Source organism: Accipiter gentilis, chromosome 32 (genome assembly GCF_929443795.1).
Source record: "Accipiter gentilis chromosome 32, bAccGen1.1, whole genome shotgun sequence".
NCBI classification, from domain to species: domain Eukaryota; kingdom Metazoa; phylum Chordata; class Aves; order Accipitriformes; family Accipitridae; genus Astur; species Astur gentilis.
Window position 1 is genome coordinate 15,509,752 of NC_064911.1, and position 142,216 is coordinate 15,651,967.

The following is a 142,216-nucleotide window of genomic DNA, read 5'->3' on the forward strand; positions in this document are numbered from 1 at the left end:
AAATCCGAACCCTGGTCCTGCAGGTAACGGGGGGGCATTTTGACCATTTTGGCTGCCCGCATGGGTGCAGTCGGGCTGAAACCCAATAAATCTTCCCCTTCTTGACTCGGGCTCCACTCAAAGATTTCACTAGGAATTTGTTTCAGCTCAGAGCAAGCGTATCAACTCGTTAGAAAGTGCCATAAATCTGCACAAGAAAAATGGGGCTGCTGAGACCAACCAAGATGTAACGCTTCCATACGTGAATCCCCGTAAGCTGATAATGCCGCTTACCAGCTAGGGAAGAGGATTACGGCACATACTCAGTAGCTCTTGGTGCCGAAAACCGGGTTAAAAAGCACTTGTGGTTAAGGGAGGGGTGAGAGCTAAGGAAGTCTTGTAGCTACAGAAGTGAACCGTGGGGCTTCACAAATACGGAGGGCTGCTGTTTCAGCCTAGTGCCTAAATCCTTACTGCTTGCCAACCCAAGGCTCATATTAGTCAGCTTGGCAATTGTTTCCCAGGTGTGAAGACTTATTTCATTATTACTATCTGAGCATTACAATGGATGCACCATTTATTTAATAGCTGGCACATGCTTTTTTACTAGCTGTGTCCAAGCAAGTTCTCCCTATCTGCTGACATAAGCAACCCACTGCTTTTGTAAGATTTTCCCTCTCGCTCGCTCACACACACACCTATGCACACAAGCACACACACAGGGGAAGGAAAAATCCAGAAAACCAGCGACAATCTTTTATTGGCTTTCTTGCTGAATGGAAGAGGTGGGGTTTTTTTTCTCTGCATGAGCATCTCCAGCAATAACAGCATCCTCACCCCAACCTATCAGTATGTCGAAAATTGCAATGAGTATTAAAAAAAATTATATTCCTGTACTTCTATAATAGGAAATCAGAAAATGATGTTGGCTCACTCAGCATCCCTATCTTTGTTTCCTTCACACGTGCTCTACTTGAATCTGAAGATGATCCAACCCAGCAACACAAAGTGCAGTTTTGCAGGTGCGGTAGTTTTCAAACCACTAACAACTATATTAAATGGGGGTCTTCAGGAACATACGATTTTATTAAGGCAAGGACGAGCTAAAGTAAATCAGTCAGCCCTCTGTGAAGCTGTAGAACGATGGCTTGGTCCTACAAAGATGGTTTGGTCACTGCAGCTCCCTGCTCACCACTCTGCCTTGTGAGGGTCGGGACCACAGCAGGTCCGGGGAGACGCGCGGTGAAACCCCAAAGCGTTTTATGGGAACAGAAGTCAAGTGCCGTGTATATAAGGAGATTTATCGGGTGTGTATCTTTATACGCTGGCAGCGGTACGACATAACACGAGGTTAAAGCGATTGCAGAACGGGTAGTATGTCCCGAAAGAAGATTAAAACTGTTCAATATCTAAAGGCCTGCTGTTAAGTTTGCGCTACTTAAAGATGCCCTTATTGATGATCTATGGCAGGGCTAGTACGTAATCAAAAAATACCATCGTGAGCGGATTTTTACTTCTGCAGCAGGGTAATTTTAAGTTGTGCCTCATTCACCAGACAAATGGTTTTATTCTACCGCTGATGTAGGAAATAGATACTTCTTTTGCACAGAAGATTAATGGCAGTTGCGAGTATAATTCCCCACCGCATCCCGCAGCAAATGTTTAGATAAAGGCTGCAACCAGCTGCAGGTGATAAGACGTGAAACTACTGGGGTTTTTCCTACCAACCACAAATACGAGCGCAGAAATTCATGGGCCTGGGAAAGTGTTAGGTACGTAGAATAAATGCTAGATACATGAATATACACAAATATGCACACAGCACAGAGATGGAGGCATAAAATACCCTGGTCTTCCTCGTTTTGTGTGTGTCTACATCCAAGCATGCACATGCTCACACACGTGCACAAGCCCATTGCTGTGCTAAGCCTGTTAACCATTCAGTTTAAAAAAAAAAAAAACGGAATAAAAGTTGTGTAAAACTAGATAAAGCTCGACAACGTGCATTAATTCAGCTTTAGTCTAGACTGTAACAGCCCGTGTTTTGCAGCACCAGAGCGGTATTTTATTCAGCAGGTGTTGAAGTTTCTTCATGAATTTTGATTTCTGAGGAAAGTGGCCGTAAGCACATTGGCTCCATGTAACGTCTGCTTTTGTTGTTCCTCTGAAACACCTGGCAGAGCTGGCATGGCCTTCCAGCCTTGGCAGAAGGTAATAAAGGCATCAAGACTATAACTTAGCTTCTTTCATCCTCCCCCCTCCTCCCTCTTTTATTTTTAACCTCACTGGCAAGCTCAAAGCCTTCCTTCAGCAAGATCTTGCAGGCAGACAAATGCTGCTAAGCCTTTCAATGACTTAGTGTGTGTATATTTTATTCTACCTGGGTTTTGCCGCCTTCCTCTTCTACATTAAGCAAACTTATAAGACAAACCAATACATGAAGGGGAAAGACCACTGGCATCTTTCAGTCTTAGAGTTGCAGGTACCCACATCGAGCCCAGGAGATCCCTATTTTCCTGCTGCAAAGCCGCAATACTGTTAACGCCCGCATAGTTTTATCGATCGGATGCCGTGAGCACTGTACGTAGGGGTCCCTACCCTCCCCCTTTTTCAGGATAGAAGGTTTCCTTAAAAGTTCCCTAAGACTTAGGATGCTCTTCACCGTTCGGCGCTTCCCTCTCCCACCCCATCCCGTCCCCGTCCCCATCCCACACTGGTCCCAAGCTTCAGACGTGAGTGCGGCGGCGAAGGCCGGTGCCCCAGCCCTCCCCTCAGCCCCCACCACCATCTCCCACCACCTTCCACCCCTCGGCGGCAAGGGCAGCCCCTTCCCACCCTGCTCCTCCGTAGGCTCCTGCCAAAATCCCCCACGCCTGAACCCCGCCTCGTCGCACGGCTGACACCGTCTTTCCTTCAGTCTGATGAGTTGTTGGGGTTTTTTTTTTCCCCCCTCCACTAATTTCCCTACCGAGCCTGATTTTTTCCATGCTTCATTAATGGTTTCCTTTGTGCCACTTCTAATACATCGCTTTACTTACAGAGCAGGCTCTCCCCTTCCATCTCCCCCTCTTCCATTCCCGATACTCTTAGGAAGGTGGCCGCCTAAGTGCCGGTTATGACCCATATATGTTCCTCTTCACTCCTTGGACTGGAGTTTCTGACTTTTCTTACTCTCCTGACATCACTAACCCTGAGTGAATCAAAGTTTTCCCTTTTGTGAATGAGACCTTCAGCGAGAGACTCCTTTCTTTTAATGCACTGACGCAGAAGATGATTAAAATCCTTGTAGGCAGGTATGCTGGTTCTCCTGTCTTTGTTTAGGTTTTTTTTCCTTGTTTTGTTTCTTTGGAGTGGTTTTTTTTAAGAACAGGAGTCGCCAGCTTGCTTGTTGCTGGAATTTGTGTTGAGGATGGAGGTTGGCCCATACCACCAATAAGGCTGCAAAACCCCCATGGACCGTGGCCGTCAACGGCAGCCCAACGGACTCTGCTTTCGAAGGCGGCTTCAAACTGCGTGGCTCTTGTCCTGTGAATGCAATTCACTAAAGAAGTGGCCTATTTTTTTATTATTTTTTTTTAAGAGATAAATACTCCAAGTCATGATCTACTGTGCTTGTGGACAGAATAAGACCACCACCACATAAATGGCATACTATGGATAGAACCGCCAAACTTCAAGGATGTTACTTAGGAAATTAGGCATTAAACGTCCCTCATTTTTGCCGCTTACTTACACCCAGCCCTCAGCATTTTGGGGGGGGGAGGGGGGAAGCGGGGTCGGCAGCAGCTGTTGCTATGGGCACCTGAGCAGCAAACGATAATAATATCAAGGCAGGCTAAAGGGAAGAGGGAGAAATAGGGTATCTCCATTTCACTTCTAATGCCGCTTCAAATTAACTGCGGTGAGTAATTGCCTGTGAAAAAGTGATAGTGATGATTCTGTGGTTTAGAAGGAAACCCCTTTAACGGCAGGCTGCAAAAGATACCTTTGATTTTGCTTGTTGTAAAAGGGCTTTTTTTTTTTTTTCTTTTGTACGAGAAAAGAAATCACAGCCGTGAAGGAACTCGCGTCAGTTATTGCTAAGGCAGCTGTTTCATTATGGCATGCACTACTTGGTGGGCTTTTTTTCCAGGCTGTGGGCTGTTGCGCTCGGCTGACCTTCCCACCCGTTCCCCCCAACCCCAACGGAAGGTTTCCATTTCCATGGATAAGGGGGAATTTGCTCAGCTCTCCTACCCAGAGTTTTTCTCCAGCTAGGCTCTGCAGAAGATCCCAGCATTTTGATCCTTGCCTAGCATCCGCAGGATAACTTCCCTGACTTCCATCTGATTTATACAAATCCTTTGACCTTTTTTCCTTTTGCTTTCAGCCACGAAGCCCTCAACTGCCACAAAGCACCCACGGACCGTGGCACAGCCTGCCAGCAGCCCACCCAAGGCAAACAGCATTACGTTGCCTGTTGAGGCAGGAGTTACATTAACAAAAAGATACTCGTTGCCCTACCGCTTCCCGGCTGCAGATGCCTGACGGTAGCGTTGCTGGTTGGGATCTTGCTTTTTTTTCGTTCACTTTCCTACAGCTTTGTTTCTGCCAGGGAGTTACCGCCGTGACCTGGCTGCAGGTGCCACTCACAAAGCCAGGGCCACGCACGGGCTTTACCCCTCGGGAACCTATAGACCGGAATAACCTTCTCCTTTGAGTTATCTGAAGAAGGAACAGCTCAGAAGTGAATCATCCCAAAAAGCCCCGTGGAGCCGGGGAAGGCTTGGTGGAAAGCCCCTCGCTTCCCGTGTTGTGCCCGGGGCCGTGTCCCAGAGCCAAGGCTTCGCGCCTGCCCTCTCCGGTAACACTTTAAAAAAAAGGCTGCGTGATACAGAGGATGACGTTGGGACCTTCAGCCTCGGCATAGTGTGAGGTTTCTGGCGTTAAGAAACCTTACCCCTTCTTTCTGGGGAATGACTTCTAACCTAGGGTAATGATGCTACCGAAATTCGGCATTTCCGAAGTCTGGGCATCTAACTGTCTCATTTACAAAAGGAAGGTCGTTGAAATTAGGGCTCCTGGTCTTACTCCTTTCTCTTTTTCCTTCCCTCCTCCCGTAAACCCCTTCGCTTCCCACTGGAGCCGTGAGAACAGTGGTCCTGAGCTGGCAGGAGCGTCGGCATCACCCGCGCCCCCTGACCGCTACACGCGGCTGTGTTGGTACCGCCAAAACAAGTGTGCGATGCCAAATCAGCTCAGCTTCGTGAAATTTGTTGTATCGGCACAAAGTGCCGCCGCGAGCAAGGCGTGCCTCCCCCAGGTGACAAACCGATGGCCCCAGAGCACGCAGCCGGCCGCGCTCCCGAGTCCAGGGCAGAGGAGCAGCGTCCTGATTTTCTGCAGCTCCCATTTCTGATTCAGCACGGCTCTGCCGAGCACTGTCATGGACCGTCTGGATATTGCGAACACTTAGGGAATTGCTGGGTGCCCTGAACTAGATGGTCATTTAAAAAGCCCTAAGATCTGAGAGACGGAGCGTTGCATGTATTTTTTTGTGTCGTTACCGCATAAGAAACTGAGAAATCCTGTGGGTGGAATTCGTTATGTGCAGCACGTTATCCTGTGACACGGCGAAGAGACACAGGATCATTCCCAAAATATCCTTCCCCACTGATAAATTGCAGCGAGCAGGTTTGAAGCTACGCAGCGTGAAGGATAACCTACTTAGGATGAACACGTGCACGATGCTATCAGCAATATTGATACGGTTACCAGACCTCACGACGGGTTGGAGGAAAGGGTTCTATCAAATCCCAATTTGCCGAAGCCCAAGGGAGCCGGTAGCCTCAAAGCAAAGCCACCTCACGTTTCCCCCAGGCTGGGCTTTTCCCTCAGCCCCAGGATATTTGCTTCACCGCAGCCTTCCTCCTCCCACGTAGAGCGAAAATAAAAATAGGAAACAGAAAATAGGGAAATACTTTGCGTTCGGATGGGTGCTGGGGGAGACTCGGTGGGCACACGTGCCCGTGCACGCTTCACTTTGGGCAGCCCCCGCCCGGCCATCCCGCTGGGAGATGCTTCCCAGGGGACGAGACTTTGAGCATCTCTGGAGCCAGGCTGGGGACGGGACCCCAGCCAGGTCAGGGATTTGGGCAGGGGGACTCAAATCCCGCTGCAAGCGGAGGGGCGAGGAGGACGCGTGGGGACAGCGCGAGGACAGCTCATCGGTCGGGGTGGTTTGGTTGACACACGGATTCAGGCACTTGAGAAGAGAGTTTCAAGGTGGCACAGGCAGTGAGGGACCTTGTTCAGCAGCACACTCACAGCAGAGGTTTCTTTAAGGCAGAAATAGTTTAATTTATGAAAAGCTCACGGGGGGCTTTCCTGGCTGAGGCAGGAGCACCAGCCGACTGATGTTTTCCAAGGCAGTCATCCATTAACGTGCAATTTCCCCATCCTTCCCTGAACTCCACAGCCCTCTGCTAAGCTCTGGTGCGCATCGTTTCTGTAAGCACAAACCAGCATTTTAATTTTAAAAGTGCTTGACGGTGTCATGGGTTTCACTTCAGTTGTTCTTACAGGCTGCAAGACCCCAGGTTGTATGCTGTGCTCCGGTAAGGGCAGCAAACAGCAGCGCAAGGAGCAAACCACTTGGCACTTGAAATTTCTCCTGTAATCTAAAGGAGAGGGAAAAAAAAGAAAGGAAGAGAGGAAGAGAGGAAGAGAGGGAGAGAGAAGGAAAGAAGGGAGGAAGGAAGGAAGGAAAGAAAGAAGAAAGAAAGAAAAGAAAGAAAGAAAGAAAAAGAAAGAAAAAGAAAGAAGAAAAGCTCTAAAACTGTAGGAGCTAACAAAATAGCCATAAAACACGTCTGCTCCCTCCCCCAGGTAATATTTAATATGATGTATAGGTATGATGCCGTACTGCTCTAGTGTGTGAATCTACGACTGATCACACTAAATGCAGCCGTACATGATAATCAAACCGACGTGCACGCAGGGAATATTCTCTTTAGTCACAGCTAAGCAAACAACAAATCTTTCTCTCTTCTGCAGCCAGCCCGGTGCCTTTACCACCCTTTGGTGATTGCACCGCAGTCTGCGAAGCAGCTGGGGGCACGTATGTGGCTAGAAGCAGCAGGGGTTATATAGAAAAAAAAAAAAAAAATATATATATATAATCAAACTTTTATTAACCCATGGCCTTCCAGCTCAAAAGGACATGGTTGAAGGGGGATCGAAAGGGATGGACTGCCCGGAGGGGATGCCCTGGGCCGGCAGCGGCACCGGGCTCCAGGGCTGTGCAGAACCTTGGCTACCCACGGACGGGCCCACGCCGGCCGGGGAGAAGGGTGTCTTTCACGGAGAGGTGACCCAGGAGATTCCAGCTGGAAAGTCCTCGCTTTGGGTCGTTCGTACGGCTTTTTGTTACGTTTCAGCACAGCGAGGTGCCGAGCTGTGGGGAGGGCAGCCCCTAACATTCTCACACCGGCTTGTAATGGGAATGTCCTCTGAAATGAGGGTTTCTTGCTCCTGCTGCCAGGCTGGATTGCTGGAGCACACATCACGGGAGAAAACAGAAACGGAGAAGGCTTTTATTTCTTAAGCAGGCAAGCAACAAGCACCTCCATGTCCCAAGTATTAGCCAGCTCTACAAAACCCCTGAGACTCTCAGATTTCCAAAATGTTTCCTTATTATTTAATAGTTCACATATGCTCCCCAAAAGCCACCCCAGGTGCTTTGACTCACATTTACAAACTCTCCCTCATTCACCCTGTCCCAGCCCAGTCCCACCTGCTCCTTATCAACCCCCCAGCTCCCTCCCAGAATCTCCAGGGCTGCTGTCTCACACCTTTTCCTCCAAAGTGGTGGCTCGCACAAGCGCAGAAAGCTCTCTGCTGCAGACCTTGTTTTGGCTACAGCCCGGTGCTTTTGGTCGCCATTGCTTGCTGCAGTTTGTGCCTTCTGGCCACCTGCCTTTCTCCCAAAGCTTTTACCATGCTCTCTCTCTGGTTGCCTTATCCAACCCACCGTCTGCTTTGTCAGCGGCTCTTCTCTTCTTCTTCATCTTCGTAAAGGCGCCGGGGGCTCTGCCCCCTCCCCTGCCCACCTCCTCCTGTCCCCCGGCACGTGCCGTACTCGGAAAACAGAAATTTGGCTGCCAAACCCTGCCAGCCCTCAGCCCGACACCTACTGCTGTCAACCTCATAGGAAAGCAGCTCCGCTTCTGCTTTCCGCCCCATAAAAAGAGGGTAAAAGACCTGCCCGCGGGCTCCGGTGGCCGGTGTTGAAGCACAGCTGGCACAGCTGGAGGGGACGGCGAAGCCCGAGCCCCTCGGGCCGCTGGCCGGCGTTGGCCTTGGGCCTTGAGCGCACCGTCTGGTCCCGCTGGTTCGCCGGAACCCGGTGCAGGGCTTGCACCACCCGAATTTGCCAGCGATTGCCTCCTGTGGGTACACACAGGGTCGGATCAACTCACTGCAGCCTCTGCAGTCCAAAAAAAAAGGAACAGGCAGAGACGTCGGCCAGATTTCGCCTTCTTCGGGGAGGCAGAGCAAAGGTTGTCGGTGCACAGCAGGTGGATGTATCAAACACAAACGCTTTTCTATTACTGCTGGATGGAGGTAAGTGCAAACAATCAAATGTCCTTCCCTATTTTCTGTGTCTCCCTCTGCGACGCTGATAGAGGGAATCCAAATGTTTCCAAGCAGGCAGTGCCTATCTGCAGCAGGCAGACAATTTCTAAATGTATTAGCAGCACAGAGTCAATAGAGAAATAGCAGTCCAGCATATCATCCAATTTTCAAATGTAAATAACTAGACCGCTTTTAATTTGAAGGACTGCAGCAGGGAATAAAACGAACCCTGGAAAATACACACAGCAACGACCGCCGGTCGTAATGCATTACCTTCAGGCGCGCCTGTTATTTTTTCCCTGCCGGCTGCTGTGCCACAGCGCGGAGATAAAGCGGTGGGCTCGCCCGTGACGAGGGCTACGAGCCCCCAAACGGCCTCGCCACGCTCCCTGGGATGCTGCGGAGGCTCAGAGCTGAGCACCCCGTGCAGGATGCAACCCTGCCTCGCCTCTCCCGCTCCGGCACGGCTGGAGGGGAGAGGATGTTAAAAAGCAGCGGGAATATTTTTGCCTCTTTCCCGAGACCCCTTCGTGCTCCCCGCCTTTGGCCTCACAAGCAGCAACATCTCAATATCCCAGCCCCGATAAGGCTGAGGAAGACACGGGATGAAGCAGCCACCTCCATCCACAGCGACGGCAAGGAGGAGGGAAACGGCGAGAAAACTTGAGGGAATCCTGTAGGAGAGGGTGAGGAGGGGGAGGAACGATGCTTTTAGGAGAAAACCCTCTTGGGGTCTGCCAGGGTAAGCGAGAGCAGAATTGTCCCCTTGTCTACACCGCTGTCGGACAAATGCTGAAGGCAGGCGTCTTATAATCTTATCTCTGGCAGCACACGAAGGGGGGACGTGCTGTGGCTGCAGCCATCCTCATCCTCACCGGGTGCCGGGCTGCTCCTGCCAGCCGCCCGTCCCAAGGGAATGCTGGGGGGTGTCCCGCCGAGCCGGGAAAATGGGTCTGACACCAAGACAGGTGACAAAAATCGGTCTCTTCAAGGGAGGAGACCAACCAGGCAGATTATATCTTGCATAAATCCGCCGGTCTCCATTGAACACAGTGGGATTGGGCAGGTTTAGCCCAGTCGAGCCAGTTCAACCCGGGGGTCCTCCTCCTACTTTGCGCTTTCGGAACGACGGGTGGATGTTTGCGGGGCGCACGCGATGGGGGGGACGCGCTGGAAGTGTTAAGCGTCGCTCTGCCAGATTGGAAAGGTCACCTTCTCAACACTCACCAACCCGTTAAAAAAAACCCAACACCAACAAACAACCCTGGAAATGAAAGATGAACCGCTTCCCGAGGTGAATCCGGCCCGGCGGTGGAGGTGGGATATCGCTGGGGAGGAGATGCTCCTTTGGGAAGCCACCGGCAATACCAGGAGGGTCGGCTGAGACCCTCCCAGCCGTGAACCTCTGCAGCCGGGCTGTGGGAAAAGGCTGGGTTTTGTTTTTCTGCAAAAACCGCGTCACAGCAGATATCGCACGGAGCAAGGGAGGGCGCGGGGCTCGCAGGGAGCTGCAAAAAGCCCGCAGCGGTGACGCTACCTGCGGTGTAACAGGAGCGATGTTGTAGCCAAGATGATCCAAGCATGTGAACGAGGCGAGATTTGCAACATCTTTCATTACAGTGGCTGGTCTAGTTAGAAAAACACAGACAAGATTTCAGGCGTACACGACTTTTAGGCTTGCTCGCCTAACAGCTAGTCTGCACTTGCGGTTGTTGTGGTTTTGTTGTTTTTTTTTCCCCAGGCTCATGAAAAATACGCTGGAGACAAAAAGTGCAACATCTGACAGAGATGATGGATGTCCTAAGATTTCCCATACGCCCGGCGTCGGAGGGAACGGGAGGTCCCCTGTACTCACGGGGGGCCTGACGCTGAGCCCTCGGATTCTGCTTCAGCAGCCGCAACGGTGCAAAACCGGCACGAAGCTGCAGCCCTGGCACGGAAAGGCAGGAAAGCTGGGGGGGGGACTGGTCCCCAGGCTGGTGCTTACTTGTGGAACAGACTTTTCTTAGGGAGAAAAAAAAAAAAAAAAAGTAGAAAAAGAGCAGCGCCCAGAACTGGAAACTGTTAAAAGTCTGGGTTTTTTCAGATTTTTATCTCCCATCTAGATCAGCCGGTGTTCGGCCCCGCACGGTTTGACGCGAATCACGATGTTACATGCTGCGGTCCAGCCAAGATTAGCTGTTTTGTATAGGGTTGCGCTACCTTGCAACTACTGATTCACTGCAGTAGAAATGATAGATTGTTTTACAGGAGGAAGAGAAGGGGAAAACCAATTACGAAGCCCACCAGTCCTTAAAATAGTGGATGTGCTCCACCTTCTGGCTAGTGCCAACAAAGGGAGCTGTGAGAAAAGGCCGCATCCTTACAGAGAGCCAAACCAGTGCTTGATGTTGCCATCCTCTTGACTTTTTACGTTTGGAGGGGAGCCAGAGGGAAGAAGAAAGGGAAAAGGGATGTGCAGAAGAAAGGAGAGTGAGAGAAGATGAGGGCTGCATGGCAGGAGAAAAAGAAATAAAAGAAGACATGGCTCTGATTTAAAAGAGAGATGCTTCAAGCATATGTAAGCTTGCAGCAACCTTGGCCATGTAAAGCCGTTTTGATTTATTTCAAAACTCCCAAAGGAGAGTTCTTTGACTGTTACGTCCCGCTTTTTGATCGATGCCAACAGGGCTTATACCTAAGCCGGCCAAGGACACATCCCAGGCTGCTGACTGCTGCCTTTGGCTGCCGCCGTCGTCTTCTCCAAGACTTTGGGGCAGAGCAGAGGGACAAACTTCCCAGGGCTCCTGCACCTTCTCTCCCAGCCAGCGTAGCTGCTCCCACTGCCATTACAGTGTGGAGTGGCCACCCATTTTTTTCTCCCGCTCCTGGTCCTTGATAGCAAACCAAACCTTGCTTTTCTTGTCCTCCTTCCCCAGTGCAGGGCTCTTTTTCCATTCCGGTCAGTGGAGCCTGTGAGCAGTTTCTGTCTACGTAGGATGTATCTCATCTCACATGATCTTCAATCCCCACAACGTCTTCTGCGAAAGACAGAAATACTTTTTCTGCACTTGCCAGGGAGGAGGCAGGGATGCAAAGCAGACTGAAGGTAACGTTCAAAAGTAGACAGTGTCAGACTCTCAGCGATGACTTAAAAGTAGACATGACTTACTTAGACATTTAAGTACCGTTAGGCTGGTTGAAAATCAAATCCTCAGTCTGATCTCCTGGGAATTTCTTGGATTAACCAGTGTGAAGACCAGGTTTGATGTTTTGTCAAGTCCAGGGTGGAGCTGCTGCTCGGACCTGGACAGGGAGGCGAGCCGCCGCTAGTCCCTCCATCAGCCAAAAGCTTTGTGCACAGGGCACAGTCAGGGGAGGAGAGAAAAGGTGAGCTGCTGTCATCACTCCAAACCCGAAAGAAAAAAAAAAATTTGCAAAATAACACTTCTGCAGTGCTCTGAGGTGTGAAAGGGATATCTTACTGCTTGCTTTTTCCTAAGAAAAAAACCCCAAAAACCCCTAACCTTTGGAAGGTCTGTCCTGCAGCAGAATATTTTTTGTGTGTTTAAATGTATATAACATTTTTACATACTTCATATATATGGGGTGTGTGTATATATATACACACCACATATATATTGTACTTATATGCATGTATATACAGATGCCCTCATACAGGGGTCACGAAGCTCATTTCTGCCAAGGTCTACTTTTAAAATGTTTAAGCACACAGCTGCCCACATGTAGTCAGGTGTTACTGCGCTTACACTGTCCGGATGCATATTCCCTCTGCTATAGTGTCATACTAATGAGGATATACGGCCCCGGGCTTGCTGTTGCTCTGCCCAAACAACTTTGAGCATGGCCAGAGCGAGCACAGGTCCATCGATATCCAGCCACATAGACCTGTCTGAAGTTGTTAAGATCCCTACTGTCCTTGAAGCAAAGCAATTGCCCAAGACGGTGCAGCGTGTCTGGGACAGAGCGGTAACTAACCATCGGTTAATGCAATAACAAGACCATTTAATATCTCACGGGACAGCACCTGAGTGTATTTCAGCCCTGTCCTGAATACAGATATTACCAGTGGGTTGTAATTTGTCTATGCCTTGGCCTGCAGCTGCTCCTTTCTATTATTCTAGCAAATATTGCAGGAATGCATAAAAGCTACGGAAGAATGGTAGGCTTATGAAGTGCACTCCTGCTACCTTTTGCTTGTCCTTGTTATTAATCTGTTCGACTTTTTCATCATTCTGTATCAGGTCTGTCTCCTACTAAAAAAAAAAGATGCTTCCTTTTTCACTTTGCATTGGTATCAGCCTTTAATTCAACCCTGTCTGCTGGCTTTGACAGAGCCACACTAATTTGTAATCAGATTGAGGCTATGACACTGTTCAAGTGCACGAGAAATATGAAGGATACAGGGGAAAGGAGGAGGAGGGAAGAGAGAGAAAGGGAAAGGTTATATGAGCAAAGTCACCGTTTCTGATGTTACATTCAACTTCATGCACAAAGGGGCACAGGGAAAGGTATTTGCTTGGCAAGACACTGCTTCCAGCCAAAAACCTGCTCTGCTGTACCTCAGCGTATTATCACAAGAGGACAGAGAGAGGAAAAAGAGACGACAAGGTCAGCCAGGGAATGAAAGGAGAGCTAGCGGGGACCGAGGGCATGGCTGAGGGTAGGGAGACGATGGAGATGCAAGTGAGGGAGGAAGGAAGGGAAGTAAAACAATAACGTGGGAAAAAGGACGAAAACATCAAGAGCAAGAAAAAGGAAGGGAAAAGCAAAAAGAGCACAGGGAGAGGAAGAGAAGGTGTCCGGATGACTTGTGGCACACCGCTGCCTGCGGCGGCCGCTCGGGCCCCCAGCGTGCGTGGGGCCAGGAGCTACCGAAAATAAAGCTGCAGAACCCCAAGTTCCTTCTTTTCCCTCCAATCCGGCAAAAATAGATAAGGTTTTTGCTTTTGCTCTGGCACTGTTCTGTTAAAACCTCCCCATCCTTCTTCATGGAGGCTCGGGATACCCCAGTCCCCCTCGTCCCCGCTCCTTCTGGGTTCGAAGCCTTAGACGTGCCCATCCCAACAGTTTCCAACATGCCCTTTACTACAGAGGGATTTATTCTAAGTCCATTTAATTTTATTTTCTCCTCGCTTTAATAAAGGGGCAAACCCTGGTGGCCTTTTTGCATGGCAAATCTCCGAGGCTGCCACGCGATGTCTATTTTCTTACAAGTCCCTTGAGGGGAAATACCTCCCTGTTCTGCCGTGCATGCGAAATGGCTGCTTACACTTGAGTTAGTACACCCAGCACCCAGGCATACTGTGTTAAAATTGTAATCCAAGGGCACAGACATTGAGCGTTATGAACTATTAATGACTTTTTCTCGTGGTTTTGCTCCAACAATGTGATCTTAGTTATTTGACACTTAAAGGGACGCAGGCAGAAAGAGAATTCAAAGCTATCGATTGCAAACACTTTTTTCTACAAAGACAGCCAATATGAAACACTGAGCGATAGCAGGCCGACTTATGTTACAGCTTCTTCTCTTTTTTCTCCTTCGTGAAGAGGTTTCAACGGGGATTACAGCTTTACGGTGCAGAACTATGTTTTCCAAGTGAGCTGAAGCAGGATGGATTTGAGGTTTGACAGTCTGTATCAAAGTCTGCCTCCAGTTTAGACAGCACGTGCGGAGCTTTGAAAGCTCTCAGCATCAGCCCGGCTCTGCTCCCATCACACGTTCAAAGGGGACGGAGGCGATCCAGCCGGGTCAGTGCTGCTGGTAGGCACGTACACACATGTACACACACACACACGTACGTCTCTCGGGTGACTTCCAGACCCTACAATCTTCCCAATCGTTGGCTTGGACCTCATGGTCCCTCCAGTAGCCAACTGGCAGACCTTCTGCTCTCTCCCTGGCTCCCAGGCCACTCGACTTATTCTTTGGTCAGTCCAGCCCGATGCTCGCTGGTGACACACGCTCCAGCGATGGCCCACAGGTACACGGGCACCAAGACCTGCGGGTCCCACTCCAGCTGCTGCCACCCAGACATCCCCCCCTCCTTCCTCAGGAAAATGGTTAGAAATGGAGTTTGATGAGAAAACAAGGACACGCTGCACTGACCAGCAGCTTGTGTACACAACCACCCCCTTTTATCCTTTTTTTCCTGTTTTCCCACTCTTGTCCCCCCCACAACTGCCTTGATCCCTCCCCTTCCCCATCTTGGGTTCCCCCCCACCCCGAAACAGCCCGTAAGTGACATGCAGTCCCAAGATGCTCTACCCTGCATCCCATAAAGAGTCCTGTGTCCTCGTCCCCCCCGCCCAGGCAGTGAAGGGGAGGAACTCAAAGGTGTCCGATTGCCTTTTGCTGACCCCACTGCGATGGAGATCCCTCCTGGCCGTGGGGCTGGTCACCTCCTGTGACGGTCTGGGGAAGGGCAGGAGCAGGGTCGTGTCCCCCCCGAACCCACCCATGTGCCTCTGTCCTCTTTCGTGTGTGGGGACACCGGTCCTTCACCCAACACTACCGAGTTGTTGCCCTTCATTCAACGTAACCCAACACTCCCCAGTTACTCTAAAGTTCATATGAGATTTTGGAAATGCCATAAGCCGTGACCAAAATGGTGCCCTAATGGAAGGGGAGGTGACATGTTGAGATGAGATGCCACCACCTTCAGCGATTGCCATCACCTGCCACCAGCGTGGGGTGCAGGCAGGCACCTGGGACGAGGGCAAGAAAAGATTTCTAAAGCAGAAGAGGAAGGATGAAGGAGGTGTGGGGAGAGAGAATATAAACAGAAGGCAGAGACAAGCTAAGAGGCAGAGGATGAGGAAGGGGTAGACAAAGGATTGGGAAGCAAACAGGAGCAGAATGAATCTTCTGACAAGGAGAATGATGTGGTCTGCAGGGCTAATTTTTCATCTGCAAGTACATGGAAACATGCAGTGAAGGAGAATGTGAAAAACAAATAGGAAAGTGGAAAAAGAAGTACATATTTAACGAGGCAGCGCGTTCAAATGTGGAAATACAGCAGTGCAGAACTGAGAGGACCTGTGTCAAATAATCTGATTACACCAAAGTAAATTTTCCAGGAATTCAGAGACAAATAGAACTATACCTAAAAAGGCATAACTTATGAAAAACTCAGTGTGACTCTAGTTTGCTGAGTGTGAAGTGAAAAGTAACCTTTAAGTAAGTAATGTAAGTCATGTATTTGGAAAATTTTCTGCAAGAGGTACAATATAATATCCACAGTGCAAGGTTTGGTAGAAATACTTGTAGAAATACCCTTGCTAGTGCAGCCAGGAGCTCTGCTGCTGGCGAGCAGGGAAAATTACCCTCCCCGAGCTCTGCTCCTGTTCCACAGCAGTGCAAGGGGTGACTGGTAGGCACAGCAGCACCAGCGAGGCACCTCCACCTCTCATTTAAGGTCATTTTAAATACTAGCGTGAAATACATTCATGAGAATTCTCTAATCATGGAGTCACAGGGTGGGTTGGGTCAGAAGGGACCTTAAAGGTCATCAAGTCCAGCTCTCCTGCCATGGGCAGGGACACCTACCACCAGACCAGGTTGCTCCAAGCCCCATCCAACCTGGCCTTGAACACTGCCAGGGATGGGGCATTGCTCTTTCTGCTCTGAAACTTCATTTCGTTATCCACTTCAATCTTTTGGCAACTTGTAAACAACTCTTCTCTTCACTTCTTAGCCTGGATTCCAGCATTTAATGTTATTAATAAATAACATGAATTTTTTAGCTCTTAGTTTTTATTTTCATTCTTCCAGCTCCACTCTTGAAAATAATTCTCTCTCATCTTCTTCACGTCTCACTAGAAAAAGGAAAGAAGCTCAACTTACGACTGAATAATTTTCACAACAAACAGACTTTGAGAGGGAAAAAGAAAAGCACGATAGACTACAAGATGGTACTACTGCTGAGAGACATATTAGAGAAATAATAGCAGTTGCATTATAACAACACTACCTTTTTAGGATAGACACTAAGAAGAGAACTAGATGCTAACGGAGCCACATGAGAAATTTAGAGAAGTAACTGCAAAACACTCTAAATTAGTAGAGGGATGCAATCAATTATGAGACTGATTTGTGTTAATTCCACCCCTGGAAGTGCAGAAAAATATAAAAATTAAATACTAGGACTAACAGGCTGCACACTTCTTTCATGCAAAATATCTCTATGACAAGGCAAATCTATCTGAAACCACTAAGATTACACTGAAGGCTCATGGAAGAGTAATAATTATTTTAAAAGTAAACAACCACATTGCGAGTCATCCTTTAAAAACACTTTAGGAAATGCTATCTTAACGGTTTCGGGTCCCACACTTCATTTTTCCCGGCTAGCGACCTGGAGCCACGGTCCCCCTCGGTGTGATTTAAAGCCTCTCCCTGTGCCGTACGTACACAGCTCCGGCGGAGCCCGCGTCTTTGCTCCACGAGTCTGTCCCCATCCGGAGTCGCGCTCGCTGCTTCTCTAATCCGTGCATTTGCCTGCTTTCTCTGGCACCTTTGGACTTTTTTCCAGTGGCTGTAGCTCTTTTTCTTTGGCTGGCTTTGTCGTAAAACCTGTTGATAGTGCCTGCCCTGGTATTAGCCCATCAGTTTATCTATTTGCAACAAAACCGTCTGAAACAAACGTTGTCTTTTTGGCAAGTGCCACCTCAATGACCTTACAGGGCTGACTCCTTCGAGTGCTTCCAAGGAGCTTTTGAAATCACCTGTGTATTTTGTCTTAGCAATAACGCAGAAGTAAGTCCAGAGCTCCTGAAAAATAATGAAAGGTTTAGAAAAGGATCACAGTAACTATATTCATGCACGCACACACACACACACATAGATAGAGGAATGCTCCTGATAATACAGTAAAAAATAAGAGAGGCAAATGGGGGGAGACTGGAAAGACGTTAAGAGGTCAGGAGGGATAAAGCAGCTTAGGGAAGGAGTAGGGTTTGGAATTAAATTGGAGAGGCTTTTGAAAGGAAAATGATACTTGAGGAAAGGTTAGGGCTTACCGGAGAAGATTTCTGAGGTGAGAATACAGCAGAATAATTAGGATCAAGTGAAGGGGAACATAATGAGATCGGATGGTGAGAAATGCCTTTCCGTTGCTGTGACTGAAGGAGTTAGCGTTATAGGAGGTTTCTGGCTATGGACAAGCCAGTCCCATAGATAAATTATCCCCCCCTCCCAGAGCAGAGATGTGCTAATACGATTTTGTGGTTCAACAGCAGTTTGGTATGGGCTGTAAAGCAATTGGTTCACAAATTAAGAAAATTCACAAATTAAGAAAGAGCGATTCACAAACACCTTTCAGCATCCTCCGAAGACAGGCGTAACTGTGCCTTGATTTTGCAGCCTGTGCTGGTTTGGGCTGTATGTCCTCGAGCATCTCGAGCAGCCAACACCCCCGCTGCCCCAACAGCACCTTTTTTTCTAGCCAGAAACTTTATCCCAGCATTAAAAAGCCTGCTCGGGGCACTCGTCCAGGATTTCAGGCCACCTGAGGGCTCGCTTGAAGCAGCGGTTCTGGCCCAAGACCTGACAGAGGCAGAGCCAGAGCCCCTGTGCTGTGCAGCGAGGACGCATTGACTTTTTGGGTGCCCAGCATTTAGACTGGACCCTGTCTGCCAGGTAGCATTTCGGGAAGCGCAGCAAAGCCCTGGGTGTCCAGAACGCACTGGATTTTACTGTGTATGCACTTCATAAGCATGCCTGCATAAGTCTCCCAGGATTTCCCCGTGAAAAATACAGAAATCCTCCTGCTGAAAGTCATTTTTCTTGCACAAGCTGTTACGGTCTGTTTTTCTGTATATTAATTACACTTTAAGAGCATTTGCTGAAGCCTTGTTTTGCTGGGCTTACTCAATTATTTCCAGGAAGACGCTCGTTACAAGCAATGGAATGTGAAAATTATTGAAGTCCAGAGTATGGTTTTGTTCATTTGTAGCATATGTATTGGCTAGATAATACAAAACCCCAGGGTTTAAGCAATTGCAGAGCTAACGTTTCTCAGGACCAGCACAATCTCTTGATGAAACTACCGCAGGTACGGAACAGTGCCTTTTGCCTTTACCGCTTATGTAGCGCCTTCAAAATGCAGCCACCATTTTCTGATTTCCCTTGCGTGCTTATTTGATCCCGTCCCGGGACGGTGCTGACCCGGTGCGTGGGAGCAGATCCTTAAGCCCCACCGTCATCGCCAGAGCTGCGGTCCAGGCCACCCCCCGCCACCCGCTCTCTGGTTGACAGCCAGCCCTGAGCAAATGGCACTGCTGGAGAAGTTTGGAGGTAAAAGGACCTCCTTTTGAGACCTCAATCACATCAGCTTATGAAACACACACACGAGAAAGCAGAGCCTTCTTACTGGGACTAACAGTGGCTAATTGCATTTTCTAATACTTTCCTGATGTACGTCAGATGTAGAGGCAGAGATTGCTATCATGCATTTGCTTGGAGAAAAATATGACGTGCCACTAAAGCACCGCCAGAATCGGTGCATTTGCATTTCCCAGTTCCCACTACTCAAGCTCACCGGTTCCTTCTACCATCAGCCCGTGAGACACGTGCTGTCTGCAGCGATGACTTGCTACCCACTCCTCCCAGAGTGCACGGGGCAGGTATTTCCAAGTTCCCATCTGTGCCGGTTTGAGATCCAATAAGCCCCTGCTAATAGAAGCTGAGCCCAGAAAGGGAAAACATTGTTCACTCTGCCACGCATTTTTCCATGTCTTTGTAATGTTACCCATGTACGTATAGATTTTGGTGACGCCTGGTAGCCCTTAGCATTTCCTAAGTGAGAACAGGCAGTGCCATTTTGTTGCTGGCAAATAATACTGCAACTAATAATGATACTAATATCTATACTAATACCGGAGCAGGGCTTTACTGCAGGCAGCTCACGGGAAACTTTCGCTCAAGTGAGGAAAAAAGTTAATAGGGCTTCAGACACACAAGGGGCAGAAATGCTGGATGTTGAGAAAAATTTATCCCGTAATGACACCAGTTTGCCTCTTGTACCTCCTTGAGCCTTTGCTTTCTGTTGGCACCTCGGACCGGGGCCGAACACCACTTACCCCGACTCGCAGCATGCTGCTGGGCTGACCTGTTATATACGTTGTAATGTCACCACCTGTCAGTTTGCGCTGCCCTTGTTAGACTTCTAAAATGGTAATTTAATAAAGGAAGGTGAAATGAATCATCAAGGAACAATTTGAATTATCATCTGTAGATAATTCATTATGCACACATTTCTTGTGAGATCCTTAAATCAGCGGGGCTTCTTAATCAGAGACTTAAAAATTTTGTCTGTAACAGCTAGAGACTTGACCCATAAATCAGCAGCCGGGCCAGCAGGTCTGATTCACGCTTCACATTTTTTCCCTGTGAGAACGAGACACTTAATTACCACCAAGGTCACAGAAAAGGGGAAAAACCCTGTACCACAGAGTTGGTTTTGACAGCGTCAGTTCTGGCAGCGCTTTCTGAAAGCAGAGAGGTTTGCAAGCAGAAAAGGAAATCATGGCCGGCAACGCTGCTGCAGTATTGCCGTCCTAACAGGATGATCTGAATCAGAGCTGGTACCATTAAAGAGTTAGCACAATTTTTCTTCCTCTGTCCGTGGCAGATGATCTTGCCCAAGAGTGACTCTTTGTCAGATTTTATTGGTAAAAACAATTTCTTGTCCTGACACAGCCTCCTTTTCTAGAAGAAAACACACAGTTTGCATGCTTTCCTTTTGGGGGAGAAGAAGCATTTAATGCCGTTTTGGGGAGGAATTGGGTGATGACGTGACCCGCGTGGGGTGCTGGAGGCTGGAGGCAAGGCACCTGCCTCCCGCTCCCCACCAGTGAGTCCCACGGGGGGCTACTGGAACCAGCCGGCACTGCTGGGGAGGGAGGGACACTTTGACCAAGGGCTAGGGGACAGGAGAGCGGGCACCAGCGGGTCCAGGCACTTTCGTGGGTGCCGATGTCTTCTTCTGCCCCATTTTCACATCTGGGTCTCGTAGAGGGGGCTGCCAGGGGACCAGGACCAGCACAGCCAGAGGGAAAAATGTGTTGAGCGCAGCTCTCTCAAGTGCATTAGCCTACCTTAGGATTTCAATCTCTTATTTTCATGAAATGGCATGGATTTAGCAAGCATATAAAACCCTGCAATTTGAAAAGGAAGCATAGGTTTATAAATCCACACTTCCCCAGCTAAGTAAATGGCCTGAATCTCAGAAGTGCTAAGCCGCTGCCAGATTCCCCTGAGGTGAATGGCACTGAAGATCTGCTGCCTCTGAAAGCCAGGTGATAAATTTCAGAGTTTCGCAAACTCTGGGCCTCGGGTTTTGCTAATCAATACTCGTCGCCCAGATATAACGAGCTGCCTAATAGCACCTAGTTTGCATGATGGATGCTTGTCTGATGCTGGAATAAAGATGCTGGTGATGTCTCCTTTTATGTTTTATACAACAAAGAACATACCTCTGTTTGTCCGCAAGCTGTTGTTGTTGTTATTATTATTAGCATTATTATTATTAAAATCAATAAGAATCATAAACTAAACACATCATGAAAATATGGCTGGCTCTCAAGCATGCTTAGTTAAATATATTTTCACTGGTGGCAAAGCCATCCCCCAGAAACGTTTGGCCTGCAGCATATATATAAGGTGAGCCTTTCCGCATATCTAACTCCACTTGTATGTATGACTTGGGAATCCGTAACAGGTGGTTTTTCAAGGTACCCTTGGATAACAGATTTTTACTCACCCTAAGGGTGCACCAGAGAAAAGGAGACTGTAAACTGGCTGTGCTCCAGCTCCAGAATGCGACAGGGCTGCATTGCTATTTTAGTTTCTTTCTGGTTGCTATATGGTAATTTGATCTTGTTATTTCACTCCAGCATGCGATTCTGTCTATTTTTCCCAAACTCCAACACAGGAGATGTAAAGAGACGAGAGATTTATTTCGGGGCTCAGCCAGTTTTGAACATGACGTGCTCAGTAAATGAGTGTATTCTTGGCCGGAAAGCAGCAATCATGTCAGCAGGTAGGATTCATCTCGCTGTCAGATAACGGAGGGAAGATGTTCGATGTTTGGCAAGGTATGGGCAAGCGGCTCCAGCATTCGGAGAGTGACTGAAGAAGGCATAAAGTTGTCAAGTGTTTTCCTTACCTCTATGGCTGCGGTCAGCTAGAAGCCGCCTGTCCAGAAGGGAGGGCTTGAAAGATTGCATGCAGCTCTATAAACTGATGACGCCTGAATCTGAGCTGTTCCAGCTTAAGTAGCTACTGTTCACTGGCAAAGATGCATTTCTTAAAAAGACACTGCTGTATTTACTTTCATTAGCTGCTGGGAGACCACGTCAAACACTCTACAAAGCGTCTCACACTAGGTAAAACAGAAAAACATTTTCCCTCCTCAAGTACTAAGTTGATTAATGTTATTATTTCTAGGTATGTTTGAATGGTAAAACCAGCTTGCCTTTGTTTGCCTGCCTTATTACTACTGATAGGTGGTGCCCTTTGAGCAAGACGCTGGAAATAACTGCCTTCAGCAGCACTTGAAGCCCCAGCGTGAGACGTGGGGTTTGCCCGACGCATTGGCACGTCTCTCTCTCGCAGTCCCTCGGGAGGGGGGATGCTAATCAGCCGCTTGTCTGCTGCAGGGAACATTTCCCACGTTCCTCCTATTCTTGGCCCTTTGCAGTAAATCTGGAAAATTCCCAGGCCTGGCGTCTCTGAACAATTCCCCTAATTGCCCCAGGGGCATCTACAAGCCCTGGGTACCTGGACACAGGGAGACAAAGTCCCTGGCTTTGTTCGTTTTAACTTCTTTCAGGCTGTCTTCAGTTCCAGAGAGGTGTAACGGTAAACCAAAGCAAACCGCAGTCAGCTTTTTTTTTTTTGGATGAGGCTTTTCAAACAAACATTTGGAGAAAAAGCAACATGAAATGCAATTTTAAGGGTAGAAATAAGATGCTTTTCTGATTGCTTAACGTATCTGAACCAGAGGGCTGTGAAATGAACAGCCCCAGGCAGGTCTGACCAGGAGGGCTCTGGAGCTGGCGTGGGGCTGTGTGACCGATTCCAGGAGAGAGGGACTCCCTGTGCAAACCTGAAATTATTCTTTTCGTCTCCAAAAAATCTCCCTTTCTGGAGTAAATAGCATTTGTCATTACCAGGAGGGGATGCTGACACTCCTTTTTTCTTACAGCTGGCATCATTCATGTATGTGCGGTCGGGCTATCAGCCCGAGCAGACGGGCTAGCTTACAAAAGTAGTATCAGCACATTTGACTCGATAACACATTTTTTATCATTAAATAAGTCTCCTAAAAAATCCTGCTTCAGCCGTCAGCAAAATATTTTACCTACTAACAAACAACCGCATCTGGCTGCTGTGCCACATTCAGAAAACATTAAGTCAGGCCATTAGAATTCATCACATTTTCTTAAAAAATCACAATGGTCATATTATCATATAGACACACGCACATACACCCACACATTGTTCTCTGCCCAGGGAACACTCCCTGTCACCTTTCTCAGCAATCGTGCACACCAGGAGCATCTTTGATTTTAATGAACTCAAGATTTTCCCATAACTGCCCGTCTCCAGGGCTCTGAGAAAACAAACACTCAGGAACGGGGCTCATTTGGCTGCATTGTCACCGTCTGTATCGGCTAGTACAATCTCGTTCCTACAATACGCACTCAACGGCATCGGAGACCCTCGCCGTTACGACACGCTTTGATCAAAAGGGGTTCAAAAGCCTTCCACAAGTTTTAAGGCTTCGTCCTGCTCGTAATAGCATCAATGATGAAATTGCATTTGTATTTGATTGGAGCAACAGCAGGCACCTTGGGTCTCATCCTGGGAAGTACTGAGCTGCAGCAGCCCCCAGTAAATCCAAAGGGAGTAGTAGCTCAGCACCACGCAAAAGCACATCTGTATATATTAAGAATATATTTACCAGCTAGTCCAATTAAACTTGACTGCCTGTTCGTAGAGGCTTTCTGCCCAGTAGCAGCTATGCAGGTATCAGCCGACAAACTGTAACGCAGCTGCAAATGGAGCAAAAGGTCCTGGCGCTGATCTCTTCATCTTCTGAGCTGTACATTGTTCACAAACATTGATACGAGTCCAATAAAGGTCATAGCTCATTCATATCTAGCTTTAGGTGAAAGAACACCAAAGCCTTTTTTTGTGCTGACAATGCTTCCCAAAATTTATTGTGACCTTCAAGAACCTGGAAATATTCTGCACCGTCATCATCTCAGGGTCAGTATACATTCAATATTCATTAAAAAAGGAAACTGCAGGGGTGACAGAAATCTGATGGTATAGATTAGCTGCTGAGATTTCTGAATTCCCAAATCATCTGGTGCCGAAGCAGCCAGGGGAGCAGAGAGCTCTGGCAATTATCTTGTCCCAGTTAGTTACGCCTCCAGTTACACACGCGGCCATAGGTACTTCAGTAACGGGTTAGCTCTCATTTTATCTATTCCCTTCTCCCCAGCACCATGTCTTCTTTGAGACCAGACCAGACAAGCTTCCCTGTCTCGTGTCCTTGGACCATTCATTACTTCGCTTCAGCTTGTCTCCGGTCATCAATTCGACAGCTGATATCCCCCTGATGGGGTTTGACCCGACGAGGTGCTGAGTGACCCCGCGCGGTGCTCCGCAGAGCCGGAGACCAGGTTTGGAGAGGACTCCACACCTCCAGAGATGTGACCCAAAACCCAGCTGTTTCACACTCTGTTCCTTCCTAATCCTTTTGTGCCTTCACCCAGCAAACAGTACCGCATTCTGGTTTCCATCACTTTCCTTCCTGTCATTTCTCCAGTGTATTTTCTGTCTAGCTATTTGATTTTTGAGCTCACTAACTCACCAATTACAGTGTCTGCTTGCCATGATTTAGATTTTACCTACTTCATTATTGCACTGAAGCTGGGGCTCCTGGCAATGAGTGTTAATTTTATCAAAGGCAATTGTTCATATTAACGTATAATGTTCTTAGTTGACTGGGAGAGGAGGTTGTTTGTATCGTAGAGTTAGAAAACATGCTTAGGCTAAATCTACTTAAATCAAGCAAATCCTGATGTGAGACAAATCTAGAGGTTTCTGGGCTGAGCCAGAATGATCAGGTGTTGTGCTGCTTCTGGAATGGCACAAAAGCACATCTGGATCTCAAACACACAACGTCCTCTCCTGCCTTCCCGCGGAAAAGCCTCCATCTCTCCGTGCTGTCACTGGGCTGATCCATGTTGACGTGGCTGGCTGCGATCCACAATCAGGGCTCTCCGGGCCGGGAGCTGGGTGTAAATGGACCCTGGTAAAACCAGAACTGAGGAGCCCCGTGCAACACCATGTTTGCAGCTGGTTTTTCAAAAATGCGCAGGAAAGGCCAATAAGCAAAAGTAACTACGCAATAACTGAGTGATGTCTGAACAAATGGACTAATGAATAAGATGTCTGTAGTCCATGAGAAGGCTAACAAACATCTACACAAGAGTACTCTGGTGTTGTACAGCGCAGGCACGCAGACTAGGGTATTTCCAAATACAGAACTCAACGGTACACCGCGTATCCCCAGCCGACAGCACAGCTCCGTCCAGGGTTAACATAGGCAGAAAGCCCTAGCTTGTCAAACAGGACATTCGGCTGCTAGATCCCAAACGTGCTGTTTGACCACAACCTCTTACACCCCCCTTGTGAAGACACGTCTTCAGCAGAAAGCCAAGCTTTGTGCCCAAGGCTAGGCAAAATGAACGTGGTCTCTGAAGAGCTGGGATTACAGACAAGCCAGAGCAGTCTCGTGAAGCCAGCGGTAATCAACCTCATCCCGGCGTGCCAATACTGGGTCAGGGTCCCCGGACTACCCAGAATGGCTACTCTTGTCACTGCTGTGCCAGTACTGCTTGATGTGAGAGTAGCCACTGGGGGAGGCAGGTCCTGGAAGAAGCCGTCAAGATGACCTGCCTTTGGCAAGACTGAATTTGATGCGATATTTGTTTAGAAGTGCAGCTCAAACCGACCCAGGCCAATGACTGGCTTTTGCTAATGGTGTCTTTGAAAATGTATGTATTCAAAACAACAAGCAAAGCAGCTGAAGAACATTCTGGACACGGCTTTGACTTTATCCATACTATTTTCTATCCTGGCGTATTTCTAACTCATATTAGATTAAGGATGTTTAGCGTTATGTTCATTATAGCATCTTTCGTTGGAATTTTTCTCTTGGGTATGAAGAGATAATCCACATGAATATTTTTTTCCATTATGGGCCACATTATTAACTCCATTATTGTATTTTAATTGATGCTATTATAGCACATTAAGTACTTTGGCATGGGTTAGAGATAGTTTGTTAATAACACTATTACTAAAATACTAAAAGCTGCATTTCTATTCTGGTTGATGTTGAAGCTTTCAAAATTGTACTCATTCTGTCACGTAGCTTGGGATCACAAATCTGGCATTATCCTACTGTCTTTTATAGTGCTTCTAACTTCTCTAATAATCTGCTGTTGCAACAATGCCCCTATATATCACTGAACCAGAGGTGACGTGGAACAATATATCACGTCTGGTCACAGTCATTGGCTGTGTCAAACAAAATTTTATCCTACCCAAAAACTCTGAATGACTTCAGCTTTGCTATTTAAATGACTATCGACAGAATAACTCTCAAGATATTTATAGAATTTACTCTTAGCAGGTTGTGGGGCTTATTTACAGTCTGTTGGGGTGGTTTTTTCCAGTATTTGTTTCAGATGCCTTCGTGGCTCCTACATCCTCAGCAGAACTGTAAACACCTTTATCATCACCAAATCCTTTCCTGCAACATGCTGCATGAATTAACAGATTGAATGTCAGCCACAGTATTTCTATTTCTATTCATCGTGGACAAATTTACAGTTTTCTGTCCTGTGTCATGTTCCAGGTTAAACAGAATTAAAGACTGGCAAAAAGCACAGGCACCTTCCCTTTTTAAAATACTAAGCAAGCTGGTTTACAGTGAAATAGAGTAAATGGGAAGGCTCCGATTAACATGTGGGCTGAGCTTTCTTTCAAGATAGGATTTTACTTCAAAAAGGCTGAAATGAAACATCTAGTAAGAATTTCCATCACTATGAAGTAAAGAAGGTAATCATTTAAGCTTGTACTCAATACTTATGCTTGGGTCTCAACTTAAGCAGCCGGGGTTTTATCTGTACTATTTAACACTGTAAGATGTTCCTGGCATTGCAACTTAATCAGGTCTGCTTTAAAATTATTACAACAGTCTCTGGGACAGTTTTGGCCTAGGGTAACTGGTACTCTCCATACTCCGTATCCTCGGGCTACGAGTTAGCACAGGGCAGGGACCATCCCCACGACACAGTTTGCATATGACCACCCGGCGTGGGAGGCTAAGAAAGACCAACGGTGTGGATGCGGACTCTCCTGCGCCAGCTGACTTCACTGCCAGAGCGTGGTCCTCGGCACATTTAATTTGCTAACAGAGACGTAGCCAGGTAGTGCCGTTGAAATGATGGCAACTTTAACAGGTCACATATATAATCTTCTAATGTTTCCTGCAGAAGCCCAAGTCACAGAAATGAATGAGACAGCCTATTTTCCGGCCAGAATGTGGGAAGACCATTCCCATCATCTTCAGTGAGAGATGAATCAGGTCTTGTAGGCAGAAAGCTATAAAGTAAAGGAACAAGGAAACCCAATCTTTTTTCTCTATAAGACTGCCAATCCAAGTGTGTTATTCATGAAACTCGAACAGCTCACATACATTTCTGAAAGCTTGAGAGGGGGCTATCTGAATGGGACTATTTGACAGCTATACCCCTCACCCAAAATACTACAGACCAGATCGGTGCAGCCCATTCCTGGCTCTTGAGTCACAGTCAGGTTAAACGCAGCCCCTGTGCCCAGGGATTATGTTTGATGAGCCCTGGTGAGGTGGTGCGGACGCTGGGACTGCTCTTGCCTTGGGACAAAGCAAGCCAGCGGTGAAAGTTCATTTAACCACGTTTTTCTGGGATAAAGCTGAGAGCTCAACCCTTTCCCAGCCATGAGGGGAGTCTAATTTACACCGTGCTGGGGTTTTTCCTTCTTTCTTGCAATGAGTCAGGCAGGGGGACCCTGCCTTGACTCTGTCATTAACCGGTGTGAAGATCTTAAATACTCCAAAACCCTACCATGTTGTTTGTGCACAGAATTGCCAAAGAGGAGATGTGACCAACTGGATGGATATCTCTGACCGCGTTGCTCTTCTTGACTTTAATTTCTATCTTCTTACCCCGCTTGACACTGTCCCCACAAAATATAAAATAATCTTTTCCACCGGTGAAAGAAATTAAAGCTACAGGACTGTTCATCACAGTTCAATGAGATTCGAGGGGCACTGCACAGAGGGGCTTTCTAACAGATTGCGATCAAACTGACAGCGACCGCTGCAACTTGCGCCAGCAGCACAACCGGGTATTGACTATGGGTCTTCTTTCAAGGGGAGAAATGCTACTTTACTACATATTCCCACCTAACACCTCCAGAAATCTAGGGCAGAGATTAGGTATAAATTGCTATTTTTTCCTAGAATTTATATGTAGATTACAGTGTATGTAAGCCCTTAACTATGTGAAATAGATGAATTAAACTTGACAATTGTAGATAAAGCAAGTCAACAGCTACTTGGTTGCACATTTTTATGGACTCTCTGTCACATACTTTGCTAGGCATAGGTATTTCATCTAACTCTGTAAGATAAGTCTTACTCTCTTGGGCTTTTATTTTTTCAGAGGAGTGTTTCTCCTGTTCTCCCATGTAAGAAATTTTACTCCTCCTCAGATAATTTACTCCTTCCAGGGAAGACTGAGGGGAGTCAGGGTGGCAGCCACTGCGACTAGTGATGGCAATGCTGCAGCAGTGCCACAGTCCACGAACTCCCAGATGAATTACCGGATTCTCTGAGCTTCTGCCTGGCTTGGTTAGTTGATTTTTTAACACAAAATGGACTGTAAACAGCTCTCAACAATCTTTTCTCAGCAATGTAGTGTACAGTAGTCTACAGACTGCAACTGCATTGATGGGACCCATAGGCATTAATGGAGAGCAAGAAGCAGTCCTTCCTTCTTTATCCAGGTCTCCTTTTTTGTGTGGACAACCACTCATTTTCACTTCTGGGTAAACTCAGCATTGGGAATGAAGGTATTTTGCTAATCCAGCTGCTTTCATTTCCCTGGAGAGGTGGTTTTGGTTTTTTTTTTTTGGACCATCCTGATGACTTTCCCATAACTTTCAGAGCTTTTTTTTCCCATACCGTAGCACTGGACTCCAAGAGCTTCTCAGTTTTAATCCTCGTTCTGCTAGAGGGGTCCTCTTTACTATCAGGAGGTCAATTAATACTCCAATGCTCTATTTCCCCACAAACATCAAGGGATATTGTGGTAATAATTGGAAGCTTTGACAGAGTTCTCATTAGCAGCAGCTTCATTAAAATTTTATTTTAAAAAAATACAAAAGAAAAAAACAAAGGACTCTCCAGCTGATATTAGAAAAGAGTATTTTATGCAGAGGAGACAACAACTCCGAGAGAAAAAAGTCTGAACGTGTTTGGCGTAACTTCTGTTCTTCTCTAGACATAAAAGCCTCCTCTCTCTGTTTCAATGTTGCGCTGACTTCCAAGTACCTTTTTGCATGACCCGAGGAAGCATCTGCTAGGTTGGTGCAACAAAGTCATTGGTTCTTGGCTTTTTTTGTGAAAGATATATATATATATATATATATATAATATCCCCAGTCACTGTTGTAATATGCATCCCTCCTCTACTCCTTTCTTTTATCCACAGTGGGATATTATACACCCTGTCCAGCCATTATAGGAGAGACACACGTGAAACACAGAGGTCTTTGCTTCTTGAGCGGCAGCCCGACACTGAACACTTAAGGGATCAGACACCCCGACTCCTGCAGCATGCGCTGCACATAAACCAGCTAAGCTGCTTGCAAAAGGCTGAAAGAAAGGAAGTGAAATCGGGAACTGCGTTCTTTCCAGTCTTTTCCATCTACTTGAGTAGTGCTATGTGTAGCAATAGTATGTAGCAAGTCCCTGGGCAGAAATAAAAAAGGCTGACGGAATCCCTGTCATGTCTATGAAGTTCTTTAATATCCAAATGAACAGCTGGGAAGCGTATCTTGGTAGACAGATATTTAAAAGCTGTCTTTCCCCAAAGAAATCTTTCCTCATCCTGCCTCCTAAATGCGTTATTCCATTCCTGCTAATGGATTTGGCAAATGGGCTTTTATTTGCACCCCAAAAGGGCACTTTCGTGATCCTTCTAAAGACCCTGAAACTTGATGTAGCTTGCACATATTCACTTGTATTCAGAGGTATTGGGGCCAGGGCCCCTCAGACACACGGTGTGAAAAGAGGCTGGCTTAAGGGAAGATGGGCCAAGGAAGATGTTATAACCAAACTGCTCCTTGCATTACTTAAGTCTGTGTGTTTCCTAAGGGTAATGGGTGTGATTTTTTTATTTGTTAATTACCATCCTGATTGCCATACTCTGGTGCAGTTATATATAGAGCCTCCTTCCCTGAACAGTGGGATCTGGGGGGGTTCAACACTCTCGGTGTGCCTGAAGCTGTGATGTAAGATCCTCTCTCTTTCAGCATTTAAGGACCGCAATATTGTTTTATGTTCCTGTCATCGGCTTTGGGTTCACCATCCCCTTGCAGAAACCAAAGGGCGATTCTAGCACAAAGACATGCTGTAAGAAACAAGAGGGCTCACCATGCAGAGTAGCGTAACGGCTGAGGCTGACTTCATCCCGAGAAGTACGATAAGGGTTTTTAGAAGAAGGTTGGGCACCTGCCTCTGACCTGGCTCTGTAAAGCACGCTCGCTTACCTTGCTGTTGTGTGCTCCGGGAGCTGAAAAATATTCTTTGTGGCTGCAACGGCTGAGGAACGTTGCAGTCAATCATGCTTATCTGCATTGTCGCTCTTTTCTGCAGTATTGTTTTCTATAGTGAAAAAGTAATTTGTCCTAAAAGGAATATTGCACGATTCATAATTAAAGGAAAAGAAGGTATTATTGTACAGTTATGCCATGTTTGTGCTTTTACCTGGTCGGTTCTAGCCTGATGCAGATTTGTGAGTGACAAGTGCTATAAATAGCCCAGGGGGGGATATTCATCTTTCCCAGGTCTGCCGGGTAAGACACGCCGTCCTGTGCCCGGTCTCCCCACCCTGCCCAGCCTTACCCCGCTGCCTTCTCCACGTGCGCTGGCCTGGGCACATCGTGTGCTGCTGGCCAGATCCTGCAAGGCTTCCCTCCGGTGCTGGACTCTGCGATGGTTCTTGGTAGTGTTTTATATCCGTCAGCCTCCGTTACAGCTCTGCTGTGCCTCTTGGCAGCTAGGAGTGGGAAGCATCCATAAGGCTTCAGTACCCGATCACATGCGTCAGGACAGATTCAGTATCCGATCATACGTATCACTTTAACGGAGCATTAAAATGCAGGAGCTCTAATCAGCTGGATTGGTGTGTCCAGGCGGTCTTTTGAGGGATGCCAGAGGCTGATGGTGAGATCAGATATCACCCCTATCTGCAGAGATGCATGCAATTTCTGACAATACGGACTCTGAAGGCATTGCCTTGGGACATCAGCGCGAATGAATCTTGTGGGTAGGCAGGGAAATGCACCAAGATGTTTAAGACCCTCTTTTCCTGGAGATATGCAGCAGCCTGCCTTAGAGTAATCACTTCTCAAAATCAACTTGTAATAGCAGTTATTACATGTAGCTTTTGCTTTGTTTGAACCTCATCCTGGGAAAGAGTAAGAGGATTTGGATAAAAGCCTAAACCCACTTAATCTCTTAGGTTTTTATGTTTCCTTAATTTGACTTTATGTTTTTTTATGTATTTTACATATAAAATTCTTTTATCTAGGGAAGCTAAGTTTACATTATTTTGCTATCCCAGTTGCATTTCTTGCTAAAGCAGGTTGAGGCAGTCCATAGAGCTGTAATGCCATTCTGTGGTCACAGGTTACACAGCATTCACCCTGAAGCACACATTATTGACGATATTTTAGTTCTCTAAAGTACCACGCTTGGTATTTCCCAACAGAGAGTACCTTCAGCTTTAAAAAGGGCCTGTATAATTATTCTTCCCACCTTGGCTGTTTGCTGAATGGGTTCTTTGCTTATGCACATGGAGAAGACAATGTCCAGAGGTTGGACTCAGTAACTCACTACGCACCACATTTGGGTGTATGCTCACGAAATCCTGAGGTGAACAAATTCCCAGGTATGGAACTGAGTGTTTCTTAAACACTTAGATACACAAAGGGACCGATACATTCGCAAGACATAAAACCAAGCCAGGATGGGGTAGGAAGGCAGCAAAACCACGGCAAAGTAATTACGCAGCAGCAAGAGAGCAGCTCTGCTGACACCTCGGTCTGCACTCGTGGCTGGTAACGCCAATTAGCACGCTGCTGCCTCGCCTGCGGCACATGCTTTAGCGTATGCACATTCGCACATCAAGTAAATTTTTATCACATTTAGGAAAAATTGTCCTTCTGTTCCCTTTCACCCTTCCGGGAACAGAAGCGTCACCACGGAGCGGGCGAGAGGAAGTTTCAGAGGCTGCGCCAGTTATTTCTTGGGTGCTGGCGGCTGCTGCCCAGACGAGGTGGGGTGACTGCCCCAGTATGTCCTGCCTAGTACTGGGAAGTCAAACAAGCTGGGGCCTTTGGGGAACGGGCAGAAAACTTGTAATATACTGAATGAAAGGAATAACCGTTGGTACACGCGCCACCAAATCTTCTAGGAGTGAGCAAGCATTTGGTTTTAAGTTCCCATTCTAGCTGCTTACAGCAAATGCAGCATCACAGGTGCCCTTTTACCCCTGCTGCCCCTGCTGCTATATGCAGCAATGGAAGCCCTCCGGTGCTCTGCAGCACCTCGCGCTCATCTTGATTAAGAGACTGCTCTCTCCTTAGAGGGCCTGTCACTAGCTCACCTGGTGCCAAGTTTGTGACATATCACAAACTTATTGTCCTTTTCCTTCCCTTCCCTTCCCTTCCCTTCCCTTCCCTTCCCTTCCCTTCCCTTCCCTTCCCTTCCCTTCCCTTCCCTTCCCCCTCCTCTTCCCCTTCCCTTCCCTTCCCTTCCCTTTTCCTTCTCCTCTTCTCTTCTCTTCTCTTCTCTTCTCTTCTCTTCTCTTCTCTTCTCTTCTCTTCTCTTCTCTTCTCTTCTCTTCTCTTCTCTTCTCTCTTCTCTTCTCTTCTCTTCTCTTCTCTTCTCTTCTCTTCTCTTCTTCTCTCTTCTTCTCTCTCCCATGATTCTTGAATTAAAAGATAGCTTTTCTGCTTCCTAGGGTGGTGAATGTTTTGAAAAGTACTGCTTAGGACACCACCCCCCCCGCCCCCCCAACGCTTTCCAAATGGTTTCATTGTGTTTACTGAACATCATAGAGAAATGTTTTAGTCCTGCTAAACTGGGCTGCCAGGCCTGCTCCTGAGCCAGTTCTGCAGACGTGATGTATCTGTGCCTACAGGCCTTTCACACGAATACCTGCAACCAGCTAACGCTGTTGTCATTAAGAAGTTTGAAAAGCTGCAGTTTCTTCCCCCTGCATCAAAGGGAACCCAGATGGGCAGAAGCCAAGCAGTAAATCTCAAAAGAGGGCTTGTCTAAAATACCACAGTAACCCCTGTGCTAACACTGACGACCTAATGGAGATAGTTAATTCCCAGATAAGCCCGGATCAATAAGCCCAGGGTGAAGCTTGTGGGTATCGACAAGAGTCGCCTTCCTCTAGCAGCTGCAGCATGGGATGGGGCAGGAGGTGGGGGGACACTGGGGGACGCTTCACAACTCTCGTCCTTATCGATGTCTCCTGCCACAGCAGCCACACTCACAGCACTGACCAGCTAAACCTGAAAGTACAGAGAAAAGGCAATCCTTCCCAAAGCAGCGCGCCTCCATCCTCCCTCCCTGCCGCAGAGTATCCCCTGAGCCCAACTTGCTGATCACAGCCTTCAGGCTTAGATATTTTTGTGATGGGGTTTAGTGCAAAAACCCTGGCTGACAGGCAACAGATCAGAGGAATAAACAGCAAAACCCTTGTTTTTTAAAACCAAAGAGCCACGTGCCTCTCAGAGGACAGAGCTGCATAGAATGAGGACTTTTGCATTAGGGGGTTGCCCTGCAGTATGACAGGTGTCTCTTAGGCAGCTGCCTTGCAAGCAGGGAAGAGAAGAAAAGAGAGGAAAAGAGAAGAAAAGAGAAGAAAAGAGAATTGGAGAGGAGAGGAGAGGAGAGGGAAGGGGAGGGGAGAAGAGAGGAGAGGAGAGGAGAGGAGAGGAGAGGAGAGGAGAGGAGAGGAGAGGAGAGAAGAGAAGAGAAGAGAAGAGAAGAGAAGAGAAGAGAAGAGAAGAGAAGAGAAGAGAAGAGAAGAGAAGAGAAGAGAAGAGGAGAGAAGAGAAGAGGAGAGGAGAGAAGAGAAGAGAAGAGAAGAGAAGAGAAGAGAAGAGAAGAGAAGAGAAGAGAAGAGAAGAGAAGAGAAGAGAAGAGAAGAGAAGAGAAGAGGAGAGAAGAGAAGAGAAGAGAAGAGGAGAGGATGACTTTGCAATGGGAAAGATCACACGCAGAAAGTCCCCATTTAGGTTACCAAGCTATGGAGCTTGTGGGGACTGTGTCAATTTTTTTCAGAAATGTGTTTCTACAGAGCCAGTGTTGAAAAAAATGTGCACGATACTCAGTTTTCCACAAAACCTCCATTGATTTCTGTGGCCCAGATTCAACAAAATGCCTAGGTATGCTCTTAATTTTGGCCTATTCTGTACCCTAGTAAAACAAATGGGCAGGGAATACTTCTGCCCCACTGAAATCAAACCTTTCCTTACCATCACAGCAGAGCCCAGCCCCAACCTTGCTGTGCAGAAGACTGTGTTTGTGGGTGGTTTGATTGCCCAGGGATCGAACACGAGGAAAACACAGAGGACTTGAGCTGGAAGACCAAATTGGAGCCAACAGCTGAGCAACACGTCAGTAGATGATGCAGTGCTGAAAAATCTATGCTGAAAGAAAAATGGAAGTACAATATTAGATGCTTAGCATTTATTTAAATTAACAAATAAATCTTCTTAAAAAGCAGGCAAAGGATGTGGAAAAGATCTAGAGAAAAACGGAGTCCACGTTTTTATGTCCCTGTTGCTAGCAACATTTCTTAGGCTATTTATAATGACGTTTAAGACTAGGAATCTTTGACATTGCTTCAAACAAGCAGGCAGGCTAATCAAACTGACAACAGAAGCTATAGCAGCAGTTTGGTAAGAAAAAAAGACAATCGTTATAGGTCTTTGTACAAACACAATCCAGTTATATTAACTTAATATGGGGAGAAAATCTTTATTAGAAAGAAACCATTTAACCTGAAAAGCAATCATGTGTTAAGCAAGTCTCACTTCCAAATGCCTGTAAGTGCTCTTCTGTGCAGGACTTATCATTTTCAAAGATTTTTAGAACTGTTTGATTTTTTCCACATCCAGCAGAGTGATCCCCTTCATGAGAGGGCACCGGCAGAAATCAGCCAAAGATCTTGCCGCTTGAAAATGACAGCAGTTTTGATAAGGTTCAGTACAATTTCTCTTGACACTGGTTTTCTGATAAGGGTCCTGTATGTGACCACAGCAAGCAGAATTACTGGCTCAGCATTAGGCATTTAAACATTGCCATCCACCTAAGGCTCATACGTATCAATCTGAATATTACTTTGCTGACTCCCTCTTTGCAGGTACGTGATGACACACTAATCAGGGGAGGTATAACATAAAAATATGAGAAATGCATATCAAATCTTGATTCTTAAAGCACCAAAATAATGGTTTCTTTTTCAAGAGGAGACACCAAAGATATTCTGCTGAACAGCTGCAGCGTTGGAGGAGGTAAAAGCGTGGCAGAGGCATCCAGCTTTTTCTGCATGGCAGCTCTGCAGTTGAGGAGGGACTACAGTCACTTAGATTTCGTCTGATTCTTGGTATGGAACAGTAGAATATAAAGACAAAAGAATTTGCAATAATTTTTTTCTAAAATCCAGGCAAGTTGCCTTGGTTACCCATTCTTCTCCAGCCAGACTCTTCACTGTGAGCTAAGAAGTTGACTTGACTCTTCTTTGTGAATGGAAATGCTGAAATTTCTCTTTCTATGTATGTGTGTACCTCACCAGTTGCAAAACCGCCAGAACCCCATCGCAACTCCCCGTAGCCTCAGAGGGCATGGCAGGACTGACATCCCACCGCTCCCCACTACAAGGAGGTGCAGCACCCAACTCACAGGTGACTCCGTTGTGACAGACACAGCTTTCCAAGCAGCAGAACTATTCACACTGGTGGGGTAACTTGTGAATAAAATTACCTGGCAATTATGAATTTTGCAGATTTAGGCCCTGTTTACTTGACTTGCCCTTGGTTGCTGTGACCAATCAAATCTAACCCGAGTTTCAGAGTGGAAAAACGTGCCAAATGCTGTTACTTTTGTCATTTAATACATTGTGACTTTACAACGTTGAAAAATCCCCAAGGCATATGTTACGCCAATTAGCTTGGTTTCAATAGTTGAATACATCTGAATAATAAATTCAATTACTACCTCTGTATATGTTATGGAAATGGGATGACATGAGGCCATACTGATGTTTATTTAGCTGTCTAAGGATGATAGAGTTAAGACGAGAAAAAAATTTAGAAAAGATTATCATCTTCATTGCTGAAACAAGAGTGAAACTAAGTCCTGCCCTTAAGTGGTCTGAAGAGCCACGAGGGCCTGACGAGAAGCCGGTGCGGCTGGCCGGGGTGTTCCCATCAGCTTCCGCAGGCAATGGCTCAGGTCCTGAGCTTATGCCCAGGTAATGATAATATCATTGTGAGTGTAGAGGAAATACAGCCAGCAAGGCTATTTTTTGCAAGGCAGCAGAATATATCCCCTGAAAAAGCGATCTGGTGGTTGGTGCAAGAGAGGAGCAAAACCTCCAAACCCTTCTTTTATGCTAACTTCAAGGTTTCATACTGAGAGTTTCCCCCGGTGAGGGCCAGCAACACCCATTTCTTGCACAGGCCTGAAGGAATTGGAATTCTCTTAGAGAGCTCAACTGGTTTGTGATAAACCCCTGTTCAAAACTCTGAGGTAGGAAAAAACCCAGACATGCGTTGTGAATTATACTGTGTCTTCTTTCTAATTTGAATTAACCTACATTCCTTCATTTTTTTAGGTTTTGTTTTTCTTGTTTTAACTGAGAAGCCAAAGAAAAATCAAAGGAGCAGTCTTAAATAAAACTTGTGATAATTTGTCATTTTACGTGATATAAGTATATTCATGTTTGTTGAAATGGCTTTCTCTGCAGATAAATGCATATGACAACTGTATTCTCAGCTCAGGAGAGAACATCAAATTGATTACACATGTATACACTGTGAAAACAGGAAAATTTGCCTACTTTGTTTCACCAACATTTGACTACGTGGTAGTCATGAAAGTACAACTTTGAGCATTGGCCTTAAGGACTAAACAAACAGCATAAGGAAAATCTTGCATCCCTTACAATTTTTTTGTGTTATAACCCCTCCTTCTGACCTAATCACTCTTTATCCTAACCTTGTATTTAATTATGAGCCAAATAATTATTTTGCACTAACCATAGCATAAACGTCATGTTAATCAATTTAGGTCACTAGAAGCAATTCCTGTTGAATCCCTATTCATCAAAGTTACCGTCAATAAAAAGGCAGACAATTTAAAGCACTGACTGCAATTAAGGAAGCCTGAAGGCAAGGCTTTGCCTGAGCAGTGTTGCTTTTCAGCTGTCCATGCACTCCGGCTGTTTTCTGCCAGCTCTGAGGTGTCCTCTGGTGGTTATAACATCAACAGGACCAGCCACTCACTGGCCAAAGCTTTCCTGAGACCAGATCAAATGCCCCCAAATGCAGATAATGGCTCAGGTTAGATGTAGGTAAAATAGAAGAGATTTTTTAATCCAAAAAATCATCTGAAAAAGCTTTTATATGAGAAGGTTTTTTTCTTTCTTTGTAGCACGGGGAGTTGCCCACCTCCGTGGGTTTCCAGTGCCACCTAACACATCCCTTGCTACAGCAGGAACCTAGTGTGATGCCCTGCTCTTTTCCTGAGCCACATTACACCTCCTTTGGTTATATTTTGCTTCTAACTCTATCAGAAGTGCTGGCAAATATTTTGTGCCCTGCAATGCCTAGGTGTTTGCAATATAATGCAAACCCCATTCCCATTGCTCCATTAGCAGCCCATGGAACGGTTTGCAGGGGTGACGGTGGTCCCTTCCGAATCTGCATTCCCCAAAATATTTCCTTGCAGAAGCTAAACTGTATCATCTCGCCTTTTGACACATCCTGTGCGAAGTTATGCTTATTCAAACACGCACTTTTTACTACATTACTGCTGCTCAAAACAGTAAGAGCAAACCTAATATAACCCGTACTGCAGCAGAGGAATTGCAGGTCAGAGATGTGAAGCCCAGTCTCACTGATACTTACTACAGAGAAAATCTCTGTAGGGTAAACATTGTCCAGGCTAAAAGCAGAGAAGGAATATGGACAGAAGGAGAGAATAAATCAGCATCTTAGGAATACTTAACAATGTGACCCTTGCTCCTTCTATACTGCTGACACTTACTTCCTCACCTTTAGCTGAAAATATGTATCTGAGGCTTGAGGGGATGGTAGGGTATAAAGATTTTATTAGAGCTCACTTGGTATGGCACACCAAGAGAAATACAGTATGCAGGTCATCTCAAATTAGTAACGATAAAACTTTTATGCACTCTTTCCGAGTACTTATATGATACTCCCATCTCGGTGCTAGCCAAGTGCCATGTAGCAGCCAAGTGCCTTGCTACACCACACCACCCTGGAAGCCATAAAAAGGATGTACCAAATCAAAATGCATGGAGCTATGTTTTAAAATTATTATTGAAGCAATTTTTTATCTCTCTGCTGAGAAAGAAAATTATTTTATTTGACTGAGGCCATGCTGTCCCAACTGTGCAAAATGCCAAAGGAGGGTCTCCAACAAGGGAAATCTCAGTGATGGAAAGCAAAATACACACTGGTGCTTTACTATACTTTTTTGCGTGGCGCTGGGCCAGACTGATGATGAGGAGCAATTGTTCCTCAGCCCACTACAAACCCACAGTGCCAGCTCTGCCCTGCTGTTCGTAGATATCTGACCAGGAGCAAGGAGTCTGGGGAGGCCAGTGTGTACAGGCAGGAGCATCATTTTTGTGGCTTTTTCAAAGCCCGTGCATTGCAAAGCACTGAATTTTAAACATTTGAATGGTGACATACAGAATATTGCATTTTTAAATATGGGGAAAGAGGTTCGTATGCAAGAAAGAGAAAAAAAAAAAGTTAAATTAGTAATGAAGTGAGACTACTTCAATGTGCTGAGTCCTTGGAAATTAGAGTTAATCCCAGAGAAAAGGATTTACAGGTAAAGGTCAGGTGCATAAATCACTAGCGCATTAATCTATGCATAATTTCATATTTACTGTAACTGCCTGAGGAAGCTTAATTTATTCTCCTTGTGCTCAGATAATAACAATGGTTTTGGCCAGAGGTCTTTCTAATCAGTTATCTGCACCTGGTTTAACTTGCATATCCAGGAACACACTCCCTGATACAAAATGGCCAACCCCACTTCTCCATTTTTAATACATTTTTTCAAAGGAAATTCTTTGCTGTGAAAAGATCACCCAGCAGGGATCCCCAAACTGAGAAATAGTACTGAGCTGTCAGGCTTAACATCCTCCTTTGGTCTTGCCCATTTCATTCTGCCCCAGCTGTTTTCCCTAGCGCTGTAATGAATAGGCCAATTGGCTTCTTTTTTAGTACAAGGTCATTGCAATTTCCATTTTTAAGTATGAATTGGGCACTGAAACCCAATGTCATCGTTGTGCTTGGTAGTCCTTCCTGTAGCTAATGTTGCCAGGTTTAAATATCTTGTTTTCAGACACTCATGATTTAGTAAGCTTTAACATTTGCACCAAAATTTTCCAAGCTGGAGGCTTGCTTTGAGTTGTCTCTTGTCGTTGATTTTAAGTTTAAGTCACAGTGATCCAGCTGTTTCAGGGAATTAAGGGAAAGTGTCTGTAGTGAAAAAATGAAGTATGACAGAGAGGGTCATGCTGGTGTCAGCAGCGTGTCCTGCTCGCTGCCAGGAAAATCTATCCACTCAAGTGTTGTTAAGTGATGAGCATTAAGAAGCAGAGTTTGTTTATAGTTGGTAAAGACTTATTAGGGATTAACGGTGAATTTTCCAAATATTATAAATGAACTTTAGCACCTCGCAGCTTCACTGCTTACATACTCAGCATCCTTAGCGAAGAACTGACCTCATTTTCCCACGGAGCATTTTACTGCTCGGTTGCTTCCTCTGGCTACCCAAAGTCAGAAAGACCCAAGAACGGCTCCAGCGCTGGTCCTCCCCTCGGTGCCTCTGCTGCCATTTGGGGGATTAAGGCAAGAGCAGAGACCGCTCTTTGGAAACACAAGTGATGAGGACCCAGACCTACAGAAAGTCGGGGAAAAGACAGGGACAAAGCACCCAACTGAGAGTGAAAGAAGGGTGATTGAAAATGTTGAGCAATTTTGCTTATTGCTGTCACCATCATCTCTACCTCTGAAATCCGACTGCGCTGTGCCAACACGATATTTGTCCCCGTTTTGGCAATGTACCCTCTTGGGTCAGTTTTGGACAAGCACTTCTTTAAATCAGACCTGCTGGCAAACGGGGCAACGTGGATTCTCTGCAGATGGGTGGGAGCTGAAAAGCATCACGTGCGCTTTTGAGGCTGGTATTCTGAAATGAGATATTGAAATGGGATGCTGGGAACCAACTTCATGATTCCCATTCTAGCTGAACAGACAGGCACTGGGAGACAAAGTATTGATCATTGGTGGAGGTGCTCTTAGGAAAGGAAAAGCCACTATTATTCTGATAGGGTGATTATTACAGAGAAAAGTTTAAGGATTTTAATTTCTCGCCAAACATGAGGAAGATTCTTGTGCTAGTAAAGACTGAGGTAAGCCTATGCAGAATTAAATCTCTGTATCGGAAGCGACAACCTGCCTCAGCAGAACCCCTAATCTGCCTCGTAATTAACTATGAGCTCCAAAGAGCCTGGATCAGCCATTCAGGTTGCCAGCTGCAAATTAGAGGACACAGCAAAGCTTAAGACCTTGGTATGCCTAGGTAAAATGCCTTCTTCCTTAAATTAATAATGTCACAGTCTTTTATAGCATTTAGCACTGCCAGATCGAAGTACTTCATAACTAAAGTTGGTATCATCGTCCCCTTTTTCCACAAAAGGAGAAGTGGCAGCACAGGGAGGTGAAGTAGCACATCCATGATCACCCAGTGTGCCCAGTGGCACTTGCCACCCCATACTGGGGACTCCTGAGTCTCAATCTTGTGCTCCAGCTACCAGATTTTCTTTTTTTGGAGGGCAAATATTTCCCACATACAGTCAGAAACAGCATTTAAACCTGACAGGAAAATTAACACAGAAGAGAGGCTGGGGAATGCATAGGCTGTATAAATGCTTGCAGAGGGATTAGGCCTTGCCTTGTATGCTGGTTTAGTTGGTGGGAAACTGTGCCACAGCATGGACCTTCAAATTGAGCCTCAAGGCATCAGCGAAAAAGGAATGAACTCTGCAACTTCTTGTGTGATTCCTGATAAAAGGAAAAATTCTTGCTCCAGAAGCCGATGCAGCATATTGATGTGGTGCAGCAGGACGAGGCAGCCGGACAGCACCAGCCTACATAGCTTTTCAGAGTCCGGCACTCTGGCTTCTGTCAAGAGACTCCTTAAATTATAGATGAGCCAACGTGAAGCTTTTCAGAGGCGCACGTCAGACCCTGTGTAGCACAAAAGGCATTGCCAGCATCTTTTCACAGGAAAAACAGACACAATGCATTAGGACTGGAGAGTGATTGTCTTGTTTGGCTCAGAAAACCCGTCCCGTGATTTCACTGGCCTGTCTCTGCCCTAGTTGGTTTCTCATCTGCAAAACTGTGGCAATGCTACCTTTTGGCAAAGCACTTTCCGCGTGAAACTGCTCAGAGAGGGCAAATTGTTTCTTGCTCTTCACAGTTGGTACACTTGCACAGGGGAACTTCAAAAACAAACACACAGATGCGTGGCCGGGAAAGAATTAGAGTGCACCCTGCCTGGACCTCCACCCATGATACGGGGTTCAGCAGACATGGCCAAACACACTTATCCTACAGCTCAGAGTCCGTGTAGCAACTTGCCTTAATCCCTGTTAATTTAGTCAGACATTTTTTAGAACTGAATTTCCACAAATGAGATCACAAACTGGTTCAAAAGTACTACTCCGCCTCTAAATGTTCAGTTTTGGATATACGCTAGAAAGGTAAGCTGTGTTTAGCTTCAACTGCTAATGTATACAAATCAGAAGCTTGCAGAAGAAATGCTGCCCCATGTTAAGGTTTTTTTCTTAATCTTGCAGTTTTGAAGACGTTCTGTCAGAAGCACTTACATGGCAGAAGGATGATGTATCGTGATGCTGCATTGCTCTATCGACATGTATTGCAAAATAAGTAGCACAAATACAAATGGTTTCTTTAAACGCCATATAAAAGCTACAAAAAGAGCTAAGGCAGTCATCTGAACCAGCGCTGATAGTCACTGCAGCCACAGCAGCTGAGAGGAGGACGTGGTCAATGAGACCTCAGGCAACGGGACTATCCACCGGCTCTAACGCCTTTCAGCTCATGACTCCTTTCACTAAAATGAACTTTCTAAAGGTAGGGCGAGGATATCTTTCCCAAGATCTGACATTTACTTTTCTCCTTTTTCCAATACACTAAAGTAATCTCTCAGCAGAGATCACAACAATACGTGACTGGATAACCCTGCGCTTCCTGCTTTCTTCTTCATTTTCTAGTTTGTTTTCGCACACACCTGAACTCAAAAAGGTCAGCTCCTGAACACCACACATCACTTCTGCTCGTCAGAGCTACACAGGTTTTGAGTGCCAAGCACAGGTTAAAAATGGGGAAATGCACTGGGTGTTACCAACACAGCCTCCGCCATGCTCTTGAGGTTACAGCTGTGTGCCTTCTCCTCCGCCCCGGCTGCTGCTACAAGGCTGGAGCATCCTCAGAGTTGTCTTTTTAACACAGGAGCACGCCCGAGGGACTGCTCGCCTTTCATTTCCTCATTTTCATCCACGATTCCTCGCTCCCATACCATTATGTCCATGTAAGCCAAGCAAACACCATGTCATTATTCTGCCTTTACTCTGTCTGATTTTTAAGAGCAACCTGCATACTGATTCCATAGCAGATCAAGCCCGAAATCAGTGCAAACAGCGTACTTTCCACTAACTTCCCGTTAACTGAACACATACATAGCAACTACCATGGTGGACACTAGAGAACAACCAAGCCTTTACCTCAGTATTTCCAAAGTCTAAATTTAGCCCTGATGCAGAAAGTGCTCTCTCCTGTCTTTGGAACAAAGCTCCACTGTTGTCTGTTGCCGTCAAAGCCGTGCTCTGCTTTCCTGCTTTCACCTGTTTGAATCACGAGCATGCTCATTTACCTTACAGAAAGAAAGTCATTACATCTGCAAAAATCAAAACTGTGGTGCATTAGTGGTGACATTCTTAAGGTTGCATTTGACCCACACTTTATATTATACTGGTTTTGATATTGCCAGACTGAGCACCAGAGTGGAAGATTATTTTTCCGAACCATTCCACTTTCTATCCTACAATCTACTGAACAAAACTTTCTCAACTGTGAATCTCAGCTAGCAGTGATGTAATTCAGTAATTCAGCCATTTACTTAACTTAGTTCAGTCCACATTGAAATATATATGGTATACTTATCTTCAATTGCATCAAAAATGCTATTTGTTAATAAATAAAAAAGCATAATTATGTGCTAAACTTGCATTTTTAAACAAAATGTCTGATTATCACAGGCTAAATGATTGTCTCTGATGTGCCAATATACTGATGCACCCGTGCAAATTCAGGCTTTGGGTCTGACTGCAATACAAAACCTAAAAGATGGCCAATCCCTGAAAATTTCATGTTAAACCTGAGATAAGAGACAGAAGCAGTCACTAGAGGGAGACAATGCAATTTCATAGAAGAACACCTCCAGAAAACTTTTCAGCTGGAGAATTTATAAAAAGCTGGATAACCCATGCCTGTGAGTCTCGTGGGTTAACTTGCTGGTATTACCTTGCCCAGTGAACTCAGAACTACAGGATCAACAACAATATTTGCCTATGTTGGAAGCAGAGAACAGATTACTACAGAAAAAAAAAACCCTAACCTGCCCACTTTTCTGTCATGAGCAGTATTCCCTTTTAAATTGCTTTTCCTGAGAACCTGAGACAAAAGACTGTCGTAATCTTTGTACCTGTGTACCTGTTGCATGACTAAAAACCCTTCCACCTTGTGCTGGTCTTGGCTGGGATTGAGTTAATTTTCTTCATAGCAGCTAGTATGGGGTTATGTTTTGGATTTGTGCTGGAAACAGTGTTGGCAATTCAGGGATGTTTTAGCTATTGCTGAGCAATGCTTACACCGAGCCAAGGGCTTTTCTGCTCCTCACCCCACCAGCGAGCAGACTGGGGGGGCACAAGGAGTTGGAGGGAACACAGCCGGGACAGCTGACACAAACTGACCCGAGGGATTTCCCAGACCATGGGACGTCGTGCTCAGCACATAAAGCTGGGGAAGAAGGAGGACGGGGGGACGTTGGGAGCGATGGCGTTTGTCTTCCCCAGTCCCCGTTGGGCGCGATGGAGCCCTGCTGTCCTGGAGATGGCCGAACTCCTGCCTGCCCGTGGGAAGGGGGGAATGGATTCTGGGTTTGCTCTGCTTGCACGTGCAGCTTTTGCTTTCCCTATTAAACTGTCTTTATCTCAACCCATGAGTTTTCTCACTTTTACCCTTCTGATTCTCTCCCCCATCCCACCAGGGGGGAGTGAGCGAGTGGCTGCATGGGGCCGAGCTGCCGGCTGGGGTTAAACCGTGCCACCCCTGAAGTGATGACTCCTTTTATTTTGTACTTTTAGCCTCTGAATGATCTGAACTGTCCTGACATAACTGTTCATTTAACCATGAAGAAATTAAAAACCCTGGTACACATTTTCCTAACCCCTACTGACTTTTGTCCTATGAAGTATTTAGTGTTTTACAAATTTATTTAAAAGTGACTGACAAGCTTCCTCAGAAACAAAGCTCTGGGACCTCCGAGAAAATACGGAAACATGATGAGGCGCTGATAAGAAACCATTGGTTACATACTGGATTCAGAATATATTCAATTTTAAGTTTTAAGGGCTAGAAAGGGAAGTTAACAAATTCACAAGCTCTGATGTATGATATGGGCCTATTGCTTTTGGTAAAAATACTCACCCTCATTCACCAAAATGAACTCACCGCAGCAGCCATTCCTCCACTTCATTCTTGCTTCATTCCTTTAGTTTTCTGTTTCATCCCTTTCCCCATTCTCCTTTGCCTTCTGCTGCCTGTGTCAGCATCATCGATGACCGGAGGTTTAGCGTTCTGTGCGCGTCCGACTACGGACCCATCAGACGATTTTGATGAAAGATGCTAAGAGAGGGGCAGCATAAATGTTCACCGCTTCACGACCAGCTTCATTATGACTAAGACCTGAAGAAAGCAAATTGCAAACTGGATTCTTTGCCGGGAGTTCTTGGGTCAGTGAAGCCAACAGGTTTCACGGTAAGTTGAGGAAATTCAGGCAAAACAGTGAGTGAGGATTGGCAGTAAAATAGCGGTCCCTGAGAGGGACTATAAAAGGATTGAAAATACTGCTGCCTCAGGGACCTCCTTGAACTTTCTCAAAGGCTTTTTTTCAATACAGGAAATTCATATTAGTTTAGCTGAGCTGAATTAGCAATATTCTTCCATGACACAATTGTTTATGCTAATCTAATCACCATTATTAATTTGTAACAGTATAAACACTGGAGGCTACCTAGTATAGCTATTTTGGTTTTACTAATAGTAATAGCTAAAATTATGCAAAATTTGTTTTAGATGGACCTAGAAGTATGCAAAATCAGCATCTGATGCAAAAGGCGCTAGTCTGAGGTAAAACATTTGTAAAACAGATGCTTTACCAATATCTACCACTCGAGTCTCATCATCTGTAATTATGGACCAAATGCTTCCTCCCCGAGCCTGCTTTCTGTTTACCTTTCAGACCCCTCATGAGAAAAAACTAAACCATAATCAGCTTCGGATTAATTTGTGTTCTCTGTCTTTAGGGGAAAATATAATTCTACAGCCTCCCATTTCTGCCACTTGTGACAAAACTGAAGACGTCCTGCTTGCTAGGTCTGCTTGCAAGCATCCAGTGACAAGTGCTGTAGCAGCTGCCCTCAAGTGTAACAAAGAATGTTTGTTGTTTTCTTTTACCAAAATCACAGTTTTACTTCTTTTTTACTTAAGAAAAAAAAAAAAAATCCCTCTCCTCTCTTCAATTCTTTTATCTGCTTAAATCTTATGCAAACAACAAAGGTAATTATGTAAATTGCAGAGTGAAAACTGATGTATTCATTTACTCAGGGCTGAAAATGAAGGAAATGAATATTCAAAGAAGTGTGAGGTACCACTGTGTGAGGCGACAAGACTTCAGCCAAACTGAATTACCTGTTTGTTGGCAGCATCTTCGAACTGGATCTTGCTTTTATGAGTAACAAGGTCACTTGTCAACTAGTTCTCACTGAACTCAGCAATCAGAAGAAACAGTGAACCGCTAGCTCCTGTCTTTCACCAGAAGCAAAATTCTGCACACAGCAATCTCCCTCCTTTTCAATTCAGAGGATCTGGACAACTTCTGGAAGAATGAATAGCATTTCTTGTGGAAACCCTGTTTCTGCTAAATTGGATTTAGGTGCATTTCACTTCTGCCTCCACCCCAGGCATTACCCTTTCTTAATATATATTTTTTAAAAAATCCAAAGAAAAAGCACAATTCAGAAACCCTACAGCTGGGATGCCTTAGTGTTTTTTCACCTAATCCTTGCCTCTTGTCACAATACTCAGCATTTTTCTTAGTTTGGGAGATCACTGTGGCGCTGCCTTCGATGGAAGGGTGAATTCACCTGCCTGATCCTACACAAAGAGCATTTGGGATTTATGATGATGGATGTGGTATTCAAAAGAAGCAAGGTCAGCTAAGGCACAAGTGAGCTGTATATTCCTGAAACAGTCTGGATTGGAAAGCCTCTGCAAACAGACTTTTTTCATCTCAGAAGAAGGGTCTGTGGCTTTTTTCTCCTTGAGCTCTGATTTGTGGTTTTGCTTGAGGGAAGAAGTGAAGAGTAGGCTGCTTGAATGATTTCAACGGACTGGTTTCCACGTCTTTAGAGCTGCTTGAACAGGCTTCTGTGTCATTACCAGGACTCTGCCTGTATGTATGATAAACTGTAAACACTTCAGATGGCAAAGTAGATGAGATATGGGAGAGAATTTGCATGAATTTCCTACAAATGGATAAAACAGCTGTTCAAATTACTGTGCAAGTCCACAGAGGTACAGCAGGTGGTCTCTATTCCTGTTTCCATCCCTTTAACGCCCCTCTCTGCAAGGGTCCTTCTTAGGCACAGTAACAAAATTTTACTCACAGAAATACTTCAGTGTTTATTTCAGAGTAACCTTACTGGATTTAAGTACATTCTGACAATTGTATCAGGCACTTCAAAATACTGTAATGACTCTGATAGTAGCAAGAAAAAATGCATCATTTATCTATACTCACTTTTTGCTCCTAACTTAATTCAAGGTGTCATCTACAGATAAAAACTGTTGCCACTAATTTCAATCCTTCCATATGACTCAGTAGCCATTTGCAGAGATTGTTATGATGACAATCTCCTCTGTATCCCATGTTAATTCTAGCTTCTTATTGTTTCTGAATGTCATTCCCTTATTATTGTGCATGCAATTTCTGCAAATGCATTAGCGTTGGATATGCCTATATTGTTTTAAATTAGGGAATAATCCTTGTATTTTCAATGAGGTGTTATCTGAATAAAATATCACTAGAAAGCTCTATACCCCCGTTGCAAATAATTTTCTCCTTGTTATTTGAAAGTGTCCATCTGAAATTCCATACTACCAAACATCAATTTCCTGAACAGTCTGTTTTTCTTCCTACCACAATATTTTGTTCACTGTCATTATAGTGAATAACCATATTCTTGCCATAATTAGCATTATATTAACATAGCCTCATATCCTCCCTGCTAATGCTCTATGATATTCAGAATACCTGTACTGACCAACAGGTAATGTGTGTTACACTGCTTTGCTGAAAATTGTTGTGCTGAGGGTTGTGCTACACCACTTCATTATTAAAATTAGGCATTCATCTGGCTTTCACCTGTTCTGTCTAGACATGCTTGTAAAATCCAGGCTGCTGCTTTTCTTCTGTAAGTTTTCCTTAGTACAGAGTGAAAAGTACCAAACCGGTGTCCGCAGCCTGTTCTGCAGTTTCTCCTGCCCTCTGCTGGATGCGATATTAGAACAGCTCCAGGAATCCCTTGTCTTTATTTTCGTGCTTCAGCAAGGTGAAGAATTTACCGGCCTCTTTCTGCTTCCCAAGCGAATATTACTATTTAAGCCCTTTCTCTCAGGTGGTCACCTGTATTTGTGCAAAGTAAAGACAAAAAGTTATAGCTACTCTTTTGTTTAACAGGAAATACAAAATAGATAAGGGGGTTTATGTTTTAGCTTTGGCACGCTTCTCACTCATACTTCAGCTTAAGTAAGCGTGTGAGCTCTCTGAAATCCATTTAAACATAGGCGTACCATGAAGTTAAACACTGTATGTTTGCTGTCCACTTAATCATAGAATAACTTACATTGGACAGGCTCTCTGGAGCTCATCTGGTCCAAGCTCCTGCTTGAAGCAGGTCCCAAAAGGTTGTTGTGCCCAGTGGAGCTTTGAGTACTTCCCGGGACGGGGACCCCAGCACCCCTCTGGTCACTTGTTCCAGCGTTTGACCACCCTCACGGTGAAAACATCCTCTGATCATTATCCACAAGCTCTCAACTGGCTCATCACCCCGCCACAGAGCACAAGCCTTCCTCGCTGCCCTCCTGGCTTGTCTTTACTGAAGAGCCTATCCCCACCTAGGCAGCACTCCAGCTGTATAAACTATCTCACCAGGTATGTCCCAACAAACGCACAGCTCTGCAACTGTGCAGAGACTTCTAATTTCTCCTTGTTGTTTCCCCTGCAGCATGTGTTTGCGTACAGGCACTGGAAACGGGGCCCATCGCGCTGCATTCTCGGAGAAGTACCAGACCCTCCCCATGGTGCTGTCCCTTCCCCACTACTCCCTGTTGTCACCACACACTCAGAAGAGGAGGGTGAGTGACTCAGATTCGCAAATCCCCAGCAGCGTGAACTAAGGCGAGACCGCTCTCCACATCCGTACACAAACTTTTATTAGATTCCCACAGTGATTTAGATGTCCTAAACTAGGTTTTCCGATAGTTGGTTAGGTATATAACAAATTGTGGCAAGCAGTAAGGTACGCCTTGCTTTACTTAACATCTCTAAGAGAAAAGAGAAACAGAAAGGGGGGGAGAGAGAGAGAGAAAGGGATCACCAGCCCTGCTTCCAGCATTGGTCCAGCCAACGGGGTGTTTCTAGTTTGTAAGAGTGCTCTTCTGTGGAATTCCAGACACCTTTCCTTTCCTTCTCTTTTCATGGCACCTATTTTCACCCTCTATGTTTGCCGTATCAGTACGACCCACCCTCCTCCTATGGTGGCAGCTTCATTTCAGGTTCTCCCCCCTTGCCCCAGATGACAGCATGATTTGGGTTGAGAAAGGAGTGATGCAGCCACGTATGTTTAGTGTGATCTCCGTAATCTTCATTAGTGTATGCAGGGGTGTCAACTTTAAGATGCATTTTGCTGATAATGAGGCAAAGATCATTCATCAGACACGATGGCCCTGAAAACAGAGAGTTAATAAGCTTCAGAAGTTGCACCAGGGCAGAACTGTCCCATCTCCACAGGGTTTCTTCCCGCAGCCACATCCTTCGCTATTCCTCTCACGTGGGTAGAGTGTCAGCCTTATCAGTTCATTGAGTACCAGGCCTGCATTATTCAGTTCAGGGTACTTCTCAGTGTTTAAGACATTCCTCGGAAAGGCTCGCAGGGCCTTCGCCTCTCTTATCTTTACCAGGTTTCGTCTCTCACCATTGTTCGTGCTTCCCTCAAGCTGCTTCTCTCAATCTTTGTTTCGGGAGTTACAAGCAAGCCGTCTCTTACACCTGTACGTTCACCTCTCTATAGGTTATGATAAACCTTCCCCAGCTTACGCAGTTTCAAGCTGTCCTCGCTAGGTTTGAAGCCTGCTGAAGACACTCTTCCCACGTTGTCAGATGGATCCTGCTCTGGCTTTGAAGTCCTTACTCCTCCTAAACGATCACATGCATGCAAAAGTCAAACTCCTGCCTGTGACACCAGCCATGCACTGAGTGTTGATACACTGGAGGCACCCACTCCTGCCCAACTCCCTCCCAGTTTTTCAAAAGCCCATTATGCTGCACCCCTGACCAAGTCATGTATGTATACTCCCTCATGAAGAGGCTGGGCTCTAAAAACAACAAAAAAAGCTGTTACACTAGTGGCAAATTTCATAAGCATCAGCAAAGACAACAGTATGTTAAACATGATCTTAATTTGTGACATGCCCTTGAAGCTATGTTACATGCTGAGAATGCTGACACCACGTAAGTGGCATGTTCTATGCCCTTATCTGCACTCTTTGCACACAAAATGAATTGGCAATCTCTCTCAGATAGAGAATTCAAATCAAAACTGAGTAAAAATATATCTAGTCATACCACTGACATAAATTATCAGGGTAGAAAAGTTTTAAATGGCAAGAGGGAAAAATTCCCATTTTTAATGTATTTTCAGTTCTCTTGAAAGACTCCTAACTAGAATTTCCAGTGACATCTGTTTACTCTCATGTCACACAGACGCTTGACACTATGAAGTCAAAATTTCTTTCTGTCTCATTATCGTAGTCAAGCCTAACCAAAAGCATCAGTTCCAATAATGACAGTTATGGTCCTTGATGCTGATACATCTTTTTGCTTATTTGCATTTCTGTTGAAGCCACTGCTGAGGATGCTATATATTTAATTACCTTTCTACATTTTCACCCATGCAAACATAATTACTTCGATCTGGACTAAGTATATACCTACAGAATATACTAAAGCTTTATTTGTCTGACTTTTCTTCATCACGATCAACTTTAGCCTGTAATCTGTATATTGTTCTTTACTGTGTTGTTATTTCTCTTTAATTTTTCTTATGCTTGGAGGTGTTCAAGGTTCCAAATAAAATGGTCCTGCCACTAAGGAACTTCTTTCTAACCTGACAGGTATATACAGAGAAGACAGGATACAATGAGGACCAGACATAGGTATGATTCCGATCTCAGTGGATTGGCAAAAGTTTTTACTGCTTTCCTAGGAATTATTTTGGATTTCAACACATGAAAGTAGAATCTGATCAAGAATATTTGTACAGCCCAAGCAATCCTTTATGCTGCCCATACTTAATGGCAAAAGATTCACTATCTTCACAAAAGTAAAAGAAGAGATGAAGGCTTTGATTTAAGATTAGAACCCCTACGCTATCAGGAGATAAATGAAAAATGAAGTGAGCTACTTTCTATGTAGAAAGAAGATGAGATGACACCAGACATGGAAAAATCCTAGCAGCGAGTCCAGATGTGGAGTGTAACACACTGAGGCAAACTAGAGCAACTAAAACAAAGCAGCATTTTCAGCATTTCTAGAAAACTTTCGAATTCAAAACCATACAAACCAGGCGAAAGATTCTTCATAGCCTTCTGAAAAGGAGGCAGCTACTGAAGGATCACAGTTACACAAACATAACCCTCTTTAAAAAAGGCCTGGGGTGGAGCTAGGAAATTGTAGACCAGTTTGACCTTGGTGGTAGGCAAGATCCTAAAGATATTAATAAGAGATGAGATCACAAGGAACATGGACTGGGCAAAGTGATTAAAGGACATAATCTACTTGGATTTCAAAAAGGTATTTGACATAAAACTGCAAAGTAGATTAATGCACAATGGTAGCAAGCATAACATAGAAGGTGTCACCCTTGAATGAATAATGAGAAGCACAGATACACCAATACTATCTGCAACTGCACTCTCAGAAGAAGTATGTTAAAAAGTCAGATTCATTTGACATACAGTCTGCAAATGTACTACTAACACACATTAAGGCTAATTTGCTGTCCTGAGGCTGCTGGTCTCTTAAAGACACAGTGGACATACTTTGCTCTTAGTTACACTAGTGAAGTCAGTAGAGTTGCTCAAGGGTACAATGGCAGGATAGCGTGGAATCTACCCTGGGTCACTTGCCTTTGCTTAGCAGGTGTGTTTCCCATATTATTCTGTTAGAACTAGGTTTTTTTGGTTGTTTCCCCCTGCCCCCAGTATACTGCATCAGTTTTTTACTTTAGTGTCTCATCAATACAGGTGGACTGTTTGCTAGCAGAGATTTACCACAGTGGGTGCTGAAGGCTATACACATTCCATATTAGGTATCACATTTTCCTGTCAAACTATATTATTTTGACTTGGCGATATTACTTTGGATTTACAATGTAGATGAGAGAAGTATTTAGCCCTTGTCCTGAACCAGTAAGTTCTTTGATGGTCACGTTCTGGAACCTGATTCTGTCTGTGTCCTTTGTATATTTATATCAATATAAATCCAGGGCAAACCAGAGAAAGCTGTTTCACTAATATAAATAAAAACCATAGCAATGAAAGGATTAAATGCGTACTTTGGGCCAGATCGTCTGAAAAGTCCATTGCATCAATTACAGCAAAAGAGAATTTAGCTTATGTAGCTTCTTTACTGCTGATCCCTTGTAATGCCAAAAGGAAGTTCCAATCATTTACAAGCTGACGTATATACAATGTGAATCCACTGGGACGTTGTAAGTCTCCTTTGGAAACCTTGTCAACTTCAACAGCTCAGGCTAATATCAGCAACTGCTGCGATAGTTGTTCAGAACAGTCATTCCTTTTCCCAAGTGTAAAGTTGAAACGGCAAGATAAAGTTGCTGCTTACACTCATGTTGTTACTTCAGTTGGTTATATTTATCACATTACTACTGGAAAGCTTGGCAGTTCGCTGAAGCATCGTGATGAACCAAAGTTAATGATAGCCGGGAAGCCAGCTCTGTTCCAAATTTGTCATGTGGATGTGATGCCATGCACAGTGCACTGCGGTATCAATGAAAGAATCAGAGTCAGCTGATCACTGCAGATTCAGTCACTAAAAACTACCACACGTCCACAACCTAAAGTTTCCCTATAGCAAGCGGCAATCACACTTCTGGTACTAGGAGAGGCTGCTGGCAGGGAAAGGTCCAGAAGTGTGTATACCAAAGTGGCGATGAAACTCTAAGTTCAGCTGGGTAACTGAGAAGGAAATTTGACTCAAACCTGTTGACAGCCATGCATGTGCAAGTCACAATGCCATTCAGATGTGTTGTGTTGGGAGTTTGGTTTATTTTGGTGGGGGTGATGTTGCACCAAAACATGTTCTGAATTTGTTTTTGGACTCTATCAGAAGTATTAGCAGCACTTGACAGTAAAAAAAGTTCCATTAAATTCTCTCTATATCACAGACCTCATACAAACCCAGCCCTCCGATTTAGCAAAGCCGTGCAACCTGGGTTGGGAAAATGCACTTCTCAGCTATTTACATCTATCTTTTTGCTAATGGTGCTCCCCTTTTGTTGGAGCTCTATCAGCTAAGAATTTCACACATGCCTTCCCAAAAGGAAGAGAAAGCCAAAGAAACCAGGTACTGATCCTGCTTCTTGTCCATGCCACAAATTTACTGTAAAACTCATCAGAGGCAACCTTAGGGCTTACAGTCCATGACCCCTTCCTTGTGGATGAAATGCACTATAAAAAAGAACCTTATCTTTTATTTTTAATTATGTCTCCAGTCTTTCTCTTTGTCAGAATAGTCATAAGCTGTTAGAAAGCAAAAGAAGGGAATCTAGTTGCCAAGGGACTCTTGGAGATGATAAATAAACAAAAACAATCTTTCCTCCCTACAAACATTTAAAATCTCCAAGAGAGATGTCTGTCTCTCTCACAATAGATTGGAGGCTGGTATCTCAGCCTCTTCCTTTTCACTGGAAGCCTGGCGAATTTCTTGCCTACTGTTTCTCTCAATCCTCCTCAACACCTCCTTGACTGATACTTCAAGTTTTTGGTCATTCAGATATGGTGCATTAGAAAGAACATGAGAAGAAACACATGTGTGTGGGAAGTAATGTGACAGAGGAACTTAGAAAAGATGTAATTATGATATTTAAGAAGGATCCAATTGCTTCACTACACAATCTAACAGAAGAGAAAACCAAACTCACAAATTTCCTAAAACAGAGAGAAAATGACTACTGGACAAAGAAATGGCATGTTTATCTACTATGGTCTATCCTAACACAGAAAAATTGAGCAGAGCCAGGAAGAATAAGAAGGTTTACTGAAATGATCTGTGAGTATCAAAGGCATGGGGAATCAACTCACATGCCAGGAGCTGGCACAGAGTAGAAAACATTTTTGGAGAGTCATGCCTGAAACACTTCTGTTTTCCCATGCATGAATGGCCTTTTCTTCTCTTCTGGGCAACATACTTCACCTCAATGAGTTATCAAAAATATAACCAAAAGTGATTTTTGACCCCATCACAAAAGCATTTTACATTTGTACCAAGCTCTGCTGAGTTTCATTTCTTCTTACACGGACCCTGAATTTTATACAGTTATGACTTTAAACCCTTGAGCTCTGTGGCCTGAATCAAGCAGACCCAATCAAGCCCAGAATGCAGACAGCACAGAGACAGCATGAAATTACTTTTGCCCACCTTATTCTCTGCTGGAGCCACATGCCAGGCTAAATACAGAATATGGCCCATTGTTCTACATGACTTGAATTAGAATTGTTAACCAAGGTGACGTTCACTTCGGAAATATGTTCTTACTAAGAATAATTCTGTTAAAACATTAAGACAGCAACAATGTAAATATGTTAACATGTGAACTACTTTTTGTCTGTGTTCACCTTACAATTTTATTAGAAAATGGGTGCTGATCTCTAAACAGCTTGCTTACAAAACTTGTTTTTTTAATGAAAATTATCAAACTGCATTTTTTTCCATGTAACACAGTAGACTATAGTGGCTGCTCATTACTTACAGGTCAATTCTGCTGAGCCAAACCTGCGCTCTGATTTAGATTCATGCAGCACCCCAGTAATAAAACCACAATGGCTTACTATGGTAGTGAGAGGCAGGTTTTCTTCCGCGAACGTACAGAAGCCCATGATGGGGAGAACAGAAGCGTCAATACTCTGTGCTTTCTATAAAGCTGTGGAAAAAGATACACATGGCTAACAGATACCTCCGTCTTCATGGCCGCTTGCTTCCTTTTCCTAGGAAGTAATGACCATGGAATTGCTCCCTTTTGGTGTGCTATCTATAAATTGAGGGCTGTACTGCTGCTGAGGGTTTAGCCCCTCAGGATAGTGTGTAAGAAAAAATGTCCTATAAAGAAAAAAAAGTCCTATACAGAAAAAACAAAAATCCTATAAAGGATTTCAGTGAGGAAAGGGTACTCAAATGAAGCTGTGAATGTGCCTGAATCTGTCTCTTTAGCCTTGTGACTAATTGAGCATCCCACAAAACGAAGGCAACTGAGGGAAGGCAGTACCAACTAGGAATGCAGATTAAATTGTTACAAAGATATGTGTTGAACAACTTTAGATAAAATGAATCACATTACTATGAAAAATTATAGTCTGTGCAATTACACAGACTGAAGATGCTTCTAATTACCCAGTGTTAATTATCTACTTAAAATACTTGGGGGAGGATGAACGAATAGGAGATCTGTCAGGAACTATGTTTCTACTGTTTATTGTTAGGAAGCAATCACAGTATATGAGCTAAACTGTCTTAAATGAATACTTGGAGAGCAAAACAAAGGTGGTTTGTATCTTGGAGAGCAAATGTCTCAATGTAAGTATATTTTAACTGTACTGGCAAAATCACATCTAAGAAAAAATTTAAACTGCCTCACAATTTCTAGGCCAAATTCAGGACTTGACAACACATATTATGAATGCTCTGGTGTCACTGAAGATGCAGAGGTGTAACTGAGGTGGTACTTTTCACACTACTTAAAGAAAAAACATCCTGCATAGGTTTTTTTGCCAGTGTTAAATGTCTATGAAATGCTACTATTCCAGCCCAGAGTGTCCCCTACACACACTTAGACCCTGCTCTTCACTGTTACAAATTATGAGACATAGTGCAAGGTAGTAAGTCCTTACATGCAACCACGTTTCAGTGTAGGGACACTTCCACCACTGGCAGATGTCAATAAACCATTACATTTGTCTTACAAATAGTTGAAGAACAAATGGAATTGGGACCTAACAAAACTTAGTGAGATGCTAAGGCCTCACAGATATCAGCATGAAGTGCGCAGGAACAACAGTTTGCACAGGAGTGGGGATTTCTATACCATGGCAGTAGCGTAACACAGAAGACATAAATAGTCACAGATGAGACAGATGAAGACATAATTCAAGCAAAAACCAAGAGTTTGAAGAAAGTTATATATAGAAGAAGAAGTTATTAGACTGGAACTATCATTTCAATTTTAACAACAAAGCTTACCCTGTAAGCACTTACCTAAACTGAACTCACAAAGCCTTCATTTCAGTTGGGACTCCAGGTTATCATACTGCATGCATGATAGCAAAAGGACAGTCATCTAAACACACCTAATTATAGACTTTTCCTGTTCTTAGGCTACATGAAATCAAACTTCAAACAATTTAGCCTCTGGTAACCTTGACCTGGAAAGCAACTGCTGTTTTGGTCTATTAACAATCTTTAACAAGTGTACTGCTCTTGTAAGACATTCTGGGTGGTCACTTGGTTTCAGGGTTATTAGCCTGCCAAAATAAAATCTAGATAAGACTCTCAGCTTACACTGACAACTGAGAGGACTGAAATGGAAATATAAATTGACAGTATAGGTTTATCTGATGTCTGGGGATCCTGTCATTAACAACTAAAAACCATACAGCAATGAAAATTTGCACATTGTCATAACTCATGGAAGAGAAAACCCAGAAAAAAACCCCATAATTTACCTATAGGAAGAAAGATATGCATGTTTAATTCTCTTTCAGCTGAGTATGTCTTCCTCTTGATTCTCTTCTTCTATATTAAGGGTCTGAGCCTATGTACACCAAGTCAGGGGGAAATCTTCCAACTATGTTAAGTGTGCTCCTTAAAAATATAAAAACAAAACCAGCTGGGATGGGTTTAAGAGCTAATTTCTGTACACTATATATATTTTCTATAGTTACTTGAAAAATAATCAATGCTGGTCCCATTTGATTGTTGTCCTAAAATCTGCCTCGTCCTTAAACAAAACCAAACCAAACAACAAATCACACAGCTTTTCCAAGTCCTTGCAAACTTATTGACTTCAGTAACATTTTTGTCTGAGTGAAGCTGCAGGGCTGACAGAATTCAATAGCACAAACTTGCTCCTGGAACTATACCAGCTGCATCTATGTACACCTTGGCACACACATCTTCTGGCTGAAAGACTGCAATGAGATAGGAAATAGAAGCGGTAAAAATCAGCCTCAGCCTCCCCTATGCTGATGGGTCCCAGAAGATTTATGGCATTGCTAAGAAAGGCGCAGAGCCAGGAGTCCTACAAATCCTCCACTCCGGGGATACTAGTGGAGTTTTGTCTATGCTTTGACTCTGGCTGCCTTCCCATGCAAACGATGCATAAGGATTAGCTTCTGTGCCAAAGTAAGCGCAAATAATTTTGCCTTGACTTGAATGTTAACAAGTAGCAGACCCTCTGTAAGTGAGGTTTGAAAAGTAACTTTAAAAAGCAGCTATTTCTTTAAACTTCACTGTACTTTCTAATTACTGTAAAACTGAATGGTTTTCACTTGAAACCAGACACAATATAGCCTGATAACTTTGGGTGACAAGTTTTGGAGTGAGGTCCTCGTTTCCAAGGATGAATAACATCATTCCAGCTATTACACTGCTGAAAGTACATTTTCAAAGGCATTATGTGGACTCTGAAATAAAACATGTTCTTGGGGAGAAGGTAGACAAAAAAGTAACTTTCCATACCTGCAGACCATCTAAAGCACAGCCTTCTATAGTAGTGCCATCAGCCACTGTCTAATGTGAAAAAAGTAATCCATGTCAAGAACATGTTTTATTGCAATAAAGGATTTTGTGGCTCCCTTGTGGCAACATAAATTAAAAATACACAGCTATCTGTAAGTAGCTACCTCACTTTACATATAATTTAAAGTGTGTGTGAAGAAAACAATGCTAGGGAGAGGTTGAAAAATATGATTCTTCATAATGACAATACCATTAATGACAAGTGGAATATTTACCCTAATTTGAGTACTGTTTCACCTAGTTCCCTGATACTATTTCTCTGAAATATGGAGTATTCACTTTCTCTTTTCCATTAATTTCAATGTAATAATGAAAATTTTCATTCTTTTTAACTTGCATTCACTGTGTTTACTATCGCGTTGGCACAGTCTTTGACACAAAGGAAAATACATTCCATTTTTCCAGTAGCAAGCTGCATGTCAGATTAAAGGGTTATTTAAAAGGCATTAGTTCCCTGAGTTATGTCTCTCTAATACTCAGCATTTACCTTTTTTTTTTTTTTTTTTCCCCTTCCCCTATGTGAACTTTGCCTAGCTTTTCAAACTACTGGCCTGAAGGAAGCCACTCTATATTTTGCCTGGTCAGACAGCTCTATGGTTTTTTAATTGTTACAATTCTCTTTCCTTTCTTTTGCTTGTTTTCATTCCTGCAGTACCTGACAGAAGGTTAAACAGAACTCGTTTCTGTGCTTTGCTAACCTGTGTCAAGAAAAATACACAAGGCTGGACTGGGACAGCCTTGAATAGTACAGAACAAATGTATCTAAGCTATGCATTTTAAAATAGTTGCCCAATTCTATAAAATTTAAGTCTTCCATACAAAACAAGCAGCAATAAGTTCCTCCTCATCTTCAGAGGATCTACTTCTTTTTATTAAGGAGAAAAATGGTGGACTAAGTTTGAGGACTGTTTAGTTTTAAAGAGAGCGGAAGGTGTTGAATCTTTATTACGAGTGTCTCAGTGAAAAGACTTTTCCATAGGCCACTTGGAAGTTCCTACAAATGGTCTTATTCAACATTCATCTAATTCTGCCTGGTGACAGCATCTTTTGTTTCCAGTTTTCATATGCTTTGTATTAGATCCTGTAACTAGCTTTTCCCAAACAACCAGTGGTCTGTGGATCACAACAGAATCATAGATACTTGATGCTGTGTGGCTTGATTAATTGCTTTGAAGTTATTACCAAGGAATATGCAGCACCTAGCAAAAGGACCTCAGCAGAGAGACAAATCTAAGGAGAAGTGAAGATTTTTTTTGCATCAGCTGTCTTCACATTTCACTTCAATTGGAGTAAACCTCATTGGAACTGCTGGACACACCTGCTACTATTGACCACACCATCAGGTAGAAAGAAGGGACAATGCTTTTCAGCTAGATGGCGATGAAAGAAGTCCCACTTGGAAGCTAATGCAACTCAGCAAGCAAGCTGACTAACAACTCAAACACCACATATGACCTGGTATGACTTTGACAAACAGAAGCTATGTATCCTCAGCTCTACATGAGATGCATTTGTAAGTGACTCTGCAAAATCTCGTTGCTGCATACAACAGTCCGTAGTGCCAAGGCTGCTGAAGGACACGGTATTACAAGCACTGAAGTCATATTGCGCACAGTCCTTGAGAACCACCAACATTCTCGTTCTCTGCTCTGACCTTAGATTATCATTAGACCTTTACAATATTCACAGATGTCACAGGCTGCTGGGAGTTTAGTAATTTACTGATTATTGTCCTGAGGTGGGAGATTGGAACAGGGAACGCAGTCACAGATGACTTCAGAGTAAAGTGTTAGCTTCTCGGGAATTGAGGGAACTATTTCAATAAAGTGTTGCAGCACAAGCTGTGGTTTAAAAAAATGTCTTGGCCTCAACTCTCCCTGAACTATCAGTGTTCTTCAAGAACCCCACCTTTCCTCTACAAGTGATGCTGCTGACTTACAGAACTACTCCAGCTGTAAGGTGTCATGCAATACTACCAAGATAATCATAAACTGGAAATCAATGATCATGACATTTTTAACTATTTAATTATGAGGGTCTACCTTAAAGCTTCCTTTTCAAGGTCCAGGAAGTTACATGCTTTGTCCAGTGACTTGAGACAAAATCCTCTATTAACTACTTAGCAACATATGCAGGTCATAAATTGCGTTAATCTCTGGCTACTAACCCACTCTATGTACTATGACACCATTGCAGCCTCTGTGCAGATGTCTCTACAACAAGAGTTAGTTGTGCTGTAGTTGGGCACGCTCACATTAACTTTTATCTAGCTAGAAACAGCAACAGGAGTAATACAGACCCAGCAGCACACACTTCATCACTGACTGTACAAATCTGCAGAAAACCCTGCATATATATACATGCACACACACGACGTTTGTGAACCCTCACTAAAACTGACAGTGCTATGTTTTTATGACTGTTAAATTGCATGCTAGCTAGATTAAACTTGGTTTGGTTATGCCCCATCATTTACTGAGTAAAGATACTGTAAGTGCTAGCTCAATAGATTGAATACTAACAGTGTTTTCCACACGTCTTATGCCCTACTAAAGTAGTCTTACTGATGCCCTGAAATATTTCAGTAGGGCTGAAACTAAACATTCCATAGAGGGCTGTAAAATACAATCAAAACAATCACAGAATGAGGTATATTGTATTTCAGTTAATGAGTAGGAAATCTCCCAAACATCATGTAAATATTTGGGTTTTTATTCGTATCCTGCAGCACTGTTCCAACTTTCTGTAGTATTACAGAGCATGGTTTGAAAATCATTTTCTATTATACTTATGTATCTTTCCAGCAATATAGCAACAGATAGCAAAAGGAAGTATTTGCATCACAGTCAAAACACACTGCTCCTCCCCTCCAGAACAAACCACACAGCTCTAACACCCTTTATGTCTATCTTGCCCAACAGATACGACTAGGAAAGCAAGAAAAAATGTAAGAAACACTTGATCCTCAGAGAGTAGTGCTTTCTGTATCTTGCACCGAACTCTTACGCATTCCCATTCCCAGGTATTTAATTTCTACAGATTGGGATTTTCTGACCCAATCATTCTGGCTGCTCTTACTAGCAACCTTATCTGATGTGATGTGGTAATCTGCTATCTGCCCATATTCCTGTTCACAGGATAAGCTGGCACTGAGCAATGACTGGGCCACTGACAGTATGTGACGACAAGTTCAGACAAGCAATCAGTACAATTCAAAAGTACTATCCCCTTTCAAATGTCACACCTCAGTGAAAAATCTAGGAACTGGAAATACCACCCTGATACTACTAGATCCAATTATAGGAATCGTGGCAAAAATTTTACTGTCATCTTGAATGAACTGCAAACCACCAAATAATCCTAAATTAAGAAAAGCACATGCAATCTTCTATCGTGATAATTTACAAATGTATCTCCTTTATCCCTAAGAATTTCAAAATCCTTTACCAGCAACTTAACAAATCACATACTCACCAATCTAGCTATATCTATGTAACACATGCAGGTCCTAAATGGTAAAACGGACTTACACCACAGTCATTGTGTCCACTGCGGAAGTACAGCCACACCTAAGATAAAAAAGGACAGCTAATTTTACAGACTACAGTAGTCCCACACAATAGCACTGGCACAGAAGGACCAAATGACATCATTCATTTAAATTCCTGTTACCACAGGGAAACTCTAGGTATTTAGAAACTGGAATCGGCCAGAGCACCAAAGTTAATTGCAATGAAAAATACTCCCAAAGGAATCAATTACATAGATCAGCCAAAAGATAAATACAGTCTTGATGTCACTTTAGGAATAAAAAAATAAAAATCACAAATCCTCTTTGAATTGTATTATTAAAACCTTTGAACCCTAACAATGAAAACGCATGCTTGTAAAGGCATACATGCAAGCATGTCTCTTCACTTCTCTCACACTATATATCCCATTCAAACATCAGAAAACACTTATGCCATGACACTTACTTTATATGTTACTACTGATTTGAGTCATCAGTCTTTCAGCACCAAGTAACTCTAGTGACAATGTCTATGCCAGGACTGCAGCAGTTAAGAAGACTCTGCAAAGGAACACTTGAAATTTTTCATAAGGTCTTAAGCACACTTATGGAGAATGTGTATTTCTGTAGAATCTAGTTCTTCCAAGTCACAGGCTAGAAATCTGTAAAGCAGCAAACTTAATTATGAAAATTTCAAAGAGAAAAATGGGGACGTCTCTACAGCTTTTCTTCGAGGAGAGTGAAAGCCAACTAAAAGGCACTAGCTCTACTGCTCTTCCCAGTGTCTGTGTTGCACTCTGTGCCAAAAAAACATTCATTAAACAGCAGCAGAGTTCTACCCCCACTTGCTAGACTCACTCAGAGAACTTGAGAATAGAGAGGCATGCCTTGAAAATGTCCTGGTATATATACAGATGTGATCGTAGTGTTGTACGTCTGAAGTGGAGAACACGAGACATGGAAAAGATAATAGTGAAGGATAATGCTTTCTCACTTACCGGACATAAATGCACATTTACACATACACCAACAGGTTCCCCGAACTGTGTTAGGTAGCCCTTCAGAGGGTATAACAACTGACAGTTGCTTAGATCTGCATTTTATAAGGCAGAAAAGATTACATCTTAAGACAAAGTAGTAACTTTTTTGAGTGCTCTTAGGAATCTTTTCCATTTTCTCAGAGGTTTATTTTGACTTCTCAACTTCAGTATTGCTGTATTTACTCTTAAGTTTCAAGAAATCTTCATTCTGAACTCAACTTCTTGATCCATGATCTGTTAAAACAATAAATACTTTTTACTGTTGTCTCAGTGTCACATGGCTGACAGCAATGTGAAACAGAAAAATAACCAGGGTATGTAGTAGAGTCAAAACAGCTTTGCTGCAAAAGGAAAAGTACAAAGGGTGATGCATAGATCCAAAAAGTTTTGGCTACATTTGAAATTTAGTACATGAATTGTGCTCTAGAAATTGTTTTTAGGGCATAGAATTCACCTTAAAATGAGGAAAGGACAAGGATATATTCCTTAAAATGTAAGGAAAGAGAGAGAAGCAAGGTGGTTTCATAAACACAGGATTTATTAAAGAATAGCTAGATGGTTTGAGAAGTTTTAACTGACATATCAGGACGACAAGTTTCTATTTAATTCTGTAGGCAGAATTAAAATTGTTACAGAAAGGATATCCTTCACTGTGAGCTCCGGTTCTACAGGCTTCCACCTAAATAACTCTGCTTAGACCCTGAAGGCTGCAACTTCTTGTACACAAGTAAACGATCACAGGAGTCAGCAGGATCTGACGCTAACACAAGGCATTACCACAGGCCTACAGATTACTCTGCTTAGACCTCATCCCAAGATAATTTCCTTCCGTATGGAAAATGATATGAAAAAATGGTGCCTCCTTACTCTAGACACACATTCCTGGCTTTGTATAATGACGTTAATTACTGCAAGTACAAAAAGACCAAAAAATGTTACTTCTTTTTGTAACTATGACAAATGGATTCACACTGTATTCTACTTTACGCACCATCAAATAAAACCATTAAGCAAATTTCAGTGACAAAACACGCATTACTGATCACACTGTAGCAGGGAGAAAGAACTCAGTTTGACTTTTTAGATTCAAGACTCAGTTGATAGTGCTTACATTGAAAAATTATGCTTTTGATTTGTAAATGGAACTAACTCAGTACAGGAACTATTCAGACAGAAAACATATGGAATACTAGAGGGCCATTTTGTCAAGATAGTCTTCTGGCTGCAATTCTTAGGCACAAACATGCAGAAAATTGCTTTCTTCCAAAATAGGAAAATGGGTCTCTTAGATTGCTGTTTATAAAGAGAAAAGGGGAGCAGAAATAACTACATTTTTGTTCTGTTTAAAAATGAATGTAGCATGGAATTTAAATCCCAACCTGAGGCCTTCCAAAGATGGGTAGTAATAACTGCCATAAGCATTACATTTTTAAAAAGTCACCCAAAACCCAGGGGCATTTTCATCTAGAAGTTATTACAGAACTGGATTTAACAATGAATTCCATTCTACTTTGAGTTACTGTCTGAGCTGCAAGTATTGAGATCTGGTTTTCAGATTTTCATCGCGTGCATTGCATTTTTTAAAATGCAGGTAAAAAGGGTAACGTATTTCAGACCCCTGTCTGATGCACTGGTTCTCACACAGCTGTCTAAGAACTGCCCTGATTACTCAGTGCCAGCTCTCCTTGTTTCCAGCTGCTAAATCCCATTAGAAGCAGCTAAAAATATATTAAATACTTTCTTAATATTACTTTTCCGTGTAATCAATTGTTGTAGTTGTCATATGGATAAGAGGAGACAGAAGAACTAGATCAGCAATAAAATGAACTCCTTTCAGAGATGTGTTCAGTGAAGTTAAAACATATACAATCTTTGATTTCTGGGGTAATCAGGCACCTAATACCCATAAGGATTTTTCTCCTAAATTCTTGAGCAGAGCACTGGCTCCGCTATGATTAATTGTGAAGTTTCAAGACTGATTAATTTGCCAGTAGCGCAATCCTGCTCTCAAATCTATGACTAGCTAAGGGCAGATGAAAAACACGAAGTCTCTGCAAATTTCTGTTGGAACACTCCTGCTTTGAAAATGGGATGGGCGCAGATAAGTAATTGCTAGATGATAGTCTTCCATTACAGTTCATTGCAGAGGGTTGCAGAGGAAAAGCACCATTTTCGGCGCTTACTTGCATGACGCTACGCTGGCTAGCCGAGACACGTGCATAAGAATCAACAGCCATACAAAGGACTGTTTCTCACATTTTAAGAAAGTGAGAGACTAAATAGAGCTACTGGAACTATTCATTGGTCCAACAGCACACATTTATATTTGGGAATTACGGATTTTTGTTGAGGAATGCGCACTTTAGCAGCTTGGTATTAATTCCAATCATAGGATAAGAATCAGTCTCTGTTAGATAACAGTATTGTTGCACCAAGATCCTGTTTACTTCTGGGTTTGCATCTTGCCTCTCCCGAAATGCTACTTGGGCTTGGCTTGTTTCTGATGTAGGAATTAGAATACAGGAATCCCTTAATTAACTTCACGTAGCCTCTGACACAGCAACCAAGGCCTCCGCATACAGAAGATGACATAGAAAATCAGTAATGGCAACGCAAGATACGTGTCCCCTCCTTTCACCCCTTCACCCTGCACCTCCCACTTCTCTACCAGAGAGAGACAGAAGGTGGTTACAGGAACTCTGCATCTGTTCTGATTAATTTCAGTGCAATGGTGTTTCTGTGGCTCTGACGAACAGCGATAGGCAAGAAGGAGGAAAAAAAAAGGTCTACCTAAGAGAGGTGCTAGCTGAACAGAGAAAAATATTGGAACACAAAAAACCCCTGAGAAACACAAATCACAGTCTTTATCATTTGGGAGGAGACACTTTAGACCAGCTTACACTGGCACACAAACAGAAGAACATAACCTCAAACTATGGCCCAGTATGTGGATGAAAAATCCATGTGCACCCACTAAAGCAACTAAACCTGCTTCAACAGGAAGACTTCACCCTCGGTTGACGTCAATGAGAAGTGCATGCTGGATCAGTCTGTATCATCACAACTGCCTGAAGTCTGTCCTGCGAGCAGAGGGACACAAAAACATTACTCGGAATGGCACAGGATGAGGAGAGCCGACTGCAGGAGCGCAGCACATGGGCAATTTTCTGCTCACAGCGATCGCCTGCTGCACAAGCAAGAACATGTCCACACACCTTATCGTTCCTGTCAATATTCAGAGAAAAATAACACCCCAAAGCTTCGATAAGGGCCCAGACACGCTCAGAAGGAGGGTTCTGTCAAGGGGATGCTGCCTCCCAGCCACCGACCGCCCCGCTCCCAGGCCCCGGGTACCCGCCGGGCAGTCCAGCTCCCTCTCCCCGGCCAGGCCAGGTCAGGTCAGGTCAGGCCAGGCCAGGCCGCGGTCCCCCCCACTCCCACCTCTCCTCCCATCCGCCGACCCCGTTCCTCCGCGATAACGCCGGGAGACGGGCCGGCCGAGCTCCAGCGAGCCCCAAAACCGGCTCGGGGAAACCTTTATTTAAAGGAACTGAGGAAAAAAAAAAATAAAATCGCGGTGTGAAGAACAGGAATACCGGGGGATCCCACAGCCGGCCCGCACCTTCTCCTCACAGACCCAACCGCCCTCCTCCTCCTCCTCCTCCTCCTCACAGACCCAATCGCCCCGCCCCGCCTCGCGCCCGCCGCCGTTCGTTACCGCGCGCGTTCGAACCCCCGCCCCCTCCCCTCCCACCGCCCAAGTCTCGCGAGGGCGGGGGTAGCCCCGGCGCGCGGGCCGCGCCATGTCGGAGCCTGGTCGGCGCAGGCCGGGCCCCTCCCCCCGCCGCGCGCCCGGCGGCCTCTAACGCCCCGCGCTGAGCGTGCAGGCGCAAGCCCCGGCCGATCCCGGAAGCGCTTCCCCGGCCGCGCGCAGCCCTCCAGGCCCCCCCCCCCCCCCCCCTCCTTTTCCCTCTTCCCCCCCCCCCCCCCCCCCTTCCCCTCCCCTTGTCTCGCGGAGACCCGGTGCCGCCGGGAGAACGCCGCCCCCCCCCCCCCCCCCCGCTCCGCGCGCCCTCACCGGGGGGGGCACACGCCTCCCCCCCCCCCCCCCCCCCCCCCCCGAGCAAACGTTCGCCGTCCCGGAGGCCCGGGGCTGAGGTGAGGTGAGGGGCCGGGCGGGCGGGAATGCAGCCGCCGCCGGAGCGGAGCCCCCAGCGCAGAACGGTGAGGGGGCAGGCCGGGAGGAGGAGGAAGGGGGGAGAGGGGCTGCCCCGCTGCCGGGGGGGTGCCCCGTTAGGAAGGGTGGCGGGTGGGGGGGGGTGACCCTCCTACCCCCCCCCATCTCCCGTGTGAGGGAGAAGCGGGGTGGGCTGGAGCTGGCGGGTTCCCCCTCGGGGGTCCGGGGGGGAGATACACGGGACGGGGACAGACTGCCCTCCGGGTGGGGTGTGGGGGGTGTCCGGTGGGGTGCGGGGGCAGGGGTGTGGTGCTGGGAGGGTGCTGGTGTTGATCCTGGCTCCTGTTTTGCTGCCGCACTCCCACGCACCGAGCGGAGGAAACTTTGGTCTTTGGGTTTTTTTGGGAGCCTTTCGGAGAGGGTGGGAGGTTGGCCGCCCGGGGATCCTGAGAGGGTGTCCGCTGAAGAGGGCGGCTGTGGTGTCTGCTGGGCCACAGGTGCTGCTCTTGCTGTGTTGTAAAAGCAAAAACTAATAAATAATAATAATAATTAAAAAAAGACAGAAATTCACAGGTAAGAGAGCTGCCACTGCCTCTTCGACATGTTGACTGCAGTATGATGATGCTGCTGTTGTGGCTTGGCTCTGGAGACAGTAGGCCCCCAAAGGTAGGAAGGCCTTAGTTGCGCTCTGTCCAGAATCTTGTCTTCAGGTCAGATGTGAGATCTTATCCGGTGTTTGTATTGGCTGTTGGGAAGAATAGCTTTGGTTTTCTTTTGGTTTGCCTTTTAATATGGGTGGATATGGTGGAAGGATGCTGCTCTTATTTATGGCTTGATACTGTTCCAATGTTAGCGTTTTTACTGTGCAGTTGGTGTGTGTTCCCCTTGTTCAAACATGACTTTGTAACGTGATATTGGCTGTTCTTTCCCTTGCTTTAGCAAGGAGAAAACAAGGAAGGGAAAGGCGGTTGCAGAGATGGCTTGAGAGTAACAATACTCTGGAGTTTATGGTAGAGAATCCCTGTCACCAAAACCCCAGAATGGCCCAGGTATGCCACGCTGGAAGGTAGTGGAGAAACTTAAAGCAGGATACTGTGTTCAGGTAAATATGCATAAAACTGTCTTTGAAGGTTTCGGTGGTATCTAACTTGTAAAGATGCTATTGGTAGTCTATTAATAGGTTTATGGCTGATGAACACAGTAAATATTAGCTAAATAAAGAAATCTGCTAAAAAGATAGCTATTTGTAATGCTTTTATAATTGCTTTTATAATAACCACGTTTCAAGATTTTTCAGCTTGGCATTGTGCAGTAGCTTTCCTTTTCCCCTCTTCTGTTCTAAATAAATATTGCGAGTGGATAGGCCAACCCATCCGTCTGATGTATTGATAGGCGTCTGTTATTTTTAGTGCTGGTGTTCACTGTTACAAAATTGAGTAGTAGTTGTTTATAGGCTTATGTTCTGTAACAGGTCCACTTGACCAGTTCTGTTTTGGGAGGGCTTAGTATAAAAGAACTCTTAAAACTTACAGGTAAAGCCTGCATGGTCAAAGGTCAGTGTCTCTTCTGATAGCTTTCATTTTGTTTTCTAGATCTGTGAGAAGAGCAATACTTTCTTCTGCTCCTTTTCAAGTATATTTTCAGTTAACATATTTCATGTAAAAAGAAGAAATGTTAAATTCATTTCCTCTTAGTAGTGAGAGAGGAACAGGATTCTTAAAGTATTTCACAACATTTGTTGAAGCCTGCCCTTTGTCCTGGCTTGTGAATGGTGTCAGTTTATAGCAGCAATCTGAGGAATGCCATAACAACCTGTATTAACGTATATATAGACTGTCTTGGTTCATCCATAAAATTGCTAGCATATTAAATTTTACACACATTAGTAAAGGATAATAAAATCAGCATTTAAGTCTGCCTTAAATCTTTTGGTTTAGGTAGGTGCAGTGAGTTGGATAAGTGTGATGAATGCTTATAAGGAAACTATACTTTTGTGATGTATTGTTAGCTGGCTTGGGTCATAACCTTTACTGTAAGTGATGGCAGATAAGTGTAAAGAGATCCATGAGATCTGTGCCCATTCTTTCTTGTTGTTTTCTGGATCTCGTTGAGCCTCCTTTTTCCTTCCATTAATCGTCATCTTGAGGAAGACAAGATAAGTTGAATAGGTGTTGTGAAAGCGAGTCCTCTTTTCCACCCAGCTTTGGTGATAAACTTGTACTGATGTCTGTCCACTGAGTTGCAGATGAGTAAACGGTAATCCTAATGGTAAAGGATTCCTTTGAACTTGTCCAAGAGAATACATTAATATGATTCTTAAGGTTATCCGCTAACAGCTTGCCTCTTTCTGTCCCCTCTCAAAAATTATGTAGTGCTTCAATAAAGTTAAGTTTTCGGTTGCACTGGTCTGTCGATGCTTTCTCCTGACTTTAAACCTGTGGTGATTCATTTTCTATGCATTTTTAGATAGCATTAAGTAGCCTCAAAGTATGACCTGTGAAAGTGTTCTCAGTTAGGGTCAGAGTTACATGTTTCCTTGCGCACTGCAGTATATAATAAATACGGAACTTGGGAAGATGTTTTATTGAGTTATTTTTCAAAGAGCTTTATCTTCAAGTGGGATGATAGTTCAAATTACTTCTACAGCAGCAGTGTTTAGCAGAATCGCTAACAATACAAGCAGAAGCCTTTGATTTACTTCTTTGACACCAAAGATATTCTAGTGATGGTCCAAACGTTGAGTAAATGATACAATCCAGTAAATTCTGGATAATGTCAAGTCTACCATGTATGCTTAGTCATCCAGCTCAACTACGGTATGACACGTTTTGCTCTAGGAGTGTCTGTATGATGCTCTCCTTTCCACTGCTGTGAACTGAAGTAGGTGCAGTGCCTGGTGTGTATGCACCTGTGTGCATGCATGAACGTGAGTAAAGATATTTGCAGTGAAAGAGTTATTACATGGTACATTTGAAAGGCAGGTGACAAATGGATAGCAAAACTAAGCGAGAGTTGATACAAAGCCTCGAGACTTTTTCATAAGCACCTTTTGGACTACTTTGGACTGCAAGTGTTTCGAGTTACAAGGTAGAAATATCTGTGACTTGTGGTTTTGCAATATTTTTTCCTGTCCCTGTTACTGTCTTTACTCAAACAGAAAAAGCTAAACTGGAAATTGGTGGTGCTGCCTAGTGCAGTAAACTGATATTAGGGTATTACTTTCAAATCCCTGCCAAACTTTTCTGGTATTATTTGTCTTTTTTTGCAAGTTGGAGCTATCCTTCTGTTACCCATGTAATGTAAATTTTCTGTAGATTGTTACTTCTGTATGGGCATAATAAACTAAAATATTGTCTGAAGGGCTATTAGCTGTCTTGTTCTCGTGAAGGACCAAGAATCGTTTTGTTGAGATTGAATTTTGATTGATTTGTCTGGTGATGTCATGGTGCCAATTCGCCATGTGTGAAACATTCTTTCTAAATGGAAGGATGAGAGTTTTGAAATACTTGTTTAGACTCATGTATGCAAATGTTGAAGGTGTTGGTTGAAAGCAGTTCTAGGATAGGTTCTTGTACTCTGCCAAACCTTAAAGTATCAGTCAAAGTTGTCTTTTGAAAGGCTTTCAAATTGTGAATATGCTAGTAATACTACACAAATTTGTCTCTCCAGCTTCAGACAAACGGTGTAAGTCTGACCCGATAGTGTAGATGGTTTTGGGGTACTGAGTATCCATTCCGAGTACCTCTTATTCTGTGTGAGGTGGATAGTTGGTCAGTGACTTCTGTGCTGTGTCGGTCAGTGCTTAAAAGCTGTCACTGTGGTACAAGTATCCAGGAGACTCATGGGCCCAACTACCAGAAAAAACATCACTGAAGCCTTTTTATTGACATGAGAAGCTGGAATACATCTGGCAAAATTCAGTATGTAACAAGAAGGTGAGACAAAGTTACAATGTTACTAATTATCGATACAGATCAGGATGGGCAGCGAGTTCTTAATGTTTGGGGGTTTTCTTCTTCTTTTAAACTATTTGAAGATTAATTGTAGTAGATAGATCACACTGTGATCTATCTTAGTTAATGTCAGAGTGGAACTAACATTTCAATATTCTTACACCCCGTTGATTACTAGGTTGAATGTTTCCCTCTTCAAGTACTGTTTCATAATAGCCAGCATAGCACTATAGTATAAAAGTGGAAAATGTCATCTCTGTTAAGGTTATATACAGCTTTGTGTTCTTAAGAAGCATTGGTTCTTGCATTCCAGCTGGGCTTTATTTTATTCAGGGCCTGAATTTAAAGTAGTGGTATTTTAAAAGCATCTTCAATGTATTACCAGGTTTTGTCCTAACGTAGCTCTTTTGTAAGGAAAATTACTTCTTTTGATCTTTTCAGAGGCTTGTATAAAGCAGGATGGCTTCATAAGCAAAGAGTAAAGCTACAGAATAGAGATAAAGGTTGTTCTGCTATAGTAGTGTTCAGTAACCTGACTGTTACAGCTGAAGTATAGAAGTTCTCCTACCTGCGTATGGGCTTGCTGGTGGGTAATTAAGAATGTTTTCTTAAAAACACCTTGCAGCAGATTATGTTCAATCCATCATGTTCCACACACAGTATGCTTTAATGAAATGCTTGCTTTCAAATGAAATTATATATCCACTAAAGTGTATATTAATTTGAAAAGTGGATCAATTTCTGTGAAATCATGGTTGATCTAGGGATACTTTTAGAAAAAAATTCTAACTATCAGTACTTGTCTTGGCTGTTGTAAAAAAAAAAAAAAAAAAGATACTTTTCTAAAATGTATTTAGTGTTGACAGTTTCTTAGCAGATTTGATAACAAGATCCACAGCAGTGCTAGTGTTTTAATCTTGTTACAGCTTTAAGCTTTCATTTTTCTCTTCCTTGGTTATGTTCTAAGGTAATTTGTCCTGAACGCTCATCTGTTTGAACAATTCATACTAGTGTACAATGTCACAACTTACTGAAAATAGCTGGCGAAAGGCTTGTTTTATTTCTATGTATGTCATAGCATCATGGCATTTGTCATTTGTCACATTGGTATAAATCCCCAAGTACAATTCTTTTTGTTCCGTGGGGAGTTTGTATACTTTGGCTTAACTCAAGCTGTGGACATTTATTCCCAGCACTTGAAAGAGTTAGGGATTTGTTTTCTTCTTTGGTTTTTTTTTGGCTTTGGGCATGGGATCAATAATAGTTCAGAGCAAGTAGAGGGGGTGGTTGTTTTTTGTTGGTTTGGGGGTTTTGTTTTGTTTTGTGTTTTTACCTGGATGTTGTGCAAGCTATGAAAGGAATGTAAAATTTGGCTTTCATGTTCTTGAAGATCAGCTTGCAGAAGTAGTAAGCCTTTTGTGGAGCATTGCTGTTGAAATGTATCTGCCTGCCTTTCCTCAAATTCTTAAGATTATCTTGATGGAATAGTAGTTCTCGCTAATCCTGCTAATGTCAGATCAGAAATGACACGCCAGGTAAGGCAAAGTGTTAATGTGGTACAATTTAACTCTGTTGCTTCATATTTGCTCAAAAAACTTTAATAGAATCAATTTCTCCTAGCAACTATTTCTACATCAAATAACATCTTTCTTCCCATTGCTGACTTGAAGGTAGTAAAAACTTTTTATTATTTTCCGCGTAATTCTACTGAAATGCCACTATATCTCCTTTCCTGGTACAAATTGAATTTTAGCTGTTAGGTGACCTGGTAGTGTACAGATGTGACTTTAGTAATCTTGGAATTGCCGAGTAAGCGTTGTAACTGAACTCAGAACGCTTGCATGAATTTATATTTAAAAAGAGGGGTTTTTGTCAGTGCTTTCATAGATTAGCGTGGGTTTTGCAACTCATTAGTAAGATTCAAATGGACAGCGTGGAGTAGCAGTTATTTTAGTCTGGGTCTGTGCTTCATTTCCTGCTGTGTTAGGACTGCATTGTAAAAATGTGGTTATAGAAGTTTGCTTGCTGTTACTTCTTCCTGAGTATCAGTGTTTTATACAGGTATTTCAAAGCAGATCTCGCTGTTCGTCTGAAAATGCCTCATGTGCTGTGAGCTTGACCTTTTTGAATAATCATTCAGGATGATGTATGCAGTTTTGTACTTTCTCTTGCTTCTGTACTGAAGAGGTTAGCCTTGGATGCGTACTGGTTTCAGTAGCGGGTAGTGACAGTGGGATAAGTCCCTGATCGCATCCAGCTTCCTTCTGTGTTGGTTTCAGCTTATTAGCACTTCCGGTAACACGCACATTCTTTTACTATTGTTTTCTTGGAATATCCAGTTTAAAGGAAGAGGGGACGGAAGGGGAAAGCAGTTTCTACCATATCTGTTGCAGAGGAATTAAGTTTATAAATGGCAGAACGTAGACCCTCTTAAATGAAACCTGCCTCTCTGCTTTTGAAGCCCTTTCTCTAGGTACAGTAAATGCTGCTTTTGCTTTAAAGAAAGATCCAAGTCAAGTAAATGTTCTACCTGCCAATCCTTTTTCAGATTTGGGAGTTGAGGTAAATGAGGCTGAAGGTAGCCTTAGGCCTAAGAGAGACCTAAGTAAGATCAGCTTTTTTGATCTGTCTTTAGAAATGATCTTCGACTGTATTTAAAAAAAAAAAAAAAAAAAAGTCACCGAAGTGTTGAAATAGAGTTCCTTCATCTAGGAGGAAGGGCTCCGTGAGAGGGAGATGGATTAGTGGCTTCTGTAGAGGACAACTTTAAAAAGTTTTCCAAAGACAAGAAAGTAGCTTGCTCTCAGCGACTCTGTACAGCAGGTCTTGATGTTTTTAGTACCATTAACTGGATGACATCTTCCTATAGTAATGCAGACACTGAGGGATCTTCACTGATCTTTCCTGTTGTTACTCAGCAAGGCACTAGTACCAACAACACAGACATTGCTGGTACTGTGACAAACAGTACTTCTATTTCTGGAGCAACACCCAGTCACTTGAAAGCTGCTTTTCCCTAACTGAGACCACTTTCTGTAGAAGTTGTAACAAAAACACATGGCAAGTCTCCCAAGAGCGTATGTTACCCAAGATGTGATCAGGGCACAGAGGCTTGTGTTGTTTGGTTCTTACCTGTACAGTTCAGTTCTGGGCTTTTCATTTTCAGAAGTCCTGGTGCCATTTGTTCTCATGTACATCCATTAGTGAGGTCAAAACACAGTGTTAGTGGACAGGTGTCTTCAGTCTGATGGAGGATTCCCCTCCTAGAAACAACAGAGAAGATGAGGGAAGAACTCCTACTTCTCTCACCTTTTGAGGAATCCATATCTTCTCAAAGAGAAGATTTTGCTTACTCTTCTGGTGGTTGGGGGAGGTGGAAAAAAACTTTTTATTGCCAGACTTGGGCTCACTGAAGCAGTCGTGGTGGGAATTGCTGATCACTGACTTGGTATCTCTAACTGGATGAAGGGGAAGTGGTGTTGGAACTGGCAGGAAAGGATCAAAAGAAGTTTGACTCTATTCTTCTGTGAAGTCATTTAAAAAAAAACCAAACAAACCCAAACGAAACCCAGTTCTTTTCTGTCATGTGTGTGTGTCCCCTCCTTGATTCCTGTTAAAATCTACATCACAGATCACTGTTCAGTCCATCTTTCTGTAAGGAAGTCTAAAGAATTCTTTTAATGTGTCTTGTTTTCTGAAAGGTCCGAAAGGTAAGGGTTTCATAAGTACTTAGAGTGCTAGAAGAAGTGGGGGGGGGGGGGGAAGGGGGGAGAAAAAGGTTTAAGTATTTCTCTTTGATTTATAGTTTTTGGTTCAGGAGGAAAGAAAGTAGTTATGACATTAACATTTTAGTATGTCTTGTTCTTATGTTGTTATGTGATAGAACACAGATTCCAGAAAGTACAGGCACGTTTTACGGTGAAAGTTGTGCGCTCATGACAGTGGCAAATTTCTGCTTTGAGGGTACTCTGAATAAATTTGCCTGAGCATAATCATTGATCTACTGTATCCACTTGTCTGTTTGCAGAGTATTTGAGTTTAAGCTTTGTTAGCAGTAGTTTATAGCAAAGGGTGCTGATATTTTGAATTAGTTCCTAAATGCTACTTTCTGAACTAAGCATGTTTATATGCCTTTTTTTGCCACTGTTGATTGTATTGCCATCAGTAAAAATGGTTGACTAACATGTGCTTATGTAAGCTGCACTCATTTTTAAATGAAACTATTTATGGTACAGGCTATTTAGTCTGTTCAGAAAATGAAAACTACATCCTTAGGGGCAATGCATTTAGACTTGCTAAGACCTTTCTTTTGTCTGCTTTCTGAGTCTTTTTTTTTTTTTTTTTACTGCAGTTATTTTTTGGGGGGGTGGTTTGTTTTGTTTTCCCAGCAAGTGTATGGTATACTTAAACTTGCAGGGTAAGTTATTTCTGTGTATAGTAGAATTTATGAATTATGTAAACATGTTATGTAATCGTAAATAATGTTTATTAAACTATAAGAATTGTCAGGCAATCGGAAAAACTTTGTTTTTGATAATTTGTTCATGAGTAGCGATGATCCCATGTTATATAGTAGGAGCAACTTGGTTGGTTAACTGATAGTATGTACAGAATGACAGAATGCTACTAGAAGACTATCCAGTAGGCAGGTACTCTACAAAAAAGTTGCTGGATTTTTTACAATATTCAGGAAGTATTGTGGTGGTTATTTCAGGAATAAAGCAGTAAAGTTGTATTGTAATGGTATTAAGTAGTATTTAACTAGGGGTCCTTTAACAGTTAAGTACATTGCTAGCTATGAAAAAAAGAATGCTTAAGCATTAAATGAGTTTACTAAGGTGTAAACCTCAAGACTGAATTATAATAGGTTATTGCTATGCATATATTTGACTACATATAGTTTGTGTTATTTTTATGAAATAAGTTACAGATAGTCAAAGAGGAGTAACTTCTGAATATATTAATGTAATTGTAAAACTTTCTGCTGAGTAACTTTTCGGGAGAGATCTATGAGGATTAACTTCTTTTTAGGTGTTTGTTTTAATTCTTTCATGACACTGGATTAAACTCTTATTACTTTCATGTATCTCATTAAAATACTAATATTTTTCAAGCACAATATAGGTATTTTGCATAGTTTGCTGTGCTTTTTGGGTTATTTTCTCTCTTCTGTGATTCTTCTTGTTTGCTAATCCCTGAAATTCATTCACAACTAATCTGGTCCTGTGGTCAAGGCTAAGAACTCTTCCCAGTTCTTCCAAATGAAGAAGAAAATGAAGACTCAGGCAGTTTTTCAGGGAGGTTGGGAACAATCAAGCTTTCTCCAAGGTTTAGGTTCCTGGCTTGCTTGAATGTAGGTACTTTGGATTTCAAAGGGATGCTGATTTTCTGTCATTTAACCTTGAAAATAAGACTTCTAGAAATGTTACCTGTTTTTCTTCAGTGTCTGAAACACTGAGTAAAGTATGACCAACCAGATATATTGGTTGCAACCAGAACTATTGGTTGCATAGTTGGTTGCAACTGTGAGGTGCCTTTGTGTCCCATCTGCTAAACGGAATCAAAGATTTATGCCCTGAACTGCTTTTGTAATGGGATAGTCTAACTTGTAATAGTCTTATCTGTCTTGCCTAAAGTGAGAGTCTGCTTTTGAGATCTGGCGAGATCTCACTGTGACATTTTGATCTAACACTTCTCCCTCCCACCGCTGGCTGCCCACGTCTGTCTCAGTGTTTTGTATCTGATAATGGCACAAGGTTTCATGGGGTTTTGAGGTGAATTGGGGAGCTGATCCAGATTGAGCTACTATTTAGGGTTTATAAATCAAAGTTCAGCTTTAATAATGTTCAGTTCACCATTTGGTCCCTAAGTGTTTGTGCTGGTGCGTTGGGAGGAGCAAGTGTTCAGAGGAAAGGAGAAGCAAATTCTTTTTGCAGAATTACTGTATTTTTGCTGGTTTAAAGTGATTATGAAACAGTCAGATGAGACTTCCTATGTGATAATTTTCTCTTGTGGAAACACCAAGAGTTTGTGCTATAGTTGAGCATTTTATGCCTAGAAATACTTCACTGGAGAAAGAGATTTTTTCCCTCCAAAAAAAGAGATTTTTTCCTGAAGTTTAAAAAGAGTTTTTGTGCCTAATGCTCACTTGTTTTGATTTTTGATGTTTTTCAGAGTTCAACAACAGTAGCAAAACCCCGTCTCTTTTTCTGGGATTGCTGTTGTTTGTTTGGTGTTTTCAGTTGTGACACTATATGCTGGAGAAAAAATGGATGGGTTTGGATGTTCAATATTTCTTTTCCCTTATAACTATGTATTTTTGTCTCCCTGCAGAGAAGGGAAGTAGACTGGAGCCCTACATTCCCTGTTAAAAAAGTTTTTATGAAGCTTGATATTTGGGTGGAGTTATGTTTATAATTTTTGGTGTAGGGTTTGGTTTGTTTTTTGTTTTTTTTTTTGTTTGTTCTGTTAATTCTTTTGCACTTCTGGTGTTTAAGAATTTCTTTTCTTCTCACTTTTTTCTGGAAATAGCATTCGGTAGCACCTTAATCAGAAGTTCTAATATTACATAATTTCCTAGTAAGTTAAGTCTTCCTACTGACTCCCGGACTAGCCTAGGTTATGTCTATTCTATTATATAGTCTTCTCTAAAGACACAGGGGTTTTTTACACTGGTAATTTAAAAACTCACTGAAAATGTAAAACACATTTGAAAGTTCATTTTTATTTCGGTAAAAGCAGTTTTATGAACAGTTCTATAAATTGGGAACATGTAATTTTGAATTCTAGTAATGAGATTTCCTTTAATTCTTTGGCTCTTATTTGAAAGTAATCATTTGAATTTTGAAATTTGCTTTTTGTAATAAATTATTAAAAATTCTTACCCTGTATACAATTTAAGCATTCTTATTATGATTCTTTCACAGTGGTGTTCAATTATTCGCAGGTTTGGTGTACATAGTGAATACTTTGACATAAATAAGTAGGTAGTCAATACAACAGTGTTTGAACTTGTAGCTTGAATGTATGCCTGTTCTTCTTTATGTGCAGTTTCTGTTTGTTCTGGAATCAGTTCAGTTGAATTGAGCGTGTATAACTACATAAAGAATGTCTTTACTCGTACACATACTTGGAAATTTGTTTATTATAAAGGCAGTGTCTCATTAGAAGAGTATTTTGTCTGTGTCCAGTTAATTTACTTTTCAAGTATGTAGAAGGTTGCTCTTCTGATCAAAGTGAATGGTTGGGTGTGGAAACCTGACAAATTCTCAAAGTAATAGAGATCTTGTATTTGAGCAAGTATGTACAGAGAGTTGAACATACATTTTCTTTTACAAGGGTTCAAATTTGTGTGAAATTTATTTTTAATTAACTTGAAAATTAAACAAAATACCTAATAAGATAGTTGAATTAATAGTAACTCCCACAGGTTAAACTGTTTACACAGTAATGGAGAATTAGGGGGCCTCGAGTATCCAAGGTCTTGTGTATATCCTGAAATGAGCCTAGTAATCCTTCCTGGTAGATAAGTTTGCTAAAATACTATGTTATTATGTAAATCTGGTAACTAGGGATTCTTTTGATTGTCGTTCTCAGGTAAATATGGTTTTTAAAAAGATTCCACTCTTTTTTAGCCAAGAAAAACCCCAAACTTTAAACAGTACTGAATTTGGTTTACTATAATGGAAAACTGGTGATGTGAAATATTCATTAAGGTAAGAATCAATTACTTTTGTATTACAAGGGTTTTAAAAAAGATAAATTATCTTTGTTTTTTAAATCTGATGCGGAGTGAAAGGAACAGGCATCTTACAGAGGTATCTAAATAATTAATTTGTACATTTCTCCAGCAATTGGATGGAACACAGAGTCTTCATATGGTGTATAGTCTAACTTAACAGGTCTGTTACAGTATTGCTCAGCTAAACAGTCCTATTTGGCAAAATTATTCTTAAAATATGCTTATTCATAGCATTTTAGAAGTATGTTTATATCTAATTTTTAGATACGTTTGAATTCTGTTTCAAAATAAAGTAATCATTTTTAATTATCCAGAAGTATAGCAGTTTTCCATCCTGTAGGGGAAGAATGACACAGAGAACAAAATAACCCTTCTGAATAAGGCTTGTGCCTAAGCAGCACAATAAATGTCAAAGATTCTCAGCTTCTTCCCTCTACTCCCTCTATTCTAAAAGCAGAGAAAATCCGAAGCATACACGTGTGTCCAGGTCATGCAAATGCTTAGAGCTGTGATTTGTGTTTAATGCTTGTGAGAATTCTGAAGAAGTCATTGGGCTATTTTGTTAAGCAGAGGGTATGCCTACTTGTGCTATGATTTCAGAATCAAGGCATCAGGGAAGGTGCATGACTGTGATTTTTTTTCTCTGTGTTCTCAGCAAATGACGCTTCTCTAAGACTCCAGGGAGTTAGACCAAAAGACTTGTGTTTCAGATTGAAATTCTTTTGTGTCTAAATAAAGAGCTGTGCATGCTCCATATTGTTACTCTCTACAAAACATATGGACATGGCCACTTCTTAACAGTAAAGAAATTGGGAGATTGGCTAAAGAAGTAACTTCATACCACATCTCGTCCTTTGCTGCAGCATCTAAGCAAAAAAACTACCGTATCAGATGAAAGAAAGACTTTTGCATTCTTGCAGCTTGCATCTGCAACCGCTCAAACTATTGGATGGATATCTGTTGCACTCTGTTCTTGTGAATGTGAATAGCACTGAGCACAGTGCAAATACCAGGGCAATTTTAGTGTAGTGTAAAGAACGTTTCAAGCAGTTCTTTTGCTACTGCTTTACCAAGTTATCCACAAGACCCGTATGTCCCGTAAGAACAGAGAGGTCTGTTAAAATAAAAAAGGACAGTGCTTTTGGAGGATGCCCCTACCTTGAGCTGCTGGACAGCATCTTGTTTTAGAGAAGTGAAATAATCCAGACCTCTTAAAGAGAGTAGAATGAGCTAGTAACTATTTTAAGTCGAAGCTGCCTTTGAGCCCTATTTTTTTTTTTTTCTTCTTCTAAAGCAGGATTATGAGGATAGCTTCCTAAAAGGGAAATGAAATCAGTGCAGTTTATCCTACCAACCTTAATGGAGTACAGTAGGGCAGATCAGTGTGGAAATGATCTGGCTTTAGAGAGATGCTGATTGCTTTAAGTGTTTAACTTACATTTGGAAGAATATTTGTCATATAGAATAAAAATAAGGTATTTTAAAAACGGAAATTGTGAATACAGACTTTTGGGTGAAAGGCTTTGAAAAACAAAATACTGCTTATTCCTGAAAGTTTCAGGAAGTGTGCTTCGTTCGTTTTGTCTCATTCAGATTTATACCTATTTTTTTTCTGTAGCTGTACCTGATGAAAGTGAAATTTGCAACTTCTCCATCAGACAGCCATGCAGTGTCAACTGTGGAAAGACTGGCCAACTGTAAAGGACCCCTTTCCCTTTATTTTTTATACTGTAAGCCTAATATTATAAAGCCACAGAGTTGTTTAACATGTTCCTGCTATAGCTTGTGATCACAGGCTCTGTGAAAGAGGGCTCTAGCTCCATAATCACAAAATTGGTCTTTTTATACTCAGCTGTATGTAAAAAGCCATGCATGCTTCAGCCAGGAATTGCGTTAATCTCATCACTTGGATATGAAATTTTCTGGCCTGGTACCAGACCAACAAAAATAAACAAATGTTATGACTGATGACCTGAATACTGACAACCTGCCACTGCAGACAATGTCATTGAGTAACCAAGGTGTCAGGACTGGAAACTTGGTTTTCCTTAACCTACCAAAGTCATGACTGAAAGCCTCTGAGAGAGAGGTAAAGCACGATCTTTAGAATCAGTTTGTGCTGTTATATAGCTGAGTGACCTATGAGTGATTGTAATTCATAAAGCTTCTAATTTAATGTTAAATTGTTAGAAAAATCAGTTTCCAATCCTGTCCTCTGCTCAGAGCACACAAAAGAGCATGAAAGTGATTTGGCAATATGAAGCAGAAATTAGTATCATTTGTGCAAAAGTTCAGTGTTGGTGGCTGCCCTTTTATTGCTGCTATCTGTAGTTTCTCAGCCTGCCCTCTCTGGTGTTAAAACACCTGATTTGGTGCCAGGCTTTCTGTAAGGAAGAGGACACTCTAAAGCTTTTATCAAGTAAAGCTATTGGATACTGTTCAAGTCCTTTGAAGCTGTACAAGGATTTTGGCAGGAATGCATCAGTGCATCTTAGGATGAACAATTGTATTCATATTCCAGCGTTTCCATTATCTTTTTGGTCTTGTTCTATTTCTAATCTTGGCCGAAGATTATGCAAAAAGTGGGTCTGAAATATCTAGATTTTCCTCATAGAGATTTGCCATTGAAGCAGTTCCACAGACAGGGCTGCTACAGCTTTATCCAAGTGTCAGTTGTTTAAACATTACCTTATACTACCAAGGCTTCTTGCTGCAACAGTTACAACATAGACCTTGCTTGTGGAAAGAGGGAAACTCACAGATTTCCTTCTACCAGACTTTTTTTGTATCCCATTAGTATTCTTTATAGAGAATGCTGAAGCCAGTGCAGAATGAAAACATTTTTAAATATCTGCATTATATAGTATCTGAAGCATATCTCCCCAGAAAGGCAGTCTGGGGCGAAGCTGAGATCTTAAAATAAGAGAGAAAAAAACCTCTATCTAGGGCTTATATGACGGCTGTATATTTACACATATATATAGTTACATACACATACGTGTGTATGTATGTATGTTGTTGGCAGATGATGTTTTTATTTTAAGGTATCTTTTCTGTTTTGCTAGGAAATTGGGTACAGCAGTTCCTGAACTATGGCACACACTCAAGCATCTACAGGTGTACGCGTATGATCATAGATAACCTCAGTGTGTTAATATGTTATATTGACATAAACTTATATAGATAAAATAAATACAATTAACACAATGTTATGTGTAACCTCTTAATATGACCTGGTTTTGTGACACCCTTATGGGTGGGTGTTCATGCAAAGACTTGTCAGAAAATATTACAAAATAGGCAAGGTTCACATTACAGTTCCCTATCTTAACAAATTCTCCTGGAATGGTAGAAAAGACAGGCATGCTGCATATCTTGTCTACCATATCTTATAGCAGTTAGTCACATCAAGGAAACTTACAGTTAGGCCACCAAAGCTTAATTCAAAACTTCAAAAGTGGAAGTTGATGTTTTGTGGTATGTAGGGAGTATATGGTTCGTATTTCTCTGTCGATAATCTTTTGCATTGTTCTGTATTGACTCCTGTCAGTTCCTTGTTTGTTCTGTTTCTGCTCTCTCCTTATTTCTGTCTTATTTTTTGTTCCTGTTTATATGCGCCTGTCCACTTCCCTTCTCTGTTTCCTCTGTGTAGAGTCATATACTCCATCAGTCAGTACGTGTTTGTTGGGGATCCTGAAATGAGGTTTTCTCATCCCCTCACTCAACTCCACTTAGTTCTAATCTAGGGTTTTTCTTCTAGTTTTAGGTGGCCAAAGTGAGGAGAGGCTAGTAGTAGTCAGGCCAGAAACAGTGTTGCATAGGTGTTCCTGCTTCCCAGTACCATTTTCTTTTCTTTCTCAACTGGTCATCTGGGGTATGAGTTGTAGTCAATACAGTCTGCAGGCAGTCTTTGCAGTAGATGTTGCTTTTTGCGCTGTTGTCAGTTATATGGTCCGCTGATAAATTTACACAGGTCACTTAAATTGAAACTAATGCAGTTAGTATCTCCTTTCATCTCTGCAGGAAAATGAATACTTCTTTACACGTATAAATACGCTTTGCAATAATTTTCTTATTGGTGCAGAAAAATGTGAGAGTTTGAGACGGTGTGTTACAGAAATTGTCGGCGTCCTCTCCTGTAACACTGTTCTATATGTGAAGTTACAACAAAGTAGAAATCTTTGGTTCAGTCAGTGTATTCAATACAGAGTATTTTCAAGATTTGTCATATTAAAAACCCATCAGAGACTTAACAGAGAAATTGTCGTAGCCTGGTTATTTTTAACTGTTGTTTACAGCACTATTACTGTTAGCCATCACATCAGTCTGTCAGGGATATTTCAGAAGCAGGAAACCTGGTGTTTAAACAGTTGATTCAGATTTTTTTTCTCCTCTTTCTACCTTAAGAATAGCTTAATTCAAATAGTTCAAGTTTTCTTTGGTTGCATAGAGAATTAGATTTTATGTTTTAAAGTTTGTTGTCATAAATTGCTCATCGTATTGCTAATTCATAGCATGGTTGACTAAAAGGAGTGAATTTAAACTTTGTAGTTCTTGCATTGCTTCAGCAGGATCTGAGAGGATGGCCAAGCTTTTACTTCACTGTGAAATTGTTTGCTAAGCCACCTAAATAAATGAAATAACTGGTTAAAAATTCAAATGGTATAGCCCTGAATCCATGTAGTGCAGTGGTGTGCCTTTTATGGAAGTATCAGCAGGCTCAGATGACTAATGTCATTATGTTGCTTTTACTCTGTAAATGGTCAATTGTCTCTTTGAAATTTATTGATAGCAATTCATTTATTTAGAGCAAATATTTTTAATAGGGAGAAGCCCAAATCAAAGTGAAAAGTGAGGGAGACATTTAGGCTAATTATGTGAATAGCCAGTTGAATGTAACAGTTGATTTATGAGTGTGGTTAACTCTGAAATTTTACAGGTTCTATGTAGGTAAACCAAATGACAATTTGGTTCATATTTTTTTTAAAATCATGACTGTTGTCTTCAGACTTTGTGAAACTTCAGGCTTTAGTGAATATTTCCTGCTCTGAATTCCTGCAAAAGTATAGTGTTTCATTTTGTGGAAGTCTCTTGTGGAAGGACTCACTGTATTTTGACCAGTATAAATATATGTTGCAACAAAGCCTGTTCTCAACGTCTTACAAGCAAATTCAAAGTGTAGCAATGCATTTGTAATGTAGGAGCAGGAGCTAATACTGAGAATCACTTACCTTGTGTAGGAGCTATAAACATCTTTTAGGCTAGAACAGTGTTAAATTCCTCTTGAGCTGGTTGACATTCATACTGGTAACCTGCAGATATCTCTCCATCCAGAGCAATACTGTGAGACATTTCAACTTTGAGAAATGTTAATCTCACACTTCTGAGAAGGAAACTCACTTTCTGGAACAGTTTGTGTATTAAACAATAATCCAGTATTTTTGCAGTTTGTTAGCTCAGTTTTCCTCTAATATAAACCTCAGCTTCTAGTAATTGTTAAACATGGAAATATGAATAGAAGACTGTACTTTAAAAAATAAATAATGCTGACGTTTATGATCCATGGATTTGCAGTAGACTTTTTTTTTCCTATGCTTTGTAAGTACTCAGTTTCATGTTTTCTTATATTTTTTTTGGTTCATTTTGATTCCCCAAATAGGATATAATGGCCAAAAAAATTTTGCATCCTTATAAAACTACTTTTAACAGGGCAAACACTTAGAGTTTATGAATTAGGAAATCTGACAGTACGCTGGTTCACTGCAGGTTTGTTTCCAGCCACAGCCTATATTTCACAAACGTTTGGTCAATAATTGTAGATCGTATGAACTGGTAAGAAAGCCAATTCATCGTCCGCATAGCCTTGCGATAATCTCGGGATTATCTGTGAGGCATAGAAACTCACTTGTGTTTACAATTTCTAGTTGCACCTTGTATTCTGCAGAATTCTGGAAATTAGTACTTGTTACATAGTAGCATCATTCCTGAACTATCTCACTGCCTTGAAAACTTACTTCTCTTGTAACTTTGTTGTTTACCCAGAGCCGCTTCTAGTTGCATTTTGGAGTGGGAGAACCATAAATTCCTACTTAAGTATTTTCTAGTATCTGATGCAGCCTTTCAATATATAAAAGAGGCTTATAAGAAAGCTGGAGGGAGACTTTTTACCAAGGCCTGTAGTGACTGTATGAGGGGCAACGGTTTTAAACTGAAAGACGGTAGGTTTAGATTGGACATAAGGAAGAAGTTTATTATGGCGAGGGTGGTGAGGCACTGGAACAGGTTGCTCAGAGAAGTTGTGGCTGCCCCATCCCTGGGAGTGTCCAAGGCCCGGTTGGATGGGGCTTTGAGCAACCTGGTCTAGTGGAAGGTGTCCCTGTCCATGGCGGGGGGGTTGGACTAGATGATCTTTAAGGTCCCTTCCAACCCAAACCATTCTATGATTCTGTGATCTACTCAGTAGAGGAATTGCTAGCCAAGAATCTCTGAGTTCCTTGCTAAAATGAGTATCATCATTCCAGTTAAGCAGTCTTCTCATTATCATTCAGTTTTCAGTATGTCCTGGTGTAATGTACCATGTAGCTATCGAAAGTAAATTCTACTTTGTGGAGATTTGACTTGTATATAGGGTAGACATGGCTTTTACTCCTTTTGCTTCCAAAGCAGTGGAATAAATAAGGTCTCTTATTGTCAGATACTAGTCCTACCTTAAAGGACAGAAATTTAATCATGACCAGTGCCACAGAATAACGTGTGACTTGTTTTGAAAATGTTAGATCTTTGTAGAGCAATACTTCTAACTCCTTTTCCGCCTGGCAACTTGGTGTCTCAGTGCCTGATTTTTTTTAAATCTGTGTAAACGCTAAACTGTTTATATTGTTCCTGTGACTTTTTTTTTATGTCTTCCATCATGGACGGAAGCGGAAAAACAGTAAATAGATAACACTAGTCCTTTTAGATGTTGATGGCTCACAAGGGTGACAGACTGTAATGAAAGGGAGAAAAAGCAAATGCCAATGCATACAAAGCAACACAAAATACATGCCTAAGAGGGAATAGTGACTGATTATGACTTTTTGAATTTTAGGAACAACTTGTATCATTAACGTGCTTGCTCACAGACCACGGATGAAACCTTATTATGCTTCGGTCATGTTTCTAGGCAATGTCAGTGTTGTGCCAAAAATAGATCTCTTCCATCCAGGTTTCTCTTACCTCAGAATTACATATTGCTTTTGCATGATGAAGACAGCCCATATGGTATCACAATATTCCTCATTTATAGAATCTGTGGAAATAGTTTCAAACATGGATAAAACTGATCATTGCTTAAGTTTAAGCTGATGGGGGCAGGAGGGAGTCTTCATTGCTTTACGCTCCTATTTCATCAGTGTGAGATAATAGTATTCTCATCATGCTGGCTTTAATGAATTACATTGCATTTCAGTACTCTGAGCTGTTCTAGGCCATCAATTGACACATCTGTGTAACTATTCTATGGCTGCGTAACTATTTTATGGCTAAATGGACAGGGATGTCAAACCAAGAGTTCTTCGGTGAGCTTGTATAAATTTACCATCATATAAGAGACCAGCTGGTCAGCAGTGATAGCTTGTCAGCTTTATTTTTAGTTTTATTTTGCTGTATACCTCTATACCACAATAAGTGTTTCACATTGCCTTCCTACCATCTGGGAGCTTTATGAATCTGTTGATCTTCTTTTATACAAGTGAATGAATGTTCATCATAAAACAGCTTGATTAACCATGAAGTTGTGTTTTTAGTGATGTAGCCAGGCATTCAGAGCAGTGACAGCAGCATGCTGAGCTCAACTTTAAATATTGACTGCTTTTCTCCTGCTTTGTTGAACTTAGTATGTCTTTATGAACTGACAAAACATCTTTAAAGTCTGTTGTACTTGTCTTTCCTACTCTGAAACAATACAGTCCCAAAGCTGTGGGATGTATCACCCTGAAAGTAGAAAAGCTTCTGTAGCAAATGGTCATTGTGATTTGTGAGGTTGGGAGAGTTGTTCTTAGCTATATGTAATACTAAAAATTATTTTAGCTGGACTGTTGCAGGGAAAAGTAATCCTTGTTTTTTGTCATACATCATGTTTAAACAGAGTGAGTGTGTGACTGAAGATGGTTGTGAGGAAAAATTGCCCTCTTGGCACTGTTAAAACAGTTTAGTTTCTCATATTTCTGAGGTTTTAAGATCTTCCACCTAGCGGATCTTTATGCAGGTGTCACATTACCATAAAAGTATTTGCCTTCCTTTGCTGCAATCCACAGTCTTAGTTGGATTGATATGACTGCTCTGACATTTGTGGTATGAGTTAATTGTTTTTTGTTTATTTGAATGGTTAAATAACTGGAAACTTAGTGTACCAAATTGTTCGCTTTATTTTTCCCAGTATCAGTATAACGTGATGACTTTAAACCATTTACAGTCAGTTTAATATTCTACTGCAGGCACCTTTGGATTTAAGCCAACAGTGGTTCCAGAGGCTGCTCAAGGATTAGAGGTGAGATTACGTGATAGCATCTGCAGCCAGGTCACATGCCAGGCATGTTTACAAGGCTATAATTGGGTGCAGATACCTGTTGAATAGTAGGCATGTGTGGGATGAGATGTTAAAAAACATATTTTTGCTTAGTTAATTCTTCACAAGAAGCAACTCTGTTTGAATCATCATCTTCAAATTTCATGGTTTTATTCAAGCTTATTTACAAGAATGTTGCTATTTAACAGCTTTTCTGCTGTGTGTTTGCAGTCATTGTAGGAAGCACCACAGTAATTATACACCTTAACATCTGCTCGAGTATTGAAATACACAAGTGGAATTTGGGATGTGATCACGTGGCAATGTAGACTTTGGCCAAAATCGTATTTTCTTGTTAAAACCACAGTGTTAGGTGAAAACCAAAAGATATTAATACCTTATCTAATAAAGTGCTTTCTAAATCTGTCAGCTGAGCTAACTCCCTTCTTGTCTTCTCATGTTTTACTATTGGCGTGCAGTGTATGCAGGGTATTCCAGCCTTTAGAAGCATGTAACCAATGCATCAACGGAGACGAAGGTATAATCATGTAAGTGATAAAGAGCTGGCTGCCTATAATCAGTTGGTCCGTCATAGTTTTCAGAAAGAATTTTTGTATGCATGGACTGTGGGGAAGTGACGTGGAGTTTGAAGTACAGTTTCAGTTCTGACCTCTTCCTGGTGGTGTACCTTCTGAGCTCAGCTGACAGTCAGGTTTCTTGCAGTGTCACAACCATATTCTCTAACTCCAGTATTGACAGCACTTGGCAAAATCCCCATCCTGATTTAGTGTTGTTCATACAAGAACAGCTTTGGTTTTTTTGTTCTAAGTCTGCTTCACATGAAGGTGCATTTTTGTTACAGCTTGAACTGATCATTTGGCATACGTGTGCTGAGAAGAGGGAGGTGGTGTTCCTGGTCCTGTATCGCCTTCCCCTTTTTACCCTTTTTTCTTCCTTTCCACAGTGGTGTGGTATTCAGTGGGACATGCATTGTACAGGATAAGTTTATTAAAGTAGTAAAAAGTGATTGAGGTTTTTTTTTATTATTATTATTATTAATTGTTTTAGCAGGTTGAGTTAGTTCAGTTGAGTTGACTGGAGCGGGAAGAAAGGTGGAGAAAGCTGTTCAGTTGCGTATGAGTTGTTACTCACTACAACTGATCTCATTGCTTTTTCATGCTGCTTCATATGCAGTAAACCTTGGTATCCTTGGAGGACTGTAGCCAAATCTCTAGATGACTCTGGAGGCAATGGAAGTTTGCCCACATCTATTACAGAAGCTAAATTGACATCTACCTGGTAAGCAGTCCTTGCTTATGGGGTAACTTTTTCATTCAAGAAACTGTAACAAACATGTAATTCACTGAATAGTTTTCATTTTATATAAATGTATGTATAAATAAAAACTTTGAAATCCTTCCCCCAATAAGACAGTTTCTAGGGGCTTAACTTGCCCAAGTTTGTTTGTTTGGGTTTTTTTTATTCCCAAATAATAATAAATGCTTTGGACTAGTTGCTGAATTTGAGTGCTGAAGCTGGAATAGGTGATATTTACTTTTGTGAGAGGCAGAATGTTTTTGCCATCTTTCTTGGGCCATAGGGTTTAATAAAGATACTTCTAGTAAGCAGGATCATCTTTTAAATACAGATTAAATCTTTGTATTACAGTAGTACAATGAAATAATTTTCACAGTTGGGAAAATAATAGATTATTTGGAGAATCTGTTATGCACTGTGCCTGGTAAAGGAGAACACTGTAGTTCAGTATCTGGATGACTTTCTGGTAGGATTATTTCCATACTATAAGATATCCTGAATGTAGGAATCTAGAGGTAAGCAGTCATGAAACATGAATGTCCTAATAGATGTTATTAATGGCAACTGCTTTTTTTAAATTGTATATAAAAAAGTTGGGATCTGCATAAATTTTTTTATTTTACTTCCTAAGCACTCTGTGTACTCTAGGTTTGCTGTATACTTTAGTAACATTACTTTGTAGAGCAAGTCTAGTAATGGGAGTTTTTTTGTGCTTCGAGCATGAATGGTCTGTGTTCTTCTAAAAGGCTTTTCAGACTAGAGCAGATTTTTTTCAGAAATATGAATAATTTATTCTTGAGACCAACTTCAGCAAAATATAAGTAGTAGGAAAATAAGTAGGAAAAATGCAATGACACAACTGAAAAAGTAATTTCAAGAATTGTAGCTAACATGGATTGAAATTACCTCAAGAAGGAATATGAGTCATAAGATGCACTCACAACTTCTTTTCATTTAATAAATTTAGAACAAAAGATGTAAAATGTTGCTCAGATTCAGAACTCATGCTGTGCAGCCAGTTAGTCTCGCATGGCTTTGAAAACAAAACTATATGTTTTAGTAAAGTCATTACAAATGAGTGTTAAGCTTTTATTATTGTTCTTCCATTTAAAGAACATTGTATTTTTCTTTTGGACATGATCTCATTTTCATTTACCCTGCCGTTTTTGGTGAAAGTAAAATTCTGTACTAATCTAGATTAATGGAACTGAATTTTAGAATTTTGTATCTTTTTCTGCTTCCTCAGTTCCTGTCCTCACTCTTCACAGTTCTCCCTCTATTTACTACCAGAGAAATATGGAAAGTTCCTGTTCAGGGAAGGTATTCAGACTGTTATTGCTCTTCTGTTTGGCTCAGCACAGGGAGAAAGTTCTGAGTAGCACTGATACCAGTGTTACTCAGAAGTTTTATGCCTAAATGCCAGTAGCAAATATAAACAAGAATGAGGTGTTGGTATTGGCAAATGATATTTAAACAGATAACAGTTAGGAATTATTGTCATGAGTTTGGATTGTATAACTGTTTATTGAATTTGCTACTTCATATTTACTGCAAGTGAGTTTAAATGTCTCTAAAGTCAAAGTAACTTTTGCTTGGTGGAGATCTTATATATGTTCATTTTCCTTTCAGCTTACTGATTTATATTAATATTAATTTTGTTCTTTCTGTTTTGAAGATTCCATAATTAAGAAGTTGATATTGTTTTACTGTTTTGTCCACCTAAATTTCATGGTATCTTCATACTCCAGTTCCTGCAATGTTCAGACAGAATAGAGCATCCAGCTTTGCTATACCTCTTGGCTAAAAGCCTCAGTCCAGTGCAAATGTTTGAAGGAGTTGCCCTATGAGTGTTTAATTAAAAAAATTTCTACTGCATTTATGAATCTGAAGGTAAAAATTTATCTTCAACGCTTTGATCAGAGATGAACAAGGAGGAAAAATATAGATTAACTTACAAATACTGGGTTGAGTTCATGTAAATGCCATTCCATAAATATACTCTTTATCTGTAGGTATCAGCATGCATTTGATTAGAAGTCAGGACAATGAGATTTAAGAATTACATTTGTGTAGTATTCGGAGGAAAAATTGAGGTTCTTTACCTGATGGTACTTAAATCCATCTGTGTTTTCTCATCCTTGTAATCTAAAGATTTAAATAAACTTTTAAGATGAAGGAATTTATGTAAAATGTATAGGAGCAGAATGCCTTTGGCATGTTGCTTTTGTAAACTGATTTGTTTATTATTGTGTTTTGTCTTGTTGCTTTTTTCCACTTACCCTTCAAGGCCCAACTGTTGTTATAAAATTCTTTAACAATTAACTTTAAATTGATGAGGCCTGAGAAACTGTCTTTCAGGTAACCTGTTTTCTGGAAGTTTGCTCAGGAATTATTTTAGTTGCTGCATACATTGTAATTGCATAAGTGCACCAGTACATAATTTATACACTTCCAGATAGTATGTATTGACCTAATCTATTTTTCAATTGGATGTCATTACTGATGATTCATGTATCTTCATTTTAGGTGATTTAGTGCTTCAAAAATAACAGTAGTGAAATGAATTGCCTTCTGTATATATTTGAACACACCTGTGGGGAGTATCAAGACTATAGTAATTGTACTTTATTTTTCATTATTTTAGAAAAGAGGCATGAGTTGATTGATGGAACTGTTGACTTTTTTTCTTAAATTGCAAGGTACACAAATGGCTTAGGGAAAGATTAAATTTAAGATACTGCTTCCCTGTACATATAATTTGGGCATGTAAAAGGCGTGAAAAACTGATGAGTGTACTTGTTCAGCACTGGAGTCCTGCTTTGCATAATCCCCAAGGTTCACTAGTGGCTCCCAAGGTCATCTCTGTGTTAACACAGCGAGACCAATTCTGCAACAATATCCTTTGGTTTTGCCATTAGAACTGCCATGTATGTAGCAATGTTAATTTATTCCATCCCTGTGAAACACTTTTTAACTTGAGTTTGGGTACCCTCAACTCACTTTTGTGAGTTACAGATGAAGTGGCTTGCTTTCATTGTGACTTTGGGTTGGTTGTTGATGTGTTCTGCTCTGTGAACTTCCAATAATTATAAGGCTGGTAGTGTACACTGGACATGTCAGCATGTCCCTTAGCCTGTGAAAGAAAGAAGTTTTGAAGGATTGCTTTCCTAGTCTCCTGTGGCTCAGCAAGAGGTCTTGTCTAGAGCATTTTAGCTGTGTGGTCTGTGCTGTAAGCTCTTGGCTCTCCAAACAACTTGCTTCTCCATCTGCCTGGTGCTGTGGAGCAACATGGGAAGCAAGTATTGTATTCCAGCTATTCTGTGCCTGCTTAGAGTGGAAAATGTGCAGTCAGTTGTAGGCAGGTCAAGCAGAATAGACGGGACAAAATGCTGGGCTCCTAGATACGGCAGTAGTGAATTTTGTGGGTTTGGCTGAAAAATAACAAATTTCCGCAGTAGTGTAACCATGGAATCCAAGGAGTTCTGAATGATTGTGTGTTCATGCTTCTTAAGACAATTATTTCTGCTTTCTTGTAGACTTTTCAAGGCTATCTGTGTAACTGTGAAGGCTAGAAGCTTCAACTGTTCAAAATGAGAATGGAAATTTCTGTTATCCATTATTTGTGTTTAGAAGAGAACTATGATAAATTCATAGTTGGCCAATAACTGCCAATTACTTTGAGTGTTAGACCTTTACTCACCACAATTTCAGGAATTGTTAGAAAACCATCAAAGAAATTATTAATTTAGATTGTTATAAAAGCGTTGTAGAAAAACATTGTATGTATTGATGGTGGGTCTCCAGTCTGCTCACCCATGTTACAACTGAATTTGCATTTGAAGAGAGAAGTGATGCAAAGGCTTTTGCTCATGCAAATGAAATTATTAAAATTATTATCTTCTGTTTCAGATTTTCAGATGCTGTCATTGTTATTCCACAGGGGTTTTAACTGCAGGTTATTCTGGTAGGGTACTCCTGCATTATTGCACTTCATCCCTTGCCTCCTGGGAAAAGGAGAGTTGTCTAGAAACACACAGAGCGTGATTGCTGTCAGGTTTTCTTTGAGAATTTTTGTGGCGGTCTGCTTTTTCAGATTATGATGTTTGTTTGTCATTTACAAAAAATGAGTTTTATAAAAGATCCCCTACTGTGAGTGTAGATATGAAGTTTCAGCTAGCTCTTGTAGTCAGTGGAAACTTCTTTCCTTTTAAAATAAAAGGGGTCTGCAGCATTACTGCAGCAGACAGAACTGCATTGTGATTTTGCAATGCAAGTTTATTGTAGTATTTCTTAAATCACAACAGGATAATTCACGTATCTCGCTGTTCTTTAAACTTGTCTCATTTATCTTGAGAAAGTGTGATGTGACAGATGTAATACTGGATACTAGAATATATCAGATATGACAGAGAACAACCCTTCCTGTAAGCATATGTGTTATTTAATGAGTGCTTATGTCAGTTAAGAGCTGTCCACATACAAAGTAGCCAGACAGTCTGGTTGACGTGACCTCTTTTTTGTTGTCATGGTGGTGGTTGTTGTTTTGCCCCTTTTCAGAGAAAGGAAGTACTATTTAGAAAGAGGTGAAAAAAGAAAGGTGTGTTTATTAAGTATTCAAAGTAATAAAAAAAGAAACCACCAAAGCTTTTTTACCCTAAACCTGACATTTTATATTTCTTTGGAGATGTATGTTCTCACCTATGAAAACTAAGATACTTTTTTAGGAAAGATGCAGGAAACTGTTGGAGTTCATTAGTGCATAAAGGTGTGCATATGTTTGTGCTGGTCTGTTGTACTGCTCTAGACTGCTATTAGATGTTGAACAACCAGTGAAAAGCTGACTGGAATACCTATACTATGTGCCACCCAGTATTACACTGAGGTTGAGATAAGCATGATTTAAATTTGGGACTCCGAGTAGCTAATATATTACTTGAACACCAACTCTGCTGGTATCTGACTTTCATTTCCGTTTTTGAAGACAGCACTACATTCTCTGCAGTTATGAATTCAACTGAGTAGTAATGTTGGAAAAGCTTGCGAAGCTTAGCAATAATAGATGTGTTACAGGGGCTATGTCACGCACCACCTTCACACAAAGTCTTTGTGAATCCTTACTCAGAATTCAGCTGCCTTTTGATGACTGCTGTGATCATGAGCCACAAATGAGAAGAGCATTTGTTGACTCAGACTGTATTTGCCTTCTAGTAGTCCTTGGGTATTGAATTTCAGATAGAATCTTTTCACTGTTGAATAGAAGAATCCTGAAATGGAAAGAGGGGGTTTTGTCACTAATCATGTCAGTATGAATATAATAGGTGATTTACAAAAATCTTAGATGGATGCTTATCATAATCCTAAAAAGGACTCCTTAAATTCTGTGTAGCTCTTGTTGTATTTCACAAACATTGCTCCCAACTCCTTGGATTTGTAATGATGGAAAGAGGAAAGAGTTTAAGGCCTATTACTAGAGGAGTATTTTTGGATAATTGTGCTATTTAGTTTTCCAGCCTGTTATTTCTAGCATGTTGTAAATAAGAGACATGCATGCTTTGCAATAACTTCAGGCTTTTCTACAAACAGTTCAGAATTTCACTGGGAGTAAATATGTAACAGTTTCATTTTATGCAGGTCAGATTAATTTAAGTTATGCCTACATAGTACCACAGTGGGACTGTGTAAAGACCTGAACTAGCACATTCCAGTGAAATGTCATGTAGACATACCCATGATATGTTAAGTGTTTTAATATTAGAATTTGAGACATGATGATTCCCACTCTTGTGTTTAAGCCATTGTCTCTTGATAGCTAGATCTAAAAAAGTAATGCAGTAATTCTTTTACACATGCAGCTGAGGAAGGAGGAAAAGTTGTTGTGACGGCTTGGAAGATAATTGATTGTGTTTCCTTTCTTACAGAAAATGCCAGAAGCCTCAGAAGACCATAATCATTGGAAGGCCTGTTGACTTCCATTTTTTGGTAATCTGGAACATCATCAGTCTGGCATGGCGCAGGGTAGTCAACAACTCGATGTGCAGGTACTCCATGATCTCCGACAACGTTTCCCTGAGATACCTGAAGGGGTGGTATCTCAGTGCATGCTTCAGGTATGGTAAAGAGTTTTTAAGAGTCTGTGTATTTTATTTTTGTAGTATGAAAATTCTTTCTAGTAGTGTACATGGAGCATAGATTTTCATTCTTCTGGTTTTATTTTGAAAGGGTCAAAGACTGCATTACTTGCATTTTTGTCCTGTGTCTTACTATATACAAAGATTTTATCATTCTTCACTTACGTTTGTGGGTTTTTTTCTGCAGGCTATTCTTCCTTGTCTATGTGACCTGTAACTGTATGCATACAGAGAATAAGGAAAGTGGCTAATGGGATGATTATTGATGCTGGCTACATAAATAACATACATATACTGAAGGAGATTTTAGCAAACAGTGACTCATTCTTCCAAGATAAGGAACTGGCCTTAGCTAGGAATCTAAAGGTTTTCTGTCTTCATGGTATCTTTTTGCCACAGCTGTCCAAAGGTTTATTTTTACTTCTCTTCTTCCAAGTCAGGTAGCATTTCTTTTTTGGTTTGGTTTTGTGTTGGTTTGGTTTGGTTTGGCCTTTTTTTCCATTTTTTCCTTCCACCTTCATCTAAAATTACAAATTGGAAGTGATAATAAGTGACAACACATAACCATTTTTCAAAGTCGTGGTTGTCTAGGAATACTTTCCATTAATGGGAAGATTCAGGAGTGGAATAGAAACATGGAAGATCTGGTTTAGCCTTGCGTGGCCATTGCTGAGGTGGAACCTAATGTGATAAACTGCTGCATATGAAAGTAGCGAAGCTGTGTTTGCATCTGTTCCTGGCAGAAGAGAAGGTATACTTATAACTGTGGCTGTAATTTTTGCATTGTGTCTTTTCTAAACCATACAAATACAAATGAATTGCTTTCAGACAAATTTAAAGCAGGGGAAGCCCTGAAACGTAAAGCTTTACTTACCCTGACAGTCATCTCTTCTGGACTCTTAAGTACATGATCCTTTTGATGAACTATGTTTAAGTCATGGACATCTTTAAACTGATAAAATTAAAGAATCCCTAATGCTGTAGAAGCATATGGTGTTCTATATCTATAATACAGTGTTCTGGATGCTGCTTAACATTACATTGCAAGTATCTGTCTGGTTTTTTTAAGTGTATAATCTGTTTCCAAACCCACTTTATATTTGTTTTAAGAAACATGAACTGGTTTCCATTAAGCTTTTGCAATACATACTCTAGATTTAAACCAGTGTGAGTTTTAGACCTATCAAAAATTGAGGGTCCTTTGAAATGACGAATATATTCCCTACCCTGAGAAAATCAGATTAGGGCCTGTCCTATCTACGTTCTCTCTACCTCCACCCTGATGAAGTGACCTAAGGAAGATGAGGACTCTCTTTATGAACTCCTCTTTAGATGGCAAGTGGCTGATGGTAGCGGTTAACTTTTTTGAGACTGCTGACTTGGCACTCTGGTGCTGGTTATTATTACAAAGTCTGTTTCCCACATGTTCTGGTTTTAAATTTTTCTGTGATATGTCTGGATATTCTCATTAACCATTGTGGTCTAGAAGGGGAGCTTGGCATGAAGGGGAAGTAGTCAAGGAGTGAGAGCCATACATAATTAAGTGCTGGACGCTTTTGTCATGTTCAATATTAAGTCTTCATCTGAGAACATGCTGAATATTTGTGTTTGTCTGATAGTGAAATCATATGAAATTTTGGGAAAGGCATCTTCACTTTAGTATTAAGACTGACTAGGTATCAGTCCTTTAGAAAATAAATGTAACCGTGACTTTTTCAACCGATGGATAGGCTGTTGAAAATAGTTATTGCAAGGCCATATGACTATTAATATGTATACAGACTTTGTATAGTGATAGTGTTTAAAACAGTGAAACCATTATTAATGTATATTCCTTAGAATGGTATTCTTGGCATGCTAAGGAATGCAGGGCTGTATGCATGTATGTATAAATATGTACACACTTGTTGCGGTAAGGAGGTGCTGTATGTCACAGAAGGTACCAGTCTTGAATCACATGTAACCAAGTTAGGATGCTGAAGGCCAGATGTAGTTGAACTTAACTTAAAGTGAAATTATTTTTCTTTACTGTTTAAGAAAACCCTGAACCACAACTGATACAGGCTGTTCTATGAGAAAGTGGCAAGAAAAAAAATAAATCCACAACTGGAATGTTTTCTAGTGATTTTACTCTTTTGGAAAAGCTATCATTCATGTCATTCTTTTAACAAGATTAGATTAAGCTAAAATGAGTGGAGAGGGGAAGAATGGAAAGGGAATTCCCCATTTCACTTTTCTTTTGATTCATAATTTATTGTCTGTATAGTTTCAGCTGCTGGCACCACAGAACAAGTCAAACACAGGGGTTATTTGGTTTCCTCACTGATGTATGAATAAACCTTTTTTAGCCTTGAGCGTGAATTCTTAAAGGCAGTTGAAATTGCATCAGAATTGTAAGGTGCTTTATGGAATTGCCAGTAGTTTTTCAAGCAATACTTATTCTGACTTCATTTTCAAGGCACTAAATTCTCTTCTGCCAAGAGAAGATGGTTTAAAATGTTGGGCTTTTAAACTTTCGGGTAAAGAGAAATACTCAGGTAAACAGTAAAATAAAGATGAAAAGAGTAAACACTCAGGTAAACATTAAAATGTCATCTGCATTATTCTTTTGACTTCCCAGAGTTTGCAATTTTGTTCTAGTTTAATTTGATCTGTGCTGTTACAGAAGTAGTTAATTGTACATACCTGTTCCTTGCAGAAGATGCCAAGAGTTCTACCCATTGCTGTCCCCAAAACTGGACTTGATTATTTTTTTTTAGTATGTCATACTGTAGCTAGCGTTAGCATAGCATTTTGCTAGATGCAATGTGAGCTATGTACTACTTGCATACTATGACTTAGAAGGTGTTACCTTTATTTCAAAATTTGTCTTTGAAATGTTATCCCTAGTTGTGTTCAAGCTAGGCTTGATGGCAGCTTCAGTTGAATGCTTGTTGAATGCTGGCTTTTTCTTTTGCTATTTGACAATAATAGGTGTCAATTCTTACTCCTAGAACAACAACAACCTAGATGCCTGTTGTCGAGCCCTCGCACAGGAGAGCAACAAATACTTATATATGGAGTACCATAGCCCCGATGACACCAGAATGAATAGAAATAGCCTTTTGCACATTAATCTGGGTATTCATCCTCATACCAGCTATCATGCAGGGGATGGAGCTCAACTTAATGGTGGTCGTACACTGGTACACAGTTCAAGCGATGGACATATTGATCCACAACGCACAGCAGGTAAACAGCTGATATGCTTAGTTCAAGAACCACATTCTGCTCCCGCAGTTGTGGCAGCTTCTCCCAGTTACAATCCATTTTTCATGAATGACCAGAATAGAAATGCAGCTACTCCTCCTCCACAGCCACCTCCACAGCCATCTTCCATACAACCAGGAATGAACACGTCTGCTATGCAAGGCCCTCCTCCCACGTATATGCACATACCTCGGTACAGTACAAATCCCATTACTGTTACAGTATCACAAAACCTCCCCTCTGGACAGAGTGTACCCAGAGCTCTACAAATTCTTCCACAGATTCCAAGCAATCTTTATGGGACTCCTGGCTCTATTTATATAAGACAAACATCTCAAAGTTCTTCAGGACGACAGACTCCTCAGAATACACAGTGGCATTCATCGCCACAGGGCCCAGTTCCACATTATACTCCCCGTCCTCTACCTGTGTATCCACATCAACAGAACTACCAACCTTCTCAATATTCTCCTAAACAACCCCAGATCCCTCAGTCAGCTTTTCGATCACCACCGGCATCCCAGTGTCCCTCTCCCTTTGGCTCTCCTCAACACCAAGTTCAGCCTCCTCAGCTAAGTCATCAGAGTTCACATGTTTTCATGCCTCCTAGTCCTTCAACTGTCCCACCCCATCCATATCAGCAAGCATCCCAGACTTTTCAAAAACAAGGCGGTCACTCTGTATCGTATCTTCCTCCTTTTGCTGGACCTAGTTTATCCAAAGGTTCCATGAATAAAATAGAAATTACAGTTGAGCCGCCGCAAAGACCTGGGACTGCAATGAACAGAAGTCCTTCACCAATAAGTAATCAACCATCTCAACGAAACCAGCACCCGCTGTATGCAGCCACTACTCCTCCTTCAAGCTCTCCATCAAGAGGTATGTCAGGTCAACCCAAACCTCCATTTAGTGTTAATCCAGTATATATTACCTACACTCAACCAACTGGACCTACAGGTGCACCAACACAGTCTCCTCGGGTAATGGTATCTCAGCCAAACCCAACCATTTTTAAAATCACAGTAGGTCGAGCACCGACTGAGAATCTTTTAAATTTAGTGGACCAAGAAGAGCGTTCTGCAGCACCAGAACCTATTCAGCCTATTTCTGTAATCCCAGGATCTGGAGGAGAAAAAGGAAGCCATAAGTATCAGAGAAGTTCTAGTTCTGGATCAGATGACTATGCTTACACTCAAGGTAAATGTTTAATCCTGAAAATTGTATTATTGTAAAATGCATTTTCAGCTTGATTTTGCTACTTAATAAAATTTTTGAACTTGTACAGACAAGAGTAGAAATTGCACCCAAAATCATCTAATGAGGGAGTTTGTTCTGATTTTTAAAAAATTTTGCCAAATTTCAGTCTAATACATGAAGAATTTCTGAGGTTCTTAAAGTTGCTATACCTTTGATGTTAGGGGAATTTCTTAAAAGAAAACACTGCTGCCAGCAACAGTAGATGGTTTGTTCATATATTGTGTGTCCAGTTTGTAAATTCTGCATTGAACTGTGTCATAAATTTACATGTGGATTTTACTACTTTTTGTATTTGTTCCATACTTGAGTGCTTTATAAAACCTGAAACGCTAACTTCTGCAGGGAATTTGAATCCAGTTTACTTGGTTTAGATTGAATAGTATTAAGTGAAAGAGGAGAGGGAGGTAGGATTGCAGCTGAAATTACATCAGGTGTCCATACAAATAATATTTCTATTTTGAAAGGTATTAAAATAATTATTTTGAAGAACTTAATCAAAAGTTCACTTCTTCCATTTAGAGTTTTCAAAGAGGAGGAAGAGATTGGCAGACAAATTTTAGGATGTGTGTTCTGCTGCATTGGGATAGAATGTAGTTAGTCTTAATGCCATGTATAAACGGAAGAATAAAGTAATTTAGTAAAAAAAAAAAAAAAAAAAAAAGGTGAAATCTAACCTTTAGCTGAAAACTGTTTTTCTCAGAGTAATCTGCTTTATAGATTTGAAACATTTAAAATTGAGCAAATGAATCGGTCTGCAAGCATTCAAACCAATCATTTGGGGTAATGACAGAATGATAATCAGCAGCAATTATTTAAAGAATGTGCTTTGTTTCTGGATTTGCATTTGAAAAAGAGACTCTATTCCTCCGTTGCTTCTTCTAGCCTTCCTTTCACTTTAGGGGGCTGAAATAGTGGTTATAAAGCTGACCTGTAGTTCTTGATTTCATATTTCACTTGTGTCTTTTGAGCTATTCTAACTCATCAACAAAGAGCTGTAGACCTGGTAGACCCAATTAGAAATGTTATTTGGAGAGAACGAACTCTAGCAGGTTTGTAACTCTTAGGCCATATGCTTTGTTTGGTAGCATTTCTATTACAGCTTCATTAAAGATTTTCAGTTACGTGAGAAAACTAAGTAGCTTCACATAACTGAGAAAGACATATTTTGAAATGTTTAAATCTGGTTTTGCCTTTGTATCTTTCACTAGATTTGTGTATTTGGAAAACAAAATCAATAAAACTAGTTAGTATATGCTTTTGTGGCAATACCTACCACAGCTGGGACTTTATACTTTGGTATTGCTGCACTCTGAACTCTTGATAGGAATAAACTGTAGAAGAATAGATGTTATAGTCTTTACTACCACAAAGGAGTCCTAAAGAAAAGTATATTTAACAGCTTAATACAGGGAACAAGTTTATCTAATTTTCTTCTGAATATGAACCATTGTGAAAAGTGTTACCAAAAATCCATTCTGGTGTCTGTACTTTCACTGTTTCTTTGTAGTGTGAGTCATGTTTGATGAGTTGTACTACAGTATAATGTGAAGCTATGTAATGTAGTCATATCAGATGTTAAGTTGGAGGAGTCTCAGAAAGACAAGGTTTGATAGTAATTAGTGGAAAATCATGCAGCCTGGTATGTGTACTTTTTCTTTTCCCTTTAAATTTTGCGATCTCTTACTCTACTTGGATGACTTACGCTACCTCAAAAAGTAGAGAACAGTTTTGTTCAGTAATACTGGTGCCTGTACTATAAAAACATCTGATGTTATTCTTGGATAGGATTTTCAGTGTTTATTCTTCAGCCATGAATTGGTGGATCCATACAAAATTCAAAGTATAGTGCTACATTTTTGCACAGAATGGTGACAACTGATAAAAACCACTGTCATTTTTATGCTCCTGACTGTTAATTTTTTTCTTCCTCCCCCAGTAAGCTATGTCATATTGTTGCTTATTTTTATAACTTTTTTTTTAGCTAGTATGCAAATATTCTTGAAATATTATGTGGGTTTTTTCTTTGCCTGTATTGGATAGGGCTGAAGAAAAGGGCAGGTGCTAGCTGGTGCTTTGTATGAAATAGCATTTTGCAGATTCTACAATGTCTTCATACATTTGAACAGTTCGCTGGAACATTGTTTATATGAGCAATGTGCTTGTTTGAATACCCACAGCAAATTTCTTTTATTTTTCTCTGTCCTGGTAGACTTCAATCAGGTAAAACCAGACAGATCAGAAAGTGCTAAGCATCACACTGATTAACTTGGCCAGTTTTGCATCATGATGAAATACTGAGGAAATGCTTTTCCTGCAGAAACCGAGTATTATTTTCTAGCTAGTCAAAATTCTTTCTTTGGCTGCTCTGGGAGCCTAACATCAGCTTGTGACTGAGAGTCATAAATTTCAGTACTGTGACAAAAACACGAGAGAATGATTAACAGCAGAGAGAGGTTAGAGGACAGTGAATTGGCTCTATTGTAGAATTAAAGACTCTGAAACACCTGAGCTGCCCCCACTTTTTATTTTCTGGATTCTCTGGCCTGTTTTATTGAAGTTCTATAGTTTTGCTTTTGAGCACTGGGGAACTTACAGTATTGAGAATTACGGTACTCTCTGAAAAGCTAAGACTACTTTAAGTTATTTTAGCATAACCTATTATAGCAGTGAAAAAAAACAATTCAGTACTGACATTTGGCTGATGTCTCAAGGCTAGTGTGTCAGCTGCTATTGAGCAGCAGATATGAAGTGTGTGTTACCTTCTGATCTTACCTCTGGTATTTAATTATTTTTTTTTTTTGTCAGTACAGTATTAATATAACTAGGTTGCTGTTTCATCCTGAGAAGCTGTCTCCTTGTACAGGTGCCTTTGTATTTTTGAGGCGAGAAAGACCAAATGCAAAAAAAAGAAGCTTTGACCAAAATGGTAATATCAACTTCGAGTTACTGTCTAAAATATGTTTTTATTCTGGAAGAACTTTGTTCTAAATTGTAGTTCATTTGGCATGAAAGCATCTTCACACTGATACTTGGCTGCATGTTTATGATCACTTTTTTTTTTTTCCAGAAAGGTCACTCATGAATCTTATGTATAAGTTAAGAATTCAGTTTTCCAGGTTTTTGTGTGCTAGTAACTATTTCTTTCATGTAAAACATTAGCCTTGCTGTTACATCAACGAGCAAGGATGGAGAGATTAGCAAAGGAACTGAAGCTTGAGAAAGAAGAGCTCGAACGCCTGAAAGCTGAAGTCAATGGTATGGAGCATGATCTAATGCAGAGGCGGCTTCGAAGAGTTAGCTGTACAACTGCAATTCCAACAGTAAGCAATTTGTTAGTATTTTAATTCAAGATACAAATTTATTTTTTATGTTTCCATGGACTGAAGTATTCTACAGAAAAATATTTTGAGGTATAAAATCTTCAATCTTTGGAGATGATTTTTCGTAAGTTCTTGGCTTGTCCTAAGCCAGCTCTTAAATTATAAGAGACAGATACATGTCCAGCTTTCTTAGTGTTTGCAACAGAATTTCTGAGACTTTTATACATGTGCTTTTCTGGACTACAGAACTGAATAGATAGTTACTTTCCTAACGATGTATAAAAGTGTATGTCCAAATCTAGTTAAAGAGCCTGAGCCATATACAGCTTGGTGTTCATGCAGCAATGTTTCTTTTTTTCTTCTCCTTTTTTTTTTTCTTTAAAAGGTCTTGGTTGTATTGAGGTATTTTGTTGTTTGAGTAGTTGTACCTCATAGACAATCATGTGCCAGGTAACTTTTCAGTGGTAGTGTTGGCTCAAATAGTTGGCACCTCTCTCTTCTTTTCCTTGTTGATTCTTCCTATCTGCTTGACTTCCACCTGCAAGAGACTCTAGCCCAAACATCTGTATGGCTCTGATAGGAGAACTCATCTGACTGAAAAATAACTTCTACTTTGTGCAGTTGTTAGCCACATCAGTTCAGACTTACTCACTGTGTTGACATAAACAATGCACACAGATGTGGGCTGGAAGACAGAGTACGGGCTCTTAGTGGCTTAACTAGTATGGCTGCTCTGTGTCTTGCCTGTCTCAGGGCAGCATTTGGCAGTTATGTTCCTGGGAGGAATAGAGAGATGCTGTCTGAGTGTGCAAGGATGAGGTTAGGAAAGCCAAAGCCTAACTAGAGTTGAATCTGGCACAGGATGTCAAAGACAAAAAGAAGGGCTTCCTTTAGTACATAGGTGACAAAAGGAAGGCTGGTGAAAATGTGGGCCCATTGCTCAATAAGATGGGGGACCTGGTTACATAGGATGTGGAAAATGCTGAGCTACTGAATGCTGTCTTTGCCTCAGTCTTTACGGGCCCTCAGGAATCCCGAGTCCCAGAGACCCCAGGAATAGTCTGGAACAAGGAAGGTATACCCTTGGTGGAAGAGGATCGGGTCAGGGAATACTGAAGCAAAGCAGACATGCATGAGTTCATGGTCCTCACTGGGATGCACCCACAAGTGCTGAAGGAGCTGGCAGATGTCATTGCAAGGTCACTCTAGATAATCTTTGATTGATTATGGTGTTCGGGAGAAGTGCCTGAAGAATAGAGAAGAGCAAATGCTACTCGTGTCTTCAAGAAGGAGGACCCAGAGAACTACAGGCTCATCAGCCTCAACTTGATCCCTGGGAAAGTGATGGAGCAGCTAATTCTGGAGCCCATTTCCAGGCACATGAAAGGACAAGAAACTGATCAGCGGTAGTCAGCATGGATTCACCAAGGGGAAGTCAAGCTTGACCAATTTTATAAACTTCTAGGATGAAAAGACTGGTAGATGAAGGGAGAGCAGTGGTTATTGTCTACGTAGACTTCAGTAAGGCTTTCAACATTGTCTCCTGTAAGATCTTCATAGAGAAGCTGAAGTATGGGCTGGATGAGCAGGCAGTGAGGTGGATTGAAAACTGGCTGAACAGCCAGGCCAAGACTGTGGTAATCAGTGGCACAAAGTCTGGTTGGAGGCCAGTAACTAGTAGTGTACCGTAGGGGTCAGTACTGGGTCTGATCCTGTTTAACATCCATCTTAATGATCTGGGTGATAGGGCAGAGTGTGCCCTCAGCAAGCTTGCTGGTGACACAGAACTGGGAGAGTTGTGCTGCCATTCAGAGGAACTACAACATGGTGGAGACCTGGGCTACCAGGAACTTCATGCCATTCAGCAAGGGGTCCTGCAATTGGGGAGGAACAACCCCATGCATCAGTACAAGCTGGGGGTTGGCCAGCTGGAAAGCAGCTTTGCAGAAAAGGCCCTGGTGGTCCTGGTGGCGACCAAACTGAAAACGGGCCAGCGATGTGGCAAAGAAGGCTAATGATAACCTGGGCTGCATTAGGAGTGTTGCCAGCAAGGGGAGAGGGGTTACCCTTCCCCTTTGTTCAGCACTGGTGAGGCCACACTTGGAGTATGGTGTCCAGGAGCGGGCTTCCCAGTACAAGAGAGAGATGTCGTCATACTGGAGAGTCCAGTGGACGGTCACAAAGATGATTAAGCATCTCTCCTGCGAGGACAGGCTGAGAGGGCTAGGACTGTTCAGGCTGTAGAAGAGAAGGCTAGGGGGGGATCTTATCAATGTATCAAATACCTGAAGGGAGGGTGCAAAGATGATGGAGCCAGGCCATTTTCACTGGTGCCCCAGTGACAGGACCAGAGGCGGTGGGCACAAACTGAAACACAGGAGGGTCCCTCTGAACATCAGGACCAACTTTATTACTACGTGGTTGACTGACCACTGGCACAGGTTGCCCAGGGAGGGTGTGGAGTCTCTATCTTTGGAGATACTCAAAAGCTGTCTGCCATCTGGGCAGAGGGTTTGGACCAGATGACCTCCAGAGGTCCCTTCCAACTTCAGACATGCTGTGATTTTTGTGACTCTGTGATGCCACAATGTATCCTGGAATAAGACAGTAATTCCTACATATGTGTTAATAACCACTGCTGCTAGCATTAAGAACGCTTTGTATTCCAGTAACTTAGGGTTTCTTAATGATATGCAAATATATGGAGTTAAATAACTGATTATTCTGTTAAGAATAATTACTGTCTTGAAGCATTGAACAATTTAAATATACAGGGCTAGAAGGTTTGGCATGTTGGAACTCCTTGGGGTGGTGCAAATAAATGAACTTCAGACCTTATTTGGTTACAATCAAGTAATAATTAATGTGAGCTGCAGCTCATATTGTTTCCTGATCATCTTGATGTAAACTCGAGTAACAAGTCATCAATTTATACAGAATTTTATAAGGTGTGTGGTTTTATAAACTTGAGCTCAGCTATGTCTTCTGACTAATGAATTTTAGTATTAACCTGTTCATTTTTGTTGGTTTGGTTTGTTTTCCTCCTGAAATGCAAATAGAAGAGTGTTTTTTGAGGGAATAAATTGGGTAGGGGGAACAGGACAGACAGTGGAATCTTGGCTATTTATTTTTTTCAGTGCCTTATCTATACTCCAGTTTCTAATAAAGCTGTTGACGAAGATATAGCAATGTTATTTCTATGTCAGATAGGATGCTAACTTTCCCACAGTTACTATTTTGGGTTGTTTCTTTCTAGCCTGAGGAAATGACCAGATTGAGAAGCGTCAACAGACAGCTCCAGATAAATGTTGACTGTACACTGAAAGAAGTTGATCTCCTTCAATCTAGAGGTATAGAATTGATAGTTTTTTAAAAAACATAATTATGATATGGGTGGGAGTGTTGATCTGCTTGAGGGTAGGAAGGCTCTACAGCGGGATCTGGAAAGGCTGGATCAATGGGCCGAGGCCAACTGTATGAGGTTCAACAAGGCCAAGTGCCGGGTCCTGCACTTGGGTCACAGCAACCCCATGCAGCGCTACAGGCTTGGGGAAGAGCGGCCTGAAAGCTGCCCGGCAGAAAAGGACCTGGGGGTGTTGGTCGACACCTGGCTGAATATGAGCCAGCAGTGTGCCCAGGTGGCCGAGAAGGCCAACAGCATCCTGGCCTGTACCAGAAGTAGCATGGCCAGCAGGAGCAGGGAAGTGACTGTCCCTCTGCACTCGGCACTGGTGACGCTGCACCTCCAATACTGTGTTCAGTTTTGGGTCCCTCACTACAAGACAGACATTGAGGGGCCGGAGCATGTCCAGAGAAGAGCAACGAAGCTGGTGAAGGGTCTAGAGCACAAGTCATACGAGGAGTGGCTGAGGGAACTGGGATTGTTCAGCCTGGAGAAAAGGAGGCTGAGGGGAGACCTTATTGCTCTCTACAGCTACCTGAAAGGAGGTTGGAGCCAGGTGGGAGTTGGTCTCTTCTCCCAAGTAAGAAGTGAAAAGGCGAGAGGGAATGGCCTCGAGTTGCACCAGGGGAGGTTTAGATTGGATATTAGGAAAGATTTCTTTACCGAAAGGGTCGTCAAGCATTGGAACAGGCTGCCCAGGGAAGTGGTGGAGTCACCATCCCTGGAGGTATTTAAAAGACATGTAGATGTGGTGCTTGAGGACATGGTTTAGTGGTGAACTCGGCAGTGTTAGGTTAACAGTTGAACTTGATGATCTTAAAGGTCTTTTCCAACCTAAATGATTCTATGATTCTAATATAGTATGTGCTTTAAATGTGGATACTTGGACTCTTTAAAGTTCAATTTTGATTCTCAACTTCTCTCTAAAAGGTGTCTCTGTCAGTTGCGACCTCATAAACTTTTACCTTTTTGCTGACAAGGGCTCTGAACAAGTAATACAAAACAGAACTACAGGTTGCAACCAAGAAGTTGGCAAACAGAAATCTACTTAGGTCTTTAAAAATCCTCTTTCTGCAACAGAAACTTGACATAAGTACAGTCAAAGAGATTAGAATATGCATAGTCCTCCTTTTTTAACAAGAATGTGTCCTACAGAAAGATTTACATTTTCACATTTTTAAAGCAGTACAGAATGTTGAGCTGGAGTTGATTCTTCAGTATGGGATTAGCCTGCTAAAAAATACTAGAATCAACACAAAACTGAAAATATGTGACACAAGACTACTCAGGAAAAAGCTAATATATAATGTCATAATAAAAAGATGTAGAAAATCTGAAGACTCTCGATGTTCATATCCCTGGCATAGGCATGTAAATAACCTTTGAGTTAACGCTTTCTTTTCTTTTCTGACAGGGAACTTTGATCCGAAAGCCACATGTAACTTCTATGATAACATAGAGCCTGGTCCTGTTGTGCCACCAAAGCCATATAAAAAGGGTAGGTCAATAAACAAGCATCAAGTTACCTAATCTGCATTGAGAAAGCTTTTTTTTTTCCTTTCTTCCTTCTCCTTTTTTTAAAAAACCCCTGTGATGACAGGAAGCAATTCTAATTATTATAACTTCTCTCTATAAACCAAACCAGAACATTTTATATAAGTGCAGTAATCCTGTCTACAACTTGTTTTCCTCAGGCAAGTTGTTGCAGATGAATGTTTCGTTAATATGTTGTTTGTAAATACTGTTACTTACTATTAGAAAAAGGGTTGAAAGTATACAAACTTTTATGTGTTAACTTGAGCTCCCTAATTATTTTTTTTAAATACTTCTAGGTTAAAAGCTCTATGTCAGGTTTGTTTATCTGTCTTCTAATACGTGTTGTTAGGATTTTATAGTTTGGTTGGGATCTTTTGTGCAAGTTGAAATGGTCACAGCAGCTTTTTTAAATTTGCATTTATATTTTAATTATATTTTAACTTGATTGGTCACACTTTACCTATTTTCTGTGTGGAGTGTGAATTTCACAGTAGTCCTGAAGTTTAAGCACAGGAAGCGCTTCAGACATTGTAAGGACAAGGCAGAACACGTTTCCTTGCATTGGTCGAAAGAGAAAACAGTGTCCCACTTGTACAAGTTCATTACTGGTTTCTAAGATTTTTTTGTGCTCATTATATAGTGTCTAGGATTCATATCCAGCTTAGGACACTCAAGTTTTTATGTAAGCCCAGTAGCGATGTACTTAGTCTGACTTTTTGCCCAGCGGAGGTTCAGTCCATGTATCGCAGAGTGACTCAGCTCACCCTAAGCAGACTCCTAGGGGCAGTGGAGCTCAGCAGCTCTGAACTCCACTACGTTTAGGGGTCACATTGGAGCAGCATGCTACCTCTTGTCTCAGGTATTTTTGAATCTTTGGGTTTTGTTTTTACTTCCTGAAATCTTTTAAAAGAATGGTTTCAAATGTTAGTGGAAGTTTTTAAACGCTTTGTGTCTTTCTGCTGAAATAGTCAGTCTGGGATCCTGTGCTCTGATACAGACAAAACAGTGATCTTTTCTCTGAAAATGTTACGTGTGATAAGATTTATAATATTGTGTCTCCTCTTACTGTAACTAGCATGTACTAAACTTGTTAGTGGAAAAGAAGTCACTGCTCTGAATCAGTAATCATATAGTCTGCTTGAAAATCCAGATTTTATAAATAACTTCTAGTTGCTGATAAGCGCTTCTCAAAGGTTTTTGCAGTTGAATATTGAATTCATATAAGGAAATTTTCCCCCCTCTTTTGAAACAAGAATTTTACCCTTCAGTAGAATAATATGGTTAGTATGTGGAAATTAAAAAGAAAGAGATGATTCTATGAAAAGAAGGCCCAGAACTGCTGCTCGTGGTTCAAAAAAACCCCAACAACAAACCAATACTGGGATGAGTTCCCTGCATAGGTGGTAGTGTCCAGGAAAGACAGTAGCAGCAGGTGAGCAGTGGCATAAATGCAGCTGCCTGAATTCATGTTAAATTGCAGTGCATGTGGTTGATTTAAGGGACTGCTACTTTGTGATGCTTGAGGAGATCCTCTTAATTACACTAGGCTATTTGATTTATTATTTCAAAGCAAAATAATGTGCAAAACTCGCATGAAATAAGTGATTTTATTTGGCAATTGAAAAGATAGTGTCTCGTAAGGATTTGTACGACTTTTATGACTAGCTTCCCGGTTTTGTCTGTCAACTTATTAGAGATCAGTTTTAGGGCTGGTGTACTGTATTCTGAGCTTGGCTTCTAACATAGTCATCAAAATAATTTTTTTTCTTTAAAAATTCCATTTCCTTAATATTCAGCTGTTGAAGGCGTGGGCAGATAGACAGGTATGGGCAGACAAGGGTCTGTTGTGTGCTGCCATCTGGCTACTCAACATGAATGCAGCCTAGTGCCCACACTACTTGTTTTCTTAGAAGGAATTTGTTGAGGCCAAGCGCTGTTAATGTGACTATTCAACTTCTGGACTGGAGAGGGTTTACGTCTGAGCAAGGAGGTTACTTTTATTTTTTTTAAGTATGTCTCTGAAGACAAACCTAAGTACTATTTGCACCAACTTTATCATCAGCCATCTGCTAGAGTTCTTAGCAGATGACAGCATGTGCACTTTGAATTACAAATTACAGTCCTTTTTTACAACTTAAATTATCTTTTAATTAAGCTCTTGTACAGATGTTTGTTTAGCAGATGGGTATCTTAACCTTATGTTCTAGGTATGTGTGCTAATGTTGTTTTGAATACTAGCATTTTGTAAAATGTTGTGTTTCCACATCCTAGGAGTATTTGTCACTTTTAGTAACAAAGCTGAGTCTTTCCGTGGGTTAATACCTAATGTATGATTTGCATACGTACTGATTTTATGAATGAAAACACACTTAAGTGCTGTTTCACATACACACATCCCTCTGCAAAGCCATGAGGAGGAAAAACAATCATCTTGTTTTGAAACACGCCTACCCTTTTATTTTTTTATGTTGTATTTTCTTCAGCCTGGATAAATGCTAGAAAAAGATGCAGAAAATGCATCATCTGTCAGACTGTTTGAAGGAACTAAGTTAGAAGTAGTCTTTCACTTCAGGTAAAGTAGGGTTATTGGAATTTAGGATTTGGTAATATAGTCTGCTGTACATAAACCTATGCAATCATTCCTTAACAGGATGGTGTTGCAGTGCCAGTAACAAACTTTTCAGTGTGTTTTAAGCTATTAAACCTTTAGCAGTATCAGTGACCTAACAGTGGTGACTACTTTTTTGTTTTTAATGTAATATGGTTAAGTGACTGTTTACAGAAGTGAAATACTTTAAACATGCAGATTTCACAAACTGAATTAGACGTGCTTTAGCAGAACACCTTTAATGTTACCTAAGCGGAAAGGTTTCCATGTTCATTTTAAGATAGAATGTTTAATGAGGTGACAAACCAGTATTATGAACTTGCCTATCGTCATTCTCTTCTGAAAAAGAAAAAATGTTTTCCTTTGGCTTTTTTTAGAGCATCAAACCAGCTCCAAACAGACTCCACGGACTCAGCCAAGAGATGAAGACTTTGAAGGGGCTCCATGGAATTGTGATAGCTGCACCTTTCTAAATCACCCAGCACTAAATCGCTGTGAGCAGTGTGAAATGCCACGATACACCTGAAAAATCAGGAAGGGGCTGCACTGGGTTGAAAACAGGCTCTCAAGCCGACAGCTGTAGGAGGAGGAAACATGGGGAACCTTTCAGTCCACCTGCCCAGCCTTTGCCAGTCAACAATCTTCATATTGCAAGGGGTGGGAGTAATGTGTTAAGATGTTTCTGCTTGTGCTACACTAAAAATAAATAAATTAAGGGTGAAATTCTTTCTTATCCCATTGCAGTGAGCAAAGCAGAAAATGAAACCTGAAAATGTAAAAGGATTAATTTTGGGAAGAATGTATACAGGAGAGCAAGTAACTACTGGTGTTTAGTCCTGTGGTTATAGTTACTGCTTAGTGGCTCTAAAAAAAAAAAAAAAAATACTGTTTTTTTAAATAAAAAAAAAAATAGGACTCTTAGTAATGGTGTGAAATGTTACACTTAACCAGAAAAACTGAAGAGCCAGAGCTGACTTAACCTGGCCACAGCTAGCTGGAAAACAAAGGCTCCCTGTGCTTCTAGATTGTAAGCTACTGAAAAAGAAGACAGGTAAATGCAACGATAAATTTTGCAATGTATAAAAAACAAGGAGAAGGGTATTTGTAATTGCTGCTTTTTTTCAGGGTAACTTATGTCTACAAAAAATTGCTGTTTGAAATAGTAACCTAAGGTGACTAAATGAGATACCGTATGAGTGTTACAGAGAGTTTAATCAGAGGTAATTTTTTTACAATCCCTTTTGCTTGTACAGTGCTCACCTGGCTGTGTCAACACGGTAATAAACTAAGAATGAATTCTACCGTATTACGGATGAAAATACTGCTGCATGCTTTCATTAGGCCATTGTGTTTCAAAGCTAAAAGTATGCTTTTATAGACAACAATCTTCTAAGCCTGTGCTGTGTAGCAGCACAGTGACATATGCCAAACACAGACTACTCCAAATTAGGTTTGGAAGACTTGAGCTCAGCCATGGTTGTGTATGAGAAGAGTTTGTACCCAGTTCCTTAGGCCTTTTCAGCTTCCAATTTGTGAAGAATTCATGATGTTTACAGCACAGAAGGTACTTTGTGCCCCAGCTCAAAGTTAGCTGAAAAATAATTAATCAATTAGCTCTTCAGTAAAGGTTTATTGGCACATTGTTAATAAACCAGCCTGTATAAAATAGCAGATGCCAGATCCTGAAAGAGTACACACTGCATTCTTTATATTTTGGTCAGGAAATATTTGCCATAGGTTGAAGAACACAAGACTTCCAACTGAAGATCATACTGGTACTTTTATGCGTATGACATACTGTATTATAAAGGCGATGTTCAGTTTGTTTGGATGCTTCAGGTTGCTGTAATAAAGCACTCAATACTAGTGAAATCAAACTTGGGTTTGGGCAGCTGAATGATTATGTTACACAACTGTGCGACTGAGTAGGATGTTCTGGTGTACTGGTCAGAAGCTGATAACGGTGCATTTCAGTTTTCATGGTATAACTTTGTCAAGATTCAGAAACGCAACCAAGCACGTCAGCTGAGTTATGGTAATTGACTTTGCAACTGTGAGGCAAAACGTGCTAGCTAAGCCTTACCAGAAGAGATTTAAACTACTTCATTTTAAATTGTTCTTAGCTCATGGCAGCCACATCCATATGGTCAATTACCGCAATTCACTTGATGTGTGATAACATGTTAAACTGTGGTAGAACAATCATGTGTCTGAATCCTTATTTAAAATAAAGCAGCGTTTGTAAGGGGTGGGTGGAGGAAAACTCATCTTGTCTGCATTGCTCAATCTGGTGTCTTCTCTCCCTGCAGTTTATAAAGATAACAGTAAAAATCAAACTGTGATCTTAAATGGGGAACCAATATTTTATCTGGCATTTTTCAATATGTTCTTGCACTAATTAAATCTTCAGCATAATTTTAAATAAGCTAAGAGATCTCCAGCAATCAGTGTGTACCACTGGTGAGCAAAACAAAGTTAAAGGCATCAGAGCTAGTTTTCCTTCCTTCCTTCCTTGTGATTTATATTCTTATGTGGGGAGCTCATCACATGTGGAAAAGGGGTAAAAAAAACTAGTGTCAAATGAGGTTAGGCAAATATTAATTTTGTTCATGTAAGTGGACAGTTTGACAAAACTGAGGTAACTGGAAAACAGATGAGCAGAAGCATTGTACCTAGGATAAGCAGTACTGCTGCTGCTATCAGCCGTATAATGAATTACTCAAAACAATACCAGTAACTTCATGGCTTTTCTGTTGTGATGCCTTTGCCTTTGTATTATTTCAATTTTCTGTTTATTTGTACTTCTGCTGAAGTTCTAGAAGCATTTGTTTTTGCTGGAATTACAAAATGATAGCAACTGAAATGACAGTCAGCAAATGAGAGTAGGTGTGACATGCATCAATACAGTTGTGCCATTTTCAGAAAGAATAGATGCTACTTTTGAAGCGGGGCGGGGGGGGGGGGGGGGGGGGGGCAGGGAATGCATGCAGTCCAATAATTCCCTGAACTGTAATAACCATAAATGGAGACTTGCTAATCTTAGTCATAGCTTCACCAGAGGAAGTGAAGGAAGCCTGCCGTGACAGCAAGATACTTTCTGGAAGACTGAGTGCCGTTAAATTGCAAATTGATTCCTTTGTACCAATAGTTTTACTCTGGTTTTTCCATTACTCTCATTTGTTGCTTGTACAAAAAAAAAAAACAACCAACCCTTCTGTTGTATTCTTTTACGTGTAAATGCTCATACTCAAACATTAATAGTAAAGACTTTACATGGTGCTTGAATATTTCTAGTTTGTTAGAATGTAAATTGTATTTTGAATATTGGAAGATCCATTTTTCTTCTGAAAGCAGGTGACGCCGTTCACACCCCAACTGAATTGTAAATTATGCCAAAAAGATTGGTTGATGTAATATTTATTGAATGCACATAAAATCCTAATGTCAGTTGGCATACAAAATGCACTGTATTGTATAAAACTTTTGTGTGTGCGTGTGTGTGTGCGTGAATGGTGGGATGCTGATGCCATTGTGTTGAGTTAATGCACTACCTGTGTTTTCTTTTTTTTTTCCTTAACAACTGAGCTTTCCCTCAACCATGCTACTAGAGTGGTAGAGTTTGTAACTGACTTGGACATTCAGATATCCAAAATGATTTCGCTGTTCATTGAAATTTTATAAAGCTTATTTTATATTTACTGTGCTATTAAGATGAATTCCCTTTACTTATAGAATACTACTGTAGTTCTTTAAAAGTTTATTTAGAGTGGGGCTTGTGGAAAATGATTCAGAATATAGTAAACCAAAAGAAATCCTGAACTTTGGATCTACTTTTAATTTGATGTAATTATTAGTCTTGTTTGGGTGAAGAGGAAAGGGGTGGGAAGTCAAGCAAAAGGAAGTACCTTGTAAAATGTAGTCTTAGATCAGATTGAATTGTGTATCTGTGTGTCTGTGGTATGTGTGTGTTTCCCTTGAAAAATGGGAGGTGTGGTGAAAAGGTGTAATAATTCTTAAAAGAGCTGGTCTCAGTACTTTCTGATTATGATATACTACTAAATCACATTTTTTAAAAAAACCCTTTTCTTTCAGTTACTTTATCTGTCCCAGTTACACATCTCTCATTTCGATTTCTAAATACCTTTACATTTAATACTGATTGTAAAACCCCTTGAAACTGAAATAAATATACTTGAGTTGAAATGGGGACAAAACAAAATAAAAACAATAAAGAATGTTTTTAAAAAGAATGTGAGAATATTAGATATGTTAAAAAGAAACTTGTCATCAGGATGATAGTTTTTGTTTTAAAATTCAGTGGTATACCCTAGAATGTGAAAATGACTATCCTGATGAGAAGCGGACAGTTGGACATAAACAATTCATCAGCTTGTTTGGTACCACAGAATTTACGTGCTCTGTACTACAGTGACTCTAAGTCCCGTAAAGAAAGAAGACATGCACAGATATCACATCTCATAGTCAGTACTGTCTCTATGTGCTGCTGCATTTGTTTTGTTTCAAAATGTCAATATTATATGAAGCTAGCCATGACTGAATTTTGCCCGATTTCTTCAGTTTGGGGCTTTCATTGCTGTTTATGTCCATAAATATTAATGCGAATATTTTTCTTGGTTTTGAATAATCAGAAATCAGTGGAGTTAATGCAATATTATAATCCTGCATTTTCAGTACCTTTGAAGCCGATTTTAAAAAACTGTGTTCTTGAAACTTATTTATTTATGGTGGCACCAGTGTATCTAATCCATATTTTCCTGCTGTGTGAAACCCTGTTAAATTTTTTCATTAAAAAAAGAAGACACGATCTTGTTTAATCCTGTATATATGGTGTCTACATTCTAGATTTGTGTATGCTGTGAATGAACTTATTACTAAGAGATGAAATTGTATAAAAGCATTCAGAGGCTATGCATGCATGGTACCTCCAGAAAGTGCTTACTCCGAATTGCAGATTCCTGCAAAAATAAATTAATAAAACTAAGCAAACATCACATCCCGCATTTGTTCTTGTATGTAGTAGGAAACATTTGAAAAATACAGCCTTTTTGCTTTCATAGTCTGATTGTTTCTGGTCTTCTGCTTGAACCCATAGCTATAGAAGATTTGTTCTGGGGGCTTTGGGGGTTTTCTTTTTGGTGGTCAATATGATTTACTTGGTGAATATTGAACTGGGTCCAGATCTTGTTCTGTGAATGTGGACGGCTTGTATAAGCAGGAGTCCCATTTAGATGATGGATATTCTGTGCAGCTCCTGGTATAGAAACAGGACATGGGATCTTCAGAGTGTGAAGTTCAGCTCACCACTCTTCTCTTATTTTTGAATGGAAAGTTGATACTAAAGGAGTAGCTTTATCTACTATAGCAGATGATCACCTTGTGTTTGCTGTCTTGATTGCAGGCGTTCCTGCTTGTCCTCAATAGTATTGACTATCTGGGTTACAAAAGTCCATCTTCTGCTATAACCTCTTACAGAAAGGCACTGCTCTGGGAGAGGGTGGAGAATTTGAAATGCATGAATCGGTATGCAGGCAATTTCTTTTTGTTAGTATGTCTTCTCGGTTATCTTGATTGTGTCAGCTCACCGTGATCTAGAACTTGAAAGCTCTGTAGCTGCACTACACCTGTACTTTGTTCACATACAGTTTCAGTCATTTAAACACATTCTGGTCTAACAAACCTCCCACAGATTTGGTTTTGAGCTTTTGTCAGCAAACATACCTAAGAATTTAGTTTTGCATTCCTTTTGCTGAATTGAATTTATAAAACTTTCAGGGTAGGTTTGTATTTTAATCAAGCATTTGATTCTTTCACTTCAGAAATCACTGCAATTGAAACTTTTAATTTTTTAAAAAAGAATTAATTTGAAAGCTTTAAAAAAAGTTTAAAAATGTTAAGGTACCTGTAAAATACATTACGCTAATGGAGAACGCACAAAGCCAAAAGACGTTAGATCTAACAACTGACAGTGGCCACTATTCTTTTGTTGTTGCTGTTTCCCTGAAGGCACGAGGAGGATCTGCCTGAAATAATTGTATAAATCAAGTTGATTTAGTCGTAAGAATTGCTTGGTTTTGACAGTACTGTACCATGTCTTAAACCTGTGGCGCTTGGAGAGATGTTTTGTCTTGTGGTCTCGTATTCCAGGCATTAAGTGCTGCTGCTTCTCATCAGTCAAGATGATCCATAGTGCTGGGTAAGTACCGTGTATTCTTTAATTGCACCCCCTCTGATTGTAAATATGCTTTTTGGAAAGAGGTGACTTACTTAAATAACTAACTTCACGTAACAGCTGTACTCAAATCATCAAATATTAAATAGGTGACCTGATGTTTTGTGGAAACCTTGTAAAGTTGTTAGAGAAAGGGCTAGGTTAATTTTTAGATAAGAGGGTCTGCGATTGTGACGTGTTCTAGTTTGACGGGAAAAGCCAGGCCAGACCCGTAAAAGCCTCTTGCAGGAGTGATCCTTTATTTTACAACATATTCTTTTTCTCTAGAAAGCAGTAATGTGTTGGTATTTTTTAAAAGATATAAATAATTAAAATACATTCATGAAAACTCCACTCTGCAGATAATTTCCTTCCAGTTAGGCAAGACTTAAAACCTTGCACGTATTTGCTGATTTTACAAGATGTGGTTTGAAGATTTTGATAAATTAATTGTCCTTTATTCCCAAACCATAGTGATCTTGTTGAAGTTAACAAAGGCTCCCTTGCTAGGTTTGCTTAAAAAAAAAGTAGCTACAGTTCTGTTACTGCTTTAGAAACAAAACCAAAAAGCCTCTGAATGAAAGAGACGCGACACAGGTGCTACTTGATTTTTGACTAAAAGCTTAATTTTTTGGAAGTGGGGGAAAAAAGTTTAGGCATGTGGGGGTGGGTTTTTTTAGGAAAAAATAAGATATTTTGGGAAGAATTTTGCTAGGTGAGGGAGGTTGTCATAGGTGTGAAAGTGATACTCTGATTCCAGACTGGTACGGCTCACCGGTCTGTTGTCTAATAATTGGTACCGAATTCTGGCATTAATGGCGAAGAGTGGGAGTAGCAGTGTGCCTGCAACCGCTGGTGGCCAACCGCTCGGCTGAAACGGGGCGTGTGGCGATATTTCGGGAGTGTTTACTGGCCGTATATTGTGGCGATCTTTTGGGAGTGTTTACTGGCCGTATATCGTGGCCCCGTGTCATGTGCTGGGACGTGCAGGGTGTTGTGTGACAGTGAAGCATCGTGGGTTCCAACGTGTTGGTGGTTTGTCCCTTGGGTGTCGTGGGATGAGCCGGGGAGAGCTGGTCCCTCTGGCATGTCTTGGGGTGCGATCGCCCACTGACTTGTCGCTTCACAGGGACTGCCTTCGCGTTAGTCACCTGATAGGTAGATGTTACCACGGCAGGAAAGATCGGCATTTTGGGAAAGAATAAAAAAAAAAACAACAAACAACCAAAAACCCAAGACAAATGGGACCAAACACTCCCCACTCTTGGGGAAGAGGTGGTTCAGGGGCTGCCTGGGAATTGTGGGTTTGGGTCAGCCGAAACTGGGGCTTCCCTGCCCTAAATCAAAGACCTGAGTCACAACTCGATGAATATTCATTGCAAGCTCTGAAGAGCTCTCTGCTGGCTTGGTTTCAAGTATCCTGAACCAACGTTGCAATTTCCTGGCATTGGGGATTATATTTCACCTGAAACTTTTCTACTGTAATTTTAAGCCTGTGCAATTAATTCTAATGAGTTGGCAAAGCCCAAGTTGCTGTTGGCAATGTAAACGGGTGTGTGCGGAGTACCCTGTGCTCTGGAAAGTGCCTGATGTGGATCTGGACCCCAGATCCACATGTCGTACCCCTCTGACCCATCCCACGAGGGTGAGAATAAGAGTCAAATACACTTTCTGAGCAGATAGGTGGGTTTAGAGTAAGCCGGGTCTGACAAAACCCTGCAGAGAGTGACTTGTGATGATTTGTGAATCCTTCCACCTAACTAGATCTGTGTATACGCTTTGCTTGCTTCGTGATGAGCAGCTGCGGTGGTGAAAAGCCGTGGTCGTCTTTCATCACCGCAGATACTGAAGCCTAATGGTTTGGCTTGGTGGTAAGTGATTTTAACTCTCCCCCCCCCCCCCCGCCAGTTGTCTCAAAATGATTGTTCATAAGACAGATGTTCTTTTCTCTGTTTTTTTGTTGATGGTTTTTTTGTTGGTTTGGGTTGGGGTTTTTTGACAGTGATACATGACCATGAATCTGTTGCTGATCATTATCGTCTTCAAACTCTGAAAATTTCAAAGCTGCAGTGGGTAGGTAAAGAGCTTCGGGTACATTCGTACTCTTCTTCGCAACACTGATACCTCAGGTCGGTGTTCTACCACACAGAAGGAACTAGATAAATACTTTATAAAGCAAATCTTAAAAAATACATGTCATTTTCAAACTTACTTCAGGCTTTACTACTACCTTTTAATGAACCTGTTTGAGAAGCAGACTGGCTGACTTGATGCTGTAGCCCTTTCAAGAAACTCAAGCAATGTTGCTAGTAAGAATTGTTATCTCTAGTAAAACAGCAACTGCCAGACAAAAATTGCGTACCTTGTTTTGTACAACTGAAGTGAAATATTTGAAATAAGTTTATTTTTTGAATATGTATGTTGGTGTTACTTATCACACAATTGACAAAATAAAAAGCTAAGTGATTTGCATGCAAAGCATTCCCATCTAGTAGTCCATGTAGTACAGTATTAAAACAGAGAACCATCAATCAGATTTTTCAAGACTGATAACAAGATCCTTTTTATTTTCAACTGCAGCAATATTAAACTTAGCAAACATGATGCCCTGTGCACTTTAAATGTTCTATCATGTTTTCCCATTTGATTGCCTTCCAGTTCTAGTCCAAGATGAAAAATATCCTGCTTTGGCCAAGGAGGTTCCCCAAGTATTTGATGGTTCCTTAACTGAGGTTATCTGATGGATAGCAAAATGTTTTCCAAATTACTGACTTTCAGGTCTATAACTCAAATTCTCACCTTGTGAACATCACCTTCTCTCCAGCAATGCTTCTGTAAATGAAGCAGACCCTTTGAAGTGAAAAAATCCAAATAGATTAACTATAAACTTTTACAAACAACTCTGTGAGTGTTGAACAGCTGTGTGCATGCAGGATCTGTCATGAAAAATAATCTTCATTATTGAAATGTTATTCTGAGATGTTATTCCGTCTGGAATAGCAGCTGATGCAATTTGTATCCCAGTGCAAGAGCCACTGTTCATGCAGAGTTTCAAGTGATTCCCCCCTCCCAATTCAATCTTCTAGAAAACCAGAGAAGAGGTTAGGTGTATCAATGTGCTTTTTTTGACTGGCTGGTTCCTAGGTTGCTAGTTAATCCCTAAATTTGGATATTTTGTTCCCCTCCCAGTGGGGTGCAAAGCTCTACCATTTGTGATTTTTTTTACAGTGGCTGTTTTTTCTGATAAATTTTTGGGAAGAATTCCATTCTCGTGAGAGGTTGACTATTTCTAATCCCAGCTACGTGTTCTCTGTGTCTAGAACTGAGAAGCAAGAGCCTTTTTTCCTTCTTCTTGTCTTTCTGATCTACCTGGATCAATGGCAATGCTGAGTCTCCCTGCAGTCACCCAGGTCGCTGATCTCTGCCGTGTCCTGGTACCCTCTTCAAATCCCTTCTCCCTCGCTGGGAATTGAATGGAATTGGCTTACTGTATTGACAGGGTCCCTGTGTGTTGCAGATGACTGATTTACATCACTCACATAAAGAATCACTGTCAAAGGTATTAGCAAAAAGTAATTTTTAATGTGAATTTCTAAAAGTGTGACTTAAAGTTTGATGGCAAGGTTTGCTCTGTTACTTACCATGTGGAAGAAAAGTGCAAAGGAAAATCGAGTTAGAATTGATTTAGAATGATTTACACACAGACCAGAGATGCAAAAAGGGTAAGGGAGACCCTCCTATAGAGTCATGAGGTTCAGAGTGGACCCTCTTGCTTTCTGAACTCCTCAGAGAGGCGTTGAGGTACAGCTGGATCCAGACTTGGTCAATGGTTTATGTCTAATGGAATTACTATTGCCATTGAATTACTATGCCAATTTTGGGGGAAATGGGTGATTATGGATCCTACACAACTTTGAGGTAGCAGCAACTGAAGATTTATTAACACTATTACAGTAAATCACAAGCCCAGGTTATATGATTTTTTTAACAATTATTAATCATCAGCCAATTATCAGACTTTTTAAATAAATTTTGCTATAATCAACAGCTGGCAGCCGTAGAAATGCGGTTTGGGAGGTGCAGTCGTTCAGGAGAACGACACACGTAAACCCCAGGAGAGAGACACAATCGTACCAAGGACAACAGAGCAATCGCAGGACGTTAGGCTAAATGTGGCTAAGCTCTTTAAGTAAGTGTATTCTGGTTGTGACACGAGTCTTCTATCCACCGAGGAGGGAAATACAGATGTTTTTGTGAGCTATGAAAATCACCAAGCGTGTGAAATTCCCACATGGTGGTACCTGGCTTTAAAAATGGAAGCAAGTTTATTACAGCAATAAATGCAGAGTAAGTAAATGCTTCCCAGTAGTTTTCAAAGCTGTCCCTTAAAACTGGAAGTGAAAGATAACCACTTTGCTCTTTTTCCAGCTCACAAATTCTACTGACGTCAAATTTGTTCTACGAGAAAAACTGCTTTGAAAGAAATTCTCTGCCCTGACAAATGAGGGTCCTGTTCCTTACCCAGAGGAATAACTTACTGTCTCCAAGAGAAGAATTTTGTCTTGGTTTTTCTAACTTCGGCAAATATTCAGACCTTTATCAAGTCAAGCTCTTCTTCAGCTGCCACTTTTTTTTTTCTTCTGTTCTTGCCAGTTGCAGGCAAAGGTATCGCTGGCCTGATGCTGAAGACCTGCTGTGTGACAGAGATACACGTGGGCGTAAACACATCTAGATTAATAGACCCGTCGTGCCAGTTTCTTATGGGAAGAGGCCACCACTTGCGCTGTTCCGTTAGGATTCAGACATCCCAGCACCACCTCTGACACCGGTTCCTCTCACAATCTTGGTCACCTCCCAGAGCCTCTGCTTATCTCTCGCTGTTTTTGGGGGCAATCAGTCTGAACTACCCATTTTGAAACCGTGCCGAGCCAAGTACAAGCGCATTATCGTTAAAGACATCTGAACATCTGAGGGTGCCCGTGTAATGCCATATAGCTGGCTCTTACCTTTTTTTCCGTGCCTGGCCAGAAGAGAGTGTTTTGGAGCCGAGTTGTACAACTGCGTGCGCAGGTCCTGCTGAGGTAAAGAGGAGCCTTTACATGGGTTAGTAAGTCAGTTTTGGCAGATTAAGTTTTTCATGACAGAACATGTGAGAAACTAGAGCCAGTTGCTATTATTTGCAGTGTTCAGGTGTGAGAAGAATCAGCTGATAGGAATATCAAGTGAAAAATATGTTGTTTCCTTTGTGCTGTTATTTACTGTATTCAAGACATTGTGATTACCAAGAAAAAGTTGGTGGTTATCCTTCACCACTTAAAAAACCCACACCTCTCAAAAAGAGTGGGGTAATTTGAAATACGAGCATCTTCCTCTCAGCCTGAAAACAGTAGAGAGATGCAATATTGATCATTCACAACAGTTATACGAGACCACAGTTACAAAAAAGATTTTCTTACCCGCTTATTTGGAAGGCCTAACCAAGGTTTATCAGTCTGAACCTCCCTCTGGTTTTAGCTTTCTAATTTTTTCCAGTGATACTCATTTGTTTTCTTCTCATATTGACAACATTCTGAAGTTTGTCATCTATTTCTCTCAGCAGTTACATTGACAAATTTGCATCTTATGAACTGTACAAAAAATCTAGCCAAAGCTGGGCTTTTCCTTATTGCCACGGCAAGGCTTGTGGCTAGCGATTGTCCCTTACTGTCACAGTGGGAACAGTGCCGTTATTCGCCTCTGGAAATCTTCCCAAAGGCAACGAAAAAGGGTCAGATAAAACATAGATAAGCTGGTCCTTTCAATATTATTTTGCAATAAATTGCAATTAAACAGCCTTATTTTCTCTCTCTCTCTTCATTTGTTTTTTTCTTACCTGATTGGGTGCGCAGCATAGATGGGTTCGTTAGTTCAGGGATTATGCGTCTCAGGCACGCGCCAACATAAACGTTCTACCAAGAGGTGATGGGTACCTCAGACATTCTCCTATAAAATAGGGGAAAAGATGCAATGAATGTCTTCCAGCCTCCACAGGATCTACGCTCACAAGCATGTGAGGGCATACTTACACTGTAAACCAAAACGGAGGTAAGAGGTTGGACCAGAACGATGGACAACGGCAGCAGAAAACCAGTGTCTGGAGAAGTGCTGTGGGCTGGCTGCACTGGTTTCTCAGCCCTTACACGCATCGGGGGTTACAACCCCCCAGCGAAGGGTAACCTACGCTGCTGCTGAAGAAACAAAAATAGCGGTAACGTCTCTAACTGCTACTATAATTTCTGAAACGGTCATCGGAGAGTACCTTCGCTCACAAGAGCCTACGACCAGGTAGTGATGTACCCCCAGACCGGTGAGAGGCAAAAGACCACACGGGTTTGTGTGGGAAATTTTATGCTCTTTCTCCCGGAGGCAGCAATGGGAAGATGCCGAAAGAGGCAGAAATGGGAACACACAACTGAAGAGCAGAGGGTTGGATTGGGTTTTTCTAAGTAAAGCAAATTAGTGACCTTAAACGTGATGTTTATCTCACCTAAGCTTAGATAGCCACATGGCTGAAGTCTACGTCTGAACTGCTCGGTTTGGGTCCTTTTTTAATAGGGAGAGGAGCCAGCACTCTGCGTAGGCATCTCCTGTAAAATAAAAGATATTTCACCCTAAAAATTACTCTTTCCCTTTGCTTGTAGAAAACCAAGCCACCTACTTTTAATCAGATAAGTCCTACCTTAAGACTCAATTATATTCCTGTTATTTCAGACTGCTGCTTCAAGGACTGTAGTTGTGAAATACCCTGATTTATTGATGTCCGCTTGCAGTGACCGTGGGGACGGAGGTGGGAGTACTGGGGCCCCATACATATAATTTCTGGGTGCTGTTTTTGTGTTACCAATATCATAAGGGCAACTGCTTGCTTCCTAAGAACATGATGACAATAAGTCATTTTCCCTGAACATGTCAGATCAAAGAAATACTGACGCATAATGATACCAAACTCCTCTACTTGTAACTCTCCTCATCTATAAGCAGTCCCCCTGGGCGTGATTTTTTTTTTTTTCTGTGTTCGGTTCTGTCAGAGATCTATTGTGAGGTAGAGAAGTGGGGAAAGTAAGATTAGGAACAACTATATTTTTGTTTTGTTATCTGTTCAAGGATTAAAAAAAAAAGCAGTCTACATCCTGGTTGTCTGCCTGCCTCTCATTTAAAACAAATGCAGCAGAAAAAAACATTTTCTCATTACCTCTTCTGTTTGGCTCCAGACACATTGTACATGGGAGGCACAAAAAAAGCCCCCTGTCAGAAATAGACCCCAGTTCACCTTCTTTCTGAGCCGCTGGCATTCGCAGGGACCCAGCTGGTGCTGGCTGCGGGGCTGTGGCACCAACCTTCTGACCAGCGCCTTTTGCAGCAACGCGGCCGAATCCTCCGGTACCTTTGGCCAGTGTTTAGGGAAATGGAATAAAAAACCCCACCTGATTGCACTAGAATTTTGTAGAGGCCATGTAGTGCAAACTAATTATTCTACTTCATAAACTTAGGCTTTGTAAACATTAAAAAAAAAATAATTAGTTTGACTAATACTGCAGAGCATCACTAGATAATGTACTGAAACAGCCCAGCTACTCAACACCCAGCAAACTGCCACTCAACAGAATAAATACCTACCGAGACATCACCTGCAAGCAGGAAAAACGCTTTCAAGCCATACGCGTTTAATGCATCCTACGGCTAAGACTGGACACGGGAGACAAGCTCAGCTCACAGTGGGAAGAGAGTGGCTGTGCTTTCTTGGTCTAGTATATTGTAGTATACTACCTTTGGTTTGCCACCATTTGAAAAATCAGAAATGAAAAGTCGGCAGCAGATTAAGACCCTTCATATGCTGTAAGAGGAGATATAATCTAGATTAAGGCTCTAAATGTCACACCATCACAGAAACCCCCATTACTTCTCCCCAATCCCCTCTTTTTTAATTTTTAACATCTTTTTTTTAACATCAGGTGGCCTGATGTGCTGCACCAATTCTGAACACTGCAGAAAGGTCCACTAATAACACTAAATCTAAATGACTTGGTTTATCCCGTCAGCTTTGACAGGATAAGATGCGGGTAAACCCCCAGATATTCCTTTAAAATGTACCTCTTAGTCATCAGGTTACATTTATTCCCACATTGCAGTAGTACAGAATTTCTAACAGGTTAATCCCAAAGCCCTTTTCAAAGATTTCAGCCATTCCCTACAAAGAACAACTGTATTATTTGAGCACTGACAGAGCAGCCCGTGTCTTCCAGGAGGAGGAGAAAGGGGAGAAGGAGCCAAGACCATGAGTTCTGTGGACGGGGGAGCCGTTACAACCTGCTCCGCACCCGTCGATTTTATCACCGTGACAGATTTTGAAAGCAGCAACAATACAAATTAATCTCAAATTACATTGGTGTGATGCACAGACATCTCACGCGAAACATTCTGCTATTTTTTCTCACCTTCCTATTTACAGAGTCCTGCAATTGCTGTGGTGGTGTTCAACTGCAGTTAAATCACCGAATTCAGCAAATCAAAATTCCCTACAAAGGGAGTATCCATGATATGAACCACAAGATGGGTACTCATATCTGTTTTGGTTTTCTTTTCATCTGAGAGGAAAATATTGATAGTTTTACCTGGTGTTTACCTACCCTGTAAGCAGGCTGTTTGGTATTGCAGGTGTGGGGGCGTGTGTACACAAATATAACAGATAATCCAGCTTACTGATATCTTGTGGCTGGTCCCAGTGGAGCTGTACACTTGCATGCATTGAATTCGTCTGTTAAAACAATAAGAAATACATTATGGTGTTGAAATGATAGGAAATTTACCAACGGGCGCAGTAAAAAATGACATTATAGCCCGATAATTCTTAGTCTAGCTTAGTAGGTCTGACTAAAACTAAGCTTTTGAACGAATCAAGTAGTATGTATGCTTACAAAGTATTTATATTTTCTTTTAAGGTCACTGGTATGGTAAATTTTAACACTACCTAACTTGCTGCATTGCGATTAATCTCTTAAACCCCTCCAAATTAATTCTAAATAAGAGAGACAACAGTTAGAAGAAAGCTGTTTAACCAACGTGCAGCAGGCACAGAGAGAAGAGAAACACATCAAAACTTCCGCAGGTTGAACCAAAAATGTCCTGTGGATGATGCCTGCTAAATAAGTCAAATTAAAAAATTTCTATTTCAGGAAGATAATTAGCGTGTATGACACTTAGATGTCAGCTGCAAAACATCCAGGCGTTGGCACGTAACCATACGACCATCACAGCACAACTTGTAGTCGGAAGGCTTAATTTAGACAAGCTCATTTAGAAGGCTCCCTTCTTTTCTTGTTTGTGTTATTTTGGTTTAAAAGCAAAAAAACCCCTCTCCCACCTTAACAGCGATTGCTTTTATTTTTCCTTTCCCTGCCCTAGTCGTCCAGCCCATGCCCAGGTGCCCAAACCAGCATCCCCAGTCTCCCCTTGGAGCCCCCGTTGTCCTTTGGGCAAGGCTTGCCCCGTGTCCAAAGCATCACTCGGAGGATCCGAGCTGCAGCCGGCTAGCAAAAGCTCGATGAAAAGGGGCTTTTTGGAGGTGATGCTCTGATCCTAAAGCAAAGGTGAAACCTGACATAAAGGATTTGTCAACAGAGCAGATATGTTGCCCTGTGAAAAGTTTGGAATTCCAGTGTTACATGCCACAGGGCCTTTTATACTTGGCCAGCTTTGAAAAAAATCATACAGTGCAGTTCCAAGTGGCTGGAAAAATATTAAAAAATCATCAATACGAGGCTCTACTCCACTGCCTGAGCAGCAGAAGGGACTCCAAGGTAAAATTAGAAACAAGTCCTACATGTCCTCTTTTGCTACTCAGGAAAAACTTGGTTTTCCTGACCCTTTGGATGTGGAGCTGACAACCTGTGTCCTCTCCCACCTTTGTACCCCAAGACCATCCACGAAGCCGCCAGCCTCGGCTTGGCAACAGCATTTCTAAAACCACAGTTACCACTAGCGCGTGACCCACAATTTGGTCAAACCTCAGAAAACTTCATTTTCTTCCCAAGCTGCTGCCGGTTCCCTGCGGGGACCTGCTGCCATCACCCCATCCCGGCAGCCAGGGTCTCCCTTGGGATCCTTTTTCCTTTTAGCCCTCCTGCTGCTCACTTCACATCGGAAACAAGGAGAAACAGGGTCAGCCTTTCGTGTGGTTTTTTTTGTCCCCTCTCCATTCCTTCTATTCGAACAACAGGCATTTAGGTTTATCCGTGTATTGCCGAGGAGACGACACCGGTAACTTCTTATATATTTTAATATTTGGGTAAATATGAGATTTAGAGCCTCACGAGCGAACAAAGTTCCGGGGAAAGGCTCCTTTTAAGCAAAGGCAGGCTGTCCGGGTTTGGGCTGAATGCTTTTTCTACACTGCGAGGGCAGAAGCGCAGCCCTCGGCTCCCTCTCCGTGCCGAACGGCCGGAGCCGCTTCGTTTTGCCGACGATCCTTCGGCACAACAAGCTGCAGGACCTGAGCGTGTATTGGGTAACAGATTTCTTGAGCTGGAAAGGCCTTGCAAGAGGTCCAGGGATTTACTTGGTCAAAGTCATTTAAAGGAATTGAAGCCTTTAGGCATTGAAGCCCTAGGGAGTAATTCATAAAATCTGCCCTGCAGCATCACCCGGCTTCTGAAGGCGTCTAAAGCCGATCAGCACTTCTACAAGTGCCCAGGTACCTGCTCCTACATCCCAAAAAAACAGGCTGGTCTGGAAAGGTAGGGAGAAGGTGGTGTAAGTGCCTAGAGAAACCTGATGAAGTTGATCATTGCGATGTTTGCGTAACAGCCTAAAGGTTAGGTAAAAGAGGATAGAGAAACCGCACTTCTTATCTTCTCGTGCAGCTCTGTTTAACTGCAGAGAAACCAAGATTTTGCCTTCTGGAAATCAACTTCTTGTGTTTATGAAGTCTATAGCGTTTGTGTTCTCACCATCTGAGACTACAGCGGGCATTAATCTATCAGCCCTGCCCAGCTAATGCTAAGGCAGGTGCAAATACAGGCTTGTAACACTGAAGTTGCCATTCAGCAAAAGCTTTCTACTCCAAATCCAGACAAAAACAAACACAAAGGGGTTAAATTTCTGGAGTATGGCATAATGCATCTTGATCGTGTCACTGCATGAAAGAAATTTAGATCCACAGACAGGCAACCGATCTAGCAGGTACAGCAAATCTCACGCCGACATCCTCGACTTTCTAGTGGCGCAGTGGTCGGTTTTACGTAAGCTTCACCGAGATCCACGTGCCACAGCTCCTACGCTGAGCAGACGTGCCGGTATCCTCAGTCCTTCGCTAGGAACGGCAGAATTACCAGGGACAAACATGCTTAGTAGCCCTCTCTCAAGGTCAACGCTGCGCTGCTGAGTCTCTCGGTAAAGCTGAGATAAGCCATAAGCCAAAGGAACACCAGGAAAGATTTTCTTTCCCTTTCTCACCACCAAGCCAACCAGACTCATCAAACGGCTCCGCTAATCCTGAGCTGGAATAATGAAATACTTATTTTTCTAACAAAACAAGCCAAGAAAAAAAAAAAATATTTTTTTTTGAGGACGTTAAGCAGCTGGCCTCCAAGAGGACAGCATCAAAACCAACGTGTCCCCCCAATATTCTCCGCCAGCAGCAAAGCGTTACCGCTCGCCCCACTCCAAGGGCAAACCACAGAAACGATCGTCGTGTGACCGGTCCGCAGTCGCGCAGCGTACGCGCAGCGGAGCGGGGTCCGTACCTCTTGTGCGCATGATGTAAGCCCAGCCCTGACGTCAGCGGTGCGAGGCAAGAACACGTCATCGCTGTTTTCTCAATCAGTCACATAAAGCAAAATTAAACTGACAGTATTATATGATCTTCATTCTTAGTACAAGTTATTAGACAACTGCTGAAGGAAATAAGTGCGAGCAAGTCATAGTACTGGTAAAAAAAAAACCAACCCTGAAGCAACTTTCTAGGTACTGTTAGGAAAATCTACTTTACCAAAAGCCAGTATAATATGAATTAACTAATTAATGATTTACACGTGTTAACTTACTACAAAAAGGGTTCAATATAGGTAATAAAAGCCTCGGAAAGTAAGGAAAACATCCTTTGTTACATCAAAATTAGAAACAAAAAAAAGATACTGTTTTTAGTGTTGTACCAAGGTAAAATAAAACCCTCCCTGTGGAGGGATACAATGCATTAGCTGGTCCTTACCAGTTTTGATGAAATTTAAATAAGTAAATGGAAAGTCTTAAAAAAAAAAAGCAGAAGAGCAATGTAAAAGACGTTTGCTGTCAGTCCATAACTCAAACTGAGTTATCCCCTCCGTTGGATACGCATCAGCTCAGCCACAAATAACTGTGAGATTGCTCAGAACGAGCCCGCATAAAGCGGGCTCAACTGAAGCATTATTTTATTATAGTTTGGTGCATGAGTTTATGCTCACCAAAAATCATGACTTAAGTATCGAGCCTGCAATGGCATTTTTCATACTAAAAAAAAAAAAAAAAAAAAAAAGCCTCTTGCACAAAATCAATTTCAGTAAAAATTCTCAGGGTAAGGTACAAGGAGAAGGTTTCAAAACCTAGCTACAAAGCAAAAAAAAAGAGCTCCCTTCCTCCAAAACTTCTCCCAAAATCCAACTTGTCACAGGCACGCCCTCTGTGTTACTGCCCCAAATTAGAGCATCTGGGCTACCAACAAAAGCGATGCTGGGCAGTAGCCCTTAACAGGGCGACCAAGTTGGTTAGACATCCTTTTTTTTTCACCGCTCCTTTCCAAGTCATCTGGAGATACCCGAATTTATCGTATTCACACAACTCTGCCTAAACCAAAGTAGATCCATGTAACGCAAGTAAAACATTCACTGGGAGCTACCTAGGACCGATTTGGATGTACGACAATTCTTAATGTACTTTACAGGAATATTTATGAGAATGGAATAACCGCGGTGTCCAGCGTTCGATGTACATTCTTGTAACATCTGAATTACAATACTTAAAGAGTTTACACTGCAGAGGAAAAGGTATTACACTGGAACATACAGTTTTATTTATTTATAGAAGCCAATTTTATTATACAGGGAAACATGGAATGAATCAGCACTAACACTAGCGCAATTTCTTATTTCCAGCACTAACACACCTTTGCAATTATGGAAACTCAGTGAAGGGCATTAATGGAAAAAGTCTCATTGGTGTTCATGTGCTCTGTTCTCCTTTCAGTAAGAAAAAGCTTTTTTTTTTTTTTTTGTCCACATCTTCCAATGCAACCTTTTCAATCTATTTGTTACTTGTTTTGATAGCTCGGACTGTATACGCTGAGAGAAGTACTGGAGATACGAGTCCAGGCAAACCAGAGAGTGAATAGCGAAATTTGTGCCAGAACATGGAGGTTACTTTATCTTGTAAACATAATGACAAGGCATTTAGAACAAGGCTCAATATCATCAAAGTAAATAGCAAATACCCAGCAATCCATTTATTTTCCTTTTCTTCCTATCAGAAATAATTACTGTTTAAAGATCTCTACCTGAAGAACTATCATCTTGAGAAAAGATCAAAAGTAATAATCACATCCTTCAAAACTGATAAGAAATGAAGCTGTACAAATTAAATTTTCCCCATTTTGTCTGGCAAAAAACCTGTCAGTCATATAAGGTAGAGCAAACGATTCTCTGATTAAAAGAGCAGAAGCAGCACATATTTTCCACCCAAAGAGAAAGTAGAAAAAACTCCGCAGCAGATTCTATGTAAAATACAGACATTAAACTGGAAGAATATAAAAGATGCTGTGGCTGAGTTTCAGGTTCACCGTAGCTCTCTTTGTGTTACTGCAGTTTATAACATTATTAAAACAGACACTCAGCACAAAGCCCTTTTCATACTTCCCTATCTGCAGGGAAAGTTTGAAATTATTTTTCCTCAAATAAAGCCTCTCCACCTTAATTCATTTCTATTAAGTGGGGCACCAAAACCTGCAATAAAAACAACTGAATAAATTATAGATACCACGCTATTTTTAGCATTCAGAACATCTTTTACCTGGTAAAAAGAAGACCCAATAAGGAGTAAAGCACTGGCAGCAGGCTTTTGGGTTTTTTTCCTTTGCGTCTAATCTTCACAGCTCCCCCGAATAACACAGAAGTAACTTTGCCCGTTTGGTCTTGCTCTATTCACTGGACCCAGGTGGAGGTACTTACTGGTACCTCACCAGGTGCATCCAAGCAGTGTTAAGGATTCAGCCCCCTGCGATGCTGCACGGCCCCTCCGAGCACGTTCCTCTTAATCTCATTCATGCAGTCAGCATTTCTAGTAAATTTAATATGACATGTCAAGGGTTGCATTTAAAATTCCCTCAACAATTCTTTTTTTCCCCCAACGTAAGCATTTAAGCCCTATTGAGGAAAAAGGGTTAGCTGGAGCAGTTCATCATGATGTCGTAGGGTATTAAAGGAAAAACTGAAATGAAGTTGTAAAGCAGAACTAGATACAAGGCTTAATTTGGGGATTTTCTTCTTCTTTATGTCTTAATCTATGTTTCATATTCAAAGAAGATGATTCCTTCTTCCCCATGAAGCAATACAAGAAGAAAAAAAAAGGAGCATGACTATAAGAAAAAGTGTAGTCATGAAGCAGAGACAAAAATGAAAAACAGGCACTGAAGTGAACATGAGCCATTGAAAGAGAAAAAGGGATAAGGAATTTTTTTTTTTTCTGAATAAAAAAAGCATGCATTCAAATTTAAAGTGTAATTAAATAGAAGGCTGGCTGGCAATCTAATATAGGTAAGATATCAAATAAGCATTGCACAGCATTTTGGCGTAACCAAGCCGATGAATGAAATAAAGACGGTATGTCCCAACTCTTAACATCACCAGAAATGAAGGTATATCTGAATTGCTGGTACCACTAAGTATACAATTACTTAGAGTCTTGTCCTTTCAGAGGCTAGCCTGATCATCTACCACGCTTATTTCCTAGCTAAAGGTTTGGTATTATATTACAATATTGCCTGTGTTGTCCAGAACTCCTAAATTAATGATGTGAAATATTTCCGTGCCTTGAAGCAATAAAGAAACTCAAGTAAATGCATTACAAAAGCTATAGAAAAAAAAAAGAAGAAGAAAATTCCACGCATACACATATTAACTCCACCTCACTTAGACACTTTGGTGTCCAGCAAAGTAAGCAGCGTGGGGGTCCGTCTCCCTCTGCTAACCACATTGCCCCTCTGCAGGGAACCGTGGGATGTAAGTCCAGATGTTAACTCAAGTCCAGATGTTAACTCAGGTCACCGAAGATCCCGACTGCGCCCCAGCGGTGACTTTCTGTGCCGAATACAAACGGGGTCAAAGCTGTGAAACTTCAGACTACCTAAACTGGGGGCATGGCACAGCTGCAAAAGAAAATACTATAGCTTGAAGACCTTTTAGTGTGTTTTAGTTAGAGAACGTGATACCCGCATCCGAGGACGTCCTTGTTTGGAGAGGGAAACCAGCAGGATTCAACACCGAGGGCGGAACCATCGGTCTCACAAGGGTTCACCACCAAGACACCGCTACAACAGGGCGGCACGTTGTCCTTCGGCTGGTGGGTCTCTATAGAAAACGAACGTGCGAAAGGTCCGAGCCCTGAAAGCGCACACGCAAATGCAGAGGTTAGGAAGTTTCCTCAAGGGGGGCGGAAATTTTTAGCCATCAGGTTGGTATTTGATTTTTTTACGGTGTCTCTGGTTAGTCCACAATTTATTTATACAGGAGTCCAACATGTAAATGCCATGGGTTTAACATAAAATTGTAATAATGAGGGTCATAAATCAGCTAATGGTGGAATGTTGTGTAATGATTAACTGAAAAGCCAAAATAATAGAACGCAATAAACAATCATGTTAGGGTAGGAAAAAAAAAAACCAACCCTTTCTTTTCAAACATAAAGGGTATGAGCCCTCACAGACAGTCATAGAAACTTCAGGTTTGTTGTCTGGCAGCTGGAACTGTTCTTCCTTACATACTATGTGGAACGAATGGTTTTCCAAAAATAAACAGTCGTCGTGACCTTGAGTAACAAATATGTAGCTTTTGAGGGTGGTAAAATTCCTTAACTTTTCAGGGTTCTTCTAGCTGATACAGTAACGACCTGCTAGTGCCTTTCAAAGGATAAATATAACATAAAAATCGATACTGAGTTACAGAAATTTTTGGTACCTTTCCCATTATTGATTAAACTCTTTTTAGAATTTAAGGCAATGAAACATTTATTACTTTTTCCAGCTTTTTTTTTTTCCCTGAAAAATTCTTACTCCAGTTTTGCCATCCTATCTTTACACTTCCTGATTTCACCTTGCTTCAGGCACTCCAGAGATTTCAAAGAGTCTGTAATGCGAGATACACCCCAAGCTTTTCCCTACTTAAATTTGTTCTGTCTATTTTACAAAGTCTCCTAGAAGGACGATCGTTTAAAAGACTGCTGTACTGGATCTGCATATTCATGGCTCGCATTCGTCGAGGAACCCAGACCTCTTGCTGCTCCTGAGGAAGCGTGCCACTTGTTCAGAGCTGATTTCTTATTCTGGAAACACGCCCCTACTTCTTTCTCATTGAAGCTGATGTTAACATTAAAATACAGTTAAACACCTTTTCCGAATGGAGGCGTTTCTCTGGATCAGAGCTATTACCTCCAGCACTTTGTCCTGGGTATAGTTTTCTTGCATTTGCCTGTCCTGAAAAGACAAAGAAGAAATGCACCATCAGTGGAAGCTAAAATCTCTTCCTGTCCTTCAACTAAAAGATGGGAAAAGCACAAGAGAAAATACAACAAAAGTACTGCCTCGACATCTTTTGATTTACAGATATTTATTCATCTTAAATTATGTTTCGATTATAAATAAAATAGTGATAAAATGTTCCTTCATTGGTTTTTTTATAAAGCTCTTAAGGTATCAAATGGCAACACGCATCGATAGATTTGTTTAGTTGCAAACCCAAGGTGCCATGTATTCACAACCCATAGAGAATTATTATGGTGTCTGCTCTCAGTTTTATACTTCACCTTTTAAATACTTACACAAAAAACAGCGTAAGCAGACCAAAAACCACTCAGAGCACAGGCTGTGTTTTGCACATCACGCAATTCATTTTGGGGGTTATATGAAACAGTACCAAAGACCCGTACCAGTTTCAAATTCACCGATACCCCAGCATACCGAGCTATACGCACCATACAATTTCAAATGGAGATGTGGTAGCAGATACCAGCAAATTGATGCAGTTGTTTAAAGTCTGGCTTCATTCCACAGAAAAGGTGCAGCCATGTTTCAGTGCTGGGTGAAAGGAGCTTCCAAATTGTCTGGAAAGCGTTGAAGTATCTTATAGAATTTAAAGGCAATAGCTTTCTTTTTCTTAAAATCCAAGTACGAATCCTTCCTCGTTGCATTTACTAAGTTGTCCGGGTTTCAGCTGGGATAGAGTTAATTTTCTTTCTAGTAGCTGGTGCAGTGCTGTGGTTTGGGTTCAGTAGGAGAAGACTGTTGATAACACAGGGATGTTTTCAGGTGTTGCTAAGGAGTGGTTAGACCAAGTCAAGGATTTTTCAGGCAATTGCACTGTGCATCACTTGTTTTGTATATTCCAATCCTTTTATTATTATTATTATTGTCATTTTGTTATTATTATCATTCTTAGTTTCTTCCTTTCTGTTCTATTAAACTGTTCTTATCTCAGCCCTCGAGTTTTACTTTTTTTTTCCCCAATTCTCTCCCCCACCCCACCGGGTTAAACCACGACACTAAGCACATAGCAAGCACTGAAATAAATGCTGCTCTGAGATGGGTCAAAATTTTTCCCTGTGCAAGTTAATGTAAAAACAGAAGTACTGCCCGATATGAGCAGAATTTGCAGCAATTGTTTGAGGCTTGTGCTTGGGGAGGAACAGGGTAAATCACGCATGCACTGCTTGTTGTGAGAGGTCTACGTCAGCCAGAAAGGGCGACCGGCGCAAGGGACTGACGGCTGCTTCTTCATTTCATAGTCATCGACGCGTTATCGTCCTCCCACCAACAGCCCTCGACTCCGCTCCACCAACACTCGCAAAGCAAATGGTGGACGAGGACCACTGGGTGGGAAACGCCACCAGAGCCAGCCCTGGGTGGCAGGTCCCCGTCTCGGCGGCATCCCAGGCGCGACCCCTGCGCCGGGCGAGCCGCACCGCCGGTCCTGGGCCGGCGGCCACCGCACAGGATTTTCCGGCAACAGCTTCCCTGGAGCTACTGGAAACCCCAGTGGACAGCCAAGCCACTTTTATTCCCACTATTTGCACTTAATTGGCTGTTATTTAATGATGGGAAGGATAAAAAAGATGTCCTTGGGCCCTGGCTAACTACTTCTGCTGCTGAAAACAAGGAGAACGCGTCTTGTCTTCCCTCGATCCCAATTCAGAGACTGGGCAACTGCTGGAGTAAACCATCTCTTTAGACGTAGCCATGGTCCAGTCAACATGCGCCCACATCCCTAAACCTTCTTCACTTCTTCCTGCTCGCTCTGATGAAGTTTAAGCGTTTGAAAATGTTATTAATGTGCAAACAAGCCCAGATCGGACCCCAGGGACCCAATCAACAGCCCACTACACGATCTTTTTTCTAGAGGAGCTACGTAAACATCACTTGGCTGATTTTAAATGACTAATCACGGCTTGGAATAGCAATGTTCTCATCAAAAATTGTTTCTTACTGGCAATTAAGTTCTGGGGTTTTAACTGCCTTTGGGGTATTTTACATAAGCACTGCTCCTTAACTCCATCAGGAACAGCAGAAACAGAATGAAGGTTCTTTTGAAACTAAAATGGTCATGCAAGGCAAGAAGCACTCTGGCTCAAAACTTGATCTGGAACTGATGGGTGATCACAGTTAATATGTAAAGATCTGTGATACGATATATAAATCATACAAGTCCCACCGGGCAGCCTGGAAAGCACAATAATTAAAAGGATTTTACATATTCACCCACCGACTCACATTTTCATTTTAGAATAGTCTGTGAACTTTTTGCATTCTAATAATGAACTGCCTTATTCACTGTTCTGCACCCCCATCAGAAAAAAAAACTCAAACTGCAGTTAAGATAATTATTCATCATATTATAGATTAAATCCTAAAAAGCAGAAATTACTATTTAATTAAAAATAGGGAGTCAGGAAAATAAAAATCAGCTATTCAGCATATTATGACTGTATGGAACGCTGTAGTGTAAGTTTCTCTTTTAACACTTCACAAAGGGAAGTAATGGAAAAATAATTAACTTCAAGTAGAATAATCCTGACATACTCACACTACTCTACATCACAGAGAAAAATAAAAGGTACATAGAAATAAAGAGAAGATAAACTCTAGTAGACCCAACAGATTTTCTATCTAAAAGCTGTTTCCCCAAGTCCAGTTAGAGGACAGAAAAATGCTGCCAAGTCCAACAGCTCAAACACTACATGATTTGAAAAATAGATTTTTTTTTTTACCTTCTTCTCGTGCTTGAGAAAAGGTGAAAACTGGATGCTTTAAAATATGTTTATATATAAAACCACACCTGCAAGTAATAATTTTAATCCAGAACTCTAAGTACTGTGAAACTTGCATTAAAATAATTAAAGTTAACAATGGCAATCCCATTAGGTGGAAAAGTGATCCCTAGGGAGGGAGAAAGCGTAAAAGCAAAGAACCAATGGCCACAAAACCAGCTGCAGTGCCCTGGAGGAAGGGAATAAATCCTATATATCACCCGTGCCCCTTAGAGTATACACCTACCTACCTCCATTTGGTAAATACACCGTCCCTGGGGCCGTAATGAGACGTCATGACTTTCCTTAGAGTTAAAAGGCTAATAGCAGCAGAGAGGCTGTGGCAGTGAAAAACATCCACTCCCGCCCCGCTGGGATGAGTAATTTCCTAATGAAGAGCTTTACCTTCCACCCCAGAATCGTGGCTGTATCGTTGAAACCTGTTTTGGGTATAGCTGTAAATAATTAAATGCCGCTGGCTGCAACTCATTTATTGACCACGCAGGAGTGCCACCAGGGCTTTTCCTAATCCATGAATAAGGAGCAGCGGAGTCTCGTATTGCCCAATGGGTGAGCAGTAATCAGGAGAAAAGCATGTGCATTGGGTGAAGGAGTAGGGCAGAACAGCAAATTCAACTTTAATACAATATTGGATACCGTAACACCCAGATAATACCGGATCCTGACTATATGAGCGAATAAAAAGAAGCAGGCTGACAATTCTTCCGTTTGAGTGAGTTTTGTGACCTTTTCCAGCCGCATCCTCAGTAATGGCACTTTGGCTCCGACTGGAGCTAATCCTGCAAAATCTGATCTTCATATATTGGACTGCCCAAAATAAATCCCTCTTTGCCTGACAACATCTCTTTCCTGGGGAGAGCAACAAACAGCAGCTGCTGCAAAGGGCACAGCCATTCTTTTTTCTTATTTCTCAGAAACCATCAAACTTTCTTCGTCTGCAAAGATAAAACCAGAAAAAACAGGAGGGAGAAAGGCTAGACCACATGAAAACCATCTCTATTTGTCCTTCCTCCCGCCAACGGAGCACAGGAAGGAAGACGAACAGATTTGGGATAAGAGGTGGAAAATAACCCCTTGGATTTGCCGGGAGGGTTTTTGACCATTCTTGAGGTTGGGTGAAAAAGCTGCCTGCAAGGAAGAAATGGGATGCGGACACCATTACCCCCTGCCTGCCAGCTTCTGCCTGCCCTATCAGTGAGATAACGCGGACCTAAGCCTAATAAATACATATGGCAACTCCTCGGAGAGGTGGCAGGGTGGAGCAGCATCAGACAACCTCCGTCACGTTCGGCAAAGGGTTGCGACCGATGGCTAAACCTGCAAAGAGTTATCATGGGTATTTGGCCTGAGTCAAAGGCAGAGCGCTCTTGCAGAAAAACAAGTCTTTGGGGAAATTTTAGTGTGCTTGGCCACCACCACCTTCTCGTAGCTTGCCCTAAAAATCAGATTGTTTTGCAAATTATGCGGCTTTGACAGCCTCGATGTCGCAGAGCCCGGCCAGCGCTCAGCCTGCCTTTTGGTGCAGCTGTGGCTTTTGGGGCAGATCAGGGGGAAAACAGGGGCTCTCCGGAGAGCTGCGGTTGCGGAGCCAAGTGCCGTGTATGGGAAAGGGAGGGAACATAATAAAGGGCGTAAGTCCTTTTGATATAAAAGTTACAGGTCCGCTCGTGGAGGAGCCAGGAGAAAGGGGGTTCGAGCCCACACGATGCGGGAGGGCTTCTCTCGCTCGCTCTCTGGTTTTTGCACGGGTCGTTCAGGCAACGGAAGGAAACACCACCCAAAGGAAAAGAAAATTTGTTGAACGTTACCCACCGGTGCCTTGCTTGACAAAACATAGAAGGAAACGTCAGAAAATCCAGCTTCATTTTGCCAGAAAGCTGTAATCTGGAGTCAGTTGAGTGAGAACAGGGAAAACGAAGCTGTGGCTCCGAAAAGGAGGCAGCAGGGAAAGTGGAAGTGATGAGAGCACCGCCTCCACGCTCAGGCTGTTAATGATATCCACCTGTTTTTCACCACTGAGAATATTAGTTTCCTCCCTCTGAGAGTTAAGGTAATGCATTCTATTAAACAGGAAAGAGTTTGAAGTGACTAATAGCCACTCTCGTGCAGAGGTTTCGGCATGGTATTTTTATTCTTCTCCTTCCTACTCCATCAGTAAAGCAGCAGAGAAAGCCACGTTAAGTAGCGTTACACAATTAATGCAATTTACGCACTGGCATTTTCCATCAATATCCTTTTGCCGAGATTTAATTACAAAACTTGGTGGACTGCTTTTACATACTGAAATAAATTTTAATTAAAACTTTTGTAGTGTTTTAATTCAACTTCCTTTACACAGTTTACCTGACAAATTTGATAAACAATTGCAATGACCGTACTCTGGATTTTTTTTCGTTGGTTTTATTTTTGTCAAGCGGGTTTCTAAATGTCACCCGGGCAAAGGCGACGTGAAGTGAATGGCGGCGTGGGAGCTGCCCCTTGGCTGCCATCCCGTCTTTGACCAAACGACGCGTTATCTGTCCAGGTCCTGTCGTTTGAGAGCGACAGCCCTCAGCAAAAGCATCCCAGACTCCTGCTGTGCCCCCGGGCTGAATTACTGAGTCCTACCGCGAGCACGGTGCTTGGTTTTTAGGGGAAGCAAGGAGAACACCAGACCGTTAGATGTAACGAATAACCGAGGTGGGAATCTTTTTACTCTATCACGGGCGGAGGGAGTTAGCGGAGCTGGCGTGTGCGGCTCGCTGTGCTGCCGCAGGGGGGAAAACAGGATTTTGCGTCCTTTTGCTGGCTCTGTGCTCCCAGGGGAATTCCAGTTACACTCACAGCGGGGACGGGATGAAGCCCTAACTGGTCCTGATGGGGTAAGAGCGAGGCTGAAATCTCTGTACAGCTGCAGGCATCACAAACAGGATGAGTATATCCGTAATTAGGTAGGGTTAAGAGACCCTCCCCTTCTTCATCTCCACTAGAACACCCGGCACGGTATTTTTAAAATGGCTATACAGCACAGGAATGAATAACTGAGTGATGTTGATCTGCAATCGTCTAGCACACGTATTAAGAAATGGTTAGTTGGATTTAAGTCTTACTCTGAGTCATTCAAACACGTAGGAGGTGCCCACAACAAAACAGCCGGTGAATAAAGAGGAGAAAAATAAAGGAAAGAAAACGACTGAACGGGATCCACAGTGCCAGGTTGTTACCTGACTGATTCAGCCGCCAGTGTCCTTGCGGGTTTTTTGCCCATTACTGACAACGGGGTGAGAAACTCTTTCAGGATCCGGTAGACAAGTAGCTACAGGAGGACAAAGTGGAATCTCAGCAGACATCCCGATGCCCGAAGAGGTGGTCCAGGGTTAATTGGCGACAAGAATCCCCTTGCGTATGTGGGGCACAGCTTTTTTTGTGAATAGACAAAGGGCTTCTGTTCGTCATACTGCCAACTGAGCACCTTTAATTACCAATGAAATTAGCTTTCCTTAGAAAATAATGCAGTCAACAAGTGTCTTTTTTATTATTATTATTATAAACAGCCGGTGCTTTTCAGCAAAAGCAAAATGTGGTTAAGAAAGCTAACGCAATTCTCTGGTCCTTTGTTAAGAAAAACAATTGTGCTTTAAACTTTTAATGAAGTAAGCAGAACTTACCATAACCATATAAAAGGTTTTTTTACATTGCAGTTGTTTATAAACTACATAATCATTTACAATTTTCTCCCAAGTCACTTGCGGCATTAACTTAATGCTAACTGAGGCAGCACTAGCAAATGATGAAAAAGTCAAAGCAGCGAAACAAACATATGTTTGTTGAAAATGAACATAGTAAATATCTGTGCAAATGGCTTTTGAGGACAAAACATGTCTGTCTTAAATAATAAGAGCCCCAGGCATAGGGCCAGCAATGTCTAGTTACTCAGCTGATCACGTAAGAGTTTCATTTTTACAGTTAGGACCACATTTCCTTAACGTCTGCTCTGGTAAGAAAATGACAGTGGTGACAACTCTGGTTTTTTGTTCTTTGGAAAAATTCCACCATATGGGCTGCTAGCAAAGGTCAGTCTAAGGAACAAAGGGGACTGGAAGACTCAATCGATCTTACCTGTGCACATCTGCAAATGAAGTGATACCATCACCTGAGGGCTTTTTTAAAAACTCTTACTGTTAATTCCTTTCTCACAGTCTTTAAAAGTTTGTCTTCATTGAAGAAACATTACTTTTGAATGGACTATACTTATTCTGTTTAAATTAGAAGCATTATGTGACTTGGCCTGAAAAACTATCTATTAAAATTACTCTGATAACAGTCTGGTTTAGTTCAAGCCCAAGACGCCAAGGCTATGTCTGCAAAAGGATTGCTTAATGCAGAGAAATAAGATTGCAGGAAAACAATTTTGCTGTGGTAATACAGCGGGTTTAGATCAGTCCCCACCTAAAATGCCAATGCAGCCAGTAAAAGCACAGCATCGCCGCTATGTCTGATGTACGTGGGTGCTAAGATATCAACCGAGCAAAGTCTCCGTATGCCCACGGGTAGCACAGCTCTGCTGGCAAAGGGTTACAGTGGGGGCCCGACGGCAGCACGGACGTTGGGATGGAGAGGGAGTATTTGAATTTATACGAATGCAAGTATACAGCGCATCAAAGACTACTTTTTTTTTTTTTTTCTCTCCTGAATGCTGTTTTCCAGAAGCACTACTCTGCTCTTGTCATGATGTAAGCCAGCTCCTTAAAAAACCAAAACTATCCTGAACCCCAGAGAACACCCAATGGGGACTTCAGTGTAACTCTTCGTTAGATCATCCCTCCGTAGAGTCTTTCTTTTGGACTGTAGCCACGTGGCCGCCTGTCAAGGTGCAAGAGGAAGGATTAGCTCTATAAAGGAGCATAAGGAGTACGTATGCTCTGAAGAAAGTATCTGTGAAGTCTGACGCTGTGATTACATATGGCCTGAGGCTGCCAGACGTTCCCTCCCCACAGAAGCAGGGTGAGGGTCCAGATGGAGAACCCCCAGCTTCTTGTTCCTGTTCTGAAACGGGAATGCTTTTACCGATGTGGAGTCCACACTCAAAGTGATGGAGTAGATACGCAAACCCAACGTCATAAACAATCAGCCGTTAGCAGCCTTCTGAATGGAGAAAATGTTTGTGGGTTTCTTCAGGGCCGGAGAAGAGAGAGAGGCATCTTGGAGATGCCTGGGCAAAGGTTGTAGCTCGGTGTAATTTCAAGCACCACAACGATGAGAACCCACACCTTATGCACTACAAACCCTCTAACTTCAAAATATAATTAAAAAAGGAGGCACGGATCCTACTTACGTCCTTTTTCTTCACTATGGAACATCACTTGATTTCTAACTCCAGGCAGTGTCCAAGTTTCAATACCCACAGAGAGAAAGAAATTACCTAATTACACTTTAATGACCACTTTGTGCCTACGGACTATTAGGTCTGTGCGTAACCTTGGCACTGGAACTTCATGACTTCTGAGTGAAAATTTGTAACATTAACAGTCTTAGGGGAATTTCTGTAAACGAGAATTACCACACCTCTTGGGGTTTTTTTTTAATTACGAAAGAGCTCGCCGTCTTTCCTCATATGTGTTTAGTACTACACACTTACTGCAAACTAGTTTGGCAGTCCTGACCTACAGTGTGTAAATGAACTGCTCATATGCTGATGTTATCTTTGCTTCTATTGGAAGGTGGTACAGCTGTGACTCAAGTTTTTGCATAAATATTTAAATTACAATTGCAACATTTTCATTTTGAGAATACTGTGCCAAATGCTGCTGTGATAGCTTCAACAAATGCTACTTTGAAGGGCAAGTGGGAACAACTGATTCTTTGTTTTTAAATGAAGCTATAAAAAAATCTTCCAACAATTTCAGATATTCAAGGATATTCTGTAACCCAGTATCATCTCAATGTTATGACCTTCAAGCATCCTGTTGCTTGTTACATTGATCTACTACTGCGTTAAGCTGGGTTCTGAACTGCTAAAAATCTGGTATGTTTTTTTCTATCTTTCTTAAGTGCTTATCTATCTCTCACAACAAATAATAAATCCGTACCTGCATATTCCAATATAAAACGTGCACATAAATCGGGACTCGGTATTTCGCATACTCATGAGTAAACAAATAACCTGCTTCGAGAATAGCAAATAGCATTCCAAGAGCTACAGATCCAGGCTTCTTTAGATGGAAAGATTATGGCTTGGATGCTGGTATGGCTATTAAGAAGCTTGTTTGTATAGAGTTCAAATAATAGACCAGGTATCGTATTAGCTTTTGTTGAACAGAAGTTCTCTCTATGTATAAATTTCTGGTACTAAGTACGTTAATAAAGCTCTCATCTCATAATACTCCAGCTTGATGAATCACGAAATTGGAGTATGCTCTCGTGCAGCACAGCTAAGGGCAAGGCTGTAATTTTGCCGTGTGAAAGGAAGACACCAGAGCCTCACGAGCAGAGGGAGAAGTCTCATATTGAGCAATTACATGTGACCTAAAGTTTCTGTGTGATGTGATATATAAATGCCCTTTTCTTTTTGCAGGGGGTGTGTGTTT

General features: G+C 41.9%; 1 protein-coding gene across 1 annotated transcript; it reads left to right on the top strand.

Moving 5' to 3' along the window:
* Window positions 1–66,673: 66,673 nt before the first annotated feature.
* TAB3 (TGF-beta activated kinase 1 (MAP3K7) binding protein 3) lies at window positions 66,674–114,837 on the top strand. The gene is made up of 7 exons (XM_049835327.1): window positions 66,674–66,815; window positions 94,243–94,431; window positions 97,446–98,898; window positions 102,118–102,278; window positions 105,535–105,628; window positions 107,096–107,179; window positions 110,203–114,837. The coding sequence occupies exons 2-7, from the start codon at window positions 94,330–94,332 to the stop codon at window positions 110,349–110,351; spliced, it is 2,043 nt and encodes a 680-aa protein (XP_049691284.1). The 5' UTR covers window positions 66,674–66,815; window positions 94,243–94,329; the 3' UTR covers window positions 110,352–114,837.
* Window positions 114,838–142,216: the final 27,379 nt, after the last annotated feature.

Bases quoted from the DNA above. Each gene is read 5' to 3' on its own strand.
- TAB3 (XM_049835327.1), top strand. From the start codon at position 94,330: ATGGCGCAGGGTAGTCAACAACTCGATGTGCAGGTACTCCATGATCTC. The intron at 94,432-97,445 runs GTATGGTAAAGA...TCTTACTCCTAG, and splicing joins TATCTCAGTGCATGCTTCAG to AACAACAACAACCTAGATGC. The intron at 98,899-102,117 runs GTAAATGTTTAA...GTAAAACATTAG, and splicing joins TGACTATGCTTACACTCAAG to CCTTGCTGTTACATCAACGA.